Raw genomic sequence first — 144,179 nt, forward strand, 5'->3', positions numbered from 1 at the left:
GAAATATAGCCTCTTCAATAATGGTTCTGGGGAAACTGCACAGCTACATGTAAAAGAATGAAATTACAACACTTCTTAACTCCATACACAAAAATAAACTGCAAATCGATTAAAGACCTAAATGAAAGGCCAGACACGTTAAAACTCTTAGAAGAAAACAAAGGCAGAACACTCTGTGACGTAAATCACACAAAGACCTTTTGGGACCCCCCTCATAGAGAACTGGAAAGAAAAACAGAAAGAAACAAATGGGACCTAGTGAAACTGAAAAGCTTTTGCACAGAAAAGGAAATGAAAATCAGGATGAAAAGACAACCCTCAGAATGGGAGAAAATATTTGTAAATGAAGCAACTGACAAAGGATTAATCTCCATTGAGCTCATGCCACTCAATATCAGAAAAACAAACAACCCAATCCAAAATAGGACAGAAGACCGAAAAAGATATTTCTCCAAAACATATATACTCTTTGCCAACAAACACATGAAACAATGCTCAACATCACTAATCATTAGAGAAATGCAGATCAAAACAACAATGGGGGAGGAACTTGAAGATGACGGAAGAGTGAGATGCGGAGATCACTTTCCTCCCCCACAGATTCATCAGAAATAAATCTGCAGGAAGAACCACTCCTAGAGAACCGCCACTGAAGGCTGGCCAAAGACCTCACACCTCCCAAAGGGCAAGAAACACCCCACGTACCTGGGTAGGGGAAAAGAGGAAAGAAATAACAGAGACAAGAGACTAGGGACGGGACTTGCAACAGTGGGATGCAGCTGTGAAGGAGGAAAGGTTTCCACACACTAGAAAGCCCCTTCGCAGGCGGACACTGTGTGTAACGGAGTTGGGAAGCTTCGGAGCCAAGGAGGAGAGCCCAGCAACCGGGGTGCGGAGGGCAGAGTGGACAGATTCCCGCACAGAGGAGCGAGGCCGACCAGAACTCACCAGCCTGAGAGGCTTGTCTGTTCACCTGCCGGGGAAGGCGGGGGTTGGAGGCTGAGGCTGCGGTTTCAGCCAGATGCCACGGTGAGGACTGGGGCTGGCGGCATGAACACAGCCTGAAGGGTGCTAGTGCGCCACGGCTAGCTCAGAGGGAGTCCTGGAAAAGTCCTGCAACTGCGTAAGAGAAAAGAGAATTTTTCTTCCCAACTTGTTTCCTGGTGCGTGAGGAGAGGGTATTAAGAGCGCCGCCTAATGGAGCTCCAGAGATGGGCGTGAGGTGCGGCTATCAGCGCGGACCCCAGAGACTGGCATGAGACGTAAGGCTGCTGCTGCCGCCACCAAGAAGCCTGTGAGCAAAGACAGGCCACTATCGACAGTGCCCCTCCCGGGGGCTTCTGCAGCCCGCCACTCAGAGGGTCCCGTGATCCAGGGACAACTTCCCTGGGAGGATGCACGGTGCGCCTCAGGCTGCTGCAAAGTCACGATGCGTTAAACCGCTACAGGCTGACTCCTATTCCGTACTCCTCACTCCCCCGGACTGAGGGAGGCACAGCCCCCAATGAGCTTCTCCTTTAACCCTGTCCTGTCTGAGGAAAGAACAGAGGCCCTCAAGCGACCTACACAAAGAGGCGGATCCAAATCCAAAGCTGAAGCCCGGGAGCTGTGCGAACAAAGAAGAGAAAAGGAAATGTGTCTCAGCAGCCTCAGGAAGAGCGGGTTAAATCCCCACTTTCAACCTGAAGGAACCTGCATCTGTGGATTACCTGAGTACACAATGAATCATCCCAAAATTGAGCTGGTGGCCTTTGGGAGCAAAGATATATTTTATTCCCACTTTTTCTCTTTTTTTGAGTGTCTATGGGTATGCACCTGTTTCTGATTTTGTCTGTAAAGCTTAGCTTTAACCATTTGTACTAGGTTTCTGTCCATCTGTTTTCTTATTTTTACCTTCAAAATATTTTCTTAAAAATTATTTTTTATTTTAATACCTTTATTTTATTTTATTTGACATAACTGTGTGTTCGTTTATCTTCTGTCTTTGTTTCTTTCTCTTTTTAGTCCCTTTTATTCTGAGCCATGTGAATGAAAGTCTCTTGCTGCTCCAATCAGGTGTCAGTGCTGCGCCCCTGAGGTGGGAGAGCCAACCTCAGGACACTGGTCCACAGGAGACCTTACATCTCCATGTAATATCAAACGGAGCAAATCTCCCAGAGATTTCCATCTCAACGCCAAGATCCATCTTCACTCAATGACCAGCAAGCTACAGTGCTGGAAACTGTATGCCAAACAACGAGTAAGCCAGGAACACAGCCTCATCCATTACCAGAGAGGATGCCTAAAATCGCAGTAAGGCCACAGACACCCAACCACACACCACCAGACGTGGAACTGCACAGCAGAAAGACAAGATCCAGCTTCATCCACCAGAACACAGGCACAACTCCCCTCCACCAAGAAGCCTACACAACCCACTGAACAACTTAGCCACCTGGGACAGTCACCAAAAACAAAGATAACTATGAAGCTGCAGCCTGTGAAATGGAGACACCAAGCAGTGAATTAAGCAAAAAGAGGGGAGAGAAAAACACACAGCAGATGAAGGAGCAACTTAAACACACCAGACCTAACAAATGAAGAGGAAATAGGCAGTCTACCTGAAAAATTATGCAGAATAATGAGAGAAAAGATGATCCAAAACCTTGGCAATAGGATAGAGAAAATACAAGAAACTTTTCACAAGGACCTAGAAGAACTGAAGGGCAAACGTACAATAATGAAGAAAACAATCAATGAAATTAAAAATTCTCAGGCAGTGATCAATAGCAGAAACACTCTGGCAGAAGAATGTAAAAGTGACCTGGAAGATAATATAGTTTAACTAACTACTGCAGAGCAGTATGAAGAAATAAGAATGAAAAGATTGAGGACAGTCTCAGAGACCTCTGGAACAACATTAAAGGCACCAACATCCAAATCAGACGGGTCCCAGAAGAAGAAGAGGAAAAGAAAGGGACTGAGAAAATATTCAGAAAGATTACAGATGAAAACTTCTCTAATATGGGAAAGGAAAGAGTTAATCAAGTCCAGGAAGCTCAGAGAGTCCCAAACAGGAGAAATCCAAGGAGAAACACTCCAAGACACATATTCATCAAACTATCAAAAATGAAATACAAAGAAAAGGTATTAATAGCAGCAAGGGAAAAGCAACAAATACCACATTTGGGAATCCCCATACAGTTAACAGCTGATCTTTCAGCAGAAATTCTGCAAGACAGTAGGGAGTGGCAGGACATATTTCAAGTGATTAAAGGAAAAAACTTACCACCAATGTGACTGTACTCAGCAAGAGTCTCATTCAGATTGGACGGAGAAAGTAAAAACTTTACAGACACACCAAAGGTAGGAGAATTCAGCACCACCAAACCGTCTTTATCACAAATGATAAAGGAACTTCTCTAGGCAGGAAACACAAAGGAAATAAAAGACCTCCAATAACAAACCTAAAACAATTAAGTAAATGGTAACAGGAACATACACACGGATAATTACCTTAAATGTAAATGGATTCAATGCTCCAACCTACACACATAGACTGGATGAAGGGATCCAAAAACAAGACCATTAAATACGATGTCTAGGAGCGACCCACTTTAGACCTACGGACACATACAAACTGAAAGTGAGGGGATGGAAAAAGACATTCCAAGCAAAAGGAAATCAAAGGAAACCTGGAGTGCCAATTCTCATATCAAACGAAATAGACTTTAAGATAAAGACTATTGCAGGAAACCAAGAAGAACACTACTTACTGATGAAGGAATCAAACAAAGAAGATGATACAGCAATGCAAATCCTTACGAAGCCAACGTAGTAGCACTTCAATACATAAGACATATCCTAACAGCCATAAAAGGGGAAACTGACAGTAACACAAAAATAGTAGGGGACATTAACACCCCTCTTTCACCAATGGACTCATCACCCAAAATGAAAATAAACAAGGAAACATGGGCTTTAAATGACACATTGAACAAGAGGGACTTAAATGATATGTATATGACTTTCCTTTGCAAAACAACAAAAAAAAGGTTCTTCTCAAGTGCTCATGGAACATTCTCCAGGATATATCATATCTTGGGTCACACATAGAGCCTTAGTAAATGTAAGAAAACTGAAATAGTAGGAGGTATAATTTCCAACCACAGTGCCATGAAACTAGATATCAATGAAAGGAAAAAAAGAACTGTAAATAATAGAAACACATGGAAGCTCAACAAAACGCTGTTAAATAATCAAGCAATCACTGAAGAAAACAAAGATTAAATCAAAAACATCCCTGGAAAAAAATGACAATGCAAATACGACCACCCCAACCTATGGGATGCAGCAAAAGCAGTTCTAACAGGGAAGTTTAGAGCAATAAAATCCTCCATCAAGAAACAAGAAATCCCCCATATAAACAACCTAGCCTTACACCTAAAGCCATTAGAGAAAAAGGACAAACACCAAACAAACAAAAAAGGATTAGCAGAAGGAAAGAAATAAGAAAGTTCAGATCAGAAATAAATGAAAAAGAATGGAGAAAACACGAGCAAAGTTCGGTAAACCTAAAAGCTAGATATTTAAGAGGATGCATATAATGTATCCACCATTCGCCAGATTTATTTAGAAAAGAAATGGAGAAGATCCAAACCAACAGAATTAGAAATGAAAAAGGAGAAGTAACAACTGACAATGCAGAAATACAAAGGATCATGAGAGATTACTACAAACATCTTTTGCCAATTAAATGGACAACCTGGAAGAAATGGACAAATTCTTCGTAAAGCACAACCTTCTGAGACTGAACCAAGATAAAACAGAAGCTATAAACAGACTATACGTAAGCACTGAAATTGAAATTGTGATTAAAATTTTCCAAAAAGCAAAAACCCAAGACCAGATGGCTTCACAGGCGATTACTATCACAACTTTGGCAAGAGCTAACACCTATCCTTCTCAGACTCTTCCAAAATATAACAGAGTGAGGGACACTCCCAAAATCATTAAACGAGGCCACAATCACTCTGATACCAAAAGCAGACAAAGTGTCAGATAAAAAATGAACACTACAGTCCAATATCACTGATGACCTAAAATGTCAGAATCTCAAAGAAAATACTAGAAAGTTGAATCCAACAGCACATTAAAGGGATAATACACCATGATCAAGTGTGCTTTATCCAAGGAAGGCAGGATTTATTGATATATGCAAATCAATCCTTATGATAAACCATACTAACAAATTGAAGGAGAAAAATCATATGATTATTTCTATAAATGCAGAAAAATCTTTTGGAAACATTCAAAAATAGTTTAGGATAACTCTCTCCAGAAAGTACACATAGAGTGAATGTACCTCAACATAATAAAGGCCATATATGACAGACCCACAGCCAACTTTGTTCTCACATGTGAAATACTGAAACCATTTCCTTTAAGATCAGGAAAAAGACAACTTTGCCAACTGTTACTCATATTACTTAACCAGGTTTTGGACGTTTTACCCACAGCCATCAGAGAAGAAAAAGAAATTAAAAGCATCCAAGTTGGAAGATAAGAAATAATTCTGTCACTCTTTACAGATGACGTTATAGTATACATAGAGAATTCTAAAGACACTACCAGAAAACTACCAGACCTAATCAATGAATTTGGTACAGTGACAGGATACAAAGTTAATGCACAAAATCTCTTGCATTACTATGCACTAATGATGAAAATCCGAAAGAGAAATTAAGGAAACACTCTCATTTACCATTGCTACAAAAAGAATAACATACTTGAGAGTAAACTTACCAAAGAGACAAATTACATGTGTGAATAAAACCATGACACACTGATGAAAGAAATTAAAGGTGACACAAAGAGATGGAGACATATACCATGTTTTTGGACTGGTAGAAACAACATTGCAAAAATGACTATGCTACACAAAGCAATCTAGAGTTCATTGCAATCCCTATCGAACTACTAATGGCATTTGTCACAGAACTATAACAAAATAGTTCACCATTTGTGTGGAAACACAAAAGAGCCTGAAGTGTCAAAGTTATCTTGAGAAAGAAAAACAGAGCTGCAGGAATCAGGTTCCCTGACTTCAGACTATAAAAAAAAATCTATAATAATAAAGATGGTATGCTACTTGCACACAAACAGAAGTGTACATCAATGAAACAGGACAGTAAGCCACGGACAAACCCACACTCCTTTATATTTGATAAAGGAGGCAAGAGTATACAATGGAGAAATATAGCCTCTTCAATAATGGTTCTGGGGAAACTGCACAGCTACATGTAAAAGAATGAAATTACAACACTTCTTAACTCCATACACAAAAATAAACTGCAAATCGATTAAAGACCTAAATGAAAGGCCAGACACGTTAAAACTCTTAGAAGAAAACAAAGGCAGAACACTCTGTGACGTAAATCACACAAAGACCTTTTGGGACCCCCCTCATAGAGAACTGGAAAGAAAAACAGAAAGAAACAAATGGGACCTAGTGAAACTGAAAAGCTTTTGCACAGAAAAGGAAATGAAAATCAGGATGAAAAGACAACCCTCAGAATGGGAGAAAATATTTGTAAATGAAGCAACTGACAAAGGATTAATCTCCATTGAGCTCATGCCACTCAATATCAGAAAAACAAACAACCCAATCCAAAATAGGACAGAAGACCGAAAAAGATATTTCTCCAAAACATATATACTCTTTGCCAACAAACACATGAAACAATGCTCAACATCACTAATCATTAGAGAAATGCAGATCAAAACAACAATGGGGGAGGAACTTGAAGATGACGGAAGAGTGAGATGCGGAGATCACTTTCCTCCCCCACAGATTCATCAGAAATAAATCTGCAGGAAGAACCACTCCTAGAGAACCGCCACTGAAGGCTGGCCAAAGACCTCACACCTCCCAAAGGGCAAGAAACACCCCACGTACCTGGGTAGGGGAAAAGAGGAAAGAAATAACAGAGACAAGAGACTAGGGACGGGACTTGCAACAGTGGGATGCAGCTGTGAAGGAGGAAAGGTTTCCACACACTAGAAAGCCCCTTCGCAGGCGGACACTGTGTGTAACGGAGTTGGGAAGCTTCGGAGCCAAGGAGGAGAGCCCAGCAACCGGGGTGCGGAGGGCAGAGTGGACAGATTCCCGCACAGAGGAGCGAGGCCGACCAGAACTCACCAGCCTGAGAGGCTTGTCTGTTCACCTGCCGGGGAAGGCGGGGGTTGGAGGCTGAGGCTGCGGTTTCAGCCAGATGCCACAGTGAGGACTGGGGCTGGCGGCATGAACACAGCCTGAAGGGTGCTAGTGCGCCACGGCTAGCTCAGAGGGAGTCCTGGAAAAGTCCTGCAACTGCGTAAGGGAAAAGAGAATTTTTCTTCCCAACTTGTTTCCTGGTGCGTGAGGAGAGGGTATTAAGAGCGCCGCGTAATGGAGCTCCAGAGATGGGCGTGAGGTGCGGCTATCAGCGCGGACCCCAGAGACTGGCATGAGACGTAAGGCTGCTGCTGCCGCCACCAAGAAGCCTGTGAGCAAAGACAGGCCACTATCGACAGTGCCCCTCCCGGGGGCTTCTGCAGCCCGCCACTCAGAGGGTCCCGTGATCCAGGGACAACTTCCCTGGGAGGATGCACGGTGCGCCTCAGGCTGCTGCAAAGTCACGATGCGTTAAACCGCTACAGGCTGACTCCTATTCCGTACTCCTCACTCCCCCGGACTGAGGGAGGCACAGCCCCCAATGAGCTTCTCCTTTAACCCTGTCCTGTCTGAGGAAAGAACAGAGGCCCTCAAGCGACCTACACAAAGAGGCGGATCCAAATCCAAAGCTGAAGCCCGGGAGCTGTGCGAACAAAGAAGAGAAAGGGAAATGTGTCTCAGCAGCCTCAGGAAGAGCGGGTTAAATCCCCACTTTCAACCTGAAGGAACCTGCATCTGTGGATTACCTGAGTACACAATGAATCATCCCAAAATTGAGCTGGTGGCCTTTGGGAGCAAAGATATATTTTATTCCCACTTTTTCTCTTTTTTTGAGTGTCTATGGGTATGCACCTGTTTCTGATTTTGTCTGTAAAGCTTAGCTTTAACCATTTGTACTAGGTTTCTGTCCATCTGTTTTCTTATTTTTACCTTCAAAATATTTTCTTAAAAATTATTTTTTATTTTAATACCTTTATTTTATTTTATTTGACATAACTGTGTGTTCGTTTATCTTCTGTCTTTGTTTCTTTCTCTTTTTAGTCCCTTTTATTCTGAGCCATGTGAATGAAAGTCTCTTGCTGCTCCAATCAGGTGTCAGTGCTGCGCCCCTGAGGTGGGAGAGCCAACCTCAGGACACTGGTCCACAGGAGACCTTACATCTCCATGTAATATCAAACGGAGCAAATCTCCCAGAGATTTCCATCTCAACGCCAAGATCCATCTTCACTCAATGACCAGCAAGCTACAGTGCTGGAAACTGTATGCCAAACAACGAGTAAGCCAGGAACACAGCCTCATCCATTACCAGAGAGGATGCCTAAAATCGCAGTAAGGCCACAGACACCCAACCACACACCACCAGACGTGGAACTGCACAGCAGAAAGACAAGATCCAGCTTCATCCACCAGAACACAGGCACAACTCCCCTCCACCAAGAAACCTACACAACCCACTGAACAACTTAGCCACCTGGGACAGTCACCAAAAACAAAGATAACTATGAAGCTGCAGCCTGTGAAATGGAGACACCAAGCAGTGAATTAAGCAAAAAGAGGGGAGAGAAAAACACACAGCAGATGAAGGAGCAACTTAAACACACCAGACCTAACAAATGAAGAGGAAATAGGCAGTCTACCTGAAAAATTATGCAGAATAATGAGAGAAAAGATGATCCAAAACCTTGGCAATAGGATAGAGAAAATACAAGAAACTTTTCACAAGGACCTAGAAGAACTGAAGGGCAAACGTACAATAATGAAGAAAACAATCAATGAAATTAAAAATTCTCTAGCAGTGATCAATAGCAGAAACACTCTGGCAGAAGAATGTAAAAGTGACCTGGAAGATAATATAGTTTAACTAACTACTGCAGAGCAGTATGAAGAAATAAGAATGAAAAGATTGAGGACAGTCTCAGAGACCTCTGGAACAACATTAAAGGCACCAACATCCAAATCAGACGGGTCCCAGAAGAAGAAGAGGAAAAGAAAGGGACTGAGAAAATATTCAGAACGATTACAGATGAAAACTTCTCTAATATGGGAAAGGAAAGAGTTAATCAAGTCCAGGAAGCTCAGAGAGTCCCAAACAGGAGAAATCCAAGGAGAAACACTCCAAGACACATATTCATCAAACTATCAAAAATGAAATACAAAGAAAAGGTATTAATAGCAGCAAGGGAAAAGCAACAAATACCACATTTGGGAATCCCCATACAGTTAACAGCTGATCTTTCAGCAGAAATTCTGCAAGACAGTAGGGAGTGGCAGGACATATTTCAAGTGATTAAAGGAAAAAACTTACCACCAATGTGACTGTACTCAGCAAGAGTCTCATTCAGATTGGACGGAGAAAGTAAAAACTTTACAGACACACCAAAGGTAGGAGAATTCAGCACCACCAAACCGTCTTTATCACAAATGATAAAGGAACTTCTCTAGGCAGGAAACACAAAGGAAATAAAAGACCTCCAATAACAAACCTAAAACAATTAAGTAAATGGTAACAGGAATATACACACGGATAATTACCTTAAATGTAAATGGATTCAATGCTCCAACCTACACACATAGACTGGATGAAGGGATCCAAAAACAAGACCATTAAATATGATGTCTAGGAGCGACCCACTTTAGACCTACGGACACATACAAACTGAAAGTGAGGGGATGGAAAAAGACATTCCAAGCAAAAGGAAATCAAAGGAAACCTGGAGTGCCAATTCTCATATCAAACGAAATAGACTTTAAGATAAAGACTATTGCAGGAAACCAAGAAGAACACTACTTACTGATGAAGGAATCAAACAAAGTAGATGATACAGCAATGCAAATCCTTACGAAGCCAACGTAGTAGCACTTCAATACATAAGACATATCCTAACAGCCATAAAAGGGGAAACTGACAGTAACACAAAAATAGTAGGGGACATTAACACCCCTCTTTCACCAATGGACTCATCACCCAAAATGAAAATAAACAAGGAAACATGGGCTTTAAATGACACATTGAACAAGAGGGACTTAAATGATATGTATATGACTTTCCTTTGCAAAACAACAAAAAAAAGGTTCTTCTCAAGTGCTCATGGAACATTCTCCAGGATATATCATATCTTGGGTCACACATAGAGCCTTAGTAAATGTAAGAAAACTGAAATAGTAGGAGGTATAATTTCCAACCACAGTGCCATGAAACTAGATATCAATGAAAGGAAAAAAAGAACTGTAAATAATAGAAACACATGGAAGCTCAACAAAACGCTGTTAAATAATCAAGCAATCACTGAAGAAAACAAAGATTAAATCAAAAACATCCCTGGAAAAATATGACAATGCAAATACGACCACCCCAACCTATGGGATGCAGCAAAAGCAGTTCTAACAGGGAAGTTTAGAGCAATAAAATCCTCCATCAAGAAACAAGAAATCCCCCATATAAACAACCTAGCCTTACACCTAAAGCCATTAGAGAAAAAGGACAAACACCAAACAAACAAAAAAGGATTAGCAGAAGGAAAGAAATAAGAAAGTTCAGATCAGAAATAAATGAAAAAGAATGGAGAAAACACGAGCAAAGTTCGGTAAACCTAAAAGCTAGATATTTAAGAGGATGCATATAATGTATCCACCATTCGCCAGATTTATTTAGAAAAGAAATGGAGAAGATCCAAACCAACAGAATTAGAAATGAAAAAGGAGAAGTAACAACTGACAATGCAGAAATACAAAGGATCATGAGAGATTACTACAAACATCTTTTGCCAATTAAATGGACAACCTGGAAGAAATGGACAAATTCTTCGTAAAGCACAACCTTCTGAGACTGAACCAAGATAAAACAGAAGCTATAAACAGACTATACGTAAGCACTGAAATTGAAATTGTGATTAAAATTTTCCAAAAAGCAAAAACCCAAGACCAGATGGCTTCACAGGCGATTACTATCACAACTTTGGCAAGAGCTAACACCTATCCTTCTCAGACTCTTCCAAAATATAACAGAGTGAGGGACACTCCCAAAATCATTAAACGAGGCCACAATCACTCTGATACCAAAAGCAGACAAAGTGTCAGATAAAAAATGAACACTACAGTCCAATATCACTGATGACCTAAAATGTCAGAATCTCAAAGAAAATACTAGAAAGTTGAATCCAACAGCACATTAAAGGGATAATACACCATGATCAAGTGTGCTTTATCCAAGGAAGGCAGGATTTATTGATATATGCAAATCAATCCTTATGATAAACCATACTAACAAATTGAAGGAGAAAAATCATATGATTATTTCTATAAATGCAGAAAAATCTTTTGGAAACATTCAAAAATAGTTTAGGATAACTCTCTCCAGAAAGTACACATAGAGTGAATGTACCTCAACATAATAAAGGCCATATATGACAGACCCACAGCCAACTTTGTTCTCACATGTGAAATACTGAAACCATTTCCTTTAAGATCAGGAAAAAGACAACTTTGCCAACTGTTACTAATATTACTTAACCAGGTTTTGGACGTTTTACCCACAGCCATCAGAGAAGAAAAAGAAATTAAAAGCATCCAAGTTGGAAGATAAGAAATAATTCTGTCACTCTTTACAGATGACGTTATAGTATACATAGAGAATTCTAAAGACACTACCAGAAAACTACCAGACCTAATCAATGAATTTGGTACAGTGACAGGATACAAAGTTAATGCACAAAATCTCTTGCATTACTATGCACTAATGATGAAAATCCGAAAGAGAAATTAAGGAAACACTCTCATTTACCATTGCTACAAAAAGAATAACATACTTGAGAGTAAACTTACCAAAGAGACAAATTACATGTGTGAATAAAACCATGACACACTGATGAAAGAAATTAAAGGTGACACAAAGAGATGGAGACATATACCATGTTTTTGGACTGGTAGAAACAACATTGCAAAAATGACTATGCTACACAAAGCAATCTAGAGTTCATTGCAATCCCTATCGAACTACTAATGGCATTTGTCACAGAACTATAACAAAATAGTTCACCATTTGTGTGGAAACACAAAAGAGCCTGAAGTGTCAAAGTTATCTTGAGAAAGAAAAACAGAGCTGCAGGAATCAGGTTCCCTGACTTCAGACTATAAAAAAAAATCTATAATAATAAAGATGGTATGCTACTTGCACACAAACAGAAGTGTACATCAATGAAGCAGGACAGTAAGCCACGGACAAACCCACACTCCTTTATATTTGATAAAGGAGGCAAGAGTATACAATGGAGAAATATAGCCTCTTCAATAATGGTTCTGGGGAAACTGCACAGCTACATGTAAAAGAATGAAATTACAACACTTCTTAACTCCATACACAAAAATAAACTGCAAATCGATTAAAGACCTAAATGAAAGGCCAGACACGTTAAAACTCTTAGAAGAAAACAAAGGCAGAACACTCTGTGACGTAAATCACACAAAGACCTTTTGGGACCCCCCTCATAGAGAACTGGAAAGAAAAACAGAAAGAAACAAATGGGACCTAGTGAAACTGAAAAGCTTTTGCACAGAAAAGGAAATGAAAATCAGGATGAAAAGACAACCCTCAGAATGGGAGAAAATATTTGTAAATGAAGCAACTGACAAAGGATTAATCTCCATTGAGCTCATGCCACTCAATATCAGAAAAACAAACAACCCAATCCAAAATAGGACAGAAGACCGAAAAAGATATTTCTCCAAAACATATATACTCTTTGCCAACAAACACATGAAACAATGCTCAACATCACTAATCATTAGAGAAATGCAGATCAAAACAACAATGGGGGAGGAACTTGAAGATGACGGAAGAGTGAGATGCGGAGATCACTTTCCTCCCCCACAGATTCATCAGAAATAAATCTGCAGGAAGAACCACTCCTAGAGAACCGCCACTGAAGGCTGGCCAAAGACCTCACACCTCCCAAAGGGCAAGAAACACCCCACGTACCTGGGTAGGGGAAAAGAGGAAAGAAATAACAGAGACAAGAGACTAGGGACGGGACTTGCAACAGTGGGATGCAGCTGTGAAGGAGGAAAGGTTTCCACACACTAGAAAGCCCCTTCGCAGGCGGACACTGTGTGTAACGGAGTTGGGAAGCTTCGGAGCCAAGGAGGAGAGCCCAGCAACCGGGGTGCGGAGGGCAGAGTGGACAGATTCCCGCACAGAGGAGCGAGGCCGACCAGAACTCACCAGCCTGAGAGGCTTGTCTGTTCACCTGCCGGGGAAGGCGGGGGTTGGAGGCTGAGGCTGCGGTTTCAGCCAGATGCCACAGTGAGGACTGGGGCTGGCGGCATGAACACAGCCTGAAGGGTGCTAGTGCGCCACGGCTAGCTCAGAGGGAGTCCTGGAAAAGTCCTGCAACTGCGTAAGGGAAAAGAGAATTTTTCTTCCCAACTTGTTTCCTGGTGCGTGAGGAGAGGGTATTAAGAGCGCCGCGTAATGGAGCTCCAGAGATGGGCGTGAGGTGCGGCTATCAGCGCGGACCCCAGAGACTGGCATGAGACGTAAGGCTGCTGCTGCCGCCACCAAGAAGCCTGTGAGCAAAGACAGGCCACTATCGACAGTGCCCCTCCCGGGGGCTTCTGCAGCCCGCCACTCAGAGGGTCCCGTGATCCAGGGACAACTTCCCTGGGAGGATGCACGGTGCGCCTCAGGCTGCTGCAAAGTCACGATGCGTTAAACCGCTACAGGCTGACTCCTATTCCGTACTCCTCACTCCCCCGGACTGAGGGAGGCACAGCCCCCAATGAGCTTCTCCTTTAACCCTGTCCTGTCTGAGGAAAGAACAGAGGCCCTCAAGCGACCTACACAAAGAGGCGGATCCAAATCCAAAGCTGAAGCCCGGGAGCTGTGCGAACAAAGAAGAGAAAGGGAAATGTGTCTCAGCAGCCTCAGGAAGAGCGGGTTAAATCCCCACTTTCAACCTGAAGGAACCTGCATCTGTGGATTACCTGAGTACACAATGAATCATCCCAAAATTGAGCTGGTGGCCTTTGGGAGCAAAGATATATTTTATTCCCACTTTTTCTCTTTTTTTGAGTGTCTATGGGTATGCACCTGTTTCTGATTTTGTCTGTAAAGCTTAGCTTTAACCATTTGTACTAGGTTTCTGTCCATCTGTTTTCTTATTTTTACCTTCAAAATATTTTCTTAAAAATTATTTTTTATTTTAATACCTTTATTTTATTTTATTTGACATAACTGTGTGTTCGTTTATCTTCTGTCTTTGTTTCTTTCTCTTTTTAGTCCCTTTTATTCTGAGCCATGTGAATGAAAGTCTCTTGCTGCTCCAATCAGGTGTCAGTGCTGCGCCCCTGAGGTGGGAGAGCCAACCTCAGGACACTGGTCCACAGGAGACCTTACATCTCCATGTAATATCAAACGGAGCAAATCTCCCAGAGATTTCCATCTCAACGCCAAGATCCATCTTCACTCAATGACCAGCAAGCTACAGTGCTGGAAACTGTATGCCAAACAACGAGTAAGCCAGGAACACAGCCTCATCCATTACCAGAGAGGATGCCTAAAATCGCAGTAAGGCCACAGACACCCAACCACACACCACCAGACGTGGAACTGCACAGCAGAAAGACAAGATCCAGCTTCATCCACCAGAACACAGGCACAACTCCCCTCCACCAAGAAGCCTACACAACCCACTGAACAACTTAGCCACCTGGGACAGTCACCAAAAACAAAGATAACTATGAAGCTGCAGCCTGTGAAATGGAGACACCAAGCAGTGAATTAAGCAAAAAGAGGGGAGAGAAAAACACACAGCAGATGAAGGAGCAACTTAAACACACCAGACCTAACAAATGAAGAGGAAATAGGCAGTCAACCTGAAAAATTATGCAGAATAATGAGAGAAAAGATGATCCAAAACCTTGGCAATAGGATAGAGAAAATACAAGAAACTTTTCACAAGGACCTAGAAGAACTGAAGGGCAAACGTACAATAATGAAGAAAACAATCAATGAAATTAAAAATTCTCTAGCAGTGATCAATAGCAGAAACACTCTGGCAGAAGAATGTAAAAGTGACCTGGAAGATAATATAGTTTAACTAACTACTGCAGAGCAGTATGAAGAAATAAGAATGAAAAGATTGAGGACAGTCTCAGAGACCTCTGGAACAACATTAAAGGCACCAACATCCAAATCAGACGGGTCCCAGAAGAAGAAGAGGAAAAGAAAGGGACTGAGAAAATATTCAGAAAGATTACAGATGAAAACTTCTCTAATATGGGAAAGGAAAGAGTTAATCAAGTCCAGGAAGCTCAGAGAGTCCCAAACAGGAGAAATCCAAGGAGAAACACTCCAAGACACATATTCATCAAACTATCAAAAATGAAATACAAAGAAAAGGTATTAATAGCAGCAAGGGAAAAGCAACAAATACCACATTTGGGAATCCCCATACAGTTAACAGCTGATCTTTCAGCAGAAATTCTGCAAGACAGTAGGGAGTGGCAGGACATATTTCAAGTGATTAAAGGAAAAAACTTACCACCAATGTGACTGTACTCAGCAAGAATCTCATTCAGATTGGACGGAGAAAGTAAAAACTTTACAGACAAACCAAAGGTAGGAGAATTCAGCACCACCAAACCGTCTTTATCACAAATGATAAAGGAACTTCTCTAGGCAGGAAACACAAAGGAAATAAAAGACCTCCAATAACAAACCAAAAACAATTAAGTAAATGGTAAGAGGAACATACACATGGATAATGACCTTAAATGTGAATGGATTCAAGGCTCCAACCAACACACATAGACTGGATGAAGGGATACAAAAACAAGACCATTCAATATGATGTCTAGGAGCGACCCACTTTAGACCTACGGACACATACAAACTGAAAGTGAGGGAATGGAAAAAGACATTCCAAGCAAATGGAAATCCAAGGAAACCTGGAGTGCCAATTCTCATATCAGACGAAGTAGACTTTAAGGTAAACATTATTGCAGGAAACCAGAAGAACACTACACACTGATGAAGGCATCAAACAAAGAAGATGATACAGCAATGCAAATCCTTACGAAGCCAACGTAGTAGCACTTCAATACATAAGACATATCCTAACAGCCATAAAAGGGGAAACTGACAGTAACACAAAAATAGTAGGGGACATTAACACCCCTCTTTCACCAATGGACTCATCACCCAAAATGAAAATAAACAAGGAAACATGGGCTTCAAATGACACATTGAACAAGAGGGACTTAACTGATATGTATATGACTTTCCCTTGCCAAACAACAGAAAACCGTTTCTTCTCAAGTGCTCATGGAACATTCTCCAGGATATATCATATCTTGGGTCACACATAGAGCCTTAGTAAATTTAAGAAAACTGAAAGAGTATGAGGTATAATTTCCGACCACAGTGCCATGAAACTAGATATCAATGAAAGGAAAAAAAGAGGTGTAAATAATAGAAACACATGGAAGCTCAACAAAACGCTGTTAAATAATCAAGCAATCACTGAAGAAAACAAAGGGGAAATCACAAAATACCTGGAAAAAAATGACAATGAAAATACGACCACCCCAACCTATGGGATGCAGCAAAAGCAGTTCTAACAGGGAAGTTTAGAGCCATAAAATCCTCCATCAAGCAACAAGAAATCCCCCATATAAGCAACCTAGACATACACCTACAGCCATTAGAGAAAAAAAGGACAAACACCAAACAAACAAAAAAGGATTAGCAAGAGGAAAGGAATAAGAAAGTTCAGATCAGAAAAAAAATGAAAAAGAATGGAGAAAACAAGAGCAAAGATCAGTAAACCTAAAAGCTAGACATTTAAGTGGATGCATAGAATGTATTCACCATTAGCCAGATTTATTAAGAAAAGAAATGGAGAAGATCCAAACCAAGAGAATTAGAAATGAAAAAGGAGAAGTAACAACTGACACTGTAGAAATACAAAGGATCATGAGAGATTACTACAAACATCTTTTGCCAATTAAATGGACAACCTGGAAGAAATGGACAAATTCTTCGAAAAGCACAACCTTCTGAGACTGAACCAAGATAAAACAGAAGCTATAAACAGACTAATCGTAAGCACTGAAATTGAAATTGTGATTAAAATCTTCCAGCATGCAAAAGCCCAAGACCAGACGGCTTCACAGGCGATTACTATCACAGCTTTGGACAAGAGCTAACACCTATCTTTCTCAGACTCTTCCAAAATATTACAGAGTGAGGGACACTCCCAAAATCATTAAACGAGGCCACAATCACTCTGATACCAAGAGCAGACAAAGTGTCAGATAAAAATGAACACTACAGTCCAATATCACTGATGACCTAAAATGTCAGAATCTCAAAAAAAATACTAGAAAGTAGAATCCAACAGCACATTAAAGGGATAATACCCCATGATCAAGTGGGATTTATCCAAGGAAGGCAGGATTTTTTGATATATGCAAATCAATCCTGATGATAAACCACACTAACAAATTGAAGGAGAAAAATCATATGATTATATCTATAAATGCAGAAAAATCTTTTGGAAACATTCAAAAATAGTTTAGGATAACTCTCTCCAGAAAGTACACATAGAGTGAATGTACCTCAACATAATAAAGGCCATGTATGACAGACCCACAGGCAACTTTGTTCTCACAGGTGAAATACTGAAACCATTTCCTTTAAGATCAGGAAAAAGACAACTTTGCCAACTGTTACTCATATTACTTAACCAGGTTTTGGACGTTTTACCCACAGCCATCAGAGAAGAAAAAGAAATTAAAAGCATCCAAGTTGGAAGATAAGAAATAATTCTGTCACTCTTTACAGATGACGTTATAGTATACATAGAGAATTCTAAAGACACTACCAGAAAACTACCAGACCTAATCAATGAATTTGGTACAGTGACAGGATACAAAGTTAATGCACAAAATCTCTTGCATTACTATGCACTAATGATGAAAATCCGAAAGAGAAATTAAGGAAACACTCTCATTTACCATTGCTACAAAAAGAATAACATACTTGAGAGTAAACTTACCAAAGAGACAAATTACATGTGTGAATAAAACCATGACACACTGATGAAAGAAATTAAAGGTGACACAAAGAGATGGAGACATATACCATGTTTTTGGACTGGTAGAAACAACATTGCAAAAATGACTATGCTACACAAAGCAATCTAGAGTTCATTGCAATCCCTATCGAACTACTAATGGCATTTGTCACAGAACTATAACAAAATAGTTCACCATTTGTGTGGAAACACAAAAGAGCCTGAAGTGTCAAAGTTATCTTGAGAAAGAAAAACAGAGCTGCAGGAATCAGGTTCCCTGACTTCAGACTATAAAAAAAAATCTATAATAATAAAGATGGTATGCTACTTGCACACAAACAGAAGTGTACATCAATGAAACAGGACAGTAAGCCACGGACAAACCCACACTCCTTTATATTTGATAAAGGAGGCAAGAGTATACAATGGAGAAATATAGCCTCTTCAATAATGGTTCTGGGGAAACTGCACAGCTACATGTAAAAGAATGAAATTACAACACTTCTTAACTCCATACACAAAAATAAACTGCAAATCGATTAAAGACCTAAATGAAAGGCCAGACACGTTAAAACTCTTAGAAGAAAACAAAGGCAGAACACTCTGTGACGTAAATCACACAAAGACCTTTTGGGACCCCCCTCATAGAGAACTGGAAAGAAAAACAGAAAGAAACAAATGGGACCTAGTGAAACTGAAAAGCTTTTGCACAGAAAAGGAAATGAAAATCAGGATGAAAAGACAACCCTCAGAATGGGAGAAAATATTTGTAAATGAAGCAACTGACAAAGGATTAATCTCCATTGAGCTCATGCCACTCAATATCAGAAAAACAAACAACCCAATCCAAAATAGGACAGAAGACCGAAAAAGATATTTCTCCAAAACATATATACTCTTTGCCAACAAACACATGAAACAATGCTCAACATCACTAATCATTAGAGAAATGCAGATCAAAACAACAATGGGGGAGGAACTTGAAGATGACGGAAGAGTGAGATGCGGAGATCACTTTCCTCCCCCACAGATTCATCAGAAATAAATCTGCAGGAAGAACCACTCCTAGAGAACCGCCACTGAAGGCTGGCCAAAGACCTCACACCTCCCAAAGGGCAAGAAACACCCCACGTACCTGGGTAGGGGAAAAGAGGAAAGAAATAACAGAGACAAGAGACTAGGGACGGGACTTGCAACAGTGGGATGCAGCTGTGAAGGAGGAAAGGTTTCCACACACTAGAAAGCCCCTTCGCAGGCGGACACTGTGTGTAACGGAGTTGGGAAGCTTCGGAGCCAAGGAGGAGAGCCCAGCAACCGGGGTGCGGAGGGCAGAGTGGACAGATTCCCGCACAGAGGAGCGAGGCCGACCAGAACTCACCAGCCTGAGAGGCTTGTCTGTTCACCTGCCGGGGAAGGCGGGGGTTGGAGGCTGAGGCTGCGGTTTCAGCCAGATGCCACGGTGAGGACTGGGGCTGGCGGCATGAACACAGCCTGAAGGGTGCTAGTGCGCCACGGCTAGCTCAGAGGGAGTCCTGGAAAAGTCCTGCAACTGCGTAAGAGAAAAGAGAATTTTTCTTCCCAACTTGTTTCCTGGTGCGTGAGGAGAGGGTATTAAGAGCGCCGCCTAATGGAGCTCCAGAGATGGGCGTGAGGTGCGGCTATCAGCGCGGACCCCAGAGACTGGCATGAGACGTAAGGCTGCTGCTGCCGCCACCAAGAAGCCTGTGAGCAAAGACAGGCCACTATCGACAGTGCCCCTCCCGGGGGCTTCTGCAGCCCGCCACTCAGAGGGTCCCGTGATCCAGGGACAACTTCCCTGGGAGGATGCACGGTGCGCCTCAGGCTGCTGCAAAGTCACGATGCGTTAAACCGCTACAGGCTGACTCCTATTCCGTACTCCTCACTCCCCCGGACTGAGGGAGGCACAGCCCCCAATGAGCTTCTCCTTTAACCCTGTCCTGTCTGAGGAAAGAACAGAGGCCCTCAAGCGACCTACACAAAGAGGCGGATCCAAATCCAAAGCTGAAGCCCGGGAGCTGTGCGAACAAAGAAGAGAAAAGGAAATGTGTCTCAGCAGCCTCAGGAAGAGCGGGTTAAATCCCCACTTTCAACCTGAAGGAACCTGCATCTGTGGATTACCTGAGTACACAATGAATCATCCCAAAATTGAGCTGGTGGCCTTTGGGAGCAAAGATATATTTTATTCCCACTTTTTCTCTTTTTTTGAGTGTCTATGGGTATGCACCTGTTTCTGATTTTGTCTGTAAAGCTTAGCTTTAACCATTTGTACTAGGTTTCTGTCCATCTGTTTTCTTATTTTTACCTTCAAAATATTTTCTTAAAAATTATTTTTTATTTTAATACCTTTATTTTATTTTATTTGACATAACTGTGTGTTCGTTTATCTTCTGTCTTTGTTTCTTTCTCTTTTTAGTCCCTTTTATTCTGAGCCATGTGAATGAAAGTCTCTTGCTGCTCCAATCAGGTGTCAGTGCTGCGCCCCTGAGGTGGGAGAGCCAACCTCAGGACACTGGTCCACAGGAGACCTTACATCTCCATGTAATATCAAACGGAGCAAATCTCCCAGAGATTTCCATCTCAACGCCAAGATCCATCTTCACTCAATGACCAGCAAGCTACAGTGCTGGAAACTGTATGCCAAACAACGAGTAAGCCAGGAACACAGCCTCATCCATTACCAGAGAGGATGCCTAAAATCGCAGTAAGGCCACAGACACCCAACCACACACCACCAGACGTGGAACTGCACAGCAGAAAGACAAGATCCAGCTTCATCCACCAGAACACAGGCACAACTCCCCTCCACCAAGAAGCCTACACAACCCACTGAACAACTTAGCCACCTGGGACAGTCACCAAAAACAAAGATAACTATGAAGCTGCAGCCTGTGAAATGGAGACACCAAGCAGTGAATTAAGCAAAAAGAGGGGAGAGAAAAACACACAGCAGATGAAGGAGCAACTTAAACACACCAGACCTAACAAATGAAGAGGAAATAGGCAGTCTACCTGAAAAATTATGCAGAATAATGAGAGAAAAGATGATCCAAAACCTTGGCAATAGGATAGAGAAAATACAAGAAACTTTTCACAAGGACCTAGAAGAACTGAAGGGCAAACGTACAATAATGAAGAAAACAATCAATGAAATTAAAAATTCTCAGGCAGTGATCAATAGCAGAAACACTCTGGCAGAAGAATGTAAAAGTGACCTGGAAGATAATATAGTTTAACTAACTACTGCAGAGCAGTATGAAGAAATAAGAATGAAAAGATTGAGGACAGTCTCAGAGACCTCTGGAACAACATTAAAGGCACCAACATCCAAATCAGACGGGTCCCAGAAGAAGAAGAGGAAAAGAAAGGGACTGAGAAAATATTCAGAAAGATTACAGATGAAAACTTCTCTAATATGGGAAAGGAAAGAGTTAATCAAGTCCAGGAAGCTCAGAGAGTCCCAAACAGGAGAAATCCAAGGAGAAACACTCCAAGACACATATTCATCAAACTATCAAAAATGAAATACAAAGAAAAGGTATTAATAGCAGCAAGGGAAAAGCAACAAATACCACATTTGGGAATCCCCATACAGTTAACAGCTGATCTTTCAGCAGAAATTCTGCAAGACAGTAGGGAGTGGCAGGACATATTTCAAGTGATTAAAGGAAAAAACTTACCACCAATGTGACTGTACTCAGCAAGAGTCTCATTCAGATTGGACGGAGAAAGTAAAAACTTTACAGACACACCAAAGGTAGGAGAATTCAGCACCACCAAACCGTCTTTATCACAAATGATAAAGGAACTTCTCTAGGCAGGAAACACAAAGGAAATAAAAGACCTCCAATAACAAACCTAAAACAATTAAGTAAATGGTAACAGGAACATACACACGGATAATTACCTTAAATGTAAATGGATTCAATGCTCCAACCTACACACATAGACTGGATGAAGGGATCCAAAAACAAGACCATTAAATACGATGTCTAGGAGCGACCCACTTTAGACCTACGGACACATACAAACTGAAAGTGAGGGGATGGAAAAAGACATTCCAAGCAAAAGGAAATCAAAGGAAACCTGGAGTGCCAATTCTCATATCAAACGAAATAGACTTTAAGATAAAGACTATTGCAGGAAACCAAGAAGAACACTACTTACTGATGAAGGAATCAAACAAAGAAGATGATACAGCAATGCAAATCCTTACGAAGCCAACGTAGTAGCACTTCAATACATAAGACATATCCTAACAGCCATAAAAGGGGAAACTGACAGTAACACAAAAATAGTAGGGGACATTAACACCCCTCTTTCACCAATGGACTCATCACCCAAAATGAAAATAAACAAGGAAACATGGGCTTTAAATGACACATTGAACAAGAGGGACTTAAATGATATGTATATGACTTTCCTTTGCAAAACAACAAAAAAAAGGTTCTTCTCAAGTGCTCATGGAACATTCTCCAGGATATATCATATCTTGGGTCACACATAGAGCCTTAGTAAATGTAAGAAAACTGAAATAGTAGGAGGTATAATTTCCAACCACAGTGCCATGAAACTAGATATCAATGAAAGGAAAAAAAGAACTGTAAATAATAGAAACACATGGAAGCTCAACAAAACGCTGTTAAATAATCAAGCAATCACTGAAGAAAACAAAGATTAAATCAAAAACATCCCTGGAAAAAAATGACAATGCAAATACGACCACCCCAACCTATGGGATGCAGCAAAAGCAGTTCTAACAGGGAAGTTTAGAGCAATAAAATCCTCCATCAAGAAACAAGAAATCCCCCATATAAACAACCTAGCCTTACACCTAAAGCCATTAGAGAAAAAGGACAAACACCAAACAAACAAAAAAGGATTAGCAGAAGGAAAGAAATAAGAAAGTTCAGATCAGAAATAAATGAAAAAGAATGGAGAAAACACGAGCAAAGTTCGGTAAACCTAAAAGCTAGATATTTAAGAGGATGCATATAATGTATCCACCATTCGCCAGATTTATTTAGAAAAGAAATGGAGAAGATCCAAACCAACAGAATTAGAAATGAAAAAGGAGAAGTAACAACTGACAATGCAGAAATACAAAGGATCATGAGAGATTACTACAAACATCTTTTGCCAATTAAATGGACAACCTGGAAGAAATGGACAAATTCTTCGTAAAGCACAACCTTCTGAGACTGAACCAAGATAAAACAGAAGCTATATACAGACTATACGTAAGCACTGAAATTGAAATTGTGATTAAAATTTTCCAAAAAGCAAAAACCCAAGACCAGATGGCTTCACAGGCGATTACTATCACAACTTTGGCAAGAGCTAACACCTATCCTTCTCAGACTCTTCCAAAATATAACAGAGTGAGGGACACTCCCAAAATCATTAAACGAGGCCACAATCACTCTGATACCAAAAGCAGACAAAGTGTCAGATAAAAAATGAACACTACAGTCCAATATCACTGATGACCTAAAATGTCAGAATCTCAAAGAAAATACTAGAAAGTTGAATCCAACAGCACATTAAAGGGATAATACACCATGATCAAGTGTGCTTTATCCAAGGAAGGCAGGATTTATTGATATATGCAAATCAATCCTTATGATAAACCATACTAACAAATTGAAGGAGAAAAATCATATGATTATTTCTATAAATGCAGAAAAATCTTTTGGAAACATTCAAAAATAGTTTAGGATAACTCTCTCCAGAAAGTACACATAGAGTGAATGTACCTCAACATAATAAAGGCCATATATGACAGACCCACAGCCAACTTTGTTCTCACATGTGAAATACTGAAACCATTTCCTTTAAGATCAGGAAAAAGACAACTTTGCCAACTGTTACTCATATTACTTAACCAGGTTTTGGACGTTTTACCCACAGCCATCAGAGAAGAAAAAGAAATTAAAAGCATCCAAGTTGGAAGATAAGAAATAATTCTGTCACTCTTTACAGATGACGTTATAGTATACATAGAGAATTCTAAAGACACTACCAGAAAACTACCAGACCTAATCAATGAATTTGGTACAGTGACAGGATACAAAGTTAATGCACAAAATCTCTTGCATTACTATGCACTAATGATGAAAATCCGAAAGAGAAATTAAGGAAACACTCTCATTTACCATTGCTACAAAAAGAATAACATACTTGAGAGTAAACTTACCAAAGAGACAAATTACATGTGTGAATAAAACCATGACACACTGATGAAAGAAATTAAAGGTGACACAAAGAGATGGAGACATATACCATGTTTTTGGACTGGTAGAAACAACATTGCAAAAATGACTATGCTACACAAAGCAATCTAGAGTTCATTGCAATCCCTATCGAACTACTAATGGCATTTGTCACAGAACTATAACAAAATAGTTCACCATTTGTGTGGAAACACAAAAGAGCCTGAAGTGTCAAAGTTATCTTGAGAAAGAAAAACAGAGCTGCAGGAATCAGGTTCCCTGACTTCAGACTATAAAAAAAAATCTATAATAATAAAGATGGTATGCTACTTGCACACAAACAGAAGTGTACATCAATGAAACAGGACAGTAAGCCACGGACAAACCCACACTCCTTTATATTTGATAAAGGAGGCAAGAGTATACAATGGAGAAATATAGCCTCTTCAATAATGGTTCTGGGGAAACTGCACAGCTACATGTAAAAGAATGAAATTACAACACTTCTTAACTCCATACACAAAAATAAACTGCAAATCGATTAAAGACCTAAATGAAAGGCCAGACACGTTAAAACTCTTAGAAGAAAACAAAGGCAGAACACTCTGTGACGTAAATCACACAAAGACCTTTTGGGACCCCCCTCATAGAGAACTGGAAAGAAAAACAGAAAGAAACAAATGGGACCTAGTGAAACTGAAAAGCTTTTGCACAGAAAAGGAAATGAAAATCAGGATGAAAAGACAACCCTCAGAATGGGAGAAAATATTTGTAAATGAAGCAACTGACAAAGGATTAATCTCCATTGAGCTCATGCCACTCAATATCAGAAAAACAAACAACCCAATCCAAAATAGGACAGAAGACCGAAAAAGATATTTCTCCAAAGCATATATACTCTTTGCCAACAAACACATGAAACAATGCTCAACATCACTAATCAGTAGAGAAATGCAAATCAAAACTGAATTGAGGGAGGTGCTTCAAGATGGCCAAAGAGTAAGATACAGAGATCACCTTCCTCCCCACAGATACATCAGAAATACATCTGCAGGAGGAACTGCTCCTATAGAACACCACTGAACTCTGGCAGAAAACCTCAGACCTCCCAAAAGGCAAGAAATTCCCCATGTACCTGGGTAGGGCAAAAGAAAAAGAAACCACAGAGACAAAAGTATAGGGACGTGACCTGTAGCAGTGGAATGGTGCTGTGAAGGAGCAAAGGTTTTCCCACAATAGGAAGCCCCTTCACAGGCAGAGACTGCATGTTATGGATGGGGGAAGCTTCAGTGCCACAGAGGAGAGCCCAGCAAATGGGGTGCAGAAGGTAAAGTGGACAGATTTCTGCACAGAGGAGCATTGCCGACCAGAACTCTCCAGCCTAAGAGGCTTGTCTTCTCACCCGCTGGGGTGACGGGGGATGGGAGTTGGGGCTGTAGGTTCAGCTGGATCCCATGCTGAGGACTGAGACTGGCACCATGAACAGAGTCTGAAGGGGGCTAGTTTGCCATGGCCAGTTGAGAGGGAGACCGGGAAAAGTCCTGAAACTGCCTAAGAGGAAAGAGACTTTTTCATCCCTCTTTGTTTACTGGTGCGCAAGGAGAGGGGACTAAGAGCGCCACTTAAAGGAGCTCCAGAGACGGGGGCAAGCCACTGCTTTCACTGCGGACCAAAGAGACTGGCATGAGACGCTAAGGCTGCTGCTGCTGCCACCAAGAAGCCTGTGAGCAAAGACAGGTCACTATCCACACCGCCCCTCCTGGGGGCCTGTGCAGCCCGCCACTGATAGGGTCCCGCGATCCAGGGACAACTCTCCTGAGAGGATGCATGGTGCACCTCAGGCCGCTGCAAATTCATGCTGGGCTCTACCGCTGCAGGCTGGCCCCACATCCGTCCTTCTTCCTCCCCCAGGCATAAGTGAGCCAGAGCCCCCGAATCAGCTGCTCCTTTAACCACGTCCTGTATGAGAAAAAAACAGAGGCCCTGAGGAAACCTACACGAAGAGGAGGGTCCAAATTCAAAGCTGAGCGCTGGGAGCTGTGTGAACAAAAAAGAGAAAGGGAAATCTCTCCCATAGCCAGAGAAAAAATGGATTAAATCTGCACATTCAACGTGAAGTACCCTGCTTCGGTGGAACACGTGAATACACAATGAATCATCCCAAAATTGAGAAGGTGGACTTTGGGAGCAAAAATATATTATTTTTTCCACTTTTTCTCTTTCTGTGAGTGTGTATGTGTATGCTTTGTTTGTGACTTTGTCTGTATAGTTCAGCTTTCACCATTTGTGCTAGGGTTCTGTCAGTGTGTTTTGTTTTTTTTTTTTACATTTAAAATTGTTTTATAATTATTTTTTATTTTAATAACTTTATTTTATTTTATTTCACTTTATTTTGTTTAGTTTTATCCACTTTCTTTTTTCTTTCTCTTTTTTCTACCTCTTCTTCTGAGCCATGTGGATGGAAGTCTCTTGGTGCTCCAGCCAGGAGTCACTGCTGTGCCTCTGAGGTGGGAGAGCCAACTTCAGGACACTGGTCAACAGGAGACCTGACAGCTCCACATAATATCAAATGGAGAAAATCTCCCAGAGATTTCCATCTCAAGGCCAATACCCACCTTCATCCAATGACCAGCGAGCTACAGTGCCAGACACCGTATACCAAACAATGAGCAACACAGGAACACAGCCCCATCCATTATCAGAGAGGATGCCTAAAATCATAGTAAGGCCAAAGACACCCAAAAACACAGCACCAGGCGTGGAACTGCCCAGAAGAAAGACAAGATTCAGCCTCATCCACCAGAACAAAGGCACAACTCCCCTCCACCAAGAAGCCTACACAACCCACTGAACAAACTTAGCCACTGGGGACACACACCAAAAACAACGTTAACTAAGAACCTTCAGCCTGTGAAATGGAGACCCCAAGTATGGTAAGTTAAGCAAGATGAGGAGATAGAAAATCGTACAGCAGATGAAGGAGCAAGGTCAAAACACACCAGACCTAACAAATGAAGAGGAAATAGGCAGTCTACCTGAAAATATATTCAGAGTAATGATAGTAAAGATGATCCAATGTCTTGGAAATAAGACAGAGAATATACAAGAAACGTTTCACAAGGAACTAGAAGAACTAAAGAGCAAATGAACAATAATGAAGAACACAATAAATAAAATTAAAAATTTTCTAGAAGGGATCATTAGCAGAATAAAAGAGGCAGAAGAACTGACAAGTGACCTTGAAGATAACATAGTTCAAATAACTAGTTCAGAGCCGAATAAAGAAAAAAGAATGAAAAGAACTGAGGACAGTCTCAGAGACCTCTGGGACAACATTAAATGCACCAACATTCGAATTATAGGGTTCCCAGAAGAAGAAGAGAAAAAGAAAGGCACTGAGAAAATATTCGAAAAGATTATAGTTGAAAACATCTCTAATATGGGCAAGGAAATAGTCAATCAAGTCCAGGAAGCACAGAGAGTCCCATACAGGATAAACCCAAGGATAAACTCGCCAAGACACATATTAATCAAACTATCAAAAATTAAATACAAAGAAAATATATTAAAAGCAGCAAGGGAAAAGCAACAAATACCATACAAGGGAATACCCATGAAGTTAACAGCTGATCATTCAGCAGAAATTCTGCAAGACAGTAGGGAGTGGCAGGACATACCTAAAGGGATTAAAGGCAAAAACTTACAAGAAATATTACTGCACTCAGCAAGAATCTCATTGAGATTTGATGGAGAAACTAAAAACTTTACAGACAAACAAGAGGTAAGAGAATTCAGCACCACCAAACCAGCTTTATTAGAAATGATAAAGGAACTTCTCTAGCCAGGAAACCAAAGGAAGGAAAAGACCTTCAATAACAAACTAAAAACAATTAACAAAATGGTAACAGGAACATACATATTGATAATTACCTTCTATGTAAATGGATTAAATGCTCCATCCAACACATATAGGCTGGCTGAAGGGATACAAAAACAAGACCGTTATTTATGCTGTCTAGAATAGACCCACTTTAGACCTAGGGACACATACAAACTGAAAGTCAGGGGATGGAAAAAGACTTTCCATGCAAATGGAAATCAAAGGAAACCTGAAGTAGCAATTCTCATATCAGACTAAATAGACTTTAAGATAAAGACTATTACAAGAAACAAAGAAGGACACTACATACTGATCAAGGGATCAAACCAAAAAGATGATATAGCAATTGCAAATACTTATGAACCCAACATAGGAGCACTTCAATACATAAGGTGTATCCTAATAACCATAAAAGGGGTAATTGAGAGTAACACAATAATAGTAGGGGACATTAACACCCCAGTTTCACCTACGGACTGATCATCTAAAATGAAAATAAATAAGAAAACATAAGCTTTAACTGACACATTGAAAAAGAGGGACTTAATTGATATTTATATGACATTCCTTTGCAAAACAACAGAAAACATTTTCTTCTCAAGTGCTTATGAAACATTCTCCAAGACAGATCTCATCTTGGGTCACAAATCCAGCCTCAGTAAATTTAAGAAAATTGAAATCATATCAAGCATCTTTTCTGACCACAACGTTATCAGATTAGAAATGAATTACAGGGAAGAAAACGTGAAAAGCACAAACACATGCAGGTTAAACAATACGTTACTAAATAACCAAGAGATCACTGAAGAAATCAAAGAGGAAAGCAAAATATACCTAGAGAAAAATGACAATGCAAACACAATGATCCCAAACCTATGGGATGCAGCAAAAGAGGTTCTAAGAGGGAAGTTTATAGTTCTACAAGCCTACCTAAAGGAACAAGGAAAATCTCAAGTAAACAATCTAACTTTACTCCTAAAGGAACTAGAGAATGAAGAACAAACAAAACCCAAAATTAGCAGAAGGAAAGAAATCATAAAGATCAGAGCGGAAATAAGTAGAAACAAAGAAGACAGTAGCAAAGATAAATAAAACAAAAAGCTGGTTCTTTGAGAAGAAAAACAAAATTGATAAGCCATTAGCCAGACTCATCAAGAAAAAGAGGGAGAGGACTCAAATCAATCAAATTAGAAATGAAAAAGGAGAAGTCACAGCAGACACCTCAGAAATACAAAGCATCCTAAGAGACTACCACAAGCAACTCTGTTCCAATAAAATGGATAACCTAGGAGAAATGAACAAATTATTAGAAAGGTATAACCTTCTATGACTGAAACAGGAAGAAAAAGAAAATATGAGCAGACCAATCACAAGTAATGAAATTGAAACTGTGATTTAAAATCTTCCAACAAACAAAATTCCAGGACCAGATGGCTTCACAGGTGAATTTTATCAAACATTTAGAGAAGAGCTAACACTCATCCTTCTCAAACTCTTCCAAAAAATTGCAGAAGAAGGAACATTCCCAAACTCATTCTATGAGGCCACCATCACCCTGATACCAAACCCAGACAAAGATACTACAAAAAAGAAACTTACAGACCAATATCACTGATGAATATAGATGCAAATTCCTCAACAAAATACTAGCAAACAGAATGCAACAACACATTAAAAAGATCATACTTCACGATCAAGTGGGATTTATCCCTGGGATGCAAGGATTCTTCAATATACGCAAATCAATCAATGTAATACACCATATTAACAAATTGAAGAATAAAAACCATATGATCATCTCATTAGATGCAGAAAAACTTTTGACAATATTCAACACCGATTTATGATAAAAACTCTCCAGAAATTGGACATAGAGGGAAACTACCTCAACATAATAAAGGCCATATACAACAAACTCACAGCAAACATCATTCTGAAAGGTGAAAAACTGAAAACATTTCCTCTAAGATCAGGAACGAGCCAAGGATGTCCACTCTCACACTATTTTTCAACATAGTTTTGGAAGTCCTAGCCACAGCAATCAGAGAAGAAAAAGAAATGAAATGAATACAAATTGGAAAAGAAGAAGTAAAACTGTCACTGTTTACAGATGACATGATACTATACATAGAGAATCCTAAAAATGCCCACAGAAAACTACTAGTGGTAATCAATGAATTTGGTAAAGTTTCAGGATACAAAATTAATGCACAGAAATCTCTTGCATTCCTATACACTAAGGATGAAAAATCTGAAAGAGAAATTATGGAAAAACTCTCATTTACCATTGCAAGAAAAAGAATAAAATATCTAGGAATAAATCTACCTAGGGAGACAAAAGACCTGTATGCAGAAAACTGTAAGACACTGATGAAAGAAATTAAAGATGATACCAACAGATGGAGAGATATACCATGTTCTTGGATTGGAAGAATCAATATTGGGAAAATGACTATTCTACCCAAAGCAATCTACAGATTCAATGCAATCGCTAGTAAATTACAAATGGCATTTTTTACGGCACTAGAATAAATCATCTTAAAATTTGTGTGGAGACGCAAGAGACCCTGAATAGCCAAAGCAGTCTTGAGGGAAAAAAACGGAGCTGGAGGAATCAGACTCCCTGGCTTCAGACTATACTTCAAAGCTACAGTAATCAAGACAATATGGTACTGGCACAAAAACAAAAATATAGATCAATGGAACAAGATAGAAAGCCCAGAGATAAACCCACGCACCTATGGTCAACTAATCTATGAAAAAGGAGGCAAAGATATACAATGGAGAAAAGACAGTCTCTTCAATAACAGGTGCTGGGAAAACTGGACAGCTACATGTAAAGGAATGAAATTAGAACACTCCCTAACAACATATGCAAAAATAAACTTAAAATGGATTAGAGACCTAAATGTAATTTGGATACTATAAAACTCATAGAGGAAAACATAGGAAGAACACTCTTTGACATAAATCACAGCAAAATCTCTTTTGATCCACTGCCTAGAGTAATGGAAATAAAAACAAAAATAAACAAGTGGGACCTAATGAAACTTCAAAGCATTTGCACAGCAAAGGAAACCATAAACAAGACGAAAAGACAACCCTCAGAATGTGAGAAAATATTTGCAAATGAATCAACGGACAAAAGATTAATCTCCAAAATATATAAACAGCCCATTCAGCTCAATATTAAAGAAACAAAAAACCCAATCCAAAAATGGGCAGAAGACCTAAATAGACATTTCTCCAAAGAAGATATACAGATGACCAAGAAGCACATGAAAAGATGCTCAACATCACTAATTATTAGAGAAATGCAAATCAAAACTACAATGAGGTATCCCCTCACCCCAGTTAGAATGGGCATCATCAGAAAATCTACAAAGAACAAATGCTGGAGAGGATATGGAGAAAAGGAAACCCACTTGCACTGTTGGTGGGAATGTAAATTGATACAGCCACTATGGAGAACAATATGGAGGTTCCTTAAAAACCTAAAACTAGAATTGCCATATGATCCAACAATCCCACTACTGGGCATATACCCAGAGAAAGCCATAATTCAAAAAGACACATGCACCCCAATGTTCATTGCAGCACTATTTACAATAGCCAGGTCATGGAAGCAACCTAAATGCCCATTGACAGATGAATGGATAAAGAAGTTGTGGTACATATATACAATGGAATATTACTCAGCCATAAAAAGGAAGGAAATTGAGTCATTTGTTGAGACGTGGTAGGATCTAGAGACTGTCATACAGAGTGAATTAAGTCAGAAAGAGAAAAAAAATATATCGTATATTAATGCATGTATGTGGAACCTAGAAAAATGGTACAGATGAACCAGTTTTCAGGGCAGATGTTGAGACATAGATGTAGAGAACAAATGTATGGACACCAAGTGGGGAAAACCACGGTGGGTTGGGGATGGTGATGTGCTGAAGTGGGCGATTGGGATTGACATATATACACTGATGTGTATAAAATTGATGACTGATTTTTTAAAAAGTCTAGAAAAAAAAATGGTGGAGAGAGTGTGAAGAAAAGGGTACCCTCTTGCACTGTTAGTGGGAATGTAAATTGATACAGCCACTATGGAGTATATTATGGAGGTTCGTGAAAAACTAAAAATAGAGCTACCATATCACCCAGCAATCCCACTACTTGGCATATACCCTGAGAAAACCATAATTCAAAAAGAGTCATGTACCAAAATGTTCATTGCAGCTCAATTTACAATAGCCAGGACATGGAAACAGCCTAAGTGTCCATCGACAGATGGATGGATAAAGAAGATGTGACACATATATACATTGGAATATTACTCAGCCATAAAAGGAAATGAAATTGAGTTATTTGTAGTGAGATGGATTGACCTAGAATCTGTCATACAGAGTGAAGTAAATCAGAAAGAGAAATACAAATACGGTATGCTAACACATATATATGGAATATAAGAAAAAAAAAAGGTCATGAAGAACCTAGGGACAAGACAGGAATAAAGACACAGACCTACTAGAGAATGGACTTGAGAATATGGGGAGGAGGAAGGGTAAGCTGTGACAAAGTGAGAGGTGGCATTGACATATATACACTACCAAACGTAAAATAGGTAGCTGGTGGGAAACAGCCACATAGCACAGGGAGATCAGCTCGGTGCTTTGTGACCACCTAGATGTGTGGGATAGGGAGGGTGGGAGGGAGGGAGATGCAAGAGGGTATAGTTATGGGAACATATGTATATGTATAACTGATTCACTTTGTTGTGGAGCAGACACTAACACTCCATTGTAAAGCAACTATATTTGAATAAAGATGTTAAAGAAAAAAAAAGAAATTGTAGCAAAATTGCTAGATACAGGTTAACATACAAAGGTCATTTTATGTAATTTTGTATATAGAAAATCCCAGCTCATTGAAAAAGTTGTTAGAACTAATTAATGATTTCAGTAAAGTTATAAGGTATAAAAATCAATGCATAGAAATCAGTTGCATCTCTATAATCTGACACATCTGAAAAAGAAATAACACAATCTATTCTATTCACAATAACAACAAAAGCAATAAAATATTTAGAACTAACGTTAATGAAGGAAGGAAAAGATCTGTACATTGAAAACTACAAGACTTTGCAGGAGAAATTTTTTAAAGACACCAAAAAATGAAATATAACTCATCTATATGTGGATTGGAAGAATTAACGTTGTTAAAATACCCACACTGCCCAAAGCCCTCTGTAAATTCAACTCAATTCCCTTCAAAATACCAACCACATTCTTTAGAAAAACAACCCTAAAATTTGTATGGAACCGCAAAATACACTCAATAGCCAGAGAAATTCTGAGGGAAATAAACAAAGCCAGAGGTAACACAATTCCTGATTTCAAATTATATTATAAAGATGTAGTGATAAAAACAGTATGGAAGTGGCAAAAAAATCAGCACATCAATCAATGAAACAAAATAAAGAGTGCAGAATTAAATCCCCACATATACATTCAATTAATATTTGAAAAGAGAGATAGGAATATTCAATGGGAAAATGATTTAGCAAATAGTGTTGGGAAAACTATATAAGTTTATACAGAACAATGAAATTGGGACCCTAGCTACCACTGCTCACAAGAATTAACTCAAAATGGATCAAAGACTTAAACATAAGACCCAGTACTGTAAAACTCCTGAAAGAAAACAGAGAAGTTCCTTGGCATTGGTCTTGGCAATGATTTTCTGGATAATGACATCAAAAGCACAAAACAACAACAACAAAAATCAACAAATGGTTCTACATCAAATTTGAAAAATTCTGCACAGCAATAATGATACTAATAATAAAATGAAAAGGCAACCTACTGAGTGGGAGCAAATTTTTGCAAATATAATGGATAAGGGATTAGTATCCAAAATATATAAAGAGTTCATACAACTCAATAACAAAAAAAAATTTAAAAATTGGCAGAGAAACTAAATAGACATTTTTCCAAAGAGGACATCCAAATGACTACATAAAAATGTACATAAAAAGATGTCCAGAGGAGAGAAGATGGCGGAAGAGTAAGACGCGGAGATCACCTTCCTTCCCACAGATACAGTAGAAATACATCTACACGTGGAACTGCTCCTACAGAACACCCACTGAACACTGACAGAAAATGTCCGACCTCTAAACAGGCAAGAAACTCCCCCTGTACTTGGGTAGGGCAAAAGAAAAAAGAAATAACAGAGACAAAAGAATAGGGACGGCACCTACACCAGTGGGAGGGAGCTGTGAAGGAGGAAAGATTTCCATGCACTAGGAAGCCCCTTCTCGGGCAGAGACTGCAGGTGGCAGAGGGGGGAAGCTTTGGAGCCACGGAAGAGAGCGCAGCCACAGGGGTGCGGAGGGCAAAGTGGAGAAATTCCTGCACAGAGGCTCGGCAACGAGCAGCACTTACCAGCCCGAGAGCCTTGTCTGCTCCCCCGCTGGGGCGGGCGGGGCTGGGAATTGAGGCTTGGGCTTTGGCCGGATCGCAGGGAGAGGACTGGGGTTGGCGGCGTAAACACAGCCTAAAGGGGTTAGTGCACCACAGCTAGCCGGGAGGGAGTCCGGGAAAAAGTCTGCAGCTGCCAAAGAGGCAAGAGACTTTTTCTTCCCTCTTTGTTTCCTGGTGCGCGAGGAGAGGGGATTCAGAGCGCCGCCTAAAGGAACTCCAGAGACGGGCACGAGCCGCGGCTAACAACGCGGATCCCACAGCAACAGGGGTGCAGAGGGAAAAACGGAGAGACTCCCGCACAGAGGCTCGGCGCCGAGCAGCGCTCACCAGCCCGAGAGGCTTCTCTGCTGCCCCGCCGGGGCGGGCGGGGCTGGGAGCTGAGGCTCAGCTTTGGTCGGATCGCAGGGAGAGGACTGGGGCTGGTGGCGTGAACACAGCCTGAAGGGGTTAGCGCACCACAGCTGGCTGGTAGGGAGTCCGGGAAAAAGTCTGCAGCTGCCGAAGAGGCAAGAGACATTTTCTTGCCTCTTTGTTTCACGGCGTGCAGGGAGAGGGGATTCAGAGCACCGCCTAAACAAGCTCCACAGACGGGCGCAAGCCGCAGCGATCAGCGCAGGCCCCAGAGACGGGTGTGAGACGCTGGGGCTGCTGCTGCCGCCTCCAAAAAGCCTGTGTGTGAGCACAGGTCACTCTCCACACCGCCCCTCCCGGGAGCCTGTGCAGCCCGCCACCGCCAGGCTCCCGTGATCCGGGGACAAGTTCCCCGGGAGAACACACGGCGCACCTCAGGCTGCTGCAACGTCACGCCGGCCTCTGACGCCGCAGGCTCACCCCGCCTCCTCTGTACCCCTCCCACCCCGCGGCCTGGGTGAGCCAGAGCCCCCGAAGCAGCTGCTCCTTTAACCCCGTCCTGTCTGGGTGGGGAACAGACGCCCTCAGGTGACCTACACGCAGAGGCGGGTCCAAATCCAAAGCTGATCCCCAGGAGCTGTGCGAACAGAGAAGAGAAGGGGAAATCTCTCCCAGCAGCCTCAGAAGCAGCGGATTAAAACTCCACAAACAACTTGATGTGCCTGCATCTGTTGAATACCTGAATAGACAACGAATCATCCCAAATTCAGGAGGTGGACTTTGGGAGCAGGATATATTAATTTTTCCCCTTTTCCTTTTTTTTGTGAGTGTATATGTATATGCTTCTGGGTGAGATTTTGTCTGTATAGCTCTGCTGTATAATAGCTTTATTTTACTTCAGTATATTATAGCCTCTTTCTTTCTTTCTTTCTTTCTTTCTATTTTTTCTCCCTTTTACTCTGAGCGGTGTGGACGAAAGGCTCTTGGTGCGCCAGCCAGGCATCAGGGCCATGCCTCTGAGGTGGGAGAGCCAACTTCAGGACACTGGTCCACAAGAGACCTCCCAGCTCCACGTAATACCAAACGGCGAAAATCCCTCAGAGATCTCCATCTCAACATCAAGACCCAGCTTCACTCAACGACCAGCAAGCTACAGTGCTGGACACTCTATGCCAAACAACTAGCAAGACAGGAACACAGCCCCATCCATTAGAAGAGAGGCTGCCTAAAATCATAATAAGGCCACAGACACCCCAAAATACACCACCAGACGTGCACGTGCCCACCAGAAAGACAAGATCCAGACTCATCCACCAGAACTCAGGCACTAGTTCCCTCCACCAGGAAGCCTACACAACTCACTGAACCAACCTTAGCCACTGGGGACAGATACCAAAAACAACGGGAACTACGAACCTGCAACCTGTGAAAAGGAGATCCCAAACACAGTAAGATAAGCAAAATAAGACGACAGAAAAACAAACAGCAGATGAAGGAGCAGGGTCAAAACACGCCAGATTTAACAAATGAAGAGGAAATAGGTAGGCTACCTGGAAAAGAATTCAGAATAATGATAGTAAGGATGATACAAAATCTTAGAAATAGAATAGACAAAATGCAAGAAACATTTAACAAGGATGTAGAAGAACTAAAGAGGAACCAAGCAATGATGAAAAACACAATAAATGAAATTAAAAATACTCTATATGGGATCAATAGCAGAATAACTGAGGCAGAAGAAAGGATAAGTGACCTGGAAGATAAAATGGTGGAAATAACTACTGCAGAGCAGGATAAAGAAAAAAGAATGAAAAGAACTGAGGACAGTCTCAGAGACCCATGGGACAACATTAAACGCACCAACATTCGAATTATGGGGATCCCAGAAGAAGAAGAGAAAAAGAAAGGGACTGAGAAAATATTTGAGGAGATTATAGTTGAAAATTTCCATAATATGGGAAAGGAAATAGTTAATCAAGTCCTGGAAGCACAGAGAGTCCCATACAGGATAAATCCAAGAAGAAACACACCAAGACACATATTAATCAAACTGTCAAAAATTAAATATAAGGAAAACATATTAAAGGCAGCAAGGGAAAAACAGCAAATAACACACAAGGGAATCCCCATAAGGTTAACATCTGATCTTTCAGCAGAAACTCTGCAAGCCAGAAGGGAGTGGCAGGATATACTTAAAGTGATGAAGGAGAAAAACCTACCACCAAGATTATACTACCCAGCAAGGATCTCATTCAGATGTGATGGAGAAACTAAAACCTTTACAGATAAGCAAAAGCTGAGAGAGTTCAGCACCACCAAACCAGCTTTACAACAAATGCTAAGGGAACTTCTCTAGGCAAGAAACACAAGAGAAGGAAAACACCTACAATAACAAACCCAAAACATTTAAGAAAATGGGAATAGGAACATACATATCGATAATTACCTTGAATGTAAATGGATTAAATGCTCCCACCAAAAGACACAGGCTGGCTGAATGGATACAAAAACAAGACCCATATATATGCTGTCTACAAGAGACCCACTTCAGACCTAGAGACACATACAGACTGAAAGTGAGGGGATGGAAAAAGATATTCCATGCAAATGGAAATCAAAAGAAAGCTGGAGTAGCAATTCTCATATTAGACAAAATAGACTTTAAAATAAAGACTATTACAAGAGACAAAGAAGGACACTATATAATGATCAAGGGATCGATCCAAGAGGAAGCTATAACAATTGTAAATATTTATGCACCCAACATAGGAGCACCTCAATACATAAGGCAAATACTAACAGCCATAAAAGGGGAAATCGACAGCAACACAATCATAGTAGGGGACTTTAACACCCCACTTTCACCAATGGACAGATCATCCAAAATGAAAATAAATAAGGAAACACAAGCTTTAAATGATACATTAAATAAGATGGAGTTAATTGATATTGATAGGACATTCCACCCAAAAACAACAGAATACACATTTTTCTCAAGTGCTCATGGAACATTCTCCAGGATAGATCATATCTTGGGTCACAAATCAAACCTTGGTAAATTTAAGAAAATTGAAATCGTATCAAGTATCTTTTCCGACCACAACGTTAAGAGACTAGATATCAATTACAGGAAAAGATCTGTAAAAAACACAAACACATGGAGGCTACACAATACACTGCTTAATAACGAAGTGATCACTGAAGAAATCAAAGGGGAAATCAAAAAATACCTAGAAACAAATGACAATGGAGATACAATGACCCAAAACCTATGGCACGCAGCAAAAGCAGTGCTAAGACGGAAGTTTATAGCAATACAAGCCTACCTCAAGAAACAGGAAACATCTCGAGTAAACAACCTAACCTTGCACCTAAAGCAATTAGAGAAAGAAGAGCAAAAAAACCCCAAAGCCAGCAGAAGGAAAGAAATTATAAAGATCAGGTCAGAAATAAATGAAAAAGAAATGAAGGAAACAATAGCAAAAATCAATGAAACTAAAAGCTGGTTCTTTGAGAAGATAAACAAAATTGATAAACCATTAGCCAGACTCATCAAGAGAAAAAGGGAGAAGACTCAAATCAATAGAATTAGAAAGGAAAAAGGAGAAGTAACCACTGACACTTCAGAAATACAAAAGATCATGAGAGATTACTACAAGCAACTCTATGCCAATAAAATGGACAACCTGGAAGAAATGGACAGATTCTTAGAAATGCACAAACTGCCAAGACTGAACCAGGAAGAAATAGAAAATATGAACAGACCAATCACAAGCACTGAAATTGAAACTGTGATTAAAAACCTTCCAACAAACAAAAGCCCAGGACCAGATGGCTTCACAGGTGAATTCTATCAAACATTTAGAGAAGAGCTAACACCTGTCCTTCTCAAAATCTTCCAAAATATTGCAGAGGGAGGAACACTCCCAAACTAATTCTACGAGGCCACCATCACCCTGATACCAAAACCAGACAAAGATGTCACAAAGAAAGAAAACTACAGGCCAATAACACTGATGAACATAGATGCAAAAATCCTCAACGAAATACTAGTAAACAGAATCCAACAGCACATTAAAAGGATCATACACCATGATCAAGTGGGGTTTATCCCAGGAATGTAAGGATTCTTCAATATACGCAAATCAATCAATGTGATACACCATATTAACAAATTGAAGGAGAAAAACCATATGATCATCTCAATAGATGCAGAGAAAGCTTTCAACAAAATTCAACACCCATTTATGATAAAAGCCCTGCAGAAAGTAGGCATAGAGGGAATTTTCCTCAACATAATAAAGGCCATATATGACAAACCCACAGCCAACATTGTCCTCAATGGTGAAAAACTGAAACCATTTCCACTAAGATCAGGAACAAGACAAGGTTGCCCACTCTCACCACTATTATTCAACATAGTTTTGGAAGTGTTAGCCACAGCAGTCAGAGAAGACAAAGAAATAAAAGGAATCCAAATCGGAAAAGAAGAAGTAAAGCTGTCACTATTTGCAGATGACATGATACTATACATAGAGAATCCTAAAGATGCTACCAGAAAACTCCTAGAGCTAATCAATGAATTTGGTAAAGTAGCAGGAAACAAAATTAATGCACAGAAATCTCTTGCATTTCTATACACTAATGACGAAAAATCTGAAAGTGAAATTAAGAAAACACTCCCGTTTACCATTGCAACAAAAAGAATAAAATACCTAGGAATAAACCTACCTAAGGAGACAAAAGACCTGTATGCAGAAAATTATAAGACACTGATGAAAGAAATTAAAGATGATACAAATAGATGGAGAGATATACCATGTTCTTGGATTGGAAGAATCAACATTGTGAAAATGACTCTACTACCCAAAGCAATCTACAGATTCAATGCAATCCCTATCAAACTACCACTGGCATTTTTCACAGAAATAGATCAAAAAATTTAACAATTTGTATGGAAACACAAAGGACCCCGAATAGCCAAAGCAATCTTGAGATCGAAAAATGGAGCTGGGGGAATCAGGCTCCCTGACTTCAGACTATATTACAAAGCTACAGCATTCAAGACAGTTTGGTACTGGCACAAAAACAGAAATATAGATCAATGGAACAGGATAGAAAGCCCAGAGATAAACCCACACACATATGGTCACCTTATCTTTGATAAAGGAGGCAAGAATATACATTGGAGAAAAGACAGCCTCTTCAATAAGTGGTGCTGGGAAAATTGGACAGATACATGTAAAAGTATGAAATTAGAACACTCTCTGACACCATGCACAAAAATAAACTCAAAATGGATTGAAGACCTAAATGTAAGCCCAGACACTATCAAACTCTTAGAGGAAAACATAGGCAGAACACTCTATGACATACATCACAGCAAGATTCTTTTTCACCCAGCTCCCAGAGTAATGGAAATAAGAACACAAATAAACAAATGGGACCTAATGAAACTTAAAAGCTTTTGCACAGCAAAGGAAACCATAAACAAGACCAAAAGACAACCCTCAGAATGGGAGAAAATATTTGCAAATGAAGCAACTGACAAAGGATTAATCTCCAAGATTTACAAGCAGCTCATGCAGCTCAATAACAAAAAAAACGAACAACCCAATCCAAAAATGGGCAGAAGACCTAAATAGACTTTTTTTCCAAAGAAGATATACAGATTGCCAACAGACACATGAAAGAATGCTCAACATCATTAATCATTAGAGAAATGCAAATCAAAACTACAATGAGATATCATCTCACACCGATCAGAATGGCCATCATCAAAAAATCTAGAAACAATAAATGCTGGAGAGGGTGTGGAGGAAAGGGAACACTCTTGCACTGTTGGTGGGAATGTAAATTGATACAGCCACTATGGAGAACAGTATGGAGGTTCCTTTAAAAACTAAAAATAGAACTACCATACGACCCAGCAATCCCACTACTGGGCATATACCCTGAGAAAACCATAGTTCAAAAAGAGTCATGTACCAAAATGTTCATTGCAGCTCTATTTACAATAGCCAGGACATGGAAGCAACCTAAATGTCCATCGACAGATGAATGGATAAAGAAGATGTGGCACATATATACAATGGAATATTACTCAGCCATAAAAAGAAATGAAATGGAGGTATTGGTAAAGAGGTGGATGGAGTTAGAGTCTGTCATACAGAGTGAAGTAAGTAAGAAAGAGAAAAACAAATACAGTATGCTAACACATATATACGGAATCTAAGGAAAAAAAAAAGCCATGAAGAACCTAGTGGCAAGACGGGAATAAAGACACAGCCCTACTAGAGAATGGACTTGAGGATATGGGGAGGGGGTGGGGTGAGATGTGACAGGGTAAGAGAGTGTCATGGACATATATACACTACCAAATGTAAAATAGATAGCTAGTGGGAAGCAGCCACATAGCACAGGGAGATCAGCTCGGTGCTTTGTGACCACCTAGAGGGGTGGGATGGGAGGGTGGGAGGGAGGGAGATGCAAGAAGGAAGAGATATGGGAACATATTGTATGTGTATAACTGATTCACTTTGTTATAAAGCAGAAGCTAACACACCATTGTAAGGCAATTATACTTCAATAAAGATGTTTAAGAAAAAAAAAAAGATGTCCAACATTACTAATCATCAGGGAAATGCAAATCAAAACCACAATTAGATACTACCTCACACATGTTAGAATCACTATCATCAAGAAAACAAGAGAAAAATGTTGGCAAAGATGTGAAGGAAAGGAAACCCTCCTAAACTGGTGGTGGGAATGTAAGTTGGTGCAGCCACAATGGAAACCAGTAGGGAGGTTCCTCAAAAAATAAAAACATAGGTTTACTATATGATCCATTTCTGGGTATATACTGAAAGGAAATGAAAACAAAATCTCAAAGAGCTATATGCACTCTTTTGTTTACTGCAGCACGATTTACAACAGCCAAGATATGGAAACAACCTAAGTGTCTTTCAACGGATTAATGGATAAGGAAGATATGGTATGTAAATATGCAATGAAATATTATTCAGCCATGAAAAAAGACATCTTGCCATATGAGACAACATGGATGGGCCTCGAGTATTATATTATATGAGATAAGTCAGTCAGTGAAAGACAAGTACTGTATGGTATTACTTACCTGTGGAATCTGAAAACACCAAACTTGTAAAAACAGCAGGTAAGATACTGGTTACCAGGGACATAGGAGGAGGTGAATTAGAACAGATATTGTTGAAAGGCACAAACATGCAACGAGTAGTAAATAAGCCCTAAAGATCTAACGCATAGTATAGTGAATATAGACAATACTGTATTAATACCATCAGACTTGTTAAGTAATGAGTCCAACAGCTAAAAGGAACAGAAAATTATGTAATGTGATAGAGTTGCTAATTGTTGCTACTATGGCAATCACATTACTATATAAATGTATCAAATTAACATGCTGTACACCTTAAATTTACATACTGTTATATGGCAATACAAAAGTCAATCATTGTCCTATATACCAGCAATGGAAGAGTGGAATCTGAAATTTAAGACAAAATGCAATTTACATTTAGCATCCCCAAAATGAAATACTAAGGTTTAGTCTAACAAAATATGTATAAGATGTATTATATAAAAACTACACATTCTGATGAAATAAATCAATGAATAACTGAATAAGTGGAAAGATATTACACATTCACGGATAGGAGGACTCAATTGTGCAATATATCAGTTCCTCTCAGTTTGATCTATAGAGTCAAAGCAATGCCAAACAATACCCAAGCAAGTTATTTTGTGGGTATTAACAATGCATGTTTTAAAATATATATATATATATAAATTTATTTATTTATTTGTTTGTTATTTATTTATCTTTGGCTGCATTGGGTCTTCATTGCTGTGTGCGGGCTTTTCTCTAGTTGCTGTGAGCGGGGACTACTCTTTGTTGTGGTGCATGGGCTTCTTATTGTGACGGCTTCTCTTGTTGAGGAGCACAGGCTCTAGGAGCGCAGGCTTCAGTAGTTGTGGCTCGTGGGCTCTAGGGTGCATGCTCAGTAGTTGTGGTGCATGGACTTAGTGGCTCCACAGCACGTGGAATCTTCCCAGGCAAGGGCTCAAACCCGTGTCCCCTGCATCGGCAGGTGGATTCTTAACCACTGCACCACCAGGGAAGTCCTGACAAAGTGTTTTAAAGTTTATATGGAGAGCCACAATATACAGAATAGTCAACACAATAATAAAGGAAAACGAAGTTGCAGCACTAACACTGTCTGATTCAATGTTACAGTAATCAAGATAGTGTGGTACAGGTGAAAAATAGACAAATAATATAAGATAGCCCAGAAATAGACCCACATAAATACAGACAACTGATCTCTGACAAAGGAGAAAAGACAATACAATGGAGCAACCATATGAAGAAATGGTGCTAGAACAACTGGACATCCACGTGCCAAAAAAAAAAAAAAAAGAATCCTTACAACCTAAACAAAATTTAAGTCATAATGGATCACAGACTTAAATAGCTAATGCAAGATAACATAAGAAAAAACTAGATGATACTGGATTCAGTGATTTTTAACAAAATATAACACTGATGGCATAAGCCATGAAAGAAATATTGATGAGCTGATGTTCATTAATTTTTTTCTAAATGCTCTATGAAAGACATTTTAAAATGAGAAGACTAGCCATGGACTAGGATAAAATATTTTCTAAACATTGATAAAGGACTGCCATCCAAAACATAGAAAGAACTCTTAAAACTCAACAGTAAGAAAACAACCTGAGTAAAAAGTGGAGAACAGAACTGATAGTTCATATAAGATATTCAGGTTGAAATAGCATAAGAAAAGATGTTCAACATCATGTCACAGGTGATTGCACATTAAAACAATGAGATACCACTATACATCTATTAGAAACCAAAACCAAAATACTGAAAACACCTAATGCTGACAAAAATGTAGAGCAACAGGAACTCTCATTCATTGCTAGTAGGAATGAAAAATTGTACAACTACTTGGAATATGGTCTGACAGTTTCTTACAAAACTAAACATATATTTTCCATACAATTCAGCAGTTATTCCCATGGTTTTTACCCAAATAATCTAAAAACTTATGTCCATACAAAAACCTGAGCAGGGATATTTATAGCACGTTTATTCATAATTACCAAAACTAGGAAGCAACCAAGATTTCCTTCTGTAGGCAAAATGATAAATAAACTGTGCTACATCCAGACAACAGAATATTATTCAGGGTTAGAAAGAGATGAGTTATCAAACCTTACAGAGACATGGAGAAAACCTAAATGCATATTACTAAGTAAAAGAAGCCAACCTGAAAATGCTACATGATGTATGATTCCAAATATATGACCTTCTGGAAAAGGCAAAAAACTATACAGACATAAAAGGACTGTCAAGTGGTTAAGGGTGAGAGTGAGATAAATTGGTAGAGCAAAGAGGATTTTTGGACAAAGTACTCTGTATGATATTCTAATAAATGATACATGTCATTATACATTTGTAAAAACCCATATTATGTACAACAACATGAGTGGACTATAATGTAAACAATGGACTCTGGGTGATTATTATGTACCAATATAGATTCCTCAATTGTAACAAATGTACCAGTCTGGAAGATGATAGTGAGAGAAGCTGTGCTGATAGGAAGCAGGAATTACAGGAGAAATCTATATGTTTTCTATTTTGTAAAAGCCTAAAACTTCTCTATAAAATAAGGTCAATTTTTAAAAATCTAACTAGTTAGGAAAGAAAGGAGGGAAAGAGGAGAAAAGAAAGGAGAAAAAGTTTTGAAAGAAGGAAGGGAAGATTAAAAATGGAAGAATGGAAAGAAAAACACCCACAGAAGAAAAAGTAATCCACAAATTATGTATTCATCTCTAGTATGCAAAATGTGTAAAGAGTTCTGACAACTCAGCAACAAAATGAATAACCCAATTTAAAAAGCAGAAAATGATTTCAATAGATATTTACCAAAGAAGATACACAAATAGCCAGTAGTCACATGAGAAGATGGTCAACATCATTAGTCATTAAGGAAAGGCAAGTGAACACCACAATTAGCTACTAATTCGCACTAAATATGGTAACTAAAAGAAAAAAAAAAAAACAGAAAGTAACAAATGTTGGCCAAAAATGGGGATATTAGAACCCTCATATTTTTTGGTGATAATGCCAAATCCTGTGCAAAATAGAATGGTGGTTCCTCTAAACTTTAAACATAGAGTCACCATATGACTCAGCAATTCCATTATTAGGTATATACTCAGTAGAATTGAAAACATATCTACACAAAACTTTTTACACAAATAGTTCATAGATGCACTATTCACAATAGTCAAAATGTGGAAACAACCCAAAAGTTGGTATGAGCCATGCAAAGACTATATTAGGCTATAAAACAAACTGTGCTGATTTTGCTAAATGTAGATAAACTTTAAATTCATGCTACTTGAAAGAATTCAGACACAAAAGGTCACATATTATATGACTTTATTTATATGAAATATCCAGGATATGAAAATCCATATAGAAGAAAACAAACCAGTGGTGTCAGGAGAGAGGACAAGGGGCATAACAGAAATGACTACTTAATGGGCACAGCATTTCTTTTAGAAGTGATAAAAGTGTTTTGAGTCTAGCCAGATATAGTAGTTACAACACTATGAACATTCTAAGCCACATTAAGTGGTATACTTTTAAAACGTTATAACGGTGAATTTTTATGTGATGTTTTCCTCAATAAAAATTGTTTTTATTCAGTTTTCATGAAAAAAAGATTTTTTGTGAAAATGTGGTAAAGACACAGCTCTCTTACAGACAAAACTTATGAAACTCTGTTTCCAAAGTTATATTAGAATGGGCCATAGACAAGAGAATAGAGAAAAAAAATCAATAAAACATAAAGAAGAATAGGAAAGAGGGCGAAAAAACAGAAATGGAGCAAAGAATAGGTAAATGTTAACTGCAACAAGGGGATCAGGCCTCAGAAAAAGTCAGGAAATAGAACTACAGATTACAGTCAATGGATAGGGGTCAGGAAGTAGGTGTTGGGAGCTGGAAACTGAGATATAATACAGGGAGAGAAATAAAGAACAAAGCTTTCGTTTTTTTTTTTTTAAAGATAAATAAGATTGACAAATATTTAGCTACATTAACTAAGACAGAAGACTAAAATTAATAAAATCAGAAAAGAAAATGAGTACACTACTACTGAAATAAAATGGTTTATAACAGAGGAATTAACAATTGTATATTAACATATTGGTTAACTTAGATGAAATAAACATATTCCTTGAAACACACAACCAAACTTGAATCATGAAGAATAGAAAATCTGACCAGACATGTAACTATTAAAAGGATTGAATCAGTAAATCAAAAATCTCCCAACAAAGAAAAGCCTAGGACCTGATAGCTTTACTTACATAAAATGCCAACATTTGAAAAATAAGCACCAACTCTTCTCAAACTCCTCTAAAAACTGAAGAGGAAGGAATGCTTCCTAACTCAATCTGAGGCCAGCCTTTATTACTAGAATATCAAAACCAGAGAGAAATTACAAGAAAACTATAGACAATAGGCCATGTGAATATAGATGCAAAAAAATCATCAATAAAATACTAGCAAACCAAATTAAATAGCGTATAAAAATACTTATATACTATCACTAAGTGGGACTTATTCCTGGAATACTAGGACGGGTTAAAAGAAAATCATTTGATGTAATGTCAACAGAAACTAGACAGAAAAGGAGATAATCTCAATTGATGTAGAAAAAACACTGGACAAAATTGTACATAATATCATGATAAAAACACTCAAAAAGCAATAAAAATGAAACTACCTCAACACAATAAACGCTATATAAGACAAACAGCTAACATCATATTCAATGATAAAAAATTAGAAAGCACAACCTTTTCAACACATGGCTCTGGGAAAACCAGATAACCATATGTAAAAGAGTTAAGATTAACTCTTACTTAATACCATATAAAAATTATCTCAAAATGGATTATAGACCTAAATATAACAAGTGAAAACTATAAAACCCTTAAAGAAACCATAAAGAAAAAACTTGATGGCACTAGATTTGGCAATGCTTTCTTGGACATGACATAAAAGGCAGAGGTAAAAAAGAAAAAAAAATGACAGACTGGATTTGATCAAAATTTTACACTTCTGTATTGCAAAATAGACTATCAACTGAGTAAAAAGATAATTAAAAGAATACAAGAAAATATTTTCAAATCACATATCTGATAAGAGATTAATATCCAAAATGTATAGAGAACTACAACTCAACAAAACAAAGCAAATAACAGGGACTTGAATACACTTTTATCCAACAAAAGATAAATAAATGCCAGTAAGTAGATGGAAAGAGGCACAAAACACACATTATGTGATTCACACCCAATAGGATTGTTAATATAAAAACCAGAAAATAAGTATTGGTAAGATGTGGAGAAATTGGAACCCATATGTATTGCTGGTGAGAGTGTAAAATGATGCAAACATATGGAAAACAGTACAGCAAGTTCATTCAAAAACAAAAGATAGAATTACCATATGATCGACTTCTAGGTACATAACCAAACAATTGAACTCATAGGCTTGAAAAAGTATTTGTATATCTATGTTGCTGCCAGCATTATTGCTAGCCAAAAGATGGAAATAGCCCTAATATCCATTCATGGGTGAATATATAAAGTAAATATTATATACAGTTAAAGTGGAATATTATTCCCTTAGGAAAGCATGAAATTTTGATATATGCTACAGCATGAATGAAATTTGAAGACTTGTTAATTGAAATAAACCATTCACAAAAAGACAAATATTGTATAATTCCACTTATAAACTGTATATAACATAAAAAAATGTATAGAGACACAAAGCAGAATAGTGGTTATTAGGGACTGGGACAAGGTGAAAATAAGGATACAGAGTGAATGGGTACAGAGTGAATAGTGGTGAACATTTCACAACGTTTAATGAATACAAAATGAATAGTGATGAACGTTTCACAACAATGTGACAGTGTATGATATATTCACTGTCACTGAACTTTACACCTAAAAAATGGTTAATGATAAATTCTGCTATATTTTACCACAATTTATAAAAGGAATAATTCGCACAATTTAAAAAATTTAAACCACAATAAAACCGGCATGACCCTTTCTAAATGAAAGAGTTGCCAACCACAAAATTGAGATGTATGAACAATTAGAGACTTTAAAGTAGTTATCATAGCTATATCCTACCGTGTTAAGGAAAACAACAGAGTAGATGTAGGAAACACCAATTTAAACAACTTCAAATGTTTCATCAAAAACCCATGGAGTGAGAAGACAGTGAAATAACTCTTTAGAGTGTGGGGGAAAAGTAGTAAATGTAGTTTTTTTATACTAGAAATACTTCTGAGATCAAGATAAACGAAGACAATTCATTAGTACACTCTTTCTATAGAAATGAAGGTCAGGAAACAGAAAATAGTTAAAAGTAAAAGAAAATATTGATTTTTCCTCTTAAGTCCCTTAAAATACAAATAGGTGCTTAAAGAAAAACTATAATATTTTCTTCCTGGTTCTCAATATATGCAGATGTAATACATATGAAAGCTATAACAGAAAGGTTAGTAATAGTAAATTAATAGGAGAGTAAAGTTTTTCTTTTTTATGATGTAATGGTTCAAAATGAACTCTAACTTGCAAATGGAAGGTTAAGTTTGCATACTGTAATCCCCAGAGCAACCCAAGGTAGGGGGAGAAAAAGAGAGACAGGCAGGCAGAGAGAGAAAAGAAGAGAGAAAGGACAGAAACAGAAAGCAGTTGGAGGTAGGAGCAGAGAGGAATGGAGAGAGGGTGTGAAAAGGGAAACAGGATTAATTGAGAAAGATACTATAGGCAAGTTTAAAAGGAACGTTAAAAAAATTCAGATAATTCGAGGATAGTCTACAATGAGAAATAGTGGAATATAAAAAGGCAACTAACAGAAAACAATAATAAAATGGTATACTTAAACAAACCATTATCAATAATAATGATAAGTACTAATAATCTTTTTTCCATAAATGTTAATTTTTATTGTACTCACAATCTTCTTCATTCTCTCTCTCTCTCTCTCTCATGTTTGCATATGCATGCATCCCAGCATGCTTGCACATACCCACCCACACACCGAGGACACAGACCTCTGAATCCTTTAAGAGTAAGTTGCAGATACGATACTTCTTTCCTGATATATACTTCAGTGTGTATTTCCTAAAACCAAGAACATCTTATATAGCCACAGTACAATTTTCAAAATTAAGAAATTAATACTGATATAACACTATTATTTACTATACAGCCCTTATGCAGATTTCAATAATTGTCCAGTAATGTCAATTATAGCAAAAGAAATTTAAGATAAAGCATCATATTCAGTTGTCGTATCTATTTACTTTCCTTCAACATGGAAGTCCTGAGACATTCTTTGTATTTTACATAGCAGATATTTTTGAAAGGTACAGGACAAGGATTTTGTAGAGTGTCCTTCAAATTAGAGTTTGTCAGATGTTTTCTCATGATTAGATTCAAGTTATGCACTTTGGTAGGAATATCACAGAAATGAGGCTGTGTTCCTCTCAGTGCACCACTTTAGAAGGAATATGCTGTTTATGTGTCCCATTATTGTTGAAGCTAAACTTGATTATTTGGCAAAGGTGATATCTGTCATGTTTCTCCACTGTAGCATTATTATATTATCTCACTGTAGCATTATTATATTAATTATTAATATACTACATTATAACATGATAATTATTAGCATTATTTAATACATGATTTATGGAAACATACTTTGAGATTATGTAGCCATCTTAAAACTCCTTCAAAATTTAACACCAGTTTTAGCATCTATTGATGACTACTGACTGAATTAATTAGAATAAATATCTTTTCATTAAACATGTTTCTTTTTTTTAAACATCTTTATTGGAGTACAATTTCTTTACAACGTTGTGTTAGTTTCTGCTGTATAAGGATGTGAATCAGCTATACGTATACATATATCCCCATATCCACTCGTTCTGGTATCTCCCTCCCATACTTCCTATGCTACCCCTCTAGGTGATCACAAAGCACCGAGCTAATCTCCCTGTGCTATGCTGCTGCTTCCCACTAGCTATCCATTTTACATCTGGTAGCGTATATATGCCAATGCCACTCTCTCACTTCGTCCCAACTTAAACTTACCCCTCCCTGTGTCCTCAAGTCCATTCTCTACATCTGCGTATTTATTCTTGTCCTGCCCTTACATTTTTCATAACCTTTGTTCCTTTTTTTAGATTCCATATATATGCATTAGTATATGGTGTTTGTTTTTCTCTTTCTGGCTTACTTCACTACGTATGACAGATTCTAGGTCTATCCACCTCACTACAAATAACTCAATTTCATTTCTTTTTATGTCTGAGTAATATTCCATTATATATATGTGCCACATCTTCTTTCTCCATTCATCTGTTGATAGACACTTACATTGCTTCCATGTCCTGGCTATTGTAAATACAGCTGCAGTGAACATTGTTGTACATGACTCTTTTTGAATTATGGTTTTCTCAGGGTATATGCCCAGTACTAGGATCCTGGGTTGTATGATAGTTCTATTTTTACTTTTCTGAGGAAACTCCATACCGTTCTCCATAGTGGCTGTATCAGTTTACATTCTCACCAACAGTGCAAGAGGGTTCCCTATTCTCCACACCTTCACCAGCATTTAAAGTTTGTTGAATTTTTGAAGATAGCCATTCTGACCAGTGTGAGGTGACTCCTCATTGTAGGTAATAGTTTTGATTTGCATCTCCCTAAAGATTATTAATGTTGAGCATGCTTTCATGTATTTGTTGGCAATCTTTATATCTTCTTTGGAGAAATGTCTATTTAGGTCTCCTGCCCATTTTTGGATTGGGTTATTTGATTTTTGGTATTGAGCTGCATGAGATGCTTATATATTTTGGAGATTAATCCTTTGTCAGTTGCTTCATTTGTAAATATTTTCTGTCATTCTGAGGGTTGTCTTTTCTCCTTGTTTATGGTTTCCTTGGCTGTGCAAAAGCTTTTAAGTTTCATTAGGTCCCATTTGTTTATTTTTGTTTTTATTGCCATCTCTCTATGAGGGGGGTCAAAAAGGGACTTGTTGTGATTTATGTCATAGAGTGTTCTGCCTATATTTTTCTCTAAGAGTTTAATGGTGTCTGGCCTTCTATTTAGGTCTTAATCCATTTTGAGTTTATTTTTGTGTATGGTGTTAGGGAGTGTTCTAATTTTGTTCTTTTACACATAGCTGTCTAGTTTTCCCAGCACCACTTATTGAAGAGGCTGTCTTTTCTCCATTGTATAATCTTGCATCCTTTATCAAAGATACGGTGACTTTATGTACGTGGGTTTATCTCTGGGCTCTCTATCCTGTTCCATTGATCTATATTTCGATTTTTGTACCAGTACCATACTGTCTTGATTACTGTAGCTTTGGAGTATAGTCTGAAGTCAGGGACGCTGATTCCTCCAACTCCACTTTTCTTTCTCAACTATGCTTTAGCTATTCGGTGTCTTTCATGCTTCCATATAAATTGTGAAATTTTTTGTTTTAGTTCCGTGAAATGTTCCATTGGTAGTTTAAAAGGGATTTCATTGAATCTGTAGATTGCTTTGGGTAGTATAGTCATTTTCACAATGTTGATCTTCCAATCCAAGGACATGGTATATCTCTCCATCTGTTTGTATCCTCCTTAATTTCTTATATCAGTGTCTTATAGTTTTTGGCATATAAGTCTTTTGTCTTCTTAGGTAGGTTTATTCCTACATATTTTATTCTTTATGTTTCAATGGTAAGTGGAAGTGTTTCCTTAATTTCTCTTTCAGATTTTTCATCATTAGTGTAGAGGAATGCAAGAGATCCCTGTGCATTAATTTTGTTTCCTGCTACTTTACCAAATTCATTGATTAGCTCTAGTAGTTTTTTGGTAGAAGCTTTAGGATTCTCTATGTATAGTATCATGTCAAATGCAAAGAGTGACAGCTTTACTTTTTCTTTTCCGATTTGGATTCCTTTTATTTCTTTTTCTTCTCTCCTGTGGCTAAAACTTCTAAAACTATGTTGAATAATAATGACGAGAGTGAGCAACATTGTCTTGTTCCTGAACTTACTGGAAATGCTTTCAGTTTTTCACCATTGAGAACGATGTTGGCTGTGGGTTTGTCATATATGGACTTTATTATGTAGAGGTAGGTTCTCTCTATGCCTACTTTCTGGAGGGTTGTTACCATAAATGGGTATTCACAGTTGTTGAACGATTTTTCTGCATCTTTTGAGATTATTATATGGTTTTTCTCCTTCAATTTGTTAATATGGTGTATCATATTGATTGATTTGCATATATTGAAGAATCCTTGCATTACTGGGATAAACCCCAGTTGATCATGGTGTATGATCCTTTTAATGTAAAGTTAGATTATGTTTGCTAGTATTTGTTGAGGATTTTTGCCTTTATGCTTATCAATGTTATTGGCCTGTAGTTTTCTTTTTTTGTGACATCCTCGTGTGGTTTTAATATCAAGGTGATGGTGGCCTTGTAGAATGAGTTTGGGAGTGTTCCTGCCTCTGCTATATTTTGGAAGAGTTTGAGAAACATAGGTGTTAGCTCTTCTCTAAATGTTTGATAGAATTCGCCTGTGAAGCCATCTGGTCCTGGGCTTTTGTTATTTGGAAGATTTTTTATCACACTCTCAATTTCAGGGCTTGTGAATGGTCTGTTTATATTTTCCATTTCTTCCTGTTTCAGTCTCAGAACGTTGTGTTTTTCTAAGAATTTTTCCATTTCTTCCAGGTTCTCCAGTTTCTTGGCACATAGTTGCTTTTAGTAATCTCTCATGATCCTTTGTTTTTCTGCAGTGTCAGTCATTACTTCTCCTTTTTCATTTCTAATTCTGTTGATTTGAATCTTGTCCCTTTTTTTCCTTGATCAGTCTGGCTACTGTTTTATAAATTTTGCTTATCTTCTCAAAAAACCAGCTTTTAGTTTTATGATGTTAACTATTGTTTCCTTCATTTATTTTTCATTTATTTCTGATGTGATTTTTATGACTTCTTTCCTCCTGCTAACTTTGGGGATTTTTTGGTTCTTCTTTCTCTAAATGCTCTAGGTGTAAGGTTAGTGTTTTTATTTGAGATTTTTCTTGCTTCTTGAAGTAGGATTGTATTGCTGTAATCTTTCCTTTTAGAAATGATTTTGCTGCATCCCATAGGTTTTGGGTCGTCATATTTTCATTGTCATTTGTTCTTTGTATGTTTTGATTTCTTCTTTGATTTATTCAGTGATCTCTTGGTTATTAAGTAGTGTATTGTTTAGCCTCCATTTGTTTCTATTGTTTACAGATTTTTTCGTGTAATTGATATCCAGTCTCATAGTGTTGTGGTCAGAAAATATACTTCATAAGATTTCAATTTTCTTAAATTTACCAAGGTTTGATTTGTGACCCAAGATATGATTTATCCTGGAGAATGTTTCATGAGCATTAGAGAAGAAAGTGTATCCTGTTTTTTTTGGATGGAATGCCCTATAAATATCAATTAAGTCCATCTTTTTAATGTGTCATTTAAAGCTTGTATTTCCTTATTTATTTTTATTTTGGATGATCCGTGCATTGGTGAAAGTGAGGTGTTAAAGTCCTCTACCATTATTGTGTTACTGTCAATTTCCCCTTTTATGGCTGTTAGCATTTGCCTTACATATTGAGTTGCTCCTATGTTGGGTGCATAAATATTTACAATTGTTATACCTTCTTCTTGGATTGCTCCCTTGATCATTATGTAATGTCCTTCTTTGTGTCCTATAATAGTCTTTATTTTAAAGTCTACTTTGTCTGATATGAGGACTGCTACTCCAGCTTTCTTTTGATTTCCGTTTGTATAGAATATCTTTTTCCATCCCCTCACTTTCATTCTGTATGTGTCCCTAGGTCTGAGGTTGGTCTCTTGTAGATACCATACACATGGATCTTCTTTTTGTATCCATTCAGCCAGTCTATGTCTTTTGGTTGGAGCATTTAATCCATTTATATTTAATGGAATTATCAATATGTATGTTCTTCTTGCCACTTTCTTAATTGTTTTGGGTTTGTTATTGTATGTCTTTTCCTTCTCTTGTGTTTCCTGTCTGGAGAACTTCCTGTAGCATTTGTTGTAAATCAGGTTCTGTGGTGCTGAATTCTCTTAGCTTTTGCTTCTCTATAAAGGTTTTAATTTCTCCATCAAATCTGAATGAGATCTTCGCTGGGCAGAGTCATCTTGCTTGTAGGTTTTCCCCTTTCATCACTTTAAATATGTCTTCCCACTCCCTTTTGGCTTTCCAAGTTTCTGCTTAAAGATTTGCTCTTAATCTTATGGGGATTCCCTTGTATGTTATTTTTTGCTTTCCCTGCTGCTTTTAATTTTTTCTTTGTGTTTAATTTTTGACAGTTTGATTAATATGTGTCTTGGCCTGTTTCTCCTTGGATTTATCCTATATGGGACTCTCTGCACATCCTGGAGTTGATTGATTAATTCCTTTCCCATGTTAAGGAAGTTTTCAACTATAATCTCTTCAAATATTTTCTCAGACACTTTCCTTTTCTCTTCTTCTTGGATTCCTATAATTTGAATGTTGGTGCATTTAATGTTGTCCCAGATGTCTCTGAGACTGTCCTCAATTCTTTTCATTATTTTTCCTTTATTCTGTTCTGTGGTAGTTATTTCCACTATTTTTTTCTTCCAGGTAACTTATCTGTTCTTCTGCCTCTGTTATTCTGCTATTGAGTCCTACAGAATTTTAAATTTCATTTATTTTGTTGTTCATCACTCTTTGTTTGCTCTTTACTTCTTCTAGGTCCTTGTTAACTGTTTCTGGTATTTTCTCCACTCTATTTCAAAGATTTTGGATCCATTTTATGGTCATTACTCTGAATTATTTTTCATGTAGACTGCCTTTTTCCTCTTCATTTTTTTGCTCTGGTAGGTTTTTACCTTGTTCCTTCATCTGCTGTGTATTTCTCTGTCTTCTCATTTTGCTTAACTTACTGTGTTTGGAGGCTCCTTTTTGCAGGCTGATTGTTCGTAGTTCCAGCTGTTTTTGGTGTCTGCCCCCAGTGGGTAAAGTTGGTTCAGTGTGTTGTGTAGGCTTCCTGGTGGAGGGGACTGGTGCCTGGGTTCTTGTGAAGGAGTCTGAATCTTGTCTTTCTGGTGGGAAGGACCACATCCAGTGGCGTGTTTTGGGGTGTTTTTGAACTTAGTATGATTTTATGCAGCCTCTCTGCTAATGCGTGAGGTTGTGTTCCTGTCTTGCTAGTTGTTTGGCATGGGGTGTCCAGCACTGGAGCTTGTTGGTCATTGAGGGGATCAGGGTCTTAGCATTAAGAAGGAGATCTCTGGCAGAGCTCTTGCCAACTGATATTATGTGGGCCCAGGACGTGTCTGGTGTTCCAATGTCCTGGACTCAGATCTCCCACCTCAGTCTCTGGCTTGGTACCCTGCTGGAGCATTAAGACCCTTTTGGGACATCTGAGGTTTTCTGCCAGCATTCAGCCTGTGTTATGTAGGAGTTTTCCACTTGTAGATGTATTTTTGATGTATTTTTGGGAGGTAGGTGATCTCCACGTCTTATGCCTCTTCCGTCTTGAAACTCTAGTACTAATAATCTTAACACGAAATTTTAAAGTCAGAAAATGACAGAGTAGATTTAAAAGCAAGACCCTAATTTAATCTACCTCATAAGAGATGTAATTGAAATATAAAGATACAGATAGGTTGAAAGTAAACAATTTGGAAAATACTACATAAAACCAAATATTAAAAACCTGAGGTGCCTATTAAATATAAACAGATATTAACATGTAATAGACTTCAAGACACAAAAATTGGGGAGGATCTTCAAGATGGCAGAAGAGTAAGACACGGAGATCATCTTCCTCTCCACAAATATATCAGAAATACATCTACATGTGGAACAGCTTCTACAGAACACCTACTGACCGTTGGAAGAACACCTTAAACTCCCAAAAGGCAAGAAACTCCCCACGTACCTGGGTAAGGCAAAAGAAAAAAGAAAAAACAGAGACAAAAGAATAGGAACAGGACCCTCAACATTGGGAGCGGGCTGTGAAGGAGGAAAAGTTTCTACACACTAGGAAACCCCTTCGTGGGTGGAGACTGCAGGTCTCCGGCGGAGTGGGGAAACTTCAGAGCCACAGAGGAGAGTGCAGCAACAGGGGTGCAGAGTGCAAAATGGAGATATTCCTGCACAGAGGATCGGTGTTGACCAGCACTCACCAGCCCAAGAGGTTTGTCTGCTACCCTGCTGGGATGGGTGGGGGTTGGGAGCTGAGGCTCTAGCTTCAGTCGGATCCCAGGGAGAAGATTGGCGTGTGCTGTGTGAACGCATCCTTAAGGGGCCTAGTGTGCCACCAGTAGCTGGGAGGCAGTAGGGGAAAAAGTCTGGAGCTGCCAAAGAGGCAAGAGACTTTTTCTTGCCTCTTTGTTTCCTGGTGCACAAGGAGGGGGGATTAAGAGTGTCACTTAAAGAAGCTCCAGAGGCAGACGCGAGCCATGGCTCTCAGCACAGACCCCAGAGACAGTCATGGGACACTAAGTCTGCTGCTGCCACCACCAAGAAGCCTGTGTGCAAACACCCATCATTATCCACACCTCCCCTCCTGGGAGCCTGTGCAGCCAGCCACTGCCAGTGTCCCGTGATACAGGGACAACTTCCAGGGAAGAAGGAACTGCACACCTCAAGCTGGTGAAACATCACACTGGCCTCTGCCACCACAGGTTCACCCCGCATCTGTACCGCTCCCTCTCCCCGGCCTGAGTTAGCCAGAGCCACCAAATCAGCTGCTTCTTTAACCCCGTCCTGTCTGAGTGAAGAACAGACGCCCTCAGGTGACCTACACACAGAGCCGGGTCCAAATCCAAAGCTGAAACCTGGGAGCTGTGTGAACAAGAGAGATAAAAGGAAATTTCTCCCAGCAGCCTCAGGAGCAGAGGATTAAATCTCCACAATCAACTTGATGTACCCTGCATCTGTGGAATACCTGAATAGACAATGAATCATCCCAAATTATACATATATATATATATATATATATATATGTGTGTATATATATATATATATATACATATACATATACATATACATATATATATATATATATATGTTTTAACCTTTTTGTGAGTATGTATGTGTATGCTTCTGTGTGTGATTTTGTCTGTATAGCTTTGCCTTCACCATTTGTCCTAGGGTTTGGTCTGTCCGGTTTTTTTTGTTTGTTTTTTATTTTTAAACTTTTTTGCTTCATAATTATATTTATTCTTTATTTTAATAACTTTTCTTTTATTTAACTTTGTTTTATTTTATCTTCTTTCTTTCTTTTTTTCCCTTTATTCTGAGCCATGTGGATGAAAGGCTATTTGTGCTCCAGCCAGGTGTCAGCACTGTGCCTCTGAGGTGGGAGAGACAACATCAGGACACTGGTACTCAAAGGACTTCCAAGCTCCTGTAATATCAAATAGCAAAAATCTCACAGAGATCTCCATCTCAACGCCAAGACGCAGCTTCAATCAACGACCAGCAAGCTACAGTGCTGGACATCTTATGTCAAACAAGTAGCAAGACAGGAACACAACCCCACCCACTAGCAGAGAGGCCACCAAAATCATAATAAGACCACAGACACCCCAAAGCACACCACCAGACATGGACCTGCCAAACAGAAAGACAAGATCCAGCCTCATCCACCAGAACACAGGCACTAGTCCCCTCCACTAGGAAGCCTACACAACCCACGGAACCAACCTTAGATACTGGGGATAGACAGCAAATACAACAGGAACTATGAACCTGCAGCCTGCGAATAGGAGACCCCAAACACAGCAAGTCAAGCAAAATGTGAAGACACAAAAACACAGAGCAGATGAGGAGCAAGGCAGAAACTCACCAGATTTAACCAATGAAGAGGATATAGGCAGTCTACCTGAAAAAGTATTCAGAATAATGATAGTAAAGATGATGCAAAATCCTGAAAATAATATAGAAAAAATACTAGAAACGTTTAACAAGGACCTAGAAGAACTAAAAAGCAAACACACAGTGATGAACAGCAAAATAAATGAAATTAAAAATTCTCTAGTAGGGATCAATGTCAGAATAACAGAGGCAGAAGAACAGATAAGTTACCTGAAAGATAATATAGTGAAAATAACTACTGCAGAGCAGAATAAAGAAAAAAAAATGAAAAGAACTGAGGACAGACTCAGGGACCTTTGGGACAACATTAAATGCACCAATATTCGAATTATAGGGGTCCCAGAAGGAAAAGAGAAAAAGAAAGGGACTGAGAAAATATTTGAAGAGATTATAGTTGAGAATTTCCCTAATTTGGAAAAGGAAATAATTAATCAAGTCCAGGAAGCACAGAGAGTCCCATACAGGATAAATCCAAGGAGAAACATGCCAAGACACATATTAATCAAACTACCAAAAATTAAATACAAAGAAAATATATTAAAAGCAACAAGGGAAAAACAACAAATAACACTCAAGGGATTCCCCATAAGGATAACAGCTGATCTTTAAGCAGAAGCTCTGCAAACCGTACTAGAGTGGCAGGACATATTTCAAGTCATGAAGGAGAAAAACCTACAACCAAGATTAATCTACCCAGCAAGGATCTCATTCAGATTTGATGGAGAAATTAAAACTTTTACAGAAAAGTAAAAGCTAAGAGAATTCAGCATCACCAAACCAGCTTTACAACAAATGCTAAAGCAACTTCTCTAGGCAGGAATCACAAGAGAAGGAGAAGACCTACAATAACAAACCCAAAACAATTAAGAAAATGGTAATAGGAAAATACATATCGATAATTAACTTAACTGTAAATGGATTAAATGCTCCAACCAAAAGACACAGACTGCCTGAATGGATACAAAAACAAGACCCGTATATATGATGTCTACAAGAGACCCACTTCAGACCTAGGGACACATACAGAATGAAAGTGAGGGGATAGAAAAACATACTCTATGCAAATGGAAATCAAACGGAAGATAGAATAGCAAATCTCATATGAGACAAAAAAGACTTTAAAACAAACACTATTACAAGAGACAAAGAAAGACAGTACATAATGATCAAGGGATCGATCCAAGAAGAAGATATAACAATTGTAAATATTTATGCACCCAACATAGGAGCCCCTCAACACATAAGGCAAATACTAACAGCCATAAAAGGGGAAAACGACAGTAACTCAATCATAGTAGCGGACTTTAACAACCCACTTTCACCAATGGACAGATCATCCAAAATAAAAATAATTAAGGAAACACAATCTTTAAATGATATATTAAATAAGATGGACTTAATTGATATTTATAGGACATTCCATCCAAAAACAGCAGAATACACTTTCTTCTCAAGTTCTCATAGAACATTCTTCAGGATAGATCATTCCTTGGATCACAAATCAAGCCTTCGTAAATTAATGAAAGTTGAAATCATATCAAGTATCTTTTCCGTCCACAGCACTATGAGACTAGATATCCATTAAAAGAAAAATCTGGAAAAATACAAACACATGGAAGCTAAACAATACACTACTTAATAACCAAGAGATCACTGAAGAAATCAAAGAGGAAATCAAAAATACCTAGAAACAAATGATAATGTAAACACCACGACCCAAAACCTATGTGATGGAGCAAAAACAGTTCTAAGAGGGAAGTTTATAGCCATACAATCCTACGTTAAGAAACAAGAAACATCTCATATAAACAAACTAACCTTACACCAAAAGCTTTTTGAGAAAGAAGAACAAAAAATCCCCAAACTTAGCAGAAGGAAAGAAATCATAAAGATCAGATCAGAAATAAATGAAAAAGAAATGAAGGAAACGATAGCAAAGATCTATAAAACTAAAACCTGGTTCTTTGAGAAGATAAACAAAATTGATAAACCATTAGCCACACCCATCAAGAAAAAAAGGGAGAAGACCCCAGTCAATAGAATTATAAATGAAAAGGGACAAGTAACAACTGACACTGCATAAATACAAACGATCATGGGAGATGACTACAAGAAACTCTATGCCAGTAAAATGGACAACTGGGAAGAAATGGACAAATTCTTACAAATGCACACTGTTCTGAGACTGACCCAGGAGAAACAGTAAATATGAACAGTCCAATCACAAGCATTGAAATTGAAACTGTTAATAAAATCTTCCAACAAATAAAAGCCCAAGACCAGATGGATTCACAGGCGAATTCCATCAAACATTTAGAGAAGAGCTAACACCTATCCTTCTCAAACTCTTCCAAAATATTGCAGAGGGAGGAACACTCTCCAAATGAGAGTGAGGCCACCATCACCTGATACCAAACACAGACAAAGATGTCACAAAGAAAGAAAACTACAGGCCAATAACACTGATGAACATAGATGCAAAATTCCTCAACAAAATACTAGCAAACAGAATCCAACAGCACATTAAAAGGATCATACATCGTGATCAAGTGGGATTTATCCCAGGAAGGCAAGGATTCTTTGATAAACACAAATAAATCAAAGTGATATACCATATTAATAAATTGAAGGACAAAAACCATATGATCATCCCTACAGATGCAGAGAAATCTTTCTACAAATTCAACACCCATTTATGATAAAAACCCACCAGAAAACAGGCATAGAGGGAACTTTTCTAAACATAATATAGGCCATATATGACAAACACACAGCCAACATCGTCCTCAATGGTGAAAAACTGAAACCATTTCCACTAAGATCAGGAACAAGACGTGGTTGCCCACTCTCACCCCTATTATTAAACATAGTTTTGGAAGTTTTAGCCACAGCAATCAGAAAACAAAAAGTAATCCAAATTGGAAAAGAAGAAGTAAAACTGTTTCTGTTTTCAGATGACAAGATACTATACATAGAGAATCCTAAAGATGCTACCAGAAAACTCCTAGAGCTAATCAATGAATTTGGTAAAGTAACAAGATACAAAATTAATGCACAGAAATCTCTAACATTCCTATACACTAAAGATGAAAAATGAGAAACTGAAATTAAGGAAATACTCCCATTTACCACTGCAACAAAAAGAATAAAACATCTAGGAATAAACCTACCTAAGGAGACAAAAGACCTGTATGCAGAAAATTATAAGACACTGATGAAAGAAATTAAAAATGAGACAAACAGATGGAGAGATATACCATGTTCGTGGGTTGGAAGAATTAACATAGTGAAAATGACTCTACTACCCAAAGCAATCTACATATTCAATCCAATCCCTTTTAGACTACCACTGGTGTTTTTCACAGAAGTAGAACAAAAAATTTCACAGTTTCTATGGAAACACAAAAGACCCCGCATAGCCAAAGCAATCTTGAGAAAGAAAAACGGAGCTGGAGGAATCAGGCTCCCTGACTTCAGCCTATACTCCAAAGTTACATAATCAACACAGTACGGTACTGACACAAAATCAGAAATAAAGATCAATGGAACAGGAGAGAAATCCCAGAGGTAAACCCACGCACATATGCTCACCTTATCTTTGATAAAGGAGGCAGGAATATACAGTGGAGAAAAGACAGCCTCTTCAATAAGTGGTGCTGGGAAAACTGGACAGGTACATGTAAAAGTATGAAGTTAGAACACTCCCTAACACCATACACAAAAATAAACTCAAAATGGATTAAAGACCTAAATGTAAGACCAGACACTATCAAACTCTTAGAGCAAAACATAGGCAGAACACTCTATGACATAAATCACAGCAAGATCCTTTTTGACCCACTTTCTAGAGAAATGGAAATAAAAACACAAATAAACAAATAGGACCTAATGAAACTTAAAAGCTTTTGCACAGCAAAGGAAACCATAAACAACACGAAAAGACAACCTTCACAATGGGAGAAACTATTTGCTAATGAAACAACTGACAAAGGATTAATCTCCAAAATTTACAAACAACTCATGCAGCTCAATATCAAGAAAACAAACAACCCAATCCAAAAATGAGCAGAAGACCTAAATAGACATTTCTCCAAAGAAGATATACAGATTGCCAACAAACACATGAAAGAATGCTCAATATCATTAATCATTAGAGAAATGCAAATCAAAACTACAATGAGATATCATCTCACACCAGTCACAATGGCCATCATCAAAAAATGTACAAACAAGGAATGCTGGAGAGGGTGTGGAGAAAAAGGAACCCTCTTGCACTGTTTGTGGGAATGTAAATTGATACAGCCACTATGGAGAACATTATTGAAGTTCCTTAAAAATCTAAAAATAGAACTACCACACTACCCAGGAATCCCACTACTGGGCATATACCTTGAGAAAACCATAATTCAAAAACTGTCATGTACCAAAATGTTCATTGCAGCTCTATTTACAATAGCCAGGACATGGAAGCAATCTAAGTGTCCATCAACAGATGAATGGATAAAGAAGATGTGGCACATATATACAGTGGAATATTACTCTGCCATATAAAGAAACGAAACTGAGTCATTTGTAGTGAGATGTATGGACCTAGAATGTGTCATACAGAGTGAAGTAAGTCAGAAAGAGGAAAACAAATACCATATGCTAATACATATATATGGAATCTAAGGGGGGGGATGGTCATGAAGAACCTAGGGGCAAGATGGGAATAAAGACACAGACCTACTAGAGAATGGAGTTGAGGATATGGGGAGGGGGAAGGGTAATCTGGGACAAAGTGAGAGAGTGGCATGGACAAATATACACTACAAAACGTAAAATAAATAGCTAGTGGGATGCAGCCCCATAGCACAGGAAGATCAGCTCTGTGCTTTGTGACCACCTAGAGGAGTGGGATAGGGAGGGTGGGAGGAATGGAGATGCAAGAGGGAAGAGATATGGGAACACATGTAAATGTATAACTGATTAACTTCGTTATAAAGCAGAAACTAGTACATCATTGTAAAGCAATTATATTCAAATAAAGATGTTTTTTAAAAAGACACAAAAAATTATTACCAAGATCAAAATCAAGAAGCTTTCCCCTTTATTTTCTGCTAGGATTTTTATAGTCTTAGTGTATGTTTTAAACTATTTTAATTGATTTTTTTGTGCGGTATAAATAAGGGTCCAATTTTTTTCACTTTTTTCCCTTGTTGAAGGCTTATTTCTAGGCTTTCTATTCTATTCCATTGGTCCATTTGTCTGTCTTTGTAGCATTACCTTTCACTTCAGTGACTATAGTTTTGTAATATATTCTTTTTTTTCAATTGTAGAATTTTATTTATTTTTTTATACAGCAGGTTCTTATTAGTTATCCATTTTATACATATTAGTATTTATGTCAATCCCAATCTCCCCAATGTATTCTGAAATAAGAAAATATTACACTTCCAGCTTTGTTCTTATTTCTCAGTATTGCTATGGCTATTTGGGGTCTTTTGTGATTCCAAATGAATTTTAGAAATATGTTTTCTCTTTTTGGCAAAAAATGCCTTTGGGTTTTATAGGGATCAAACAGAATTTATTCATCACTGTGCATAGTATGGATACTTTTAAACAGTATTACTCTTCCAATACATGAACACAGACATCTTTATATTTATGGGCAACTTCCTTAATTTCTTTTGTGAATATTTTTAGTGTAGGATTCTTTCAATATATTAGTTAATTTTATCCTGGAGTATTTTATTATTTTTAATCTCTTGTAAATGGATACTACTTTCTAAAGTTACTGTTTGGATAATTCATTGTTATTGTATACAAATATGACTAAATTTTGTATGTTGGCTTTGCATCCTGAAATTTTACTGAATATGTTTATTGGTTCTAAGAGATTTTTGTCAGAGTCCTTAGGATTTTCTACATTTTAGGTCAAATAATCTAAAACAGAGACAATTTCTTCTCAGATTTAGAGGGCTTTCATTGTTTTCTTTCCTAATTGCTCTTGCAAAGACTTATATTACTGTACTGAATAGAAATGGCAAGTGTGGTCACCCCTGTCATTCCTGATATTAGAGGAGGGCTGTCACTTTTCACCACTGAGGATGATGTTAACTGTGGCTTTTATGATATTGAGAAGCATTTCTTCTATACATAGTTTGTTGTGAGTTTTTACCATGAAAGCATGTTGAATTCTGCCAAGTGCTGTCATCTGTTATGTTATTTTTAGCTGTCATTCCGTTATTGTATTGTATCACATTAATTGACCGGTATGTTGAATCCCACACAGAAATCTCATAGTGTATAAGACTTAACTGCTTTGAATTTTATTTGCTAGTGTTTTATTAAGGAATTTTGCATCTGTGTTCCTCAGGGTTCATGGACTATAGTTTTCTTTACTGAAAAGAGGAATGGGCATCCACATTCATCAAGCCCAATGTATAAAGACAGAGGAATCGAAAGAAGTCTACAATGAGACACATTATACTCAAACTGTCAAAGACAAAGAGAATTTTGAAAGGAGCAAGAGAAAAGTGATTCATCATGTACAAAGCAGTTCCCATAATACTATCAGCACACTGTTCAGCAAAAACCTTACAGGCTAGAGGAGAGGGGTTGACATATTTAGAGTGCTAGATAAACTATCATAAGTATACTATACTCAGTAAACTGTCCTTTAAAAACAAAAGAAAGATAGACTTTCCCAAACAAACATAATCTCATAGAATTCATCACATTAGACCTAGTTTACAAGAAATGCTAAAGAAAGTTTTCAAGTTGAAATAAAAAGATGCTAATAGCAAAAATGTATATAAAACCATAATTCATTAAAAGGTAAATATATAGACAGAGAATACTGTATAACATAATAGTGGTGTGTAAATCACTTTTAATTTTAGTGTAACATTAAAAAACAAATGTATTAAAACCAACTGTAACTATAAACATTGTTAATGATACACAATATAAAAATGTGTAAACTGTGACAGCAATACCACAACAGTAAGAGGAAGAAATGTAAAATGTACGGTTTTTAAAAATTCAATTGAAGTTAAATTGTTATCAGCTTAAAATAGACTATTATAACTACAAGATGTTTTATGTAAGCCTTATGGTAACTATCAATAAGATACCTATGGAAGATACACAAAAGAAAAAGAAAAAGAATCAAAAATTATCAACCCCCAAAATCAATGAAACAGAAAAGAACACAGAATAAGGGAAAAGAAGGAAAAAGGAACTACACAACAGATCAGTTATCAAACTGGCAATAGTAAGTTGTTACCGATCACTAATTATTTTCTATGTAAATGCCTTGAACTTCCCAATCTAAAGACATAGTGGCTAAGTGGATTTAAAAAACAAGACCAATTACCTACTGTGTACAAGAGACTGACTTTAAATTTAGCAACACACATAGACTCAAAATAAAAGGATGGGAAAAGCCTTTAATGGATAAAGGAGAACATCACATAGAGACAAAATGATCAATTCATAAGGAATATTTGACAATTATATATATCTCTAAAAATATAAAGTAAACATTGATAAAACTGAAGGGAGAAATGCCAATACAATAATAGTGGGAAACTTTAATACACAACTTTTAACAATGAATAGAATGTCCATACAGAAAATAAGAGGAAACAGCATACTTGAACAACACTAAATGCCAAATATATATATATATATATATATATATATATATATATATATATATATATATATATATATATATATATATATATATATATATACACAACATACAACCCAACAGCAGCAGGAAACACATCCTTCTCAAGCACAAACAGAATATTCTCTAAGATAGATACATATTACTTCACCAAAGAAGTCCTAATATATATGAGACTAAAGTCATAGCAAGTATCTTTTCAAACCACCATGGAAAAAAAAACGAGAAATAATAACAGAAGGGAAACTGGAAAATTCAAAAAATATGTGGAAATTAAACACCTCACCTCAAAACTACTAATAGGTCAAAGAAGAGCAAAAGTAAAATCAGATAACATTCTAAGTGAAAATAAATACACCAATTGAAGACATCAGTTGCTGAAGATGGCAGCATAGGTGGACATGGAGCTCACCTTCTCCCACAAATACATCAAAAGTACATCTAAATGTGGAATGATTCTCACAGAATATCTACTGAACACTGTCAAGAGACCTCAGAGTGTTGAAAGGGCAAGAAAATCTTCACATAACTGAGTAGGAAAAAAGGGGAAAAAAAGAAATTGAGAAAGGAATCAGGAAGAGGTCTGTGTGCCTGGGAAGGATCTGTGAAAGAGGAAAGTTTCCTGCACCTTGAGAAACCTCCTCACTAGTAGGCGGGTTAGCCAGGACAGAAGAGAGATTCAGAGACTCAGAGGAGAATGTAGCAGCTGCTGTGCAACAGCCAGAATGGAGGGAGAACTGCACGTATGGTCAGTGCTACCATCCTGTACTCCCCAGTCAGGCACACGTCTGCCAGTGCTGGCAGGGGCTGGGTACTGGAACATGGGCTTTGGCGATCACAACCAGGGAGAGGACTGGGGTTGGCTGTGTGGAAACAGCTTGGGGGGCTGGAATCCATGCAACCACTGCTGAGTGTGTACACAGAGGAAGCCAGGGTCTCCTGGGTGGTGAGTCACCATTGTTTGGGGGTTGCACAAGGGAAGGGGTGGGACCTGGGTTGTGGTCTTCTTCCTTATAGGTGAGCTCATAGAGGGCAGGACACTGCCTGCAAGTCTCCATAGGGAAGTCGCGAGCTGCCATCACTGCCTGCCTGGATGCCAGGAGGGTTTGCAATCCCACACCACCTCCCTCTTGGACCCCAGGAATGTTTGGGAGCTCTCTCCACTCCCATTGCATGCTCCAGGGGTGCACCTGAGCCTCCACCATGGCCAAGAATCCCAGAACTGGACGTCACCTGCCACATCTGCACACCCCTTATCAAGGGAATAATGACCAGCACACACTGAGGAAAGAAGTGACAGACATCCATACTAAAAACAGACCTCACACCAAATGTATTATACCCACACAAGCTACACAGGGATGGTCCCACATATAAATAACCCTCCAACACCACAGTAGATAATTGTTTCTCCTAAAATCATATAGTAAGAGAAATATAAGTAAAATAAAGGAGCAGAGGAACTACTCCCAGGTGAAAGACCAAGAGAATTTCCCTGAAAGAACAAACAATGCAACAGACCTCTTCAGTCTAATAGACACCAATTTCTTTTCTAGAAGATAATGAAAATACTGAAGGAATTAAGAAAGGCTATCTACCAAAATGCAAAGTACTGTAAAAAGGAACTAGAAACTATAAAGAGGAATGAAGAAAGATTTTAAAACTCATTTGTAGACAAAAGCTGAGTTAAGGAAATGAATAGCAGAATGAATAACGCAGAAGAACAAGTAAGTGATCTGGTAGATAGAATAACAGAAATCATCCGATCAGGACAGCAGACAACAAGCCCAAACAAAAAATATACGTATATATATATATATATATATATATATATATATATGAAAGCAATATAAGAGGCATATGGGATAATATAAAGTGTGCCAATCTACACATAATAGGGATTCCAGAAAGGGAAGAAAGACAAAAGGGTATCAAAAATGTATTTGAAGAAATTATGGCTGAAGATTCCTCAAACCTAAAGAAGGAAACAGATACTCAGGTACAGGAATCACAGAGAATCCCAAACAAGATGAACCCAAACAGACCTACACCAAGACATATCATAATCAAAATGGTAAAACTTAAAGATAAAGAGGATTCTAAAGGCAGCAAGAGAAAAACAAAGAGTTAATAATAAGGAAAACCCCATAAGGCTATCAGCCGATTTCTCTGCAGAAGCACTGCAGGCCAGAAGGGAGTGCAAGATATATTCGAAGTCCTTAACAGCAAAAATCCTTTGAATATTCTATTCCACAAGATTATCATTTAGAATAGAAGAAGAGATCAAGAGTTTGTCAGATAAGCAAAAACTAAAAGAATAGAGCAATACTAAAGGATGATACTATTCTAAAGGAAATATTGAAAGAACTTCTCTAAACACAAAAGAAGTAAGAATCTATAGGAAAGAAAAAAATCACAGTTGGAAAATAAATCGCTTAAATAGCCAGTACACAGATTTTTCAAAATCAAAAAATTGCTGTAGAAGTGATAATAACCAGAATGAACAGCAAAAAGATGAAAAAGAAGATGATAACTTGAGCTTTGTTATTGTTTTTCTAATTCATTTAGATGGAAAATTAGATTGTTTATTTCAGGGGTTTTTTTGGTTGTTGTTTTCCCTAGATTTAGGAATATACCCACTATTCATTTCTCTCCTAGAACTGTTTTTGATAAATGATAGATTTTGAAAATTTGTTTCCATTTTCATTTGCCTTGAGGTATTTACTAATTTCCCCCTTTGATTTAATCACTGACCATTTAATTTTTAAAATTATGTTGTTTAGTCTCCTCTTGTTTGTATTTTTCCCATTTTCCTTCCTGTAATTCCTTCCTAGTTTCATACCACTGTGGTCAGAAAACACGCTATATATAATTGCTATTAACTTAAATTTGTTATGGCTTCTTTTGTGGCCTAACAAGTTATCAATTCTGGAGAACATTTCATGTGCACTTGAAAATAATGTATTCTTTTGTTTGGAGTTATAATGCTCTTTAGAGAACTAATAAATCCAAATCACCTAAGGGACTTCCCTGGTGGACTCTATACTTCCTAAACAGGAGATTTTGTTTCGATCCCTGGTCAGGGAGTTAAGATCCCACATGCCATATGGAGTGGGGGAAAAAAAGGCAGTAAAAAAATAAGTAACCAGAAATCTAAACTCCAAATCATCTAAAGTGTGAGTTAAGACCAACATTAAATTTGACTTAAGACCACTGTCAGCCCCTTGACTTTCTGTTTTGGTGGCCAGTGATGTAAATGGGGTGTCAAAGTCTCCTATCATTATTGTTTTCTTGCCAGTTTCTCCCCTTATATGTTAAAATGTGCTTTATATATGTAGGTCCTCCTGTATTGGGTGCATATATCTTAACAAACGTAATATCATCTTTGTGTATTTATTGATGCTTCTTATTATGTAATGTCCTGCTCTTTCTTTAGTTATAGACTATTCTTTAAATTAATTAATTTATTTATTTATTTTTGCCTGTGTTGGGTCTTCGTTTCTGTGAGGGCTTTCTCTAGTTGCGGCAAGCGGGGGCCACTCTTCATCACGGTGCACGGACTGCTCACTGTCGCGGCCTCTCTTGTTGAGGAGCACAGGCTCCAGATGCACAGGCTCAGTAGTTGTGGCTCACGGGCCTAGTTGCTCCACGGCATGTGGGATCTTCCCAGACAAGGGCTCGAACCCGTGTCCCCTGCATTGGCAGGCAGATTCTCAACCACTGCACCACCAGGGAAGACCCTAGACTATTCTTTAAAGTCTATTTTGACTAAAATGAGTATTGCCACCCTCACTTTATTGTCATTTCTCTTTGCATAAAATACCCTCTTCAATCCCCATGTTTTAATTCTGTGTGTATTTTTAGGTGTTAATTACGTCTATTATGAGCAGTAAATACATGAATCTTGTGGTTTTTTTTAAAAATTTGGTCAGCCTCCCTATGTCCCTTGATTGAAGCACTTATTTCATTGAGAAGAAAAGTAAATATTGATTCATCTACCGTTATTGCCATTTTATTACTTGTTTTCCAGCTGTTTTCTATTTCTTGCATGTTCTTTTCTTCTTTTATTTTCTTCCCCTATAGTTTGGTGATTTTTGTAAGTGGTATGATTGTATTCATTTATCTCTTGTTTTTGTGTTTATTTTGCATACTGTTGGTTTCTGGTTACCAGGAGGTTCATATATGTTGAATTATAACTATATTTAACTGTTTTAAATAGGTAGTATTTCAAGATTGAAAAACAAAAATTGTAAAATCAAGTATAAGTACAATAATCAATAAAAGGATAAACATAAAGAATTAAAACATAACATTAAAAAACTACAAAATGTGGTGGAAAGATGAAAAAACTGTGGATCTTTTAGAACATCTATAACATGAAAAGACTATCTATTTTTTGAAATATAGATATATTTATAGGTCAATATATATTTATAAATGCTGAGAAGACCTGAAATGACGTATTTCCAATGATGACTTACAGATGGCTTTCAAAGCACATGATAATATGCTCAACATCACTATTAGAAAAATGCAAATCAAAATTACTATGAGATACACTATCAGACCTGTCAAAATGGCTATTATGAAAGAGTCCACAAATTTAAAAATATTGATAAGGATGTGGAAAACTGGGAATGCTGATACACTGATGGTAGGAAAGCAAATTGGGCAACAAATATTGTAACAGTATGAGGTCATAAAAAAGAAAAATTAGAAGTACCATATGATCCAGCAATTCTACTTTTCAGTATATACCTGAAAAAATAAAACACCAATTCTAAAAGATACATGTACTCCAATATTCATAGCAGCATTATTTACTATATCCAAGATACAGAGGCAGCCAAAATGCCCATCCAAATAGAACTGGCTGAAGAAGGTGAAATATATATATATATATATATATATATATATATATATATATATATATATGACATCATATATATGATGTTATGTTACTCAGCCATTACAAAAATACAATTCTGCCATTTGCAACAATGTAGAGTGAACTAGAGGGTATTACTGAAATAAGTCAGAGAAATGCAGAAACTTTATGTTATCACTGATATGTGGAACGTAAAAAACTAATGTATATAACAAAGCAGAAACAGACTGGTAAATATAGAGTAGCAAGAAGTGGTTTCCAGTGAGGACAATAAGAGAGGGCAGAGCTACATAAGGATGTGCAATTGACACAAACCAGTATATATAACCTAAATAAACAACAATAATATATTGTACACCAGAGGAAAATATAGCCATTATTTTGCAATAACTTTAAATGGCATGTAACCTATAAAAATTATGGATCATTTTGCTGTACACCTGAAACTATTATAATATAGTGAATCAAACATACTTTAAGAAAAAATGATAAAAAAGGGATATAGGCATATATCATAATAAAAATGGACATGTATATGGACCAAAACTGGAAATGAGAGAACCCAGAATAAACTGAAAATTTTCATATATCGATACTATGAAATTTAGGGGGCTATTTTAACCCCTTTTCTTCGTGTTGTTACAATTTTGTTATATTGTTTTAAATTTGTTAGTAGAATTTTAAAACTCTGAATTAAAAATTATACACTTAAGACTTCCCTAGTGGCCCAGTGCTTAAAACTTCGCCTTCTGATGCAGGGCATGTTGGTTTTATCCCTAGTCAAGGAGTTAAGAGCCCACATGCCTCGTGGCAAAAGAAACCAAAAGATATAAATCAGAAACTATACTGTAACAAATTCAATACAGCCTTTTATTATTATTTTTTAAACATCTTTATTGGACTATAATTGCTTTACAATGGTGTGTTAGTTTCTGCTTTATAACAAAGTGAATCAGTTATACATATACATATGTCCCCATATCTCTTCCCTCTTGCATCTCCCTCCCTCCCACCCTCCCTATCCCACTCCTCTAGGTGGTCACAAAGCACTGACCTGATCTCCCTGTGCTATGCAGCTGCATCCCACAAGCTATCTATTTTAAGTTTGGTAGTGTATATATGTCCATGCCACTCTCTCACTTTGTCACAGCTTATGGTTCCCCCTCTCTGTATCCTCGAGTCCATTCTCTACTAAGTCTGTGTCTTTATTCCCGTCTTACCTCTGGTTCTTTGTAACTTTTTTTTTTCTTTGATTCCATATATATGTGCTACCATACGGTATTTGTTTGTCTATTTCTGACTTACTTCACTCGTATGAGAGACTCTAGGTCCATCCACCTCACTACAAATAACTCAATTTCGTTTCTTTTTATGGCTGAGTAGTATTCCATTGTATATATGTGCCACATCTTCTTTAACCATTCATCTGTCCATGGACACTTAGGTTACTTCCATGTCCTAGCTATTGTAAATAGAGCTACAATTAACATTGTGGTACGTGACTTTTTTGAATTATGGATTTCTCAAGGTATATGCCCAGTAGTGGGATTGCTGGGCCGTATGGTAGTTCTATTTTCAGTTTTTAAAGAAACCTCCATACTGTTCTCCATAGTGTGTTTATCAATTTACATTCCCACCAACAGTGCAAGAGGAGTCCCCTTTCTCCACACCCTGTCCAGCATTTATTATTTGTAGATTTTTTGATGATGGCCATTCTAACCGGTGTGAGATGACATTGCATTGTAGTTTTGATTGACGTTTATCTAATGATTAATGGTGTTGGGCATGCTTTCATGTGTTCGTTGGATGATTAATGCTGTTGATCATTCTTTCATGTGTTTGTTGGCAATCTATGTACCTTCTTTGGACAAATGTCTGTTTAGGTCTTCTGCCCATTTTTGGATTGGGTTGTTGTTTTTTTTTATATTGAGCTGCTTGTATGTTTTGGAGATTAATCCTTTGTCAGTTGCTTCATTGGAAGTATTTTCTCCCATTCTGAGGGTTGTCTTTCAGTCTGGTTTATGGTTTCCTTTACTGTGCAAAACCTTTAAGTTTCATTAAGTCCCATTTGTTTATTTTTGTTTTTATTTCCATTTCTCTAGGAGAGGGGTTAAAAAGGATCTTGCTGTGATTTATGCCATAGAGTGTTCTACCTATATTTTTCTCTAAGAGTTTGATAGTGTCTGGCCTTACATTTAGGTATTTAATCCATTTTGAGTTTATTTTGGTTTATGGTGTCAGGGAGTGTTCTAATTTAATTCTTTTACATGTAGCTGTCTAGTTATCCCAGCACCACTTATTGAAGAGGCTGTCTTTTCTCCACTGTAAATTCTTGCCTCCTTTATCAAAGATAAGATGACTATATGTGCGTGGGTATATCTCTGGGCTTTCCTTCCTGTTTCACTGATCTATATTTCTGTTTTTGAGCCAGTACCATACTTTCTTGATTACTGTAGCTTTGTAGTATAGTCTGAAGTCAGGGAGGCAGAATTTTCCAGTTCCCATTGTCTTTCTCAAGATTGCTTTGATTATTCGGGGTCTTTTTTGTTTCCATACAAATTGTGAAATATTTTGTTCCAATTCTGGGAAAAATGCCAGTGGTAGTTTGATAGGGATTGCATTGAATCTGTAGATTGCTTTTGGTAGTATCGTCATTTTCACAATGTTCATTCTTCCAACCCAAGAACATGATATATCTCTCCATCTCATCTTTAATTTCTTTGATTAGTATCTTATAATTTTTTGAATACAGGTCTTTTGTCTCCTTCGGTAGGTTTATTACTAGATATTTTATTCTTTTTGTTGCAATGGTAAAAGGGAGTGTTTTCTTAATTTCAATTTCTGATTTTTTATCATTAGTGTATAGGAATGCAAAAGATTTCTGTGCATTAATTTTGTATCATGCTACATTACCAAATTCACTGACTAGCTCTACTAGTTTTGTGGTCGGATCTTTAGGATTCTCTTTGTATAATGTCATGGCATCGGTAAACAGTGTCAGCTTAAATTCTTCTTTTCTGATTTGGATTCCTTTTATTTCTTTTTTTTCTGTGATTGCTGTAGCTAAAACATCCAAAACTATGCTGAATAATAGTGGTGAGATTGGGCAACCTTGTCTTGGTCCTGATATTAGTGGAGATGTTTTCAATTTTTCACCATTGAGGACGATGCTGGCTGTGGATTTGTCATATATGGCTTTTATAATGCTGAGGCAAGTTCCCTCTATGCCTACTTTCTGGAGGGTATTTATCATAAATGGGTGTTGAAATTTGTCAAAAATTTTCTCTGAGTCTATTGAGTTGATCATATGTTTTTTCTCCTTCAATTTGTTAAAATGGTGTATCACATTGATTGATTTGTGTATATTGAAGATTCCTTACATTCCTGCGATAAACCCCACTCGATCATGATGTTTGATCCTTTGAATGTGCTGTTAGATTCTATTTGCTAGTATTTTGTTGAGGATTTTTGCATCTATGTTCATCAGTGACATTGGCCTGTAGTTTTCTTTCTTTGTGACATCTTTGTCTGGTTTTTGTGTCAGGGGGACGGTGGCCTCCTAGAATGAGTTTGGGAGTGTTCCTCCTTGTGCTATATTTGGAAGAGTTTGAGAAGGATAGGTGTTAGCTCTTCTCTAAATGTTTGATAGAATTCACCTGTGAAGCCATCTGGTCCTGGGCTTTTGTTTGTTGGAAGGTTTTTAATCACAGTTTCAATTTCAGTGCTTATGATTGGTTTGTTCATATTTTCTATTTCTTCCTGGTTCAGCATTGGAAGGTGTGCATTTCTAAGAATTTGTCCATTTCTTCCAGGTTGTCCATTTTATTGGCATGTAGTTGCTTATAGTAATCTCTCATGATCCTTTGTATTTCTGCAGTGTCAATTGTTGCTTCTCCTTTTTCATGTCTACTTCTATTGATTTTAGTCTTCTCCCTTTTTTTTCTTGATGAGTCTGGCTAATGGTTTATCAATTTGGTTTATCTTCTCAAAGAACCAGCTTTTAGTTTTGTAGATCTTTGCTATTGTTTCCTTCATTTCTTTTTCATTTGTTTCTGATCTGGTCTTTATGATTTCTTTCCTTCTGCTAAGTTTGGGGATTTTTTGTTCTTCTTTCTCTAATAGCTTTTGATGTAAGGTTAATTTGTTTATTTGAGATGTTTCTTTTTTCTTAACGTAGGATTGTATGGCTATAAACTTCCCTCTTAAAACTGTTTTTGCTCCATCCCATAGGTTTTGGGTCGTGGTGTTTTCATTATCATTTGTTTCTAGGTATTTTTGATTTACTCTTTGATTTCTTCAGTGATCTCTTAGTTATTAAATAGTGTATTGTTTAGCTTCCCTGTGTTTGTATTTTTTACAGATTTTTCCTTTAATGGATATCTAGTATCATAGCACTGTGGACGGAAAAGATACTTGATATGATTTCAACTTTCATTAATTTACGAAGGCCTGATTTCTGACCCAAGGTATGATCTATCCTGGAGAATGTTCTATGAGAACTTGAGAAGAAAATGTATTCTGTTGTTTTTGAATAGAATGTCCTATAAACACCAATGAAGTCCAACTTGCTTAATATATCATTTAAAGCTTGTGTTTCCTTATTTATTTTCATTTTGGATGATGTCCATTGGTGAAAATGGGGTATTAAAGACCCCTCTTATGGGCTTCCCTGGTGGTGCAGTGGTTGAGAATCTGCCTGCCAATGCAGGGGACATGGGTTCGAGCCCTAGTCTGGGAAGATCCCACATGCCGTGGAGCAGCTAGGCCCGTAAGCCACAACTACTGAGCCTGTGCGTCTGGAGCCTGTGCTCCATAACACGAGAGGCTGCGACAGTGAGAGGCCCACGCAATGTGATGAAGAGTGGCCCCTGCTCGTGGCAACTAGAGAAAGCCCTTGCACAGAAACAAAGACCCAACACAGCCAAAAAAAAAAAAAAAGTCCCCTATTATGATTGTGTTACTGTCAATTTCCCCTTTTATGGCTGTTAGTATTTGCTTTATGTATTGTGGTGCTCCTATGTTGGGTGCATAAATATTTACAATTGTTTTATCTTCTTCTTGGATTGTTCCATTGATCATTATATAGTGTCCTTCTTTTTCTTTTGTAATAGTCTTTGTTTAAAAATCTATTTTGTCTGATATGAGAATTGTTACTCCAGCTTTCCTTGATTTCCATTTGCATGGAATGTCTTTTTCCATCCCCTCACTTTCACTCTGTACGTGTCCCTAGGTTGGAGGAGGGTACTTCGTAGACAGCATATTTACGGATTTTGTTTTCGTATCCATTCAGCCAGTCTATGTCTTTTGGTTGGAACATTAAATCCATTTACATTTAAGGTAATTACTGATATGTATGTTTGTTCCTATTCCCATTTTTTTAAATTGTTTTGGGTTTGTTATTGTAGGTCTTTTTCTTCTCTTCTGTTTCCTGCCTAGGGAATTTCCTTTAGCATTTGGCGTAGTGCTGGTTTGGTGGTGCTGAATTCTCTTAGCTTTTGCTTGTCTGTAAAATTTTTAATTTCTCCATCGAATCTGAATGAGATCCTGCTGGGTAGAGTAATCTTGTTTGTATGTTTTTCTCCTCATCACTTTAAATATGTTCTGCCACTCCCTTCTGGTTTGCAGAGTTTCCGCTGAAAGACATGCTGCTAACTTTATGGGGTTTCCCTTGTGTGTTATTTGTTGTTTTTCCCTTACTGCTCTTAATATTTTTTCTTTGTATTTAATTTTTGATAGTTTGATTAATACGTGTCTTGTTGTATTTCTCCCTCAATTTATCCTTATGGGAGTCTCCGTGCTTCCTGGACTATATTAACTATTTCCTTTCCCATATTAGTGAAGTTTTCAACTATAATCTCTTCAAATATTTTCTCAGTCCCTTTATTTTTTTCTTCTTCTGGGACCCCTATAATTCAAATGTTGTTGTGTTTAGTGTTGTCTCAGTGTTCTCTGCGACTGTGCTCAATTCTTTTCATTCTTTTTTTCTTTATTCTGCTCTTCAGTATTTATTTCCACTGTCTTATCTTCCAGGTCACATATCCGTTCTTCTGCCTCAGTTATTCTGCTATTGATCCCTTTTAGAGAATTTTTAATTTCATATATTGTATTGTTCATCACTGTTTGTTTGCTCTTTTGTTCTTCTAGGTCCTTGTGAAACGTTTCTTGTATTTTCTCTATCCTATTTCCAAGAGTTTGGATCATCTTTACTCTCATTATTCTGAAATCTTTTTTGTGTAGACTGCTTATTTCTTCATTTGTTAGGTCTGGTGGGTTTTTGCCTTCGTCCTTCATCTGCTGTGTGTTTCTCTCTCTTCTCATTTTACTTAACTTACTGTGTTTGGGGTTTCTTTATCGCAGGCTGCAGGTTGGAAGTTCCTGTTGTTTTTGTTGTCTCTCCCAGTTGCTAAGGTTGCTCCAGTGGGTTTTGTAGGCTTCCTGTTGGAGAGGACTAGTGCCTGTGTTCTGGTGGATGAGGCTGGCCCTTGACTTTCTGGTTGGCAGGTCCACGTTTGGTGGTGTGTTTTGGGCTGTCTGTAGCCTTATTATGATTTTAGGCAGGCTGTGTGCTAATAGATGCGTTTGTGTTCCTGCCTTGATAATTGTTTGGCATAGCATGTCCAGCACTGTAGCTTGATGGTCGTTGAGTGGAGCTGGGTCTTGGTGTTGAGAGGGAGATGTCTGGGAGATTGTTACCCTTTGATATTACGTGGAGCTGGGTGGTCTCTTGTGGACCAGTGTCCTGAACTTGGCTCTCCCACCTCAGAGACACAGCCCTCACACCTGGCTGGAGCACCAAGAGCCTGTCATTCACACAGCTCAGAATAAAAGTGAGAAAAGAGAGAAAGAAAGAAAGAAAGAAAGAAAGAAAGAAAGAAAGAAAGAAAGAAAGAAAGAAAGAAAGGAGATAAAATAAAATAAAGTAAAATATTTCAAATTAAAAAAAAAGTAGTAAAAAAATTTTTAAGTAATAAAAAACTAAAAAGAAAGAAAGAAGAGAGCAGCAAAACCAAAAGACAAATCAACCAATGATAACAAATGTTAAAATCTATACATAACAAACAAACAAACAAAAAAGAAAAAACAGACAGAACCCTAGAACAAATGGTAAAAGTGAAGCTATACAGACAAAATCACACACAGAAACATACATATACACACTCATAAAAAGGGAAAAAGGATTAAAAAATATATATAGCATTGCTCCCAAAGTCCAACTCCTCAATTTGGGATGATTTGTTGTCTACTCAGGTATTCCACAGATGCAGGATACATCAAGTTGATTGTGGACACTTAATCCACTGCTCCTGAGGCTGCTGGGAGAGATTTCCCTTTCTCTTCTTTGTTAGCACAGCTCCTGTGGTTCAGGTTTGGATTTTCACCCGCCTCTGCATGTAGGTCGCCTGAGGGCATCTGTTCTTCACTCAGACAGGATGGGGTTAAAGTAGCAGCTGATTCGGTGGCTCTGGTTCACTCAGGCCATGGGGAGGGAGGGATACGAAGTTCTCGGTGAGCCTGCAGCTGCAGAGCCCAGTGTGATGTTGCAACAGCCTGAGGTGTGCTCTGTGTTCTCCCAGGGAAGTTGTCCTGGATCACTGGACCCTGGCAGTGGCAGGCCACACAGGCTCCAGGGAGAAGAGGTGTGGATAGTGACCTGTGCGTGCTCACAGGCTTCTTGGTGGCTGCAGCAGCAGCCTTAGCGTCTCATGCCTGTCCCTGGGGTCCACGCTGATAACCACGGCTCGCGCCTGTCTCTGGAGCTCATTTAAGTGGCGCTCTTAATCCCCTCTCCTCATGCACCAGGAAACAAAGAGCCAAGAAAAAGTCTTTTGCCTCTTTGGCACCTCCAGACTTTTCCCCAGACTCCTTCCTGGCTAGCTGTGGTGCACTAGTTCCTTCAACCTGTGTTCATGCCACCAACCCCAGTCTTCTCCATGGGATCCAACTGAAGCCCAAGCCTCAGTTCCCAGCAACCCCTGCCCCAGCGGGTGAGCAGACAAGCCTCTCAGGCTGGTGAGTACTGGTCGGCAATGATCCTCTGTGTGGGAATCTCTCTGCTTTGCCCTCCACACCCCTGTTGCTGCGTTCTCCTCCGTGGCTCTGAAGTTTCCCCCTACCACCCCCGTATCCACCCACGAAGGGACTTCCTAGTGTTTGGAAACATCTCCTCCTTCACAGCTCCCTCCAATTTGTGCAGGTCCCTCTAATTTCTTTTGTCTCTGTTTTTTCTTTTTTGTTTTGCCTTACCCAGGTACGTGGGAAGTTTCTTGCCTTTTGGGAGGTCTGAGATCTTCTGCCAGCATTCAGTAAGTGTTCTGTAGGAGCTATTCCACATGTAGATGAATTTGTGATGTATTTGTAGGGAGGAAGGTGATCTCTGCATCTTACTCTTCCACCATCTTGAAGCTCTTTCCTGACTGGCTCCCTGCCGTCCACCTGCCACACCAATATAGACTTTTAAAATGATCCACATCAAAACAAAATATTTTTTAAAAGGTATGCACTTAAGAAAATCTTTTTGTGTTTCCTTTTCAAGCTACAATCATTAAAACATGCACAGCTTAATGAACTTGCCTCTGCCCAACACAAGGGGTCTCCAGAGAGCCCCACACAACTGTACATCTGAAAGTGAGTGCTCTGGAATACAAAGAGGAAGCAGAATCGAGGGAACATAGAAGCTGATGCTTACAAAACCAGAACTCTGAATAGTGTATCTGAGGCCATAGGTTTAGAGAATCCAGTAGCAGCAAAATCAATGGTACACACAGCTCCAACCTGGCAAAAGCACCAACCCATTCCACCAGTGATAACAGAGAAGCAGCACCAGTGGAGACTAGGATTCCATGCCTTAATCACTGTAGACACTCATGACCCTGCTCTTCTAAACACATTTTAGAGTGGGGAGACCACAAACCTTACAACCCTGGACAGAGTAGACAACATGCATGATCCACAACTATCCCCCTTACCCTGCCCACAAGGTGGAGACTGTGTCTCAGGGGATCAGAGATACAAGGAAATTTCCCCTATCCCAGAGACAACAGACATTTTGGCAGAGGCAAGGAAGCAACTATCAAACTTCCCAAGAACTGACAAAGAAGCATTTATACTCAATTAAAAATTAACATCAAATAAAACTTTAGGAAAAGAATAAGAGAAACCCTAAAGAATAAATAATGAAAGAGAGATAACCAGTCTACTAGACACTGAGTTCAAAAAGGGGGTAATCAAAATGTTATTTCAATTAAGAAAGCTTATCAGTAAAATCCCAGTAATTGTTTTCATTGCGTTTTTTTTTTCTTTTTTCATATTGAGCTGCATGAGCTGTTTTTATATTTTGGAGATTAATTACTTGTCAGTTGCTTCATTTGGAAATATTTTCTAACGTTCTGACGGTTGTCTTTTCGTCTTGTTTTTTGTTTCTCTGCTGTGAAAAAGCATTTATGTTTAATTAGTTCCCATCTGTTTATTTTTGTTTTATTTTCATTACTCTAAGAGGTGGGTCAAAAATGACCTTTCTGTGGTTTATGTCAAAGGATTGTTCCTAAGTTTTCCTCTAAGGGTTTTATAGTGTCTTATATTTAGCTTTTTTTAACCCACTTTGAGTTTATTTTTGTATATGATGTTGGGGAGTGTTATAATTTTATTATGGTAAATGTACCTGTTCAGTTTTCCAGGCAACATGTATGAAAAAGCATCTCTTTTATCCATTGTGTATTCTGTCCTCCTTTGTCATAGATTAGATGGCCATAGGTGCGTGGGTTTATCTCTGGGCTTTCTATCATGTTCCATTGTTCTATATTTGGTTTTGTGACAATACCATACTGTCTTTATTACTGTAGCTTTGTTATATAGTCTGAAGTCAGGGAGCCTGATTCCTCAAGCTCCGTTTTTCTTTCTCTAGAGTGCCCTGGTTAGTTGGGTTCTTTTGTGTTTCCATGAAGATTGTAAAATATTTTGTTCTAGTTTTGTGAAACCTGTCACTGGTAATTTGATAGGGATTGCATTGAATCTGTAGACTGCTTCCAGTAGTATAGTCATTTTCAAAATATTGACTCTTCCAATCCAAGATCATGGTAAATCTCTCTATCTGTTTGTGTCATATTTGATTACTTTCATCAGTATCTTATCGTTTTCTGCATATAGATCTTTTGCCTTCTTAGGTAGGTTTATCCTAGGCATTTTACTCTTTTTGATGTGATATAAAATGGTACTGTTTCCTTAATATATCCTTTTGGTCTTTTGTTGTTACTGCATAGGAATGCAAGAGGTTTCTGTGTATTATTTTTTTATCCTTCATTTTTAACGAATTCATTGAGCTCTTGTAGTTTCCTGGTGGCATCTTTAGGGTTTTCTTTATATAGTATCATGTTTTCTACAAAAAGTAATACTTTTACATCTTCTTTTCCATTTTGTATTCTTTATTTTCTTTTTCCTCCCTGATTGCCATGGCTAGGACTTCTAAAACTATGTCAAATAATAGTGGTGAGATTGGACCTTTTATTTTGTTCCTGATCTTAGAGGAAATGCTTTCAGTTTTTCACCATTCAGAATGATGTTTCTTGTGGTTTTGTCATATATGGCCTTTATTATGTTGAGGTAGGTTCCCTCTATGCCCACTTTCTGGCTAATTTTTATCATAAATTCTTGTAGAAGATTGTCAAAAATTTTTCTTCATCAATGAGAGGATGATATGATTTTAGTCTTCAATTTTTTTATAAGCTGTATCACACTGATTGATTTGTCTGTATTGAAGAATCCGTGCATCCCTGGAAAAAATCCCATTTGTTCATGGTGTATGATCTTTTTAATGTATTGTTGGATTTGGATTTCTAGTATTTTTTGAGAAGATTTTCTGGTATGTTCATCAGAGATATTGGTCTTAATTTTCTTTTTCTGTCATATCTTTGTCTGGTTTTAGTATCAGGGTGTTTGTGACCTCATAGAATGGGCTTAAGAGTGTCCCTACCTCTGCAATTATTTGGAAGAGTTTGAGAAGTATTGGTGTTAACTTTTCTATAAATTTTGTTACAATTCACCTGTGAAGCCATCTGGTCCTCGTCTTTAGTTTGTTGGAAGATTTTTAATCACACTTTAAACTTCATTACTTCTGATTTGTCTCTTCATATTTTCGGTTTATTCCTTGCTCAATTTGGAAGGTTGTACCTTTCTAAGAGTTTGTACATTTGTTCCAGGTTGTCCATTTTATTGGCATAAAGATACTTGCAATAGTCTCTTATGATCATTTGTATTTGTGCAGTGTTCATTATAACTTCTCCTTTTTAATTTCCAACTTCATTGATTTGACTCCTCTCCCTTATTTTGTGGATAAATCTGATGAAAGGTTTATTAATTTTCTTTATCTTCTCAAAGAACCAGTTTTTAGTTTTATTGATCTTTGTTATTTCTTTCTTCATTTCTATTTCATTTAATTGTGCTCTGTTTTTTATGTTTTATTTCTTTCTACTAACTTCAGGTTTTGTTTGTTCTTCTTTCTCTAGGTGATTTAGGTGTAATGTTAAGTTGTTTATTTGAGATTTTTCCTGTTTCTTCAGGTAAGATTTTATGGAAATAAACTTTCCTCTTAAAACTGCTTTTGCTGTATAGGCTTTCGGTCTTCGTGGTTTTTTGATTTCCTCTTTGATTTCTTCAGTGATCCATTGGCTGTATAGTAGCATATTGTTTAGCTTCCCACTTTTGTGTTTTTCACATTTTTTGTTTTCCTGTAATTGATTTCTAATCTCATAGAATTGTGGTCAGAAGATACTTAATACAATTTCAATTTTCTTAAATTTGCCAAGGATTGGTTTGTTACCAAACATGTGATCTATCTTGGAGAATGTACCATGTGCACTTGAAAGGAAAGAGTATTCAGCTGCATTCAAATGTAATGTTCTGTAAATATCAATTATGTCAATTGTGTCAAATGTTTCACTTAAGGTTTTGTGTTTCCTTATTAATATTCTATCTGTATGATATGTCCATTGATGGAAGTGGGGTGTTAAAGTCTCCTACTATTATTGTGTAACTGTTGATTTGCCTTTTATGGCTGTTAGCATTTGCCTTATATATTGAGGTGCTCCTATGTTGGGTGCATAATATTTACAATTTTTATATATTCTTCTTGGATTGATACCTTGATTATTATGTAGTGTCCATCCTTGTCTCTTATGACTGTCTTTATTTTAAAATCTATATTTTTTCTGATATGAGTACTACTACTTCACTTTTCTTTTCATTTCTCTTCGCATGGAATAATTTTTTCCATCTCCTCACTTTCATTCTGTGTGTCTCTATGTCTGACATGGATCTGTTGTAGACAACATATATACAGATCTGTTTTTGTATCCACCAGCCACTCTGTGTTTTTTGGTTGGAGCATTTAATCCATTTACATTTAAGGGAATTATGGATATGTATGCTTCTTTTACCATTTTATTAATAGTTTTGGGTTTGTTTTTGTATGTAATTTTCTCTCACTTCCAGCCTAGAGAAATTGTTTTATCATTTGCTGTACAGCTGGTTTGCTGGGGCTGAATTCTATTACCTTTGCTTGTCTGTATAGTTTTCAATTCTCTGTCAAATCTGAAAGAAATTCTTACTGGGTAGAGTAATCTTGGTTGTAGGTTTTTTGCTTTCATCATTTTAAATATATCATGTCACTCCCTTCAGGCTTGCAGAGTCTCTGTTGAAAAATTATCTGATAGACTTATGGATATCCCCTTGTATGTTATTTGTTGCTTTTAATATTTATTCTTTTTATTTAATAGTTGTTAATTTGATTAATATGTGTCTTGCTATGTTTCTCTTTGTGTTTAACCTGTATGGGACTCTCTGTGCTTCCTGGACTTGCGTGACTATTTCCTTTCCCATATTAAGGAAATTTTCAACCAAAAATATCTTCATATATTTTCTCAGATCCTTGTTCTTTCTCCTCTTCTTTGGGACCCCTATAAATTGAATGTTGGTATAGTTAATGTTGTTTCAGAAGTCTCTGAGACTGTCTTCATTTCTTTTCATTTTCTTTATTCTGTTCCACAGCAGTTACTTCTACCATGTGTCTTCCAAATCACCTATCCGTTTTTCTTCCTCAGTTTTTCTTTTCTATTGATGACTTCTAATGTATTTTTTATTTCAATTTTTGTGTTTCATCACTCTTTCTTTTTTATTTTTTCTAGGTTTTTGTTAAACATTTCTTGTATCTTCTTGATCTGTGCCTCTATTCATTTTCTGACTTCTCTGAACATGTTTACTATCATCGTTCTGAATTCTTTTTCAGGTAGATTGCCTATTACCTCTTCATTTATTTGGTCTTATGGGTTTGTACCTTGCTCTTTTGTCTGAAATATATTTCGTTGTCATTTCATTTTGTTTAATTGCTGTGTTTGTACTCTCCTTTTCACAGGCTCCAGGATCATAGTTCTACTTGCTTTTGTCTTCTGCCCCCTCTTGGGTGAAATTTGTCCAGGGGTTTGTGTAGACTTCTTGGTGGGAGTGACTGGTACCTTTGCTCTCTTGGCTAGAGCTGTGTCTTTCCCCTCTGTTGGGCAGGATTGCATTGAGTGGTTGTTTTGGGGTGTCTCTGAGCTTAGTACATCTTGAGACAGACTGTCTACTGATGCATTTGTCTTGCATGCCTGTGTTGCCGGTTTTCTGGCCTGAGTCATCCAGAATTGGAGTCTGCAGGCAATTGGGTGGAACCAGGTATTGATGTTGAGATGGAGACTTCCAGGAGAGCACACAATGGTTAATATTCCCTGGGTCAAGGAATTCTCTGGCTGTCCAGCATCCTGAATTCAGTGCTCCTACACTGGGATATCAGATCCAACACCTGTTTGGGGAACCAAGACCCCACAAGCCACAGCCACAGGCAAAAAAAAAAAAACAAAAACAAAAACAAAAAACAAAAAAAAGAAACAAGCAAACCCCAAGACAAGTAGCAATAACAAAGGGAAACAACACGAATAAAAGAAAGTATTAAAAAAAGAAGAAAAAATTATTAAAGAAACAAAAACAAACAAAAAAAGACAAAAAAGAAAACAGTGAAACAAAAAAAGTACCCTCAAAAGGAAACAAACAATAAAAACAAACCAACAAAATCTAAAAACAAAAACAACAAGCAAAGTAAAAAATGCAAAGAAAACATATAAGAAACTCAAAAAAGTTGATAAAAGAAAAAAGATAAAACATACTAAACAATAAAAAAACACAAACAACAAAATAGAAAAATAAACACTGAAAAATAAAAACTATATTTTAAATGTTAGAAAATAAAATAAAAATAAATGAATAAAATTTTTAAAGAAATAAAAAAAAACTACAGAACAAAATGAAACAATGATAATTTTTCTTGGAGCCTCTGCTGTCAGTGTCCTTTCCCCTATACTGAGCCACAGCCAAATTTTGCCTCCCCAGTACTCCTTCCAATACCTCTAGGTAGATCTCTGGGCCTGCTCTGGGCACTGTGGTCACAGATCAGACTCTGACCTGGCCCAACTGCCACATGTACCTGCCCACAAATTACACAGCTGCTAAAGCTAGACTGGTCTCCATTGCTGGAACATTTATGGTCCATTCAGATATCCCACAGATGTAGGGTTTACCAAGCCAGTGACCAGGATATAATCCATAGCTGATTCAGGTGTATAGACAGACTTCTCTTCCTTTTCCTTAGTTTCACAGCCCTTGTAGCTCAGCTTTGGTTTTGGCCCCACCCCTGCATGTGAGCCACTCTCAGTCATCTGTTCCCCACCCAGGTGAGAGGGAGCAAAACCAGTGGCTGACTGGGGCACACGTGCTTGATTGGGCTGAGGAGGGTTAAGGTGGCCACAACTCTGGTGCACATGCTCAGTCCACTGGGATCCCCCTTTATTGCCTGCTTTTTCATTGGGAGTACTTCCTCTGCCTTTTAAAGTCACTTAAAGATTTATGTGTCTGTAAATTTAAGAGATAGTTATCTACTGTGGTCCTTTTGTAAAATATAAATATAGTTGATGTACAATATTATATGTTACAGTTGTACAACATAGAGATTCACAATTTTTAAAGATTATACTCCATGTATAGTTATTAGAAAATATTGACTATATTCCCTGAGTTGTACAATATATTTTTATAACTTATTTATTTGAAACATAATAGTTTGTACCTCTTAATCCCCTACTCTTATCTTGCCCCTTCTCTCCTTCCTCTCTTCACTGGTAACCATTTATTTGTTTTCTTTCTCTGTGACTCTGTTTTTTTTTTCTCATATTCACTACTTTGTTTATGTAGTTTGGTCTTAAAAGTGTGTTTTTAATATGAGGGCATGTCTGTGTAGATTGTGTGTGTTCAGGGTCTTTAGTGTAAGTGTTGGTTTTGATATGGATGTCACCATATCTTTCCTTGGGGCATATTGGCTGACATCATCATTCTAGGGAATATGGTTCATGCTGGATTATCTAAATACTGTGCAGGATGTGATGCAGGACCTTTTCTATTTTCCATGGATGTTTCCACCCTGTCAGGGTGTGGTCTGCTGTGCAGCTGTTGGAGTAGAATCCCTGAGAGTGGAGCTCTATCAAATTCTGTTCCCCCTGAGTGTGTGCCCTGCCCCAAAGGAGAGGAATGTTGAAGTAAGGTGAGGGTCATGTGTTCCCAGAGCTGTGATGTGCTGCCTGGGTAGGCATCTGAAGCTTGGCTAAGACACAGCTCATGGTTGCTCCTTTCCCTTTTTGTGGTCATCCCAGATCTAGCACACAGCTGTGGCATGGAATGGCAGAGTTGGAACATTAACTAGGATGGATTTGGAAGTCAAGGCATTGTGGTTTCACGTATTGAGACAGCTGCACTGCCAACAGTGATTTGGGCTGTCTCTGTGGCAGTTTTCTCCCAGGACCTGTCTGCCCCAGAAAAATAACCAAGTCATGGTGTGGAGTGCAGTTGAGGGTGGATATGGTGTGTGGGGGGGGTGAGCACTCACTGGGCTGGGACACAAGCTACAGCACTTCTGTGACACTGCCCAGGTAAGCACCATCATTGGCCACTGTTGTCTCACCTGGACTACACCTCAGACCCTTTGGCCATCTCTGCATCCCAAAATCAAGTCTTCTCCCAGGACTTTCTGCCCCAGATACAACACCCACCTGTGGTATTGAGAGGGTGGGGCCAGAGCATTATACTTTGGTGGGAGCAGGGAATGAAGCATTTTGGTTCTCCATGCCAGTTGAGTAAGTGCTGACAATGGACACTGCCACCCCACTTGGACAAAAGCCCATGCCCCTAGGTTCTTTCTGTGTATCTAGACTGAACCTTTTACCATGGCCAAGCTGGACAAGATCCTACACCAAGCTCTGATGAAGAATGTGAAAGGCTGTGATATTTACCATTTGAATTGGGGAGTGTAGCTAGGTAGCAGACACCAGGGCAAAGCTCTCTTTGCACTGATTCTTGGCAGGCCAGCATCCACATACCCTTCCTGAGTACAGTTTAGGATTTTCCAGCCATTCAAGCTGTCACAGAAGTTCTGCCAGAAGCCAAGGGAGCTTGGCTCCTCCATGGTGGACCCCAGGATTGGGACACCCAGTGTGTGTCTCTACCCATTCCACTCCCCAGGGCAAGGTTCCACCCATGTGGACCATCCCTTCCTTTCAGAATCCTCCCAAGAGTGGAGGTCTGGACCCTATGCATTTTTTTCTGTCCTTCCTAGTTACGTGGAAATCTTTTTGCAGCTTTGGTTGTATAACAGTTCTTCTGTGAGTTTCTAGTTAGTTTTCCATGATAATTTTTCCATACGTAGTTGTTTTTTCACTTTGTTTGGTGGGTAGGTTAGCTCCACGTCCTCTTACCACACTGTCTATTTTGACCCCATCCATGACATAATTTTATACAAACCCAGAGAAAATACAAAATTATAAACATAGAGCAGAGACACAAAACATTAAAAAAAAGAAGATTGAGTAACACTGTTTCAAGATATAGTGTTACCATTTCAGTCTTATTAGCTGACCCCAGACACAGGATTGTGATCAGAAGCCTAAGTCCCCCTGGCATGACCAGCATTGTTTACAGCATTCCAGAGTATTTACACTCTTACAATGCTGCACATTTCAACATAACTCAGTGGAATATGATCAAAGTATTCATGAATATTACATATTTCTAATCTAATACATATTTTCTCATATTTCACATATCACATATTTAGTGTTGTACATTGGACAAAATTTTTATTCTATCACCCTCACCTTCTTCAAGTCCCCACATTTAAGTAATTTGGTTACTAAATACAACTGTCTCAAGTGAGGGGTTACTTCCTGGTTATAGGTTGGAAGTGATATAAGTTATGTGGTGTATATAAATCTATTTTGACAATTTAAGATTCACACTGACATTTCTGGACAAAGTTCTGAGTGTAAGTATAAAGATACTTGGAAAATAATGAAGTTATAAGTTGTAGGAGTAAGAATCATTGATTTCATATGGGGGGTAGGTGATGAAGAGACAGTTAACAAGTCCAGCATATGAGAAAAGAATACCTTAGATGTCTGGAAGTATGGGTTAAGGGTAAATAATTAATACTTTGTTTCCTAGACCTAGCACCACTGTCTGAGTCAGGAGAAATTAGCCCGTAAGCTATGAAAACAGATTCTGCCTGGTGAAGAGTAAAGACCAGAAAGTAATAGCTTAAAAACCATGGGAGTTTTGTTGTTTTTTTTTTTTTTTCTTTTGGCAAATAGATTTTGCTTAGTTAAGTCAACATTTATTTATTTTTCATTAAATACGAAAATATGTCATTTAGCAGGCATTCTGTTAAATCTCTGCTGATATCCAAGAAGGACAAGTAAAAGGGGGTAGAGTGAAAATATTTGGAAGAGGTAATATCTGTGCTGGGATTGATAAAGCAGCTGTCTAAGTAAGCAAAGAGAGGACATTCTAATCCTAAGAAAGAGCTGAGTCAAAACTTGTGAGATGGAAGTTGACAGGGCTGAAAATAGCTTTTCTGAATGTAGCTCCAGATACAGTGAAACAGAAAAATATGGTAAGGCAAATATATGCCAGATCTTTAAGGGACTGGTTAAACTATGCTGAGGTTCTACACTTAGAATCTAAAATGTATTAAATGCCTGCCTAAGAAATTAAGCTTGTCTTTGGCTGGAACAAAAAAGCAACATAAAGAAAGCAAACATAAAAGTGTACATTAGAAAATATAAAGGGTAGACTCATGAGGGGAGGCAATAAAGGCACATACCGAAATATTTTGAGGACAAAAGATCAAAAAGAACCCTTAATAAACCATTTGTAAACTTCTACTGCATGCTTACATGTCATATATGTCTATACCATGTGAACTTTATTAATGTGATGATACAATAGAGACCATTGTTACTGATCAGATCGTTGTATCTCCTGCTGCACCCTGTCTTAATTTAGCACATTTGATTTTTCTTAGGCTGATTCAGAAATCACTGATTACCTTTCCCTATTTCCATTTTTCTCTTTTTCCAATTGCTTCTATTTTCACTTCTTCCTTTTAAAAAATTATATAAACTTACTCACGAATGGTTACATAAAATGTTCCTGTCAATCAGGTAGGCTCCTATTTTACTCTTAAATCAATTTTTGAAAATAAAGACAATAAGGTACACATCTATCTTTATTGTTCAAATAAGAGAATTGCAGGTATTTTGTTATTTGCCAATTTCAGTTTTACTTTGTTATCCTACATAATCTGATTGTCCTTTGGTAGATCAGTTATAATTAGGGTAATTAGAATAATGTTCATGTAATGAAGATGGCTGATGAGTATACCTAGGAAGAGAGGCAGCAAGTGGATTAGCTATAATGGGCATTGGGAACAATAGGGTGCCTGCTGTGTGCACATTAGAAAAACGAAGCTCACTGGCTGATAAATCAGTGTATCTAGTTGGAAGAGTAGAAGGTTCCACCATCAGTCCAAAATTACTGCTCTGTAAGAGAGATCCAATGCGGTACTGAGAAGTAGAAGTTGTTGTTGTAACAAAATTCACAATGCAGCCATTTGCTTGCATGTAGCTGTTATGTGACTGTGTATGAAAAGTGGTCCACTGATTTAAAATAGCATGTGGATCCATTAAAATTTGTTCTGGTGGCCTAAGTGACATTGATGATACAGAAGAAAAATCACTTCTAATTGGTATACTTGTATGAAAAATTATCTGACTGGTAGAAAGCTTACTTATTAAAGGCACATTTAAATTTGTGGAGGGTGAAAATACAATTTCTCCACTAGTTTAAGCAACAATACCAGAATTATGATTATGCACATTACCTCTTTCTTTCAAGTGTTTCTTGAAATATTGAACTAATGAAGATACTGGAGAAGCATTTTTAATCCTGGCTTTTCTTTTAATCCTTACTAAAAGTTGGGGACAGCTTCACTTAAAATTTGGATTATGGTAGAACTGTAACTAAAACCAAAGGACATGTTGGTTACAGGAACTGTAACTAAAACCAAACTAAATGTTATTTAGTAACATTTTAAACCAAGTTATGAGACTACAATAAGGTTAACCTGTAAAATCTCAGATTTCAATTTTGTGCAAAGATAATGTCATAAATATATGTACATTGCTCACTACTTTTTAATTACTTATTGTAAAATAGACATTTAAATATTATTGTCCTCAAGTTTAAAATTATACATACAATAAGTGAATATTACTTCTAAAGTGGTTTCAGTGCCTTTATTTAGAGTTCTGATAAGATTCAAATTTGCTAGCAAAATTTCTCACAACCTTGAATGTTTAATATCCAAATTGTCCTCATTATTTTGAAAAAAATAAATAATTTTAGCCTTAGTAGTTGCATTTATTTTCAAAATCTAGTTTTACATATATTACTATATATTCCTGATATACAAAATAAAATTATATATATATACATATATAAATAAACATTCATAAGTGGTAATTTTTTAAATACCTTGCTTAATATGGAGAATTCTTTTTCTCCTGTAAGAAAGTCAGCCAAAGAAGCAGATCTTTGAAAATTCTTTTGCACTTTACTAAACCCATAAAGGCTAAGCTGTCAAAGTAAACTTTTCATACTTCCAGTATCGAATATTCTGAAAGGGGCCTTTCTATACAAAACTTCTTTCTTGAAGTGTTCTTCATTATCACTATAGAAGTTCCATGTTTATCCCACCAAATGGACTTAAATTGATCACTTCCAACTGTTTTCCAAAGTTTTCTGGGGAAGGTTAGAGAAAGAAAATCATTATCTTCATTGGGTTAAGAGACACAAAATATGTAATGTGGTCTTTTAATCAAGGATCCTTCAGACAGAGCCTGAAAATCATTTTCTTCAATCATAGATCTCAAGACCAAGTCCCCAGTGAATGTGTGATGAAACAATGGATATCTAATGGAGGTTTCTGAACCAGTTGGTACATCTCTAGGAGACACATCTTGAATTTCTGAAGAAATATGTGCCACCTCAAATAAAATTTTCTTCAGCTACTTTTCTCACCTTCATGGTTTTCAACCCTGCAGGTTCAAACGATGTTTTACAGGCCTACACAGAAAAACTGTCTAGACCATCACAATCGTTCTCAACCTGAGTAGCTGTGACATCACAAGACGACAGGTCTCCTAGCAATTAAAGTTTAGCATTCAGCCAGGGTTTACTTCTCATTTATTCATGCACAATATAAAGACTGCTTATTTTTTATGGTGAAATATGCACAAGATCATTCTACAAAATCTTTTAAATAAAATAATTTCTTGGGTCCAGGAAATAAAAATTATTTCCTCCCTTTTACACAGAGATTTATAACAAATTGGTGAACATAGAATAATACCTGGCAAGTAATGCACAAAATTTTTGAAACACATGTCATTTTTAAAATTTTGGAACTTGAAACTAAAATTTATATAAAACCTGTACAAAAAAGGCTTAGGTCTGTCATTATTATTTATGAATAAAATAATGCATAATTAGATCCTAAAATAAATATGTTTATCTGTGCATTTTATATAAGTAGCTCTGCATTCAAAATATTTTTACAGTCATATTTGAGTGGAATAATATTATTTTATTTAGTATTTTTGTAAATAAATGGTAAATAGTGATAAAGTAAAATTTGATGTTAGAAGAAAGCAGATCTACTTTAAGGAAATCCCAAAGAGTGGGAAATTTTAAAATAACATTTATATTATGTTTTTATAAATAAAATAATGTCTTAATGTCCTACTTTAAATTTACACAAATAGAATATCTTCATTATATATTTATAACTAGATTTTTTGATCTTCCTTTTAATTATAGATCCATCATTCTGAAGGAGGAATAAATGTGTTAGTCATTTTTATAATCCAGATTCTTGAGGTGTTTGTTATGTGTTTCAAGGCTGCATTGATAAATATTAAATTTTAGGAGGAAAACTCTCTTTCATTCCTAGAAATGAGTGACATTGTAAGTACAGTGTTTTGTTTTTTTTTTATCTTTGTAGTTTGTGCATAAACAGCAAATAATAGACATGCTCTGTATTAGTAAACTGTAGGAAATAGAATTCTACCTAAAGCATCTTTTTTTATTGAATGAAAGATGCTTTAAATTTCATAGTTGTTTACAATTTTCAAAAGTTTTACACACATGATTTCATTCAATCACATAATAACCAGTTTTCCCACTATGTCTGCATACCCTCCTCCCTCTTAATCTCCTCAGTGGTAATCCCTGGTTTGTTGTCTATATCAGTGAGTCTGGTTTTTGTTTGATACATTCACTTGTTTTTTGTATTGTTTAGATTCTACATATAAGTGATGTCTATGTTTGTCTTTCTCTGTCTACCTTATATCATTTAGCATAACGCCTTCCAATTCTATCCATGTTGCTGCAAATGGCATTTCATTCTTTTTTATCCATGAGTAATATACAGTTTTATATATACATATATACCACATCTTTTATATCAATTAATGTATTGATGAGCAATTAGTTTGCTTTCATACCTTGGCAATTGTAACAAGTGCTGCTATAAACATTGGGGTGCATGTATCTTTTCAAATTAGTGGTTTTGTTTTTTTTGTTTTTTAGATATATACCAAAGAATACAATGGCTGGGCCATATGGTAGTTCTATTTTTAGCTTTTTATAAACCTCCATACTGTTTTCCGTAGTGGTTTCAAAATTTACATTCCCACCAAGAGTGTACTAGGTTTCCCATTTCTCCACATCCTCTCTAATACTTATCTGTATACTTTTGATAATAGCCATTTTGATTGGTATGAAGTGAAATCTCATTTGTAGTTTTGATGTGAATTTCCCTAATTATTAGTGATGTTGATTATCTTTTCATGTGCCTGTTGGCCATCTGCACATCGTCTTTGGAAAAGTTTCTTCAGTTCTTCTGCCCATTTTTAATTTAGATTATTTGTTTATGTTGAGTTTTATGAGCTATTTATAGACGTTGGATATTAACCATCTGCACATATGGTATCAAAACCACCATATACAGATCTGAAGCAGACCTTGGTCCCAGGGTCAGACTATAGAGCAAGGTCCTGAATTGACCAAGGTGCACACCTGCCCAAGGCACTGGTAACAGGTCTGCCAGCAAACCTCACTGCAGACCCAGCAGCAGCCAACCCTTTTAGACTGCAATCCCAGCAGTAAAACCATTAGCCCAGGGACCCACAGGAGGTCCTTACCTCCAAAGTCAGACAATAAAAACTGAAAGAGGTGTCTGTTCCTTCAAATCCACCAACACCAACACAAGTTTACATGGATCATGAGGAGTCAGGCAGCCATGACACCACCAAAGAAAACTAACAAAACTCCATTAAACAATCCCAAAGGAATGAAGATCTATGAACTAACTGACAATGTAATCAAAAGAAGCTTGATGAGGTGGAAAAGAACACAGACAACTAAATGAAACCAAGAAAGCAATGCATGAAGAAAAATGAAAATTTAATAAAGAAATGTAAACCATACAAAATCAAACTTAAATCATGAAGTCACAACGTCATGGAGGCATAACACACCCCTCCCTATTATCCTCCTCTTAACAACTAAATTTCAACATCCATTCATGAACAAAAATACTGTTCTGGGAGTTCAAAGATCCAGCACCATACACCAAAGAACCTAGAAGAAGTTTCACACACCTATGCATCTTCAAATAAGGATACAGACATCAGTAAGAGCTGGGAAACCATCAGGGTCTTGCCAATTAGATTCTGTCCCTCTTGGTCATGATCTGAGAAAACTGACCTCGACAGACACCCAGGAATGAAAGAGCCTTTGTAGAAGTCCTGGTTTCAAAAACAACTTCACCACTCCCATGCAGCAAGGAAAAAAAAAAGCTGACAATGAATTCAATAAAGTGGACTTCACTGGCATCACCCCTACACCCCAGGGTCCAGCTAAGAGGTTGATGCAGCCAACAAAATGTATCTTGGGGAAAGCTAGACTGGTGAGTGAGCGCCCAGCTTCCCCAGCTTCATGGGTCTCTACTAAAGAAAACCATTTCTCTCCTACAGCACCCAAGGTATTAAATCATTACCACCATGGTAGGAGAGGAATGAGATCAGAAAAGAGGCAGATAAGAATACCATAGGGCATTAAAAGGACTTGTTTCACAGCTGACTGCATTGTGGTCTCCCACTGGATGACCATCCACAAGGTGCTAGGAAAACCTTACACACAGAAATAATCCCAAGTGGACTATGGACACCCCCAATGTCCTGAATTCCAAACTTACACATTCCCAGATTCTTCTGTATGCTCCTGAGCACAGAGGTAAAAAAGACTGGGTACAAAGTCAACATGTGGAGAAAATAAGCCACTTCTGTGGGAAAGGGACAAAGCACAATCTTCACCTATATTGACACCGTTGGAAAAATATAAATTGGGTTTCAGGCAGGTGGCTTGGTGCATTGTAAGATGGAGAAAAGACATACGATTTTAAGAAATCTTCCACAAGAAGAGGCAAAAATCATGGGCACGTGTATTTAAAAGGGACAAAAAAAGCATCAGAATATACAGCACAACCACAGAAATGTATCTCTCAACTGAAGGTCACTGGAAAAGATTGGAGGAGGTGACTCCTACTTCAAATGTGGAACTGCAATATAAAACTCCAAAGAGCATGAAGAACCAAGGAAACATGACATCAACAGAGATCAAGATAATCCCTCAGGAACCAAATACAAAGATAGAGAACATCTGTGATGTTTCAGATAAAGACACAAAACTGATAGAGAAACACAAGGAGCTACAAGAAAACACAAGACAAATTCAACAAAACCAGGAATATAATAAATGATCAAATTGAGAAAATTTTAAACAGGTAAAAATCATTGAAATACACCAGAACTAAAAATTAAATGAATGAAATGAAGAATACAATAGATAACATCAACAACAAAATAGAGCAGACAGAAGATAGAATCAGTGAATTTGAGGGCAAAACCTTTGACAAAAGCCAGTCCAAGGAAAAAACAAAAGAAAACAAAAAACAGAAGAAAAAAGAACCAATAACAAAAAGAAAAAGAGAGAAGGAGGCCTACTTAATCCATGGCATGCCATAAAAAGAAAAGATATCAGAACCATGAGAGTACAGAGTGGAAGATATGGCAGAAATAATTGTTTTAAAAATAATTTCTAAAAAATTCCCAAACCTTGGAAGTGGTAAACAAAAACAATCCTCTAAAAGAAACAGTAGGAGTGACTGCCAAAAATCAATGGCAAAGATAGAATCCCAAAAGCATCAAGAGAAATAAAGATAGAAACTTACACTGGAAACCTTATTAGGCTCTTAGCAGATCTGTCAGGTGAAATCTTACAGGCAAGAGGAGTGTGGCATGATATATTCAAATTTCTGGAGAAACCTGAAACCTTCTGACCAAGTTGCCCTTCACAAAAATGAAGAGAAATTTCCCAAACAAATAAAAGTGAAGGATTTAATCACCATTGAGACTTGCATTACAAGAAATCCTGAAAGAAGTTCTCAAAGCTGAATTTCAATTACTACCATGAAAACATAAAAAATATACAACACACTGGTAAAGGTAAATACACAGGCAGACTGAAAAAGTGCTAAGTTTGTAATATCTTGTTGTCTTAAAATCTTGAACATAGTACAATCATTAAAGGAAAAGAATGTGAAAACTAACTATAGATACTATAATTTGACAATGAATATACAATGAGTAGGTAACTTGTGACAAAAAAATAAAACAGAGTTGGAGGGCAGAGTTTCAGCATGCAATCCAGCTTAAGTTACTATCAATGTAAAATGCACTATTACTTCTATAACATGCTATCTGTAAGTCTCACAGGGACCGCAAAGCAAAATCCTATACCAGAATTACAAAAGAAAAAGATAAGAGCATCAGAGTATATCAACATGGAAAACCACAAAGCCAAGAAAACAGACAAGAAGAGAGGAAGGTAACAATGGAACTACAGAAGAGTCAGAAGCAAAAAATATATAAACAATAAATGCTGGAGAGGATGTGGAGAAAAGGGAACCCTCTTGTCCTGTTGGTGGGAATTTAAATTGATACAGCCATTATGGAGAACAGTATGGAAATTTGTTAAAAAACTAAAAATAGAATTACCATATGACCCAGCAATCCCACCACTGGGTATATACCCTGAGAAAACCATAATACAAAAGGAGTCATGTACCACAATGTTCATTGCAGCTCTATTTACAATAACCAGGACATGGAAACAACCTAAGTGTCCATGGACAGATGAGTGGATAAGAAGACGTGGCTCATATATACAATGGAATATTAACCATAAATGAAAGGAAATTGAGTTATATGTAGTGATGTGGATGGACCTAGAGACTGTCATAGAGAATGAAGTCAGTCAGAAAGGAAAAATAAATACTATATGCTAACACACATATATGGAATCTAAAAAAAGTTTATGAAGAACCTAGGCATCAGACAGGAATAAAGACACAGATGTAGAGAATGGACTTGAGGACAAAGGGAGGGGGAAGGGTAAGCTGGCACAAAGTGAGAGAGTGTCATGGACATATATACACTACCAAATGTAAAAGAGATAGCTAGTGGGAAGCTGCCACATAGCACAAGGAGATCAGCTCGGTGCTTTGTGACCACCTAGAGAGGAGGGATAGGGATGATGGGAAGGAGACACAAGATGAAGGGTATATGGTGATATATGTATACTTATAGCTGATTCACTTTGTTATAAAGCAGAAACTAACACACCAATGTAATGCAATTATACTCCAATAAAGATGTTAAAAAAATTAAAAAGAAATCAATTACAGGAAAAAAACTGAAAAAATCACAAACACATAGAGGCTAAATAATATGCTACTAAGTGCTCAATGGATCACTGAAGGAATAAAGAGGAAATCAAAAAACACCTAGAAACAAATGGCAATGAAAACGAGACGACCCAAATCCTATGGCAAACAGCAAAAGCAGTTCTAATAGGGAAATTTATAGCAATATTCTTCTTAAAGAAACCAGAAATAACTCAAAAAACAACCTAACCTTATATATAAAGCAACTAGAGAATGAAGAACTCACAAAACCCAAATTTAGTGGAAGGAAAGAAATCATGAAGATCAGAACAGAAATAAATAAAATAGAAACAAAAAAAAACAATAGCACAGATCAATAAAACTAAAAGCTATTTCTTGAGAAGACAGAAAAAATAATTGATAAACCTTTAGCCAGACTCATCAGAAAGAAAGGGAGAGGAGTCATCTCAATAAAATTGGAAATGGAAAAGGAGAAGTTACAAAAAACACTGCAGAAATACAATGAATCATAAGAGTCTACTAAAGTAGCTCTATGCCAAACAAAAAAAACAAAACAAACAAACAAAAAAAAAAACAACAACAAAGGACAACGTGGAAGAAATGGACAAACTCTTAGGAAGGTAAAACTTTCCAAGAATGAACCAGGAAGAAATAGGAAATAAGAACAGACTAATCACAAGTACTGAAAATGAAAATGTGATTAAAACTCTCCCCAAAACAAAAGTCCAGACCAGATAGCTTCACAGGTGAATTCTATAAAACATTTAAAGAAGAGTTTACATCTACCCTTCAGAAATTCTTCCAAAAAATTGGGAAGAAGAATATTCCCAAGCTCATTCTAGGAGGAGCTCATCACCCTGACAAAGACAGGACACCATAAAAAAAGAAAAAAAGAAAAAGAAAATTACAGGCCAATATCAATGATGAACATAGAAGGAAAAATCCTGGACAAAATACTAGCAGAGAGAATCCAACAACACATTGAAATTATCATACATCATGATCAAGTGTCATTTATTCCAGGGATGAACGGATTCTTCAATATCTGCAAATCAATCAGTGTTATACACCATATCAATAAATTGAAAAATCAATACCATACGATCATTTCAACAGATGCAGAAAAAGTTTATGACATTATTTGAAATGGATTTATGATAAAAACTCTCCAGAAAGTAGGCACAGAGAGAGCCTACCTCAACATAATGAAGGCCATGTATGACCCACAGTGAACATCATTCTCAATGGTGAAAAAAATGAAAACATTTTCTCTGAGATCAAGAAGAAGACAAGGATGTCCACACTCACCACTATTATTCAACATAGAATTGGAAGTCCTAGCCAAGGCAATCAGAGAAGAAATAAAAGGAATACAAATTGGAAAAGAAACAAACACTGTAACTGTTTGCAGATGACGTGATACTATGCACAGAAAATCCTAAAGATCCCATGAGAAAATTAGAACTAATCAGTGAATTTGGTAAAGTTGCAAGATACAAAATTGATACACAGAAATCTCTTGCATTCCTATACACTAACAATGGAAGATAAGGAAGAAATTAAGGAAAGAATCCCATTTACCATTGCAACGAAAAGAATAAAATACCTAGGAATAAACCTACCAAACTGGGCAAAAGTCTGTACTCAGAAAACTGTAAAATACTAATGAAAGAAATCAAAGATGACAAAAACAGATGGAGAGATATACCATGTTCTTGGAATGAAAGAATCAATGCTGTGAAAATGACTAAATGACCCAAAACAATCTACAGATTCAATACAATCCCTATCAAATAAACAATGGCATTTTTCAGAAAATTAGAACGAAAAATTTTTCAATTTTTGTGGAAACACAAAAGACCACCAGTAACCAAAGCAATCTTGAGAAAGAGAAACGGAGCTGGAAGAATAATGACCTCTAACTTCAGACTATACTACAAAGCTACAGTAAACAAGACAGTATGGTACTTGCACAAAACCAAAATATAGATCAGTGGACAGGATAGAAAATGCAGAGACAAATCCATGCACCTAAAGCAACTTAGTCTATGACAAATGAGGCAAGAATATATTGACACAATGCAGAAAAGATGGTCTGTTTAAAAAATGGTTTTGGTAAAACTGGACAGCTACATGTAAAAGAATGAAATTAGAACACACCTGAACACGATACCTCAAAATAAACTCAAAATAAATGACCTAAATGTCAGGTCACACACTATAAAACTCTTAGAGGAAAACACAGGCAGAACACACTTTGACATAAATTCCAGCAAGATCATTTTTGACCCACATCCTAGAGTAATGAAAATAGAAACAAAAATAAACAAATGAGACCTAACTAAACTTAAAAGCTTTTTCACAGCCAAGGAAACCATAAACAAAACTAAAAGACAACCCACAAAATGGAAGAAAATATTTGCAAAGGAAGCATTTGACAAAGGATTAATCTCCAAAACATACAAACAGCTCAGGTAGCTCAATATAAACAAAACAAAAACAAAAACAAAAACAAACCTAATCAAAAAATGAGTGTAAGACCTATATAGACATTTCTCCAAAGACATACAGATGGCCAACAAACACATGAAAAGATGCTCAACCTCACTAATTATTAGGGAAATGCAAATCAAACCTACAATGAGGTGTCACCTCACACTGATCATAAGGGCCATAATAAAAAAAAATCTACAAACAGTGATGAATAGGGTGTGGAGAAATGTGAAAACCCTTACATTATTGGTGGGAATGTAAATTGATACAGCCACTATGGAGAACAGTATGGCGTTTCCTTTAAAAAAAAAAATGCAACTACCATATGACCCAGCAATTCCACTCCTGGGCATGTATCCAGAGAAAATTGTAATTCAAAAATACATTTACCCCAAAGTTAATTGTAGCAGTATTTACAATAGCCAGGACATAGGAGCAACCTATACACAATGAATATTACCTAGCCATAAGAAGGAATGAAATTGGATCATTTGCAGAGATGTAGATGGAACCACAGACTGTTACAGAGTGAATTAAGTCAGATAGAGAAAAATATTGTATATTAATGAATATATGTGGAATCTAGAAAAATGGTACAGATGAACTTATTTTAAAAGCAGAAATAAAGACGCATAGGTAAAGAACAAATATATGGATACTAAGGGGGATGGGGGGGTGGGATGAACTGGGAGATTGGGATTGACATATATACACTGCTATGTATAAAATAGATAGCTAGTGAGGACCTACTGTATAGCACAGGGAACTCCACTCAATGCTCTGTGGTGACCTAAATGGGAAGGAAATACAAAAGAGAGTGGATATATTTATATGAATAACTGATTCACTTTTCTGTACACCAGAAACTAACACAATATTGTAAACCAACTATACTCTAATAAAAATTAATTAAACAATTAAAAAAATAAACTTTTGTTCTGTTAAAAATACTGTATGTAGATAGATTGACTTCTACTATCAAAAGTCAGAGACCTGAAGAATGGATTGAAAAAGCAGATTAAAGAAACAAGACCAACTGTAAGAAATTTAATTTAACTAATGGACATGGGTGGAAAGTGAAGGAAAGATGAGATAATCTATGTACTAGAAACATAAAGAAAGAGGAGGTAACTATATTTGTATCAGACAAATAAACTAAGAAAAAATGGTAACAAAATTCAAAGGTCATTATAATATAATGACTAATCAGCCTATCAAGAAGATATGACAATGGTAAATATATAAGCACACAAGAATTTATCAGATTACCTATGTTTACTAATAGATCAAAGAAAGAAATGGATAACAATGGCATGATAGTAGGGAATTCAATACCACCTCTAGAAATAGAAAAATACATGCAGACAGAAAATTAACAAGGAAATGTTGAACTTGAACCACAGATTAAATGGACCTAACACACACACACATACACCAGTATATGTGTGCATATATATGTCACATTATGTAAAATATATATGTTAAATGACATGTTATGTATTTTATGGAAATAAACACATATACATATTAAAACATATTACATATATTACATATATTTAATCCATAGCAGGATATTACGCAGTTCTTTCAAATACATGTAGAATGTATTTATCAAGATGATATGATAGGCCACAAAACAAGCCTTAGCAAATTTAATATGACTGAAATCACAAGAATCTTTCTGACCACAATGACATAGAACAAGATATCAATAACAGGAGATAAGCTAAAAAATTTAAGAATATGTGGAAATTAACTAAACTCTACTGAAAAACAAATGGGTCAAAGAGGAAATCAAAGGGGAAATTTTAAATATTCCCAAACAAATTAATATGACAACACAATTCACTAAAATTTATGGAGTGCTGTAAGAGTAGTTCCTAGAGTGATGATATTAGTGATAAATGTGTATATTTAGAAAAAGAGAAAGATACCAAATACCAACTGACTATATAGCTAAAGGAACTTTAAAAAAGAATAACATACTAGAATAACCAAAAATTAGCAGAAGGAAGGAGACAAATATCAGAGCAGAAATAAATGAAATACAGACTAAATAAAAACTCGATTAAACTAAGAGCTGGTTTTTGAAAATATTAAAAAATATTGACAAGCTGTTAGCTAAACTAAGAAAAAAAGAATAACATGTAAAACCAGAAATAAAAGTCATGACTTTCCAAAGATACCCAAGAAACAAAGGATCATAAGAGATCATTATATACCAAGAAGTTGGATAACCTTGAAGAAATAGATACATTTCTAGAAACATACAACTAATAAATTAAATCATGGACAAATGAAATATGAACAGAAAATAACTAACAAGATTGAATCAGTAATTAAACCTCAAAAAAAAAAAAAAAAAAAAAAAGCCCAGGAACAGATGGCTTTCCTGGCAAATTCTACCGAATATTTAAAGAAGAATTAACACCAGACCTTCTCACACTTTTCCAAAAAACTGAAGAAGAGAGAACATGCCCAAAATCATTCTTGAGGCTATATTACCCTGATACTATCATCTGATAAAGATACTACAAAAAAAGAAAAAGAAAGAAAGAAATTGAGGGTCATATTCTTGATGAATATATGTGCAAAAATGCAAAATACAATACCAGCAAAACAAATTGAGTAGCATTCTGAAAGTGATCATTTACTATGATCAAGTGGGATTGAGCCCTGGGATCAAAGATGTTGCTCAATGCACAAATCAGTAAATATGGTGTTTTACATTAATGGAATGAGATGGGAAAAAATCATATGATCATTTCAGTAAGATGCAGGAAAAGACATTTGACAAAACTAAATATCCATTCATAATAAAAACTCTCAATAAATTACTGAAGAACATACTGTAACATTACAATGCCATATATGACAAGCAAACAACTTTCACAATGATAAAAGTTTGAAAGCTTTTCCCCCAAGATAAATAAAAAAGAAGGGTGCCAATCTCACCACCCTTATTCAACACAGGACTGGAAATCCTAGCTAGAGCAATCAAATAAAATAAAATCTATCCAAGTTATAAAGAAAGAAGTAAAATTGTCTTTATTTGCAGATGACATTATCTAGTATATAGAAAATCCTAAAGACCCAACAAAAAACTGCTAGAACTAATCAACAAATTAAGTAAAATTGCAGGATATGAAGTCAGTACAGGCATACTTCATTTTATTGTGCTTTACTTTATTTCACTTCAGATACGTGGTGATTTTTTTTTTTTTTTTTTTACAAATGGAAGTTTTGTACATGAAGTCTACTGGAACCAATTTTTTTCCAGTAACCCTTGCTCACTTTCTGTCTTTGCGTCATATTTTGGTAATTCTCACAATATTTCAAACTTTTTTCATCTTATTATACTTGTTATAGTGATCTGTGATTAGTGATCTTTGATATTACTATTGCAAAAAGATTATGACTCACTGAAGGTTCAGATGACGGTTAGCATTTTTTAACTATAAAGTATTTTTTAAATTAAGGTACATATGTTGGTTTATTTACACATAATGTTATTGTGTACTACACTAGAGTGTAAATATAAATTTTATATGTACTAGGAAACCAAAAAAAAATATTGTGGCTTGCTTTATTTCAATATTCACTTTACTATGGTGGTCTGCAATTAAAACTGCAGTATCTCTGAGACACGCCTGTATATAGAGAAGAGTTGTATCATTCTACACTAACAATGAAATACCTAAAAATGAATTAAAAGAAACAGTCTCATTTAATATTTGCACCAAAGACAATGAAAATCTTATGAATAAATTTAATCAATTAAGTGAAAGATATAAAAAAACCTATAAGATTTTAGTGAAATAAACTGAAAAAAACACAAATGGAAAGACGATGTTCATGAATCAGAAATATTATATTGTTAAAACGCTTATATCATCCAAGCCATCTACACATTTAATGCAAGCCCTACCAAAATTCTAAAGGCATATTTGAGAGAATTAGGAAGAACAATCCCCAAATTCATATAGAGTACCCAGAGACCCCAAATAACAAAAACAATTCAGAGAATAAAGAAGAAACCTAAAGGCATCAGATATCCTGATCTCAGAGAACACTATAAAGCTATGGTAATGAAAGCATTATGGTACTGAGCTAAAAAGACAAAAAGGGGGCAGAATTAAGATTCCAGATAAACATCCACATGTCCAGTCAACCAATATTTGATGACGGATCCAAGAACACTCAATAGGAAAGAACAGTTTCTCATAAGTATTTTAAGGAAAATGGGATAACCACGTAAGAAGAATGAAATTAGAACCATTACCTTGCAACACTCAGAAAAATGAACTTAAAATGGATGAAAGAATTAAATGTAAGACCTAAATCTGTAAAACTCCTAGACGAAAACATAGGGAAAACACTCTTTTACATTGGACTTGGCAACATTTTTTAATATGAAATCCAAAGAACATGCAACAGCAGGTATGGCCAAGATGGCACAGTAGAAGACCCTGAGCTCACCACCTGCCAAAGGAACACCAAAATTATTATTTACAAAACAACTATCTCTGAAAATGACCTGATGATTAGCAGAAAAGATATTTTTCACATAAAGTTGTAAAGAAGAAACCTCAGTGAGACGGGTAGGTGGGGAGGGGACACAGTATAGTCAAGACCCATACTCCCTGGTAGATGACCCACAAACAGGAGAATATTAACAATTTCAGAGATTCTCCCCAATAAGAAAGGTATCTGAGTCATTGATAGGGCTCCCCAATCCAGGGATCTGGAACCAGGTAAATGGCATCCCCACCCAGAGTGACTGGATTTGAAGGCCACCTCTTGCATTTGGAGAGGAGGAAGGCTGAGGAAAATAAAAAGACTCAGCTCTTAAAGGACAGTACAAATTCACACATGCTCCAAGTCCCAGAACAAAGGCAGTAATTTGAAAGAACTCTGGATCAGACACACTTGTTGATCCTGGAGAAACTCTTGGTGAGGCAAGAGGCAAAAGAAACAGCACCTAAGGACAAAGACAATGGCAGCAGCCATTTTTAGAAGCACATTTATGAGTACAGTGGTGTTGACAAACACCATTTTGGAGTCCTCCATGTAGTCTATTAGCACTGGGGTTTACCTACCCTGCAGTGAGATAGTACAAGCCTCAGGATACCACAGGCAAAGGACTTGTTCACTTACTTGGGAACCAGATTTTTACACCTGCTTCCCAAGGTATACCACTTGATTACTTGGCTCTGCTGTCTACTGAGGCTGACACTGGTGGTCTTAGAGAACTATTTTGCATTCACTACAATCTCTTGTCTAAGAGTCTGACTTCCAATCTGCCTGAACCTAGGTGCTGACTGAGATGCTCCCCTGTGAGAAACTGAGAGGTCTGGGCACTCTTTCAATTACTGGAAGCTATTAAAAATTAAAATAAGTTGCTGGGACAACTGAAAAGTGTGAGAGAAACCCAAGAGGTTGGGCAGGACTGAATGATAAGGTTCATAACCTAAAAGAGTACCTAAATGTATACAGGAATATTAACAGATGTAAAATAAGAAATAGAGAGCAATACAATAATAGTGGGGAACTCTAATACTCCACTTTCATCAATGAAATCTCCACAAAAATCAATAAGGTAATGTAAGACTTCTATGATATGATAATCCAGATGGCCCTAACAAATATATACAGAACATTCTATCCAGAAGCAACAGAATACACATCCTTATTAAGTGCACATGTAATATTCTGCAAGATACATCATATGTTAGGCTACAAAACAAAGTCTTAATACATTTAAAACTCTGAAAACAATCAAGCATCTTTGCTGAGTAAAATGGTATAAAACTAGAAATCAACTGCAGGTAGAAAACTGGAAAATTCATAAATATATGGATATTTTAAATCATGCTATTGAACAACCAGTAGGTCAAGGAAGAAACCAAAACAACAAAAAAAGTACATTGTGACATATAAAGGTAGAAATACAACATACCAAAACTTATGGGATGAAGTAAAAGAAGTCAGACAAACACAATTATAGAAATAAATGCCTACATCAAAAAATACAAAATTTCTCAAATAAACAATATAACAACACCAAAGGAACTACAAATAGTAGAACAAAAGAAGCCCAAATTTTATAGACAAAAATAGCAAAAATCAGAACTGAATTAAATGAAACAGACAATAATAAGACAACACAAAGAGACCATGAAAATGAGAGCTGGTTCTTTGAAAAAAAATCTTACAAACGTTTACAAACTTTTTAATAAACTCAACAAAAAAAAGAGAGAAAGGACTAAGAAAAAAATCAGATGAAGTAGGAAGCTTTCACTATATCTTATAAGACAAAAGTTTCACAAGAGACTACTATTAACAATAAAACACCAACAAATTTGACAACATAGAAGTCGAAAACTCCTTAGAAACAAAACAAAATAAAATATAATATAATATAAACAGATCGATAACTAGTAAGAACACTGAAGAAGTAATCAAAAACTTCCCAAGAAATAAAAGTCCAGGACAAGAAGGCTTCAGAAGGGAATTATAGCAAATACTTACAGAAATAATACCAATCCTTCTCAAATTCAACCAAAACACAGAAGAGAAAGGAGCATTCCCATGTCATTTTGTGAGGCCAGTATTAGCCATATACCAAAATCAGGTGACATTACAAAAAATAAAAAGGTTAGGCCAACATCCCTGATGAATACAGACACAAAATCCTGAAAATAACTAGCAAACTGAATTCAACAGTACATTAAAAAAATCACAAAAAAATGGTCAAGTGAGATTTATTCCCATTAGGCAAGACTGAGTCAACAACTAGTTGTCATCACTGTGGTACACAGGTTAACAAAAATGAAGGATACAAACCATATGATCATCTCACAGATGCAGAAAAAAACTGGACAAGTTTCAAAATCCACAGAAGAAAAGTACCTCAACATAATAAAGGCAATATATATGAGTAACCCACATCTAACGTTATAACTGTGAAAAGTTCAAAGGTTTTCTTCTAAAATCAGGAACAAGGCAAGGGATATCAATGTGCAATACTTTATTCAACATGATATTGGAAGTCCTAGCCAGAACAATTAGACAAGTAACAGAAATAAATGGTATTCAAATTAAAAATGAAGAATTAAAACTGTCAGTCTTTGCAGCTAACAAAATACCCTAGAGATAAAACCCTATTTTACATCTGGTAATGTATATATGAGAGAGTGGCAGGGACATATATACACTAAAAATCATTAAGTTTTCTGTGAATAAGAAAATCTTTCATTGTTCTAAAATAAGAACTAGAAAAAGGAATGAGACTATCTATAAAGCTATGTGTCTTGTGTACAGATTAAAGAAATTGTTAGTTTTTTTTTTTTAAACATCTTTATTGGAGTACAGTTGCTTTGCAATGGTGTGTTAGTTTCTGCTTTATAACAAAGTGAATCAGTTATACATATACATATGTTCCCGTATCTCTTCCCTTTTGCATCTCCCTCCCTCCCAACCTCCCTATCCCACCCCTCTAGGTGGTCACAAAGCACCGAGCTGATCTCGCTGTGCTATGCGGCTGCTTCCCACTAGCTATCTATTTTACATTTGGTAGTGTATATATGTCTATGCCACTCTCTCACCCTGTCACATCTTACCCCTCCCCCTCCCCATATCCTCAAGTCCATTCTCTAGTAGGTCTGTGTCTTTATTCCCGTCTTGCCACTAGGTTCTTCATGACCTTTTTTTCCCCTTAGATTCCATATATATGCGTTAGCATACTGTATTTGCTTTTCTCTTTCTGACTTACTTCACTCTGTATAACAGACTCTACCTCCATCCACCTCACTACAAATACCTCCATTTCATTTCTTTTTATGTCTGAGTAATATTCCATTGTATATATGTGACACATCTTCTTTATCCATTCATCCGATGATGGACACTTAGGTTGCTTCCATGTCCTGGTTATTATAAATAGAGCTGCAATGAACATTTTGATACATGACTCTTTTTGGATCATGGTTTTCTCAGGGTATATGCCCAGTAGTGGGATTGCTGGGTCGTATGGTAGTTCTATTTTTAGTTTTTTAAGGAATCTCCATACTGTTCTCCATAGTGGGTGTATCAATTTACATTCCCACCAACAATGCAAGAGTGTTCCCTTTTCTCCACACCCTCTCCAGCATTTATTGTTTCTAGATTTTTTGATGATGGCCATTCTGACCGGTGTGAGATGATATCTCATTGTAGTTTTGATTTGCATTTCTCTAATGATTAATGATGTTGAACATTCTTTCATATGTCTGTTGGCAATCTGTATATCTTCTTTGGAGAAATGTCTATTTAGGTCTTCTGACCATGTTTGGATTGGGTTGTTTGTTTGTTTTTTTTTTTTATTGAGCTGCATGGGCTGCTTGTAAGTCTTGGAGATTAACCCTTTGTCAGTTGCTTCATTTGCAAATATTTTCTCCCATTCTGAGGGTTGTCTTTTGGTCTTGTTTATGGTTTCCTTTGCTGTGCAAAAGCTTTTAAGTTTCATTAGGTCCCCTTTGTTTATTTGTGTTTTTACTTCCATTTCCTTAGGAGCTGGGTCAAAAAGGATCTTGCTGTGATTTATGTCATAGAGTGTTCTGCCTATGTTTTCCTTCTAAGAGTTTGATAGTGTCTGGCCTTACACTTAGGTCTTTAATCCATTTTGAGTTTACTTTTGTGCACGGTGTTAAGGAGTGTTCTAATTTCATACTTTTACATGTACCTGTCCAATTTTCCCAGCACCACTTATTGAAGAGGCTGTCTTTTCTCCACTGTATATGCTTGCCTCCTTTATCAAAGATAAGGTGACTTTATGTACATGGATTTATCTCTGGGGTTTCTATCCTGTTCCATTGATCTATATTTCTTTTATTGTGCCAGTACCTAAACTGTCTTGATTACTGTAGCTTTGTAATATAGTCTGAAGTCAGGGAGCCTGATTCCTCCAGCTCCATTTATCATTCTCAAGATTGTTTCGGCTATTCGGGGTCTTTTGTGTTTCCATACAAGTTGTGAAATTTTTTGTTCTAGTTCTGTGAAAAATGCCAGTGGTAGTGTGATAGGAATTGCATTGAATCTATAGATTGCTTTGGGTAGTAGAGTCATTTTCTCTATGTTGATTCTTCCAATCCAAGAACATGGTATATCTCTCCATCTATTTGTATCATCTTTAATTTCTTTCATCAGTGTCTTATAATTTTCTGCATACAGGTCTTTTGTCTCCTAAGGTAGGTTTATTCCTAGATATTTTATTCTTTTTGTTGCAATGGTAAACGGGAGTGTTTTCTTATATTCACTTTCAGATTTTTCATCATTAGTGTATAGGAATGCCAGAGATTTCTGTGCATTAATTTTGTATCCTGCAACTTTACCAAATTCATTGATTAGCTCTAGTAGTTTTCTGGTAGCATCTTTAGGATTCTCTATGTATAGGATCATGTCATCTGCAAACAGTGACAGCTTTACTTCTTCTTTTCCGATTTGGATTCCTTTTATTTATTTTTCTTCTCCGATTGCTGTGGCTAACACTTCCAAAACTATGTTGAATAATAGTGGTGAGAGTGGGCAGCCTTGTCTTGTTCCTGATCTTAGTGGAAATGGTTTCAGTTTTTCACCATTGAGGACAATGTTGGCTGTGGGTTTGTCATATATGGCCTTTATTATGATGAGGAAAGTTCCCTCTGTGCCTACTTTCGGCAGGGATTTTATCATAAATGGGTGCTGAATTTTGTCGAAAGCTTTCTCTGCATCTATTGAGATGATCATATGGTTTTTCTCCTTCAGTTTGTTAATATGATGTATCATGTTGATTGATTTGCATATATTGAAGAATCCTTGCATTCCTGGGATAAACCCCACTTGATCATGGTTTATGATCCTTTTAATGTGCTGTTGGATTCTGTTTGCTAGTATTTTGTTGAGGATTTTTGCATATATGTTCATCAGTGACATTGGCCTGTAGTTTTCTTTCTTTGTGACATCTTTGTCTGGTTTTCGTGTCATGGTGATGGTGGCCTCGTAGAATGAGTTGGGGAGTGTTCCTCCCTCTGCAATATTTTGGAAGAGTTTTAGAAGGATAAGTGTTAGCTCTTCTCTAGTTGTTTGATAGAATTCGCCTGTGAAGCTATCTGGTCCTGGGCTTTTGTTTGTTGGAAGATTTTAAATCACAGTTTCAATTTCAGTGCTTGTGATTGGTCTGTTCATATTTTCTATTTCTTCTTGGTTCAGTCCCGGCAGGTTGTGCATTTCTAAGAATCTGTCCCTTTCTTCCAGGTTGTCCATTTTATTGGCATAGAGTTGCTTGTAGTAATCTCTCATAATCGTTTGTATTTCTGCAGTGTCAGTGGTTACTTCTCGTTTTTCATTTGTAATTCTATTGATCTGAGTCTTCTCTCTTTTTCTCTTGATGAGTCTGGCTAATGGTTTATCAATTTTGTTTATCTTCTCAAAGAACCAGCTTTTAGTTTTATTGATCTTTGCTATTGTCTCCTTCATTTCTTTTTCATTTATTTCTGATCTGATCTTTATCATTTATTTCCTTCTGCTAGCTTTGGGGAATTTTTGTTCTTCTTTCTCTAATTCCTTTAGGTGCAAGTTTAGGTTGTTTATTCGAGATGTTTCCTGTTACTTGAGGTAGGCTTGTATTGTTATAAACTTCCCTCTTAGCACTGCTTTTGCTGCATCCCATAGGTTTTGGGTTGTCGTTTCTCCATTGTCATTTGTTTCTAGGTATTTTTTGATTTCCCCTTTGATTACTTCAGTGATCACTTCGTTATTAAGTAGTGTATTGCGTAGCCTCCATGTGTTTGTATTTTTTATAGATATTTTCCTGTAATTGATATCTAGTCTCGTAGTGTTGTGGTCAGAAAAGATACTTGATATGATTTCAATTTTCTTAAATTTACCAAGGCTTGATTTGTGACCCAAGATATGATCTATCCTGGAGAATATTCCATGAGAACTTGGGAAAAATGTGTTTTCTGTTGTTTTTGGGTGGAATGTCCTATAAATATCAATTAAGTCCATCTTGTTTAATGTATGATTTAAAGCTTGTGTTTCCTTATTTATGTTCATTTTGGATGATCTGTCCATTGGTGAAAGTGGGGTGTTAAAGTCCCATACTATGATTGTGTTACTGTCGATTTCCCCTTTTATGGATGTTAGTATTTGCCTCATGTATTGAGGTGCTCCTATGTTGGGTGCATAAATATTTACAATTGTTATACCTTCCTCTTGGATCGATCCCTTGATCATTATATAGTGTCCTTCTTTGTCTCTTGTAATAGTCTTTATTTTAAAGTCTATTTTGTCTGCTATGAGAATTGCTACTCCAGCTTTCTTTTGATTTCCATTTGCATGGAATGTCTTTTTCCATCCCCTCACTTTCAGTCTGTATGTGTCTCTAGGTCTGAAGTGGGTCTCTTGTAGACAGCATATATATGGGTCTTGTTTTGTATCCATTCAGCCAGTCTGTGTCTTTTGGTGGGAGCATTTAATCCATTTACATTTAAGGTTATTATCGATATGTGTATTCCTATTCCCATTTTCTTAATGTTTTGGGTTTGTTATTGTAGGTGTTTTCCTTCTCTTGTGTTTCTTGCCTGGATAAGTTCCTTTAGCATTTGTTGTAAAGCTGGTTTGGTGGTGCTGAACTCTCTCAGCTTTTGCTTGTCTGTAAAGATTTTAATTTCTCCATCAAATCTGAATGAGATCCTTGCAGGGTAGAGTAATCTTGGTTGTAGGTTTTTCTCCTTCATCACTTTAAGTATATCCTGCCTGTCCCTTCTGGCTTGCAGAGTTTCTGCTGAAAGGTCAGCTGTTAACCTTATGGGGATTTCCTTGTCTGTTATTTGTTGTTTTTCCCTTGCTGCTTTTAATATGTTTTCTTTATATTTAATTTTTGATAGTTTGATTAATATGTGTCTTGGTGTGTTTCTTCTTGGATTTATCCTGTATGGGACTCTCTGTGTTTCCAGGAATTGATTAACTCTTTCCTTTCCCATATTAGGGTAGTTTTCAACTATAATCTCTTCAAATATTTTCTCAGTCCCTTTGTTTTTGTCTTCTTCTTCTGGGATCCCTATAATTCAAATGTTGGTGCATCTAATGTTGTCCCAGAGGTCTCTGAGACTGTCCTCAGTTCTTTCCATTCTTTTTCTTTATTCTGCTCTGCAGTAGTTATTTCCACCATTTTATCTTCCAGGTCACTTATCAGTTCTTCTGCCTCAGTTATTCTGCTATTGATCCTTTCTAGAGTATTTTTTAATTTCATTTATTGTGTTTTTCGTCATTGCTTGGTTCCTCTTTAGTTCTTCTACTTACTTGTTAAATGTTTCTTGCATTTTGTCTATTCTACTTCAAGATTTTTGGATCATCCTTACTATCATTATTCTGAATTCTTTCTCAGGTAGACTACCTATTTCCTCTTCATTTGTTAGGTCTGCTGTGTTTTGACCCTGCACCTTCTTCTGCTGTGTGTTTTTCTGTCTTCTCATTTTGCTTATCTTACTGTGTTTGGGGTCTCCTTTTCACAGGCTGCAGGTTCGTAGTTCCTGTTGTTTTTGGTATCTGTCCCCAGTGGCTAAGGTTCATTCAGTGGGTTGTGTAGGCTTCCTGGTGGAGGGGACTAGTGCCTGTGTTCTGGTGGATGAGGCTGGATTCTTGACTTTCTGGTGGGCCTGTGGCTGCACACCCTTGTGGCTCCAAAGCTTCCCCCCTCTGCCACACGCAGTCTCCACCCACGAAGGGGCTTCCTAGTGTGTGGAAACCTTTCCTCCTTCACAGCTCCCTCCCAATGGTGCAGGTCCCGTCCCTATTCTTTTGTCTCCTTTATTTCTTTTTTCTTTAACCTTAATGCACAGAAGATTCCAAAGTCCTGTGTTACCACTAGTTAAACAACAGGATAATGTCTTGTTAAAAAGCACCCTGAGATAAATAATTCCTTACAATCACTGATAATCAAGCTTCCAATATTATGATGAATTAGGAGGTTGAATCTCATTCTTGTCACATAACTTAAAATGAATCAGAAAAAATTTTTTAAATACTTGTTTTGCACAAAACTTGAAACTATACCAAGAAGTCCAGCTGGCTTATTAGGTCTTTTGTTAATAAATGTTTCAAAAGCTTCTTTCATAACAACAATAAACAATAAACTTCCCATTATTCAGAAAAGAGTTTTCAATAATAAAGTGAATCTTATCTTTAAATCCAGAAGTGTTTGCACCATTGTCTTCTCCTTCTCTGAATTAATAACTATGTTGCTACCAAATTTCTGAAAAATAAAATTTCTTGAGCTTATTATAATCATACAGTAAGTAAAATCACCATAAGTTTAATAGAGAATTTAACTTCAATTATAAGAAAATGCCAGAATATCAATTATATACTAAGCCTCAAAACAAAAATGTATCATAAGATAAAAATGAAGTACAATGGAATTAAAGCCAATGGAACTAAATGTAAACCAATTGAGTATCTGGGTGGAGAATGATTTAGAAACCAACAACCAAGGTCATCATGATATCCAGTGGAAATATTAGGGATAAATAAGCAAAGAAACCTGTAAGTAGAAAAATGAGTTAATTGCTAACATGAGCAAAAAATTCAAAAGGAAAAATTAATTATGTTTTTACATGGTACTGCAATGACTCAGAATTACATACACATAACAGAATAATACTAGTACATTCAAGAATTAAGATGAAAACTGAAGCAAGAGAAACTACAATCCTGCAGTCTGTGGAACAAAAACCACATTAACTGAAAGATAAACAAGATGAAAAGGCAGAGGGCTATATACCAGATGAAGGAACAAGAAAAAAAACCAGAAAAACAACTAAATGAAGTAGGGATAGGCAACGTTCCAGAAAAATAATTCAGAATAATATTGTGAAGATGATCCAGGACCTCGGAATAAGAATGGAGGTAAAGATTGAGAAGATGCAAGAAATGATTAACAAAGACCTAGAAGAATTAAAGAACAAACAAACAGAGATGGCCAATACAATAATTGAAATGAAAACCACACTAGAAGGAATCAATAGCAGAATAACTGAGGCAGAAGAATGGATAAGTGATGTGGAAGATAAAATAGTGGAAATAACAACTACAGAGTAGAATAAAGAAAAAAGAATGAAAATAATTGAGGACAGTCTAAGAGACCTCTGGGACAACATTAAATGCACCAACTTTCTAATTATAGGAGTCCCAGAAGAAGAAGAGAAAAAGAAAAGGACTGAGAAAATATTTGAAGAGATTATAGTTGAAAACTTCCCTAATATGGGAAAGGAAAGAGTTAATCAAGTCAAGGAAGCACGGAGAGTCCCATACACGATAAACCCAAGGAGAAACACGCCAAGAAATGTATTAATCTAACTATTAAAACTCAAATACATAGAAAACATATTAAAAACAGCAAGGGAAAAGCACCATATACCATTAAATGTAATCCCCTTAAGTTAACAGCTGACCTTTCAGCAGAAATTCTGCAAAAAAGTAGGGAGTACCGGGACAAATTGAAAAGGATGAAAGGCAAAAACTTACAAGAAGTTGTAACTGTACCCAGCAAGAATCTCATTGAGATTGGATGGATAAACTAAAATTTTTACAGACAAACAAGAGATAAGACAACTCAGCACCACCAAACCAGCTTTATAACAAATGGTAAAGGAACTTCTCTAGGCAGGAAACACAAAGGAAGCAAAAGTCCTTCAATAACAAATAAAAACAATTAACAAAATGGTAACAGGAACATACATATTGATAATTACCTTAGAAGTAAATGGATTAAATGCTCCAACCAACACACATAGACTGGCTGAAGGGATACAAAAACAAGACCTTTTTATATGCTGTCTAGAAGAAACCCACTTTAGACCTAGGGGTACATACAGAGTGAAAGTGAGGGGATGGAAAAAGACTTCCCATGCAAATGGAAATCAAAGGAAACCTGGAGTAGCAATTCTCATATCTGACGAAATAGACTTTAAGATAAAGACTATTACAAGAAACAAAGAAAGACACTACATACTGATCAAGGGATCAAACCAAAATGATAATATAGCAAATGCAAATACTTATGAACCCAACATTGGAGCACTTTGATACATAACGTATATTCTAACAACCATAAAAGGGGAAATTGACAGTAACACAATAATAGTAGGCGACATTAACACCCCACTTTCACCAATGGACTGATCATCTAAAATGAAAATAAATAAGGAAACATAAGCTTTAACTGACACATTGAAAAAGAGGGGCTTAATTAATATTTTTATGACATTCCTTTGCAAAACAACAGAAAGCACTTTCTTCTCAAGTGCTCATGGAACATTCTCCAGGATATATCATATATAGGGTCACAAAGAAAGCCTTAGTAAATTTAAGAAAATTGAATTGGTATCAGGTATATTTTCTGACAACAGTGCTAGGAAACTAGATATGAATTTAAAAAACTGTAAAAAGTACAAACACATGGAAGCTAAACAAAATGCTGTTAAATAATCAAGAAATCACTGAAGAAAACAAAGATGAAATCACAAAATAACTGGAAAAAGATGACAATGAAAATACGACCACCAAACGTATGAGAGGCAGCAAAAGCAGTTCTAACGGGGAAGATTATAGCAATAAAATCCTAAATCAAGAAACAAGAAATCCCTCAAATAAACAACCTAGCGTTACACCTAAAGCAATTAGAGAAAAAAGAACAAACAACAAACAAAACAAAAAAAAACGATTAGCAGGAGGAAAGAAATTATAAAGATCAGATCAGAAATAAATGAAAAAGAATGGAGAAAAGAAGAGCAAAGATCAGTAAACCTAAAAACAAGATCTTTAAGAAGATGAATATAATTGATAAACCATTAGCCAGACTTATTAAGAAAAAAAAATGGAGAAGATTCAAACCAACAGAATTAGAAATGAAAAAGGGGAAGTAACAACTAACACTGCAGAAATACAAAGGTTCATGAGAGATGACTACAAACAACTTTTGCCAATTAACTGGACAACTTGGAAGAAATGGACAAATTCTACGAAAAGCACAACCTTCCGAGACTGAACCAGGATAAAACAGAAGCTATAAACAGATTAATCACAAGCACTGAAATTGAAATTGTGACTAAAAATTTCCAACAAACAGAAGCCTAAAACTAGATGGTTTCACAGGCGAATTCCATCAAACATTTAGAGAAGAGCTAACACCTATCCTTCTCAGACTCTTCCAAAATATAGCAGAGTGAGAAACACTCCCAAACTCATTCAACAAGGCCACCATCACCCTGATACCAAAAGCAGACAAAGAGTCACAAAAAAAGAAAACTACAGGCCAATATCACTGATGAACTTAGATGTCAAAATCTCAAAAATAAATACTAGCAAATACAATCCAACAGCACATTAAGGGGATGATACACCATGATCAAGTGGACGTTATCCCAGGAATGCAGTATTTTTCAATATATGCAAATCAATGAAGGTGATAAAACATACTAACAAATTGAAGGAGAAAAACCATATGATCATCTCAATAAATGCAGAAAAATCTTTTGGCAACATTCAAAAATCATTTTTGATTAACACTCTCCAGCAAGTTGGAATAGAGTAAGTCTACCTCAACATAGTAAGGGCCATATATGACAGACCCACAGTGAACTTTGTTCCCAATGGTGAAATACTGAAACCACTTCCCTTAAGATCAGGAAAAAGACAAGTTTGCGCACTGTTACCAAAATTATTCAACATCGTTTTGGAAGTTTTAGCCACAGCAATCAGAGAAGTAAAAGGAATCGAAATTGGAAAAGAAGAAGTAAAACTGTCACTGTTTACAGATGACATGATACTATTCATAGAGTATTCTAAAGATGCTACTGGGGCTTCCCTGGTGGCGCAGTGGGCTTCCTTGGTGGCGCAGTGGTTGGGAGTCTGCCTGCTAATGCAGGGGACACGGGTTCAGACCCTCGTCTGGGAGGATCCCACATGCCGCGGAGCAACTAAGCCCGTGAGCCACAACTACTGAGCCTGCGCGTCTGGAGCCTGTGCTCCGCAGCAAGAGAGGCCGCGATAGTGAGAGACCCACGCACCACGATGAAGAGTGGCCCCTGCTTGCTGCAACTGGAGAAAACCCTAGCACAGAAACGAAGACCCAACATAGCAATCAATCAATCAATAAAAATAAATAAATCTTAAAAAAAAACACATCCTTATAAAAAAAAAAAAAAGATGCTACCAGAAAACTACTAGAACTAATCAATGAATTTGGTACACAGTGACAGGATACAAAGTTAATGCACAAAAATCTCTTGCATTACTATGCACTAATGATGGAAAATCCGAAAGAGAAATTAATGAAACACTCTCATTTACCTTTGTTCCAAAAAGAATCACATATTTGGGAGTAAACTTACCTAAGGAGACAAAATACCTGTGTGAAGAAAACCATGACACACTGACTTAAGGAATTAAAGGTGATACAAAGAGTTGGAGAGATATACCATGGTTTTGGACTGGAAGAAACAACATTGCAAAAGTGACTATGCTACACAAAGCAATCTACATGTTCATTGCAATCCCTCTCAAACTACCAATGGTATTTTTCACAGTAGTAGAACAAAATATTTCACCATTTGTATGGAAACACAAAAGAACCTACCTGAAGAGCCAAAGGAATCTTGAGAAAGAAAAACAGAGCTGGAGGAATCAGGTTCCCTGACTTCATACTATAATAAAGATCTATAGTAATAAAGATGGTATGGTACTTGCACACAAACAGAAGTGTAGATCAATGAAACAGGACAATAAGCCAGGGATAAACCCACACTCCTTTATATTTGATAAAGGAGGCAAGAGTATACAATGGAGAAAAGATAGCCTCTTCAATAAGTGGTTCTGGGAAACCTGCACAGCTACATGTAAAAGAATGAAATTACAACACTTCTTAACTCCATACACAAAAATAAACTCCAAATCAATTAACACCTAAATGTAAGTCCAGACACGTTAAAACTCTTAGAAGAAAACAAAGGCAGAACACTCTGTGACATAAATCACACAAAGACCCTTTGGGACCCACCTCTTAGAGAACTGGAAATAAAAACAAAAAGAAACAAATGGGACCTAGTGAAACTGTAAAGCTTTTGCACAGCAAAGGAAATGAAAATCAGGATGAAAAGACAACACTCAGAATGGGAGGAAATATTGGCAAACGAAGCAACTGACAAAGGATTAATCTCCATTGAGTTTATGCAACTCAATGTTAGAAAAACAAACAACCCAATCCAAAAATGGACAGAAGACTGGAAAAGATATTCCTTCAAAGCAGATATACAATTTGCCAACAAACACATTAAACAATGTTCCACATCACTAATCATTAGAGAAATGCAAATCAAAACTACAATGAGGGAAGAGCTTCAAGATGGCCAAAGAGTAAGAGGTGGAGATCACCTTCCTCCCCACAGATATATCAGAAATACATCTGCACGAGGAACTGCTCCTATAGAACAACCACTGAACGCTGGCAGAAGACCTCAGACCCCCCAAAAGGCAAGAAACTCCCGCACGTACCTGGGTAGGGCAAAAGCAAAAAGAAACAACAGAGACTAAAGAATAGGGATGGGACCTGCACCAGTGGGAATGAACTGTGAAGGAGGAAATGTTTCCCCACACTAGGAAGCCCCTTCACAGGAGGAGACTGTGTGTTATGGAGGGGGGAAGCTTCGGAGCCACGGAGGAGAGCCCAGCAACTGGAGTGCAGAAGGCAAAGTGGAGAGATTCCCGCACAGAGGAGCAGTGCTGACCAGAACTCCGCAGACTGAGAGTCTTGTCTGCTCACCTGCTGGGGAAGGTGGGGGCTGGGACCTGAGGCTGCAGGTTCAGTTGGATACCACGGTGAGGACTGGGGCTGGCGGCATGAACAGAGCCTGAAGGGGGATAGTGTGCCACGGCCAGCTGAGAGGGAGACCGTGAAAAGTCCTGGAACTGCCTAAGAGGCAAGAGAATTTTTCTTCCCTCTTTGTTTACTGGTGCGCGAGGAGAGGGGATTAAGAGCGCCACTTAAAGGAGCTCCAGAGACGGGCATGAGCCACGGCTATCAGTGCAGACCCCAGAGACTGGCATGAGATGCTAAGGCTGCTGCTGCTGCCACCAAGAAGCCTGTGACCAAGCCAGGTCACTATCCACACCGCCCCTCCTGGGGGCCTCTGCAGCCCGACACTGAGAGGGTCCCATGAACCAGGGACAACTCCCCTGGAAGGACGCACCGTGCACCTCAGGCCGCTGCAAATTCACGCTGGGCTCTACCCCTGCAGGCTGGCCGCACATCCGCCCCCCTCCCTCCCCCCGGACTGAGTGAACCAGAGCCCCAGAATCAGCTGCTCCTTTAACCCCATCCTGTATGAGAAAAAAACAGAGGGCCTCAGGAAACCTACACGCAAAGGAGGGTCCAAATCCAAAGCTGAGCCCCGGGAGCTGTGCGAACAAAAAAGAGAAAGGGAAATCTCTCCCAGCAGCCTCAGGTAAAGCAGATTAAATCTCCACATTCAACGTGAAGTACCCTGCATCGGTGGAACATCTGAATACACAATGAATCATCCCAAAATTGAGGAGGTGGACTTTGGGAGAAAAATTTATTATTTTTTCCAATTTGTCTCTTTTTGTGAGTGTGTATGTGTATGCTTTGTTTGTGATTTTGTCTGTATAGCTTAGCTTTCACCATTTGTGCTAGGGTTCTGTCAGTGTATTTTGTTTTTTTTTTTTTACTTTTTAAAAAAATTTATAAATGTTTTCTATTTTAATAACTTTATTTTATTTTCTTTCACTTTATTTTGTTTAGTTATCCTCTTTCTTTGTTTCTTTCTCTTTTTTCTCCCTTTTATTCTGAGCCATGTGGATGAAAGTCTCTTGGTGCTCCAGCCAGGAGTCAGTGCTGTGCCTCTGAAGTGGGAGAGCCAACTTCAGGACACTGGTCCACAGGAGACCTGACAGCGCCACATAATATCAAAAGGAGAAAATCTCCCAGAGATTCCCATCTCAACGCCAAGTCCTACCTTCATTCAATGACCAGCAAGCTACAGTGCCAGACACCGTATGCCAAACAATGAGGAAGACATGAACACAGCCGCTTCCATTATCAGAGGGGATGCCTTAAATCATAGTAAGGCCACAGACACCTAACAAAACACCACGAGACGTGGAAGTGCCCAGCAGAAAGACAAGATCCAGCCTCATCCACCAGAGCACAGGCACACCTCCCCTCCACCAAGAAGCCTACACAACCCACTGAACAAACTTAGCCACTGGGGGCAGACACCAAAAACAACGATAACTACGAACATGCAACCTGTGAAAAGGAGACCCCAAGCACAGTAAGTTAAGCAAAATGAGGAGACAGAAAAATGCACAGCAGATGAAGGAGCAAGGTCAAAACACACCAGACGTAATAAATGAAGGGGAAATAGGCAGTCTACCCGAAAACGAATTCAGAATAATGATAGGAAAGACGATTCAACATCGTGGAAATAGGAGAGAGAAAATACAAGAAACGTTTCACAAGGGACGACAAGAACTGAAGAGCAAACAAACAATGATGAAGAACAATATAAATGAAAATAATTATTCTCTAGCATGGATCACTAGCACAATAACTGAGGCAGAAGAACGGTTAAGTGGCCTGGAAGATTAAATAGTTCAAATAAATACTGCGGGGCAGAATAAAGAAAAAAGAAAGAAAGGAAAGGAGGACAGTCTCAGCGACCCTTGGGAGAACATTAAACGCACCAACATTCGAATTATATGGGTCTCAGAAGAAGAAGAGAAATAGAAAAGGCGTGAGAATATATTTGAAGAGATTATAGTTGAAAACTTCCCTAGGATGGGAAAGGAAAGAGTTAATCAAGTCCAGGAAGCACAGAGAGTCCCATACAGGATAAATCCAAGGAGAAACACGCCAGGACATGTATTCATCAAACTATTAAACACTAAATACATAGAAAACATGTAAAAAGCAGCATGGGAAGAGCACCATATACCATACAAAGTATTCATGTAAGTTAACCACTGACCTTTCAGCAAAATTCTGCAAGAGAGAAGGGAGTGGCAGTATATGTATTTAAAGAGATGAAAGGAAAAAAACCTACAAACAATGTTACTGTTCTCAGCAAGAATCTCATTGAGATTGGACGGAGAAATTAAAAACTTTACAGAAAAACAAACAGAAAGAGAATTCAGCACCACACACCAGCTTTATAACAAATGATAAAGGAACTTCTCGAGGCAGGAATCACAATGAAAGGAAAAGACCTCCTAGAACAAACCAAAAACAATTAACAAAACGGTGAGAGGGACATCCATATTGATAATTACCTTACATGTAAATGGATTCAATGCTCCAACCACAACAGACAGACTGACTGAAGGGATACAACAACAAGACCATTATATGTGCTGCCTAGAAGAGACCCACTTTAGACCTAGGGACACATACAGACTGAAAGTGAGGGGCTTGCAAGAGACATTCCATGCAAACGGAAATCAAAGGAAACCTGGAGTTACAATTGTCATATCAGACGAAATAGTCTTTAAGACAAAGACTATTACAAAAAACAAAAATGGACACTACATTCTGATCAAGGGATCAAACCAAGGAGACGATATAACAAATGCGAATACTTACGAACCCAACCGAGGAGAACTTCAATACATAAGGTACATCCTAAAAGCCATAAAGGAGAACTTGACAGTAACACCATAAGAGTAGGGGACATTACCACCCCACTTTCATCAATGGACAGATCATCCAAAATGAAAATATATCAGGAAACATAAGTTTTAAATGACACATTGAACAAGAGGGACTTCATTCATATGTATACCACATTCTATTGCAAAACGACAGAAAACACTTTTTCCTCAGGTGCTCATGGAACATTCTCCAAGATATATCATAAGTAGGGTCACAAATAAAGCCTCAGAAAATTAAGAAAATTGAAATAGTATCAGGTATACTTTCCACTAACAGTGCTATGAAACTAGATAGGAATTAATAGGAAAAAAAACTGTAAATAATAGAAACACATGGAAGCTAAACAAAAGGCTGTTACATAACCAAGAATTCACTGCAGAAAACCAAGATGGGTTCACAAATACCTGGGAAAAAATGACAATGAAAATACAACCACCCAAAACTATTGGATGAAGGAAATGCAACTCTAAAAGGAGACCTGTGTGAACAAAGAAGCGAAAGGGAAATCTCTCCCAGCAGCCACAGGAAGAGTGGATGAAATCTCCACATTCAACGTGAAGTACCCCGCATCTGTGGAACACCTGAATACACAATGAATCAGCCCAAAATTGAGGAGGTGGACTTGGTGAGCAAAGATATATTATTTTTTCCACCTTTTCACTTTTTGTGAGTGTGGAGGTGTATGCTGCTGTTTGTGATTTTGTCTGTATAGCATAGATTTAACCATTTGTGCTAGAGTTCTGTCCATCGCTTTTGGTTTTTTTTACTTTTCAAATTTTTCTCTTAATAAATATTTTTTATTTTAAAAACTTCATTTTATTTGATTTTACTTTAGTTTGTTTTATTTTATCCTCATTCTTTGTTTCCTTCTCTTTCCTCTCCCAATTATTCTGAGCCGTGAGAATGAAAGTCTCTTTGTGCTCCAGCCAGGAGTCAGTGTTGTGCATCTGAGGTGGGAGAGCCAACTTCAAGACACTGGTGCACAGGAGACCTCACAGTTCCACATAATATCAAATGGAGAAAATCTCCCAGAGATTTCCCTCTCAACGCCAAGACCCACATTCACTCAGTGACCAGCAAGCTACAGTGCTGGACACTGTATGCCAAACAATGAGCAAGAAAGAAACACAGCCCCATTCGTTATCAGAGAGGATGCCTTAAATCATAATAAGGATGGAGACACCAAAATACACACCACCAGACGTGGAAGTGCCCACCAGAAAGACAAGATCCAGCCTCATCCACCAGAACACAAGCACAACTCCCCTCCACCAAGAAGCATACACAACCCACTGAACAAACCTTAGCCGCTGGGGATAGACACCAAAAACAACAATAACTACGGGCATGCAGCTTGTGGAAAGGAGACCCCAAACACAGTAAGTTAAACAAAATGAGGAGACCAAAAAACACACAGCAGACGAAGCATCAAGGTCAAAACGCACCAGACCTAATAAATGAAGAGGAAATGGTCAGTCTATCCGAAAAAGAATTTAGAATAATTATAGGAAAGACGTTTCAAAATCTTGGAAATAGGAGAGAGTAAATACAAGAAACTTTTCACAAGAGACGAAAAGAACTGAAGAGCAAACAAACAATGATGAAGAACAAAATAAATGAAAATAAATATTCTATAGCATGGATCACTAGCACAATTACTGAGGCAGAAGAACGGTTAAGTGGCCTGGATGATAAAATGGTTCAAATAAGTATTGCGGGGCAGAATAAAGAAAAAAGAAAGAAAGGAACGGAAGACAGTCTCAGCGACCATTGGGACAGCATTAAACGCACCGACATTCGAATTATAGGGGTCCCAGAAGAAGAAGAGAAAAAGAAAACACTGAGAAAATATTTGAAGCGATTATAGTTGAAAACTTCCCTATATGGCAAAGGAAATATTTAATCAAGTCCAGGAAGCACAGATCGTCCCATACAGGATAAATCCAAGGAAAAACACGCCAAGACACGTATTCATCAAACTATTAAAAACTAAATACATAGAAAACGTGTAAAAAGCAGCATGGGAAAAGCACCAATACCATAGAAGGGAATCCCCTTGTTAACAGCCTACCTTTCCGCAGAAATTCTGCAGAGAAAAGAGAGGGGCAGTATACGTATTAAAGAGATGAAAGGAAAAAAACCTACAAACAATGTTACTGTTCTCAGCAAGAATCTCATTGAGATTGGACAGAGAAACTATAAACTTGACAGACAAAAAAAAAGGAAAGAGAATTCAGCACCACATACCAGCTTTATAACAGATGATAAAGGAACTTCTCGAGGCAGGAAACACAATGAAGGGAAAAAACCTCCAATCACAAAACAAAAACTATTAACAAAAGGTAACAGGAGCATACATATTGTTAATTCCCTTACATGTAAATGGAATAAATGCTCCAACAACAACAGATAGACTGGCTGAAGGAGTACAAAAACAAGACCATTATATATGCTGTCTGGAAGAGACCCACTTTAGACCTAGGGACACATACAGACTGAAAGTGAGGTTATGGCAAGAGACATTTCATGCAAATGGAAATCAAAGGAAACCTGCAGTACAAAATGTCATGTCAGAGGAAATGGACTTTAAGATAAAGACTATTACAAGAAACAAAAAGGGACACTACATACTGATCAATGGATTAAACCAAGGAGAGGATATAGCAAATGCAAATACTTATGAACCCAACATAGGAGCACTTCAATACATATGGTATACCCTAACAGCCATAAAAGGGGAACTTGACAGTAACACAATAATAGTAGGGGACATTAACACGCCACTTTCACCAATGGACAGATTATCCAAAATGAAAATAAATCAGGAAACATAAGCTTTAAATGAAACATTGAACAAGAGGGACTTTACTCATATGTATATAACACTCTATTGCAAAACAACAGAGAACACTTTCTTCTCAAGTGCTCACGGAAAGTTCTGCAACATATATCATATGTAGGGTTACAAATAAAGCCTTAGAAATTTTAAGAAAATTGAAATAGTATAAGGGATACTTTCTGGCTACAGTGCTATGAAACTAGGTATCAATTAAAAGAAAAAAAATTATAAATAATACAAACACATGGAAGGTAAACAAAAAGCTGTTACATAACCAAGAATTCATTGCAGAAAACCAAGATGGGATCACAACTACCTGGGAAAAAGTGACAATGAAAATAAGACCCTCCAAAACTATGGGATTCAGCCAAAGCAACTCTAACAGGAGAGCTGTACGAACAAAGGATAGAAGGGAAATCTCTCCCAGCAGACTCAGGAAGAGTGGATTAAATCTCCAAATTCAATGTGAAGTATGCCGCTTCTGTGGAACACATGATACACAATGAATCACCTCAAAATTGAGGAGGTGGACTTTGGCAGCAAAGATATATTATTTTTTCCACTTTTTCTCTTTTTGTGAGTGTGGAGGTGTATGCTTCTGTTTTTGATATTCTCTGTATAGCTTAGCTTTAAAAATTTGTGCTAGAGTTCCGTCCACTAGCTTTGTTTTTTTTAACTGTATAAATTTTTTTCTTAATAAATATTTTTTTTATTTTAATAACCTCATTTTATTTTACTTTACTTTGTTTTATTTTATCCTCTTTCTTTGTTTCTTTCTCTTTCCTCTCCCACTTATTCTGAGCCATGAGGATGAAAGTCTCTTGGTGTTCCAGCCAGGAGTCAGTGTTGTGCATTTTATGAGGGAGAGCCTACTTCAGGATACTGGTACACTGGAGACCACACAGCTCCATCTAAAATCAAAACGAGAAAATCTCCCAGAGATTTCCTTCTCAACGCCAAGACCCACATTCACTCAGTGACCAGCAATCTACAGTGTTGGACACCATACGCCAAACAATGAGCAAGACAGAAACACAGCCCCATCCGTTATAAAAGAGGATGCCTTAAATCATAATAAGGACACAGACACCAAACTAAACACCAGCAGACGTGGAAGTGCCCACCAGAAAGACAAGACCCAGCCTCAGCCAGTAGAACACAGGCAGAACTCCCCTCCACGAAGAAGCCTACAAAACCCACTGAAAAAATCTTAGCCTCTGGGGACAAACAAACAAAACAGCAATAACTACGAGCATGCAGCCTGTGAAAAGAAAACCACAAGCACGGTAAGTAAAGCAAAATTAGGAGAACCAAATACACACAGCAGATGAAGGAGCATGGTGAAAACGCACCTGACCTAACAAATGAAGAGGAAATAGGCAGTCTACCTGAAAAAGAATTCAGAATAATGATAGGAAAGACGATCCAAAATCTTGGATATACGAGACAGAAAATAGAAGAAACATATCACCAGGGGCGAGAAGGACTAAAAAGCAAACAAACAATGATGAAGAACAAAATAAATGAAATTAAAAATTCTCTAGCATGGATCACTAGCAGAATAACTGAGGCAGAAGAACGGTTAAGTGGCCTGGAAGATAAAATAGTTCAAATAAATACTGCAGATCAGAATAAAGAAAAAAGAATGAAAGGAACTGAGAACTGTCTCAAAGACCCCTCGGAAAACAGTAAATGAACCAACATTAGAATTATACGGGTCCCAGAAGAAGAAGAGATAAAGAAAAGGACTGAGAAAATATTTGAAGAGATTATAGTTGAAAACTTCCCTAATATGGAAAAGGAAAGAGTCAATCAAGTCCAGGAAGCACAAACAGTCCCATACAGGATAAATCCAAGGAAAACACGCAAATAAACATATTAATCTAACTATTAAAAATTAAATACATAGAAAACATATTAAAAGCAGCAAGGGAAAAGAACCATATACCATACAAAGGAATCCCCTTAAGTTAACAGCTGACCTTTCAGCAGAAATTCTGCAAGAGAGAAGGGAGTGGCAGTATACGTATTTAAAGAGATGAAAGGAAAGAAACCTACAACCAATGTTACTGTTCTCATCAAGAATCTCATTGAGATTGGACGGAGAAACTAAAGACTTTAGAGACAAAGAAAAGGTAAGAGAATTCAGCACTACAAACCAGCTTTCTAACAAACAATAAAGGAACTTCTCTATGCAGGAAACACAAAGGAAGTAAAAGACCTCCAATAACAAACCAAAAACAACTAACAAAACGGTAACAGGAACATACATATTGGTAATGACCTTACATGTAAATGGATTAAATGTTCCAACCACAACAGATAGACTGGCTGAAGGGATAAAACAACAAGACCATTATATATGCAGACTATTAGAGACCCACTTTAGACCTAGGGACTCACACAGACTGAAAGTGAGGGGATGGCAAGAGATATTCCATGCAAATGGAAATCAAAGGAAACCTGGAGTAGCAATTGTCATATCAGACGAAATAGACTCTTAGAAAAAGACTATTACAAGAAATAAAAAAGGACACTATATATTGATCAAGGGATCAAACCAAGGAGAGGATATAGCAAATGCAAAGACTTATGAACCCAACATAGGAGTCCTTCAATACATAAGGTATACACTAACACCCGTAAAAGGGGAACTTGACAGTAACACAATAAGAGTAGGGGACATTAACACGCCACTTTCACCAATGGACAGATCATCCAAAATGAAAATAAATCAGGAAACATAAGCTTTATATGACACATTGAAAAAGAAGGATTTCATTCATATGTATGTAATATTCTATTGCAAAACAACAGAAAGCACTTTCTTTTCAAGTGCTCATGGAACATTCTCCAGGATATATAATATATAGGGTCACAAATAAAGCCTCAGGAAATTTAAGAAAATTGAAATAGTATCTGGAATATTCTCCGCCTACAGTGCTATGAAACTAGATACGAATTAAAAGAATAAAAAAATGTGAGTAATACAAACACATGGAAGCTAAAAACACACTGTTACATAACCAAGAATTCACTGCAGAAAAACAAGATGGGATCACAAATAACTGGGAAAAAGTGACAATGAAAATAGGACCCTCCAAAACTATGGGATGCAGCAAAAGCAACTCTAACAGGAGAGCTTTTCAAACAAAGGATAGAAAGGGAAATCTCTCCCAGCAGCCTCAGGAAGAGTGGATTAAATCTCTACATTCAACGTGAAGTACCCTGCTTCTGTGGAACACATGATACACCATGAATCAGCCCAAAATTGAGGAGGTGGACTTTGGGAGCAAAGATATATTATTTTTTCCACTTTTTCTCTCTTTGTGAGTGTGGAGGTGTATGCTTCTGTTTGTGATTTTGTCTGTACAGCTTAGCTTTAACAATTTGTGCTGGCGTTCTCTCCATCTTTTTGGTTTTTTTACTTCTTAAAATTTTTTCTTAGTAATAATTTTTTATTTGAATAACTTCATTTCAGTTTATTTTAGTTTACTTTGTTTTATTTTATCCTCTTTCTTTGTTTCTTTTTCTTTCTTCTCCCATTTATTCTGAGCTGTAAGGATGAAAGTCTCCTGATGCTCCAGCCAGGAGTCAGTGCTGTGCATTTGAGATGGGAGAGCCAACTTCAGGACACTGGTCCACAGGAGACCTGACAGCCCCACATAATATCAAAAGGAGAAAATCTCCCAGAGATTTCCTTCTCAACGCCAAGACCCACATTCACTCAGTGACCAGCAAGCTACAGTGCTGGACACTGTATGCCAAACAATGTGCAAAACAGAAACACAGCCCCATCCGTTATCAGAGAGGATGCCTTAAATCATAATAAGGACGGAGACACCAAAATACACACCACCAGACGTGGAAGTGCCCACCAGAAAGACAAGAAGCCTCATCCACCAGAACACAAGCACAACTCCCCTCCACCAAGAAGCCTACACAACCCACTGAACAAACCTTAGCCGCTGGGGACAGACACCAAAAACAACAATAACTACAAGCATGCAGCCTGTGAAAAGGAGACCCCCAAACACAGTAAGTTTAGGCAAATGGGGAGACCGAAAAACACACAGCAGATGAAGGAGCTAGGTCAAAATGCACCAGACCTAACAAATGAAGAGTAAATAGGCAGTCTACCTGAAGAAGCATTCAGAATATTGATAGGAAAGACGATCTAAAATCTTGGAAATAGGATAGAGAAAATAGAAGAAACGTTTCACAAGGGAGTAGAAAAAGTAAAGAGCAAACAAACAACGATGAAGAACAAATAAATGAAATTAAAAATTCTCTAACATGGATTACTGGCAGAATAACTGAGGCAGAAGAACAGTTAAGTGACCTGGAAGATAAAATATTTCAAATAAGTACTGCAGAGCAGAATATAGAAAAAACAATGAAAAGAACTTAGAACTGTCTCAGAGACCACTGGGACAGCATTAAATGCACCAACATTCGAATTATAGCGGTCCCAGAAGAAGAAGAGAAAAAAGAAAAGTACTGAGAAAATATTTGAAGAGATTATATTTGAAAACTTCCCTAATATGGTAAAGGAAAGAGTCAATCAAGTCCAGGAAGCACAGAGAGTCTCATACACGATAAACCCAAGGAGAAACACGCCAAAAACGTATTAATCTAACTATTAAAACTCAAATACATAGAAAACATATTAAAAGCAGCAAGGGAAATGCACCATATTCCATACAAGGTAATCCCCTTAAGTTAACAGCTGACCTTTCAGCAGAAATTCTGCAAAAGAGTAGGGAGTGGCAGGACAAATTGAAAAGGATGAAAGGCAAAAACTTACAAGTAATTGTAACTGTACTCAGCAAGAATATCATTGAGATTGGATGGAGAAACTAAAATCTTTACAGACAAACAAGAGGTAAGGGAATTCAGCACCACCAAACCAGCTTTACAACAAATGGTAAAGGAACTTCTCTAGGTAGGAAACACAAAGGAATGAAAAGTCCTTCAATAACAATAAAAACAATTAACAAAATGGTAACAGGAACATACATATTGATAATTACCTTAGAAGTAAATTGATTAAATGCTCCAACCAACACACATAGACTGGCTGAAGGGATACAAAAACAAGACCTTTATATGTGCTGTCTAGAAGAGACCAACTTTAGACCTAGGGGCACATACAGAGTGAAATTGAGGGGATGGAAAAAGACTTTCCACGCAAATGGAAATCAAAGGAAACATGGAATAGCAATTCTCATATCTGATGAAATAGACTTTAAGATAAAGACTATTACAAGAAACAAAGAAGGACACTACATACTGATCAAGGGATCAAACCAAAAAGATGAAATAGCAAATGCAAATACTTATGAACCCAACATTGGAGCACTTCAATACATAACGTATATCCTAACAACCAAAAAAGGGGAAATTGACAGTAACACAATAATAGTAGGGGACATTATCACCCCACTTTCACCAATGGACTGATCATCTAAAATGAAAATAAATAAGGAAATTTAAGCTTTAACTGACACATTGAAAAAGAGGGTCTTAATTGATATTTATATGACATTCCCTTGCAAAACAACAGAAAACACTTTCTTCTCAAGTGCTCATGGAACATTCTCCAGGATAGATCACATCTTGGGTCACAAATCAAGCCTCAGGAAATTTAAGAAAATTGAATTCATATCAAGCATCTTTTCTGACCACAACTTTATCAGATTAGAAATGAATTACAGGGAAGAAAACGTGAAAACCACAAACACATGGAGGCTAAACAGTACATTACTAAATAACCAAGAGATCACTGAAAAAATCAAAGAGGAAATCAAAACATACCTAGAGATAAATAACAATGAAAACACAATGATCCAAAACGTATGGGATGCAGCAAAAGCAGTTCTAAGAGGGAAGTTTATAGCTATACAAGCCTACCTAAAGAAACAAGTAAAATCTCAAGTAAACAGTCTAACCTTACTCCTAAAGGAACTAGAGAAAGAAGAACACCCAAAGTTAGCAGAAGGAAAGAAATCATAAACATCAGAGTGGAAATAAATGAAATAGAACCGAAGAAGACAGTAGCAAAGATCAATAAAACAAAAAGCTGGTTCTTTGAGAAGATAAACAAAATTGATGTACCATTAGCCAGACTCATCAAAAAAAGAGGGAGAGGACTCAAATCAATCAAATAAGAAATGAAAAAGGAGAAGTCACAACAGACACCTCAGAAATACAAAGCATCCTAAGAGACTGCTACAAGCAACTCTATGCCAATAAAATGGACAACCTGGAAGAAATGGACAAATTCTTAGAAAAGTATAACCTTCTGAGACTGAACCAGGAAGAAACAGAAAACATGAGCAGACCAATGACAAGTAATGAAATTGAAAGTGTTATTAAAAATCTTCCAGCAAACAAAATTCCAGGACCAGATGGCTTCACAGGTGAATTCTATCAAACATTTAGAGAAGAGTTAAAACCCATCCTTCTCAAACTATTCCAAAAAATTGCAGAAGAAGGAACATTCCCAAACTCATTCTATGAGGTCACCATTACCCTGATAACAAAACCAGACAAAGATACTACAAAAAAAGAAAATTACAGACTAATATCACTGATGAATACAGATGCAAAATTCCTCAACAAAATACTAGCAAACACAATGTAACAACACATTAAAAAGATCATACATCACAATCAAGTGGGATTTATCCCAGGGATGCAAGGATTCTTCAATATAGGCAAATCAATCAATGTGATACACCATATTAACAAATTGAAGAATAAAAACCATATGATCATATCATTAGATGAAGAAAAAGCTTTTGACAATATTCAACACCCATTTATGATAAAAACTCTCCAGAAATTGGGCATAGAGGGAAACTACCTCAACATAATAAAGGCCATATACAACAAATTCACAGCAAACATCATTCTCAAAGGTGAAAAACTGAAAACATTTCCTCTACGATCAGGAACAAGACAAGGATGTCCACTTTCACCTGTATTATTCAACATAGTTTTGGAAGTCCTAGCCATGGCAATCAGAGAAGAAAAAGAAATAAAAGGAATACAAATTGGAAAAGAAGAAGTAAAACTGTCACTGTTTGCAGATAACATGATACTATACATAAAGAATCCTAAAGATGCCACCAGAAAACTACTAGAGCTAATCAATGAATTTGGTAAAGTAGCAGGATACAAAATTAATGCACAGAAATCTCTGGCATTCCTATACACTAATGATGAAAATCTGAAAGAGAGATTATGGAAACACTCCCATTTACCATTGCAACAAAAAGAATAAAATACCTAGGAATAAATCTACCTAGGGAGACAAAAGACCTGTATGCAGAAAACTCTAAGACACTGATAAAAGAAATTAAAGATGATACTAACAGATGGAGAGATATACCATGTTCTTGGATTGGAAGAATCAATATTGTGAAAATGACTATACTACTCAAAGCAATCTACAAATTCAATGCAATCCCTAGCAAATTACCAATGGCATTTTTTACAGAACTAGAACAAATTATTGTAAAATTTGTATGGAGACACAGAAGACCTGGAATAGCCAAAGCAGTCTTGAGGGAAAAAAACGGTGCTGGAGGAATCAGACTCCCTGACTTCAGACTATACTACAAAGCTACAGTAATCCAGACAATATGGTACTGCATAAAAACAGAAACATAGATCAATGGAACAAGATAGAAAACCCAGAGATAAACCCACGTACCTATGGTAAACTAATCTATGACAAAGGAGACAAAGATTCACAATGGAGAAAAGACAGTCTCTTCAATAAGTGGTGCTGGGAAAACTGGACAGTTACATGTAAAAGAATGAAATTAGAATACTCCCTAACACCATACACAAAAATAAACTTAAAATGGATTAGAGACCTAAATGTAAGACTGGACACTATAAAACTCTTAGAAGACTACATAGGAAGAACACTCTTTGACATAAATCAAAGCAAGATCTTTTTTGATCCACCTCCTAGAGTAATGGAAATAAAAACAAAAATTAACAAATGGGACCTAATGAAACTTCAAAGCTTTTGCACAGCAAAGGAAACCAAAAACAAGACGAAAAGACAACCCTCAGAAGGGGAGAAAATATTTGCAAATGAATCAATGGACAAAAGATTAATCTCCAAAATATATAAACAGCCCATTCAGCTCAATATTAAAGAAACAAACAACCCAATCCAAAAATGAGCAGAAGACCTAAATAGACATTTCTCCAAAGAAGACATACAGCTGGACAAGAAGCACATGAAAAGATGCTCAACATCACTAATTATTAGAGAAATGCACATCAAAACTACAATGAGGTATCACCTCACACCAGTTAGAATGGGCATCATCAGAAAACCTACAAACAACAAATGCTGTAGAGGGTGTGGAGAAAAGGGAACCCTCTTGCACTGTTGGTGGGAATGTAAATTGATACAGCCACTATGGGGAACAATATGGAGGTTCCTTAAAAAAACTAAAAATAGAATTACCATATGACCCAGCAGTCCTACTACTGGGCATATACCCAGAGAAAACTGTAATTCAAAAAGACAAATGCACCCCAATATTCATTGCAGCACTATTGACAATAGCCTGGTCATGGAAGCAACCTAAATGCCCATCGACAGACGAATGGATAAAGAAGTAGTGGTACATATATACAATGGAATATTATTCAGCCATAAAAAGGAACGAAATTGAGTCATTTGTTGAGATGTGGATGGATCTAGAGACTGTCGTACAGAGTGAAGTAAGTCAGAAAGAGAAAAACAAATATCATATATTAACGCATACATGTGGAACCTAGAAAAATGGTACAGATGAACCAGTTTTCAGGGCAGAAGTTGAGACACAGATGTAGAGAACAAACGTATGGACACCAAGGGGGGAAAACCGTGGTGGAGTGGGGATGGTGGTATGCTAAATTGGGCGATTGGGATTGACATGTAAACAGTGATGTGTATAAAATTGATGACTGATTAAAAAAAAAAAGAAAAGAAAAAAAAAAACAATACCAAAATAAAACCAAAAGAATTTAGATGAGAAAAGTACAACAAAAAAAGACTAGAGAATCAGAAAAGGAAGTCTATGATGCCTAAAGAATAAATCAAAAAAGGAGCATAAGCATATTACATTCATAGAGATAAATACTAGAAGAAAGTATCTGAAAAAATACAAAACTTGAAAGGCTTAGCAAAAGTGCAAGAAGGGAACCCTATACTCCATTTCATTGCATTAAAACAATGAGTAAGCTATCAGTATAAATTTTTTGAATTCTAGAATCCAATCAGAAACTTAAAAACACCAGGTTAATGGTGAACAGAACTGTAATTAAAATATGAGAACATCTTGATATTTCTTAATTACCATCTCCCTCTCAACAGGTCAAATAGTATTAAAAGCAGTAAGGGAGAAGGAATTCACATACAATGGATCCTCACTAATGTTAAAAACCATCAGAAACTACAGAAGTAAAAAATTTTTTGTAGAAAAAACTGTATCTAAAATTCTATATCCAGCAAAACCATTCTTCAAAAGGAAGGAAAATTAAGAAATAACCAGATAAACAAACTGTGAGAGTGTTCTTTGCTAGTAGATCTGTCCTGCAAGAAATACTCCAGGGGTCTTTAGGGTTTAAATAAAAGGAAAAATACAATATGTAATTTGAAGCTATATGGAAAAAAACAAACCACTAGTAAATATATTTACATAGGTAAATATAAAGTTGAATATACTTTGCAGTTTATAACCCCTTTTATCATATATGTTTTAAGAAATGATGCATTAAACAATAAATATAAATATAAATCTATATTAATGGACACATATGTATAAAGATGTTAATGTGTGACAAAAACATAAAAGAAGAAAAATGTTTTAAACAGAAGCAGAACTTTTATATAAGTTGTACCTAACTTGTTATTAATTCATACTGTACTTTTATAAACTGAACACATCAATTGCAATCTGGAAGTTAACCACTAATAAAATAATTTTAAAATATACAGAAAACAACATGAGGCAGGAACCCAAGGAGTACACTATAAAACAAAGAAAATGAACCACAAAAGATGACAGGAATGAAAAAGAAACAGAGGAACAATAAACATATAAGACATATAAAAAATGAACAGTAAAATGGCAGAAGTCTTTTCAGTAATTACGTTAAGTCTACATGGAAAAACTATCCAACTGAAAGGCAGAGATTGGCAGAATAAATTTTAAAAAAACAGGATCCACCTCTTTGGACTCACTTTTGATCCAATGACACAAATAATTATAACCAAAAGAGTATTACAGTGGCTAACCCATCAGACAAAGTAACCTTTGTTACAAGAGAAAAATAAAGCACTAAATATTTAAAAGAGACAATTCACCAAGAAGATATAACAATTATAAACATGGACACCTAAAAATAGAACCTTTAAAAATACGAAGCAAAAAGTAACAAAAATGAGGGTAGAATGAGACTGTTCTGTACTAACAGTTGAATATTTCAAGAGCCAACTTTAAATTATCAATAGAACAAGTAGACAGAGATAAACAGAAAAAGTGAACAGCATTATAAACTATAATATATATAAACTCTCCACTCAACAATATCAGAATACCTATTTTCCTTAAATGTCCTTGAAACGTTGCCAGGATGGACTATATTTTAGGTCACAATACTAAGCTCAATAATCTTCAAAAGTTTGAAATCATTTAAAGTATATTATCTGAGCAAAATGGAAAGAAATGAGAAGTATTTTCAGAAAAAAATCAGCTAGAAAATCACAAATGTGTAAAAATCAACACAGTCAAACAGGCAATGGGTCAAAGAAAAAAATCACATGGGGAATTTTAAACTGCTTAGATACAAATGAAAATGAAAACAATACACAAAAAGATAAAATGACATGAGTAGGGTCAAAGGGGAATTTACAGTTGTACAAAAGATGATCTCAAATCAAAAATCTAACTTCACAACACAAGACATAGATAAGAATAAACCAAAGAAAATCTAGCACATAAAGGAAATAGAAAAGATCAGACAGGAAACACAGAAAATACAGACAACAGAAAAATCCAAAGACTCAATGAAACCAAATGTGTCATAGACCAAGAAAACTGACAAATAAGAGTGACATAAGCACGACTGAAATATGTGGTCCAACGCTGTAGTACCCATCCTCAAAAATATGGATTAGCAACCATCCACAGATAAGACTGCCTTTGTGAAATCCCCAAAACCCCTGACATGGGGCTGAAGATCCCCTTGGGGCAAAACAAATTGAAAAATGACCCATTAGAATGATAAAACCAGCAATCTCACACTGATTGCATCACCTGTTCCCCAGACCCACAAGGCACAAACTGAGAGGGTTCCTGGGACTACAGCTTCTCCAGTGGAAAAAAAAAAGAGAGACTAAAGACAGACATCTAGCTTTCCCAATGTTCCAAGGTATCCCCAGGAAGACACTACTTTCTGCCTCCTCGCTGTTGTGATGTCAGTGGCACTGCATCCTGCCAGCAATGTTGTCCAGTCACAAACCCAGCTAGCACTTCCACCCAAGCACAGAAACTAGCTGGTGGCTCCACAGGAGCAGAAACAAGGATCAGCAGTTCTGCACAACTCAGGTCACAAACCAGTGGTCTAACCCTGGTGGGGAAGCCCAGCCTGTAGCTCACCTGGGCAAAATTTTGCCAGTATCTCCACAGAAACAAGAAGCCTGACCACACAGCACAGCCTCTGCCCTTATGCAATCACAAAACCCAGCTGGTAACCCCAGCATGACCACCCGGTTTGGAAGTCAGGCTAGCAACTTTGCCCAAGCATAGACAGCAGCCCCAGCCCAGACTATCCAAGTGCAGGGCAGAACCTGAAGTGGTAGCACCAAACCAGGCAACATAGCTTGAGGTCCCATCCAACCAAAAGCAGTTGTAAGTCCCGTCTGACTACAGATCGCAACCAGTGGTCTTCCTTTCATGGAGCCCAGTATGCAGTACCATCCAACCACACAATCTAGCAAGTAGCACTACCTAACAAAGGACCCACACTATGTTCTGCCCAGGAAGTCTACTCAGCAGGCCAGCTGGAACACACAGTCAGTGGTCCTGCCCTGCTTCACATCCATGCTGCAGCCTCACTTGACTTCAGATTGTGGGAAGTGACCTTATTCAATCAGAGACCCAAGCAGCAAGCCCTGCCCATCCATGGACACTACCAGCCAGCCTGTCCAGAAACGCAGCCTGGACTGACTGGTGATGTTCTTTCTCTGCAAACTTGTAAACTCTGGAAGACATAACCACATATTCAAATATGCAGGCATCATGCAAGGATAAAAGGATCAGAAGAAATCAGGGACACACAACAGCACAAAATAAAATTAATAAAGCTACAATAGCCACTGTAAAGAAAGGGAGAACTATGAACTGACTGTAGAAGAATTCAAAATAATCTCCCTGGAGTGTTCAGTGAACAAGAAGAAAACATAGTAAACAAATATAGGAAAAATTACATGAGCAACATAAGATGTTCAACACAAATACAGAAACATTAAAAAAAAAAACAAAGAAACAGAATTCCTGAAACTGAAGAATATAATATCTGATATGAAAAATTCATTAGAGAGCTTCACTACAGAGTCAATCAAGCATAAGAAAGAATCACTGAACTCAAGACCAGTCATTTGAAATCAATTCAAAAGAGTAAAAAATAAGTTTCAGGATACAAATTCAACATACAAAAATCAGTTGCATTCTATATACAAACAATGAATTATCTGAAAAGGAAATAAGGAAAACAATCCCATTTACAATAGCATCAAAACAAATACTTAGGAATAAATGTAACTTAGGAGGTAAAAATCTACACACTGGAAATAATGACATTAGTGAAAGAAATTGAAGACACAAATTTGGATGTATTGCTCTGAATACACTCATCACTCCCCCCTGAAAACACAGTACCCATTGAGTACTCATTCCCTTTATTTTCCCCCTGGAGCCCTTGGCAACTACTAATCTACTTCATACAATGTACAAATGTACACAAATAACTGGAAAACTACCTTGTGTTCATAGATTGGAAGAATTAATATTATTAACATGTTCATACTACACAGCCATACATAGATTTAATTGGCTCCTTATTGAAATTCAAATGGCATTTTTCACAGAAACAGAAAGAACAATATTAATGTTCATATGGAATTACAAAAGTTCCTGAGAGCCCACACAATCCAGAGAAAGAACAAAAGTGAAGGTATTACACTTTCTGATTTCAAACCATATTACAAAGATATAGTCATCAAAACAGTATACTAATGGCATAAAAAAACACACGTATATCAATGGAGCAGAAATAAGAGCCCATAAATAAAACCACCCATACACAATCAACTAATAGAACACATGAAACCATAAAAATCCTAGCTGGGTTTGGGGGTAATGGGAAGATGCTAGTCAAAACAATGAGCAATTTTACACTATCACTGAGATAATCCAAATAATAAGGACTCATTTCAAAAAGCATGACATCTACCAAACTTAAAAAAAAAAAAAAGAGAGATGAAAATACCTGTAACAAGTAAAAAGACTGAATCAGTTATGAAAAACCTCCAAGCAAAGAAAAGCACAGAACCAGATGGCTTTACCAACAAAATCCATTGAAGATTTAAAGAAAACTTAACACCAATATTTCTTAAACTCTTTCAACAAATAGAAGAAAAGGAAACATAGTGCTGGTAGCAATAAAATATGGTGCAGCTCTTTGGAAAAGTTTGATGAATGCACAACTACACTATGATGCAGCAATTCCCCTACTTAGAGTATGATTCCATTCAATTTCTGAGTGTTACTAAAAAGAATTAAAAACAGGAATTTAAAAAAAAAAGCCTTACATGTAATTTTCGTACAAGAACTCTTAACAATACCCAAAAGAAAAGGTGAAAACTAAAGGTGAGAACAATCCAAGCATGCATCTTCTGAAAATGGGTAAACAAAATGTGGCAGAGACACAGAATGGAGTATTGTTCAACCACTAAAAGGAATGAAAGATCAGGCTAAGTGAAAGAATTAAGGAACAAAAGACCATGTAGTTTATGACTCTATTTATAGTAAATTTCCACAAGAGACAAACCGATATACAAAGAAATTAGATTAGTAGTTGCCAAGGGCTCCAGGGAGGAAATAAAGAGAATGAGTACTTAATGGGTACCATGTTTTCTGTGGGAGTGATGAATGTATTCAGAGCAAAATAGTGATGATGGTTGTGCAACTCAGTACCCATTAACTCATTCATTTTGTCTTCTCTTCTCAGCCCCTAGCATCCACTAATCTATTGTCTATCTGTTTGCCTGTTGGTTTGTTTGTATGTATGTATATAATGATTGTCACTGAATTGCACACTTTGAAATAGTTAAAATGATAAATTTTATGCTCTTTGTATTTACCACTTAGAAATGAATTAATTGGTTTATTATTGATTAAAAAACATTGAGCAGAAAGCTTGTGGGTACCTCCTCTCCTCTTCCTCAGGATATGAAATTCTCCACTCCTCTCTGCTTCTTTGAGACAATTTGTCTTTGACCGTGTCTATCAATGACAAATTGTGACTGTTAATTAAATAATAAAAACTTGAGGGGGGAAATGAAATGTGACATGGGAAAAAAATAAAATGTTACACAAATAAATAACGTTCTCATACTTCCTACCCAAAAAAGCAAGTATTACTTGGATTCAAAAGCTGCTAGAAGGCTTCCCTGATGACACAGTAGTTGAGAATCTGCCTGCCAATGCAGGAGACACGGGTTTGAGCCCTGGTCTGGGAAGATCCCACATGCCGCGGAGCAACTGGGCCCGTGAGCCACAATTGCTGAGCCTGTGCGTCTGGATCTTGTGCTCCACAACAAGAGAGGCCGCAATAGTGAGAGGCCCTTGCACCGCGATGAAGAGTAGCCCCCGCTTGCCGCAACTAGAGAAAGCCCTCTCACAGAAACAAAGACCCAACACAGCCATAAAAAAAAAAAAAAAAAAAGCTGCTAGACACAGAAAAGACAAATGAGTTGAATAAAGGTTTGGAATATAGATACCTCATGAATGTCAAGTTAATAAACCGTTCTTAAAGGAAAAAACAGAAACTTTTAAATAGAAAATGTGTTATATATTATTAAAGAAGAAAAATAAAGCATAAGTAATCTAAATTGATTTTAATGGCATCTTCTCTATATTAATACCTTTATATAATTAATCCAGCATTGGAGAAGAACTTGCACTCTACATTCTACCCTACTAAACAGTTGGTAGAGCAGAGACAAATCCTCAATACGATTTTCATCAAGAAGAGTGTTTGATCATGAATACTAGTAACATGAATGGAAAATAAGCAATACAAATATCTAATTCAAGATATATGTTAAATAATTCACTAAACTGAAATTATTACATTAAGAAATTTCTTCTGGATTAAAAGTAGTAAAAGCCTCACACTTACAAGTGATAGTTATAACAATGTATTTTTTTAAACATATTTATTGGAGTATAATTGCTTTACAATGGTGTGCTACTTTCTGCTTTATAACAAAGTGAATCAGTTATACATATACATATGTTCCCATATCTCTTCCCTCTTCCCTCCCTCCCACCCTCCCTATCCCACACATCTAGGTGGTCACAAAGCACCAAGATGATCTCCCTGGGCTATGCAGCTGCTTCCCACTAGCTATCTATTTTATATTTGGTAGTGTATATATGTCCATGACACTCTCTCACTTTGTGCCAGCTTACCCTTCTGCCTCACCTTTTCCTCAAGTCCATTCTCTAGTAGAGCTGTGTCTTTACTGCCATCTTGCCCTTAGGTTCTTCATGACCATTTTTTGTTTGTTTTTTAGATTCCATATATATGTGTTAGTATATGGTATTTGTTTTTCTCTTTCTGACTTACTTCACTCTGTATGACAGACTCTAGGTTCATCCACCTCACTACAAATAACTCAATTTTGTTTCATTTTATGGCTGAATAATATTCCATTGTATATATGTGACACATCTTCTTTATCCATTCATCTGTTTATGGACACACAGGTTTCTTCCATGTCCTGGCTATTGTAAATAGAGCTGCCATGAACATTTTGGTACATGACTCTTTTTGAATTATGATTTTCTCAGGGTATATGCCCAGTAGTGGGATTGCTGGGTCATATGGTAGTTCTATTTTTAGTTTTTTAAGGAACCTCCATACTGTTCTCCATAGTGGCTGTATCACTTTACATTCTCACCAACAGTGCAAGAGGGTTCCCTTTTCTCCACACCCTGTCCAGCATTTATTGTTTGTAGATTGTTTGATGATGGCCATTCTGACCGGTGTGAGATGGTATATCATTGTAGTTTTGATTTGCATTTCTCTAATGATTAATGATGTTGAGCATTGTTTCATATGTTTGTTGGCATCTGTATGTCTTCTTTACAGAAATGTCTATTTAGGTCTTCTGCGCATTTTTGGATTGTTTTTTTTGTTTTTTTGATATTGAGCTGCATGAGCTGCTTGTAAAGTTTGGAGATTAATGCTTTGTCCATTGAATCGTTTGCAAATATTTTCTCCCATACTGAGGGTTTTCTTTTTGACCTCTTTATGGTTTTCTTTGCTGGGCCAAAGTTTTAAGTTTCATTTTGTCCTATTTGTTGTTTTATTTTCATATCCATTTCTCTAGGAGGTTGGTCAAAGGGAACTTGCTGTGATTTATGTCATAGAGTGTTCTGCCTAGTGTTTCCTCAAAGAGTTTTAGACTGTCTAGCCCTCCATTTATGTCTTTAATCCATTTTTGTGTATGGTTTTAGGAAGTCTATTTTTGTGCACGGTTTTAGGAAGTGTTCTAATTTAACTCTTTCACATGTAACCGTCTGGTTTTCCCAGCACCACTATTGAAGACACTGTCTTTTCTTCATTGTATATTTTTGCCTCCTTTATCCCAGATAAGTTCACCATATGTGTCTGGGCCCATCTCCCGGCTTTCTCTCCTGTTCCCTGAAGTATATTTCTGTGTTTGAGTAAGTACCATACTGTCTTGGTTACTGTAACATTGGAGTATAGTCTGGAGCCAAGGAGCCTGATTCCTCCAGCTCCGTATTTCTTTCTCATTTTGCTCTTAATCTTCGGGCTCTTTTACATTTACATACAAACTGTGAATTTTTTGTTTGTGCTTCTTTGAAAAATGCTATTGGTACTTCGGTAGGGTTTGCATTGAATATATAGATTGCTTTGTTTTGTATACTCCTTTTTACAATGTTGATTCTTACAATCCAAGAACATTGTGTATCTCTCTCTCTGATTGTATGGTCCTTAATTTTTCTCATCAGTGTCTTATAGTTTTCTACATAGAGGTTTTTGTCTCCATATGTAGGTTTCTACTTAGGTGTTTTATTCTTTGTGTTGCAACGGTAATAGGGAATGTTTCCTTAGTTTCTCTGTCAGAGTTTTCATTGTTAGTGTATAGGAATACAAGAGGTTATTATGCATTGATTTTGCATCGTGCTACTTAACAAAATTCATTGATTAGCTCTTGTAGAATTTGGGTAGCCTCTTTTGCATTCCATACATATAGTATCATGTCGTCTGCAAACCGTGAGAATTTCAATTCTTTCTTTCCAATTTGGATTCTTTTCATTTATTTTTCTTCTCTGATTGCTGTAGCTAAAACTTCCAAAACTATGCTGAATAAGAGTGGTGAGAGTGAGCAACCTTGTCTTGTTCGTGATCTTTTGGGAAATAGTTTCAGTTTTTCACCCTTGAAAATGATGATGGCTGTGGATTTGTCATACATGACCTTTATTATGTTGAGTAGGTTCCCTCTCTGCCAAATTTCTGATTTTTTTTTTTTTTTTTGGTAATAAAATGGTTTTGAATTGTGTCAAATTTTTCTGCATCTACTGATATTATCATATGGTTATCATCCTTCAATTTGTTAAAAGAGTGTATCACATGGATTGATGTGTGTTCATTGAAGAATCCTTTCATCCTTGTGAAAAATCTCACTTAATCTTGGTGTATGATCCTTTTAAGGATTCTCTCTGCTACTTTAGGTTGAAGATTCTTGAATCTGTGTTCATCAGTGATACCGTTCTGTAATTTTCGTTTTTGTGATATGTTTGTCTGGTTTTGTTGTCAGGGTGATGGTTGCCTGTTAGAACGAATTTGGAAGTGTTCCTCTGTCTGAAATTTTTGGGAAGGGTTTAAGAATAATGGGTGTACCCTGTTCCCTGAATGTTGGATTGAATTCTCCTGTGAAGCCATCCACCTGGACTTTTGTTTTTTGGAAGATATTAAGTCACTCTTTCCACTTCATCATTTGTGATTTGTTGGAGTATGTTTTCTATTTCCCTCTGGTTCAGTCTTCGAAGTTTGTATCATCCTAAGAATTTGTCCATCTCTTCCATGTTGTCGATTATATTGGCATCTAGCTGTTTTAGGAAGTCTCTATAATCCTTTGCAATTCTGCATCATCAGTTGTAATATCTCGGTTTTTTTTTTTTTTATTATTAATTTCATTGACTTGAATCCCCTTGTTTTCTTCTTGATCAGGCTGACCCAAGATTTATCAATTTTGTTAATTTTCTGAAAGAACCATCTTTTAGTTTAATCGATCTTGCTATATTTCTAGTTTCTATTTCAATCTTTTCTGGTATGATTTTTTAGTAACACCTTTATAGAAGTGTATTTGCTTCACAATGCTGTGTAAATTTCTGCTTGATAACAAAGGGAATCAGCTATATATATACCTATATCCCCAAATCCCCTCCACCTTTTACTCTCCCTCCCACACTCCTTATCCCATCCCTCTGGGTTGTCACGAGGCACTGAGCTGATGTCCCTGTGCTATGCCACTGCCTCCCATCAGCTCTCTATTTTACGTTTGGTAGTGTACATATGTCAGTGCTACTCTTGCCCTTCGTGTCCTCAAGTCCATCTTTACATCAGCCTCTCTATTGATGTTCTGACCTTAGGTTCATCAAAACCATATTTCTGGTTGTTGTTGTTTTAGATTCCATATATGTGTTAGCATACCGTTTTTGGTTTTCTCCCTCTGACTTTTTCACTGTGTACCACAGATTCTAGGTCCATTCACATCACTACAAATAACTCAATTTCTTTTCCTAATATGGCTGAGTAATTTTCCAGTTTATATATGTGCCATATACTCTTTATCTATCCATCCATCAATGGATACTTAGGTTGCTTTCATGTCTTGGCTATTGTAAACCGTGCTGTAAAGTACAGTGTGTTATTTCACTATTTTTGAATTATAGGTTTCTCATTGTATGTGCCCAGTATTGGGACTGCTGGATCATATGGTTCTAGTGAGTTTTGGGTTTTTAAGGAAACTACCTACTGTACTCCATAGTGCCTGGCCTCCTGGGCTATCCAGGTTGTATTGGGATGGGGCTGGGGGTTGTGTACGGCTTGATATTTCTTGTGTTTATTGCCCAGATAGTTCTGACATGTACTGAGTGACTGCCTTTCTCTCATACTGAGATCTTTCAGGTGGAATGCTCAATGATTGGTCTCACATCACCATGAACTCCAAGGTGTTTAAGCTACACCTCCGCAGTGGGGAGTTGGAGGTACTGGTGGATGGCACTTACTTCATCTATAGTCAGGTAGAAGTGAGTATGGTCTCAGGCCTAACTCTTCTTATATCCAGAATGCAGATCTGATACAGGCCACAGAAAGGCACTGTGGAGCCAGCCCAGACCAGCCAATGGCTAACGTCCTGCTTTGGGTGGGAGGGGGTGGGGCCGTACTGGGAAGGAGTTGAAAAGAGGGAGGAAAGAGAGAGGGGGCTATCAAGGTTTTTTTTTTTTCCTAGCCAGATATGATTGAAAAACTGAAAAGAGGCCCATCACCTCTAATTTTGTTAGATTGTATTGTGACAGCTGTGCCCACACCCTGCCATCTGATTCCCTCCTACAGAGCCCCAGGCCCTAGTTTCCCCCACTAAGTTGTTT

At 37.2% G+C, this 144,179-nt stretch overlaps 1 pseudogene; it reads right to left on the reverse strand.

The window, feature by feature from the left end:
• Positions 1-26,156: 26,156 nt before the first annotated feature.
• On the reverse strand, positions 26,157-118,933 carry LOC137757640 (uncharacterized; annotated as a pseudogene).
• Between the last annotated feature and the right edge of the window lie 25,246 nt (positions 118,934-144,179).

This window comes from Eschrichtius robustus, chromosome Y, assembly GCF_028021215.1.
Source record: "Eschrichtius robustus isolate mEscRob2 chromosome Y, mEscRob2.pri, whole genome shotgun sequence".
Taxonomy (NCBI): domain Eukaryota; kingdom Metazoa; phylum Chordata; class Mammalia; order Artiodactyla; family Eschrichtiidae; genus Eschrichtius; species Eschrichtius robustus.